The following is a 137,222-nucleotide window of genomic DNA, read 5'->3' as shown; positions in this document are numbered from 1 at the left end:
TGATGATTAAAATCATCGATTAGTTTAAAGAGAACTCCAAAATTTCCAAGACGGTCAACCACACCTTGACGCCTAGTAGACCTTATCGACATTTTCTTTTGCACATCCTGGACGCCTGCCAGCTGCTGCAGACCTTTTTAACGTCTTTCTTTGCACGTGAGCATGTGGACTGAAGCGCTCGCACGCGCACAGCAAGCACTCTCACGTCACGTGAACAGAGAACGGAAGACCGTCTCTTATCTACTCATTGCCGACTGAACCCCTGCAATTTACTGAATTTTTTGCGACGCTATCCCTTGGCTAAAGTTTTTGACAAAAGTAGCCCGTCCAAAACCAACTGACAAAAGTCCCTCGACGGAAGGTCTACAAGCTGCCACGTAGCGCTTTTTGCCACCTGAGCGTGCTTCAGCAACTTCGTGACAATCGCATGATCGGAAAGTGCTTAAATCCAATGCCATTCGAGGAAAGCGGGTTTTTTAGGCTAGTCTAACCACACTTCAGTCTGCGCATGTCGATTAGCCTAAAAAAGCCATGCGTATGCCTTCCTCCAATGCCATTGAATTTAAGGCTTTTTCGTCTTTGCCATTGTCACAAAGCTATGACCTCATGTTCAGTTGGCGAAAGGCGCTACGTGGCGCCTTTTGGCCTTCCGCCAGGTTTGTTTTGACAATTCATTTCGGAAAGGGCTATTTTTGTCAAAACGGTCAGCCAAGAGGCTACTGGCGCAAAATTTTCCAATTTACTATAGTTCAATTACACTGGTCACTGCCTATAACTAGCTTTATGTGTAGCTAGGCCATGGCATGTTCAACACAGTAGGCATCCATGTACCCATGCACTACAAGTCAAAAGTTCACAATTTTAAATGTTGTGAATTTCTTAATTATTTTTAACAACGCTAACAGGGTATGCATCTAGCATGCCATGCAATGTTAGATAGAAAAACAGGATGGGTATCATGTAACAAAAATAGTAATGTATCACCAAATTTAAAATGATATTGTTTTGACGGTGTTATTTTGTATTAGTGTACTATCATACCTTTGTTTCTAAATATAATAAGTCATAGTTTTGTTCTAAATCTGGCCAAGTTTATAGAAAAGCATATCAACATCTAGAATATTAAATAAGTATACTATGAAAATATAAATTATGATGGATTTAGTAAAGAAACAGAGACGTAGATGTTGGTAAATTTTTCTACAAATTTGATTTATCACAAAGTTATGATTTCTTACATTTAACAACGGAGGTATTACTTTTTTGTTTGTTTGAGAATCTGTAACCTGCGATCAAAAATAAGTGTCTAGGTTTTGGACTAGGCTTGAAGTAGTATTTTCTCCTCCCTCCGATCCATAATTGGTGTTGGTGATTTAGAACAAATTTGTGGTATCGATTGCCCGTTTTCTATTTGAAGTTTTAAATTTCCATGTTGCATGAGTGCCATGACAAATTCTAATTGTTTTGAAGGATGAATGAAAAACAGTGCACGAGTGCACCTAAACCAACAACGTTTTGTATGCAGATCACAAGTTTAGGTGCACATATGTATTGTGACCAAATTTTATCAATGTTTATCTGCCACAACATTCACACAAATATGGTGATGCCAAATACGACAACAATTTTTTGCACATGCAGTCCCAATAGGTTATTAAATTAAATAAGTCAACACAAACACAGAACGACACCCTTAAACCAAACCTATTTTTACATAGATATTGAAAAAAGTCGACTTCCAAGATATTTATAAAAATCATCCAATTCCAATATACTCGAACAAGAACACAAAAAAGAGCAAGCATTCAAGCTCTGGAATATATTAGCCTTGCAGTTGATCACGAATCCACATCGAATCCATGTGAAATGGGCAAATCAATATATTACTTGGCACTACAACATAGTCTTCTCATTTGCTTGAGATGAAAGCAGGTAGTAGGCAAAAGTAGTCGAGTATCTTCCCTAGGTCGCAGGAACACAGGCTGCTAAACCCTAGTACAAAAAAAGAATCTCATTACTTGAGTCATCGATCTCGAATCCTAGTGGAATCTCAATCTTATGGGTCAAATTAGTATAAAACTAGGCTAAGCATGCCAGTCTTTTCCCATAAAGTTTGCAGTCCTTGCTGTAAGAACCCTACACGTTTTTTTTTGGAGGGGCCTTGTTTAGATCTTGAAAACCTGGACATCTCGTTAAATCAGCAGCATCAAAATGGACAAAACATAGTTCATCCATTCGGTGTTGAGAAAAAAACATTAACACATGCATTCTATTGCAAAGCTGTTTTTTTTTTCTGTGAGCTACTCCTATATTCTTATAACAAGAAACTGTCGACGGAACAAGAAAAACAATCTTTATTTGAACAACCAATATAACGAACTCTAGAAACAATGATAGACTAGGATGCCAAACAATGGTTCTTTCAGTTCTTACACGGCATCGTGGAAGTGAGCCCACACACACAAGCAGGGCAGGATGCACACATACCTAGGGCCCCTTTGGTCCGAGAGCTAGCTCCTCACTGTTGAAGCCTTGCTAACTTCTTTTGGACCAAAGCCAAAGAAAGTCTGGTCAAACAAGCCACCCCCTTGTGAGTTGTGACCGCATGAATGCCTTGCCTGCCTGTCTCTTGCCTGCAACTTTTCACAATATAAATTTTACTGTACTTAAACCCCACTGTAATAAACAAAGAAGGACATGATGAGCCAAGACAGTCGTCTCTGAGGTAAAGAACACAATTGAAGACTCATCAACCAGTAGTGGTACTCCAGTAAAAAGGAGAGAAAATGGTTAATGATGGTTTGTAGTACTGCAGTGAAAAGGAGAGAAAATGGTTAAAATGGTGGTGAGGCCATGATGTGGTGTGGCGTGTGCAGCGTGTGCTTTGTTGTTGTTGGTAGAGAGAGAGCCTTTGGAAAAAGCTCACCGACCAATGGGTGCTGCTCTCTCATTTATTACTGCGCGCCGTCTTAAAAACTGCCGCATCTTTGACGTCTTTTGACCACTTTTCTATCTATATTTACCAGCATATCCTGTCTTTGCTTGCTGCTCTCCGATCATTACCATTCTGGCCTTTGGGCAGCAAAGCACAAGATACACCAGATAAACCTTGGTTGAATTGAATGGATGGGACTTGCCATTAACCGGAACATTTCCCTTCTTCTTTCTCTTGCCTGAAAATATACACAAGAGCAGAGGAGCATGCAAGATAAATAAATACTCCTGTGTTAATCAACCTACACAAGAGCAAGTTTAGCCAAGCAGTTCAACCCTCCTGGTTCCAAAAGCAGACGAGGAATCCATCCATGAGAAACTAGTGTTAATCAAAGAAGTACAGTATGTAAGATAAATAAATACTCTTGTGTTAATCAAAGGAGCTGCATCTATACAAAGCAGTTCAGCTCTCCCGGTTCCAAACATCCATGAAAAACCGGTAAACTCGGGAGTTGGAACAGTAAAGGACAAAAATGAACCAAACAGAGCAAGATGATTCAGCAGAGCCATTTCCAATTATTTTTTCTGCAGGAAGAGAGACAGAGGCTCCAGTGCCACCTCAGCACAGCCCCCCTCAATAACTTCCCCTCATTACCATTGCTGTCTCTCTGCTCTGCATTTGCATTTTGCATTTCTTGTGTTGGTGCTGCATTCCCCTACCAAACCAACCCCAACAAAACACAGACTCCCAAAACCCCTATAAACCATTCCATTCCCCCTCTCATCAGTCCAAACTCCAAAGATTGCAGCTTGAAGCAGAGTGGCAATGGCGAGGGCCCCTACGATGGTGATCCAGGAAGACTACATCGACATGGACCTCACCCCTTCCTCGCCCCAATGCTCGCTCCTGGAGTTCGAGTTCCAGAGCGCCAGCACCGGCGCCGGCGCAAGCAAGCACAGTAGGGCCACCGCCGCCGCCTACGCGTCGCCGGCCGACGAACTGTTCTACAGGGGCAAGCTACTGCCGCTGCACCTGCCGCCGCGGCTCCAGCTCGTGCAGAAGCTGCTGCAGGAGCAGCAGGTGCGCGTGCCGGAGATCGCGGCGGCGCCCGCTGCGAGCGCGAGCAAGGCGGCTGAGGCAGAGGTAGGAGACGACGATGAAGACGAAGAAGCCAAGGCGGGCGGCAAGAAGTATTTCTGGTCCAGGAGACTGAAGCTGATGAAGCGGTGGGCGTCGAGGGAGTACATCAAGTCCTTCTTCTTCCTGGCCAAGCCGAGCGACCTCGGTGGTATCGTCAATGGCGGCTGCGGCGGCCGCGGGGAGAAATCAAGCGTGCTGGAGCAGGACGAGCTCTGCAGCAGCAGCCACCGCAGGTCCTTCTCCGGCATCATCCGGCGGGTGCGCCTGGTGGTGGCCACGAAGGCGGCGCCGCCGGGGACCTCGCCGCTCTGCTCGTCGTCTTCTTCTTCGTCGTCGTCGACGCCGTCCTGCGGCAACGCGGAAGGGTTCTTCCTCCGGGCGAGGGCGGCGACGCCGGTGCTGAAGCGGAGCAGCAGCGCCGGGTCGGAGGAGGGGGCCATCCAGGGCGCCATTGCCCACTGCAAGAGGTCTCATCAGCAGCTGCAGCAGGGGAGGAGGAGCGCCAGCGGCGTGGTCTTCTACTCCCTGGCCAACACCCCAAGGATCTCCTCTTCTTCCTCCGCCGCCGCCGCCGCCAATGAGGCGGCGCAAGAGAGGCAGGAGATGATGTGCAGGGGCTGACAGATACCATGGGAGGTCGATTGATCAAACATCAAAGGAAGAAAATCTCCTTTCTTTTTTCTGTTCATTCTTTTCCTTCTTTCTTTCTGGTTTTGGGGAGGAAGATGCTTGTGAAGATGATGCAAATGTGTCTGTGAATTGCTTGTGAGGAATCAAGTGCTTCTCTTTGATTTCCAGTGTCTGTTCTTGGTTCTTGCCCTTGTTCATGTGCTTGGACCAAATGATCAATATTCATTTCCAGTACGGAGTACCATTTACTAACTGTTTTCAGCTTTGATTTTACATGTGAGAGACAGGTCCTTGTTGAGAAGCAAATGAAGCATAGCATTGCTACTACCTAGACCACCTATGATATGAACTCCATTGTGGGGGCAAGGTGTACTGTGCTGATGAATGGTGCTAGGGTGGCACTGACTTGGTGGCAGATTTGATTCCACTCAAAGTACACACTATACTTGACCATGCCCTCCTGTGCAAAATATTCATTCCAATCTGGTTTATCAATTGCTTTCACCTACCTTGCATACATTGCCCACTCTCCATGTCTCTCTCTGCCAAACTTCTGCTCCACCCTGCCCTGCTGCATCTCGCCATGCCTTCCTTGCCTTCCAAACAAAGGCTTTGTCAAGTACTCCATGGAAAATGCTTGCTTTCCGTTGAGCATACACAATCAATGCCTTTGAATGTAGTGCTCCTCCAAAGTTTTTTTAATTTTATCTAAGATGACTGTCCATCTGCACATCTAACTAGAGTAGCATAAGGGCATCTCCTGATATTAAATTTGTGTTCTTTTTTTTCTAATGTGTTTTTTTATTCATATTTTTTTTGATGGACCCACGTGTCATTCTCTTTTTTTTTTGGTATCCGTGTAGTAGCTGTTACTTCTTTAAGTAACCACTACTTAGTTGTGGTATTTATTTCTCCTCCACATTTGTCACTATCTTTTTGGTACCCATGTAGTACCTCTCGTTAAAGATTTAAAGATGCCCTAAAAGCAAAACATAATTAGTTACGAGCACTCTACTAACTATATTATAGAAATGGAATTGTGATGACTGTCTAAACAAAACAAACAGACCATTCAATACATCATTTGAATATTTCTGTTGTACTAGGGCAACTTGTAAACCTGCGATACACCTTATCTTTTTTGAAAAGATGTGAAGTGAAGATACCTGAAACAAGCTTAGCTAGCTAGCATCGGCAACTGGGTCACTGACAAAGCCACACAACACAATAGGGTGGCCAAAAGGCAAGCAGCTTTGGGGTGAGATGATTGCCAGTTCCCAGTTCTCCCCTCCACCATGGCTTGTCCATCTTCTGATTGGGATGTGTCATGCAACCACAATAAGCCGGAACCACATTACCACAGGCCCCGGATGAGCACGAGCTGTGATGAGAGAAGAGGGCATAAAACACACGAGATTCCCTCCTTTCACCGTCTCTGTGTCTGGGAGTGACTGTTGAAGCTACAGGGTTAACAGCAGCATCTTGGAATTGGATGCAACCAAAGAATCTTCCCAGAGGTAGAGCAGGAAAGCAGAACTGGGTGGCTCAAGTGGCCATCGGAAAAAGCTTTCACCTTTCTGTTGCTCAAGAGGAAGGGAAAAGTTGTGAGGTGAGAGATTTCCAATCGCAACAAACAACTGGAAAAGGGCCTCCTCATATGCTGGCAATTACTGGCAACGCTGCTTTGGTTCGTGCGCATCCTTGGCGAGCGATCGTGTATAATGATTGAAAACGATCCTCAGGATTCGGAAATAAACCCCAAGTGTGCTGCTTATTATTGTGCGGGTCATCAGAGCGTTTGCAAACCTGAAAAAACCCATGGAGTGGCAGAAGATGAAGCAGAAGAACAGTAGAGTTGCTGTTGTTAGGCCGTTAGCATCTGGTGGCGTTGCATTGCAGCAGGAGGAGCAGATAGTTTGACTGACAGGTCAAAGCTATGGAAAGAACACATAATTTAAACATTTCACTGAACCAATGGATCAAGATATGATTCTTTATGTTGATGACAGTACAGTAGACTAGTATAGCACAGTAAAATGCAACTGCATGGCAGGGCAGGCTTCAATGCTCCACGCAACCTACTTAGCCAATGTGTCATGTGATGAGAGCAATAGTACTATTAAATTGTAAGTATGGTTGTTTCTACAGGTAGAAGACAAGGGATCTGACAAAAAAGGATTTATACCTGTAGACAGGGGGCACCATCTTCACCACAACACTTGTTGAATCCAAGATCAGTACAGGTTAATCGATCTTTAGTGACAGACATGCCAAAATCATTGTAACTTGGCCGGTCACTGAACAGTGTTGGTTTCCCACGGGTAACATTTCCTGATTCCTGACTCCTCCAGCTGTAAACGCCAAGAATTGCATTCTGGCAGCACCGGCCATATGTCACGTGTAGAATTTCACAATTGGAAGCTCCATGATTGCAGCAATGCAAGTGTTCGGTTTCTCAATCCATAATCGGTTTGGCAGAACCCCACGTATTCTTGCAAAACGTATCAGAGTTTTAAAGTCACAGAACCATACATATTTTTCCATAATATGCCACAAATGACGAAATATTAAGAAAAATGTACTCAGAGGGAAAGTCATGAACAAAGATAAGATCATAAGATTCAAACGCACCTGTTTAATATGTTTGCGAAGTTCCCCCAATGTGGTACATAGTCTACTGTACTAACAAAGAAACCTAGATATCCAAAAAAGGCTACACTTTTTGCTCCTCAGAGTGTGTGTGTTCATAGGAACTCAAGGGACATGCAAATGAAGACAAGTAAGCCCCAGAAGTCAGAAGCTAAATACAACAGCAAAAGTTCAACCAGATTGAAGATAAAGTGCGCAAGCATATTGAGGGTCCCCCATCATGTAGGCAGCAGCTGCTATACTAGACAAGTTGAACTACTTCTCTGAACACGATTCTCTAAACAAATCAAATTAGGACACAATTATAAACAACAAAGTGACAAACAATTCCAGAATGAACCTGTCTATCATCTGACTCCATTGTCCTCTCAGCCTCACAGAATTATGACATGGTGATCACTTACCAAGAAATGTAATTTTTTTTCCCGTAGTGTGGAGTTCATATCTTCAAGTGTTCCATTCACAACTTTATACCCGCAAATACCTTGAATATTATAATAAGCAGAAGCCAATTATTATACTGTCATGATTTTAAGCTGTTTATACTTGTCAATTGGTACATGGTACATTCATCTGAGAACAGGACATTGCTTGTTTTCTCATGCAAATGAAAACCAGCTTACAAGGGGATAATTTGCATACTTGCATAAACTACTACAAAGGAAAAACCATGCAATATCAACATAGGACAGGAGCACTCTCAAAGGCTCATTGGGCGCTTCAGGATGACGACAATCTGCATAAATTAGTACAGAAAATGTAAATAACCAATCATGAATTGAAACAAATATCTTGCAGTACAGTTGCATGCTACCTTTGTTTTGTCATTAACTCCAATATAGTCAGATAGCTTCTTGTCCATGGCTAGCTCTTTTCCAGCCCACCAAAGTGGTACCTTGTCATGCTTTTCATCTGTCACGAACTGAATGATAAGCAGATGATATCCCGTGTCCCCAAGAAAAGGGAGAAATACATTTAAACTCAGTAAAACTTTGTCACCTTGAGGGATGAAATTAGTCCTAGTAAAAATTGGATATACACTTTTCAAAGATTCAGATAGTTCAGTGAAACTAGAAAATATGAAAATAACCTATCTAGTGTGCACTTCAATCTTTCTCCAGGACTACCATATCTACACTACAGTTTTCCAAATTTGCATCCATGTTACCTAAACTCATTTGAATTACCTAATTTTGGCTGTTGCAGACACAATGCCTCCGAAGACTCATGTAGAGCATTAGCAGCTATCTTTTCAATGATCTTGATATGTTCTCTTAGAGCACGAGGGGACAGGAATTTGTTATGCCGCACTTGTTCCTGGATTAAGATTCAGACAGATTTTTCAGACAGATATCAACATCTTGAACAGAAACAACCCAGCAAGGGCAATCATGTAGTTGAAGGCTCTTGAAATTGATCATGCTCGTTAAATTAGTTTTACATCATACAATACAATCCTTAAATAATTTTGTTTGACTGATATAAAGAGAGGAGGTATTTAACTTTGCTTTCCCTATCCCGATCTAGAAATAAATAGCAAGAACCAAGCAAATTACTTGGACCTGTTCAGAAACAATAATTGCACAATGGATGACTCTTTTCCCCAAACGTAAAGCGGGATCTCTTCAGAAATGAAATCAAGGCCAGGAAAGCCTCGACCATAGTAGCGGCATCACTTCATCAATACGCATACACACAGCACACATCCGTGTCACCCCATTTCCAGTAAAACCAACCGTATTGCGATGTCCGTACAATAATTGCACGAGTAATTATTTGTTAATTGTTATTGAGAGGTGCAGTCTCATCTTATCATACAACAATATAGTCCAATTTACATGATGCAGCAGTAGGCACTAGGAGCATACTACTAGTATAAAAGGGAGCACACCTGTCTCCAATTCCACATCATTGAGCTTAATTCTAAGGTAGTAAGGTTAGTGTACAGAGTACTGAGCCCAATGTATTAAGTAATTTTTCTTTTGAACAAATCAGGTGACATACTTGAACTCCCGAACATACAAGACAGTAATGCTCTGATAATGCAATCCCCACAAACAAATCGACGAAACAGGAAAAAATAATGACATCTGAATTTTTTTTGGTTTTTAGATCATCTAATGGCATCTGATTTGAACAGCTCCTGCATCGAATCGAGAGGCTGACCTTGGAAGCGTAGGCCTCGGCCTCCGACAGAGCCCTCTCCAGCTCACCGCCGCCGGCACTCCCATCCGGGCACCTATCTGCAACAGCAACAGCAACAGCAGCAGCAACCACGAGTCCACGGCGCGTAAGTTCGAGTCGATCCGCTAATCCGTCTCCAGCGGCGGAGGGAAACGTGGTGCCGAAATTTCTATCTATCTCACCTCGGAGGCGGCGGCAGAGGGAGAGGAGGCGGGCCTGGAGGCCGGCGGTGCCCGCGAGCGCGGCCGCCACGTCCGCGACGGCCGCGGCGGCGGCGCACTCGTGCAGGAACTCCATCTCCATCTCCTCCGGCGACGACGAGGAAGAGGTCGTCGTCGACTTGACGTGCAGCACCACCATGTCGTGCTGCAGTGCTTGCTTGCTTGATCGCCGCGAATCTTCTAGAAGCTTCTCGCTCCCTCCGGCTCGGGGAGATGGACCGGCCGGCCAAGCGTACGTGGTCAATGTGGGGGCCCGTCCCAACGGAAAACCCAATAGCCGCGGAAAAAGTAAAGCCTGAGATTTGTTCGTGCCCCGGGCTGCATGCCTAGGCAAAACTGCTGTATTGACCTAGGCCTGGAGATGTCTGGACAGAAAAAGAAAAAAGAAATCCCTCCGGGAACAAGTGACGTAGATTGTACTCTTCCGTTTCAAAATAACTGTCCTGAATCTGCAGAAGATCTTATACAAATTCACGACACTTATTTTAGGACGGAGAGAGTATAATACAAATCCATGTCACTTATTTTGGGACGCAGGAAGTATTTCTTTAAATAAAAGTTACGTCGAGGTCGTCTCAGAATCGTCTTTTGGGCTTCAAAATCACGGATGGTCTGCTTGATAGTTGTATTTTTCGTGAGAAGGGGTTAGTATTTACTCCCTCCGTTCCTAAATACTTGTCGTTGTTTTAGTGCTAGCGACAAGTATTTAGGAACGGAGAGAGTAGATATTTTTTTTTAGGGAAAGGGGTTCGTATTTAGTTCAAACCATGTTGGCCTGCGAACCGCAATATTGGTATTACGGTTTTCTTATCCGAATTTAAAGGAGCGAACGTGGCTAATTTTTTTTAAATAATACGAATATTTTAATCATTTTCGAAAATAATAGGCGTTTTTCAAAATTTACAAAAATAATACGGCCTCGGCCTGGGCGAGGCCGAATGGGCCCAGTCGGCCTCGGCCAGGCCGACTGCTGAGCGCGCGGGGCCCTCGCTCGCCAGTCGGCCTGGCCCAGGCCGACCGAAGCCCTGTTGGCTTCGCCCAGACCGACTGGCCCAGTTGGTTTGGGCCAGGCCGACTGGATTCAGTCGGTTTGGGCCAGACCGATTGGAAATAATTCCATTTTTTTCTTCGGATCCTTGCGCTGATTCGAAGTAATTCCATTTTTTTCTTCAAATCCTTCCGGTCTTTTGAACTAAAATACTCGACAACATGGATAAAAGTAACACGCCGAATCCGATTGAAAGTAATTATTCTTAGCCTCTAGTTCGTTGCATGATCAACGCATACACGGCCGAGGCCTATTTTTTGTCTCAAATCCTTGCGGTTTTTTGAACTAAAAGACTTGACAACTTGGATAAAGAGTAACATATATCGATAATTTGCTGGACAATTTCTGTGTCGATTCTTTGCGGTTTGTTTGAACTGAAAGACTTGACATTTGGATAAATTAACATATATCGATAATGTGCTGGTTACGGAACCAAGGCACGACTAAATTAACATACATTGGTAATACCGCAATTGGACATAATTAAAGATAGCAAATACATTAGAAACACAAGCACTACTGAGTCCACTTAGGCCATTTTCCGCTCGTATCGCCACGTTCTTCTGCAGCCTTTGCCACGGCGGCCCTTTCTCTTTGCCTCTCTCTTTCTGCCTCACGAGCATCCTTGCGCCTTCGTTCCTCCTCTTGCATCTCAAGCACTTTCTCCCTGTTTTTCCTTAGTGCTTCGTCAATCCAACGACGTTGTTCCTCCCTATGCTCTTTCATCTCTCTCTCTTGCTCCTCTTTCTCCTGGGCTGCAGCTTTTTCCGCACGCTCCTCCACGTGGAAACGCTGCCATGCATTTCGGGACCTTGTTTTGATCTCTTCCACCGCCCAATCCGGCATCTCTGTGTCAATCCAACGATACCACATGCATAGGGGCGGAGGAGACTACAAAAAAGCCTACTGTTACAAATCTGATATGACACAGAAAACATGTTTTAGAACACCTACATGTGCTTACCGGAGGCTTGTCGTACGGCGAAACCGGGACAGGTGGTTCATACGCATAGTTCGCGCACATGAAAAACCTCATGCCCAGCTTATCTGAAAAATCTGTCACCTCCTTCACCTTGCATAGATTGCCGCACCAACACCTGAGATGTTCCACCCCCCGAGGCAACATTGCATCTTTCATCCTCCTTGGCCTCTCGCCTTGGTCGGAGCAAGGTAAACTCATTAGGGGACACTGGAATATTGGGAAAAACAGTAGTGGGAAGGATGCTTGGATGACTACCGGAGATTAGGTATTTATAGGCTCTCAAACTCATTCTCCCGCCACCGTTTCCCGCCTGGTTTTCTCGCCACCGTTTCCCGCCTCCTTTTCGCGCCACCGTTTCCCGCCTGGTTTTCCCGCCTCCTTTTTCCGCCAGCGTTTCCCGCCTCGTTTTCGCGCCAGCGTTTCCCGCCTCATTTTCCCGCCACCGTTTCCCATCTATTTGTATCTTCTGTAACTATAAAAGACCGTCCATGGTATTGAAGTGCAGTCTCACCATTTCGTCTGGGAAGATGTCATCCGGCTTCCCAGATGATCGTAGATTTTGGTCAGGTATGTCCCGAGAGCTATTGTGGTTAGCCGGTGATTTTAAGGTAGACAATAGGATAGTTCCATGGGACGAACTGGGACGAAATTAGTAACATGTCTCTCTCATACATAGGTAGAAATATGTCTCATACATCGGTAGAAATATGTCTCATACATAGGACCTACATCCAAATATCAGGCACGGCGTCTGGGACGGTGTTCCGGGGGTGCCTGTGGCGTGGTCCAGCCATACCTATGAGGTGGCACTACGTTGCACGGAGGAATCACGGACCCATCCTCACAATACTGTGTATCCTCCTGTGTGGGGTCTGGTGGCGGAGTACTGAACATCCAGCTGTGTTGGACAGAATAGTCCTCTCCTTGAGCGTGATCCTGCTCACTACCCCACGAGGGTTCGGACAACGACGACTGATGCCCGTAGGCTCCTGCATGTGGGAAAGTACTTAGCATTACAATTGTGTAGCAGTCATGGAAATGAACACAATAGATAGAAGTATACATACCCTGTGGCTGGGTCTTTGGACGAAACTCGAAGTTCATCCTGGAACTCTGCTGGTGCTGCCACGCCGAACCTCCAGCCTCAAAAGAGGGCTGCTGCTGGTGCCAATAGTCGAAAGAAGACTGCGGCTGGTGCCACGACGAACCTCCGGCCTGCTCAGGAGGAGGTGGCCTGGGCGTCGACTGCTTTGGTAGACGTGGACGCGGGTGGTGTCGGGGGTGCGGTGCTTCCTGCTGACGTCTTGACCAATGGCGGTGCGGTGCTTTCAGTGTTCTCACCCTTCACGAAAGCAAATGCGAGCGGAATGATTTGATTGTTGCCGTCTTGACCAATGGCGGTCAAGATCTGCCCCTTGTATTTGCCAGTGAGAAAAGTGCCATCTACACATAACACCAGTCGACAATGATGGAAATCTTGGACGCATACAGCGAAAGTGAAGAACAGTCGTTGCAGCACCCTCACAGTTGGATACTCTGGGTGCAGGAAGTGTTGGATGTCGACATAGGTGCCTGAATTACGGGCTTGCAGTGTATGGAGGAGGCGGACAACAGAGTCGTACGAGTCGAAAAACGAACCAAATCTTTCCTCAAGAGCCCTCTGCTGCCCTCCAAGCCTTGCCATACGAAATGTTGTACTTAAACCTTACCCTGACCTTATGCATGATGGCCTTCACTTCCATTGCTTTGCTCTCCACTATCTCCGTGTAAAGCAACCGAGCAAGAAGCGTCGACGAGAGGTTACGATGGTCTTGAGGGATACTGGGAATGACACATGTGTGCAACACCAAGTCACTCACAACCCAATCTGTGTCATACTTAGGAACATAGCCATGCACCCTCCCGAGACAATCTATTTGTTCGCAGTCCATTGTAAGATATTTTTGTGAAGAGACTGTTGTTTTGATAACCCTTTGCGTGGACATTGCCCAAGCAACTATGGCATCCTGCAGATGTTTCTTGTCAGGAAATCTGGCACCCTTCGCAATGTTGTTCTGATGATATTGCCATGCAGAGTCGCGCCCATCGTTCACGGTCATAGCTGAAGAGAAGTGCTGATTCCATGATGCAGGAATCGGCACCTCCTCCTCGTCCGACTCATGAGACTCATCGTCATAAGAACTACGACCATCTATATCTTCATCCTCCATCTCGTTCTGCAAGTGACCATCTTCTTCGTCCGCATCTGCCTCGCCAGTGTACTCATCCTCTCCTACTTCCCCGGAGCTCTGGCCTGATTCATAACCACCACCTCCGGCATTTGACACAGAGTTTGCATTGGACAAGTCATAACTTGATTCACCCTCGCCTTCAGCTCGATTGGTCTCATGAGCGACAACCTGGATTAAGGCGACAGGTGTAGTTCCCCTTTTCTTGCAACTTTCTAACTAGCGCACCCACTTTGATGTCTGGTCTATCAGCCTCAAAACCCAGAAAATATTTGAACTTGACTTGATCCACAATGCTTCACACGGACGGTGTATATTTCAGGATTGACCGCTAAACATCCTACCAACCATTCCTGCAGCTGACTAAACGTCCATGTTTGAGGGGTGGTTAGATCCAACTCCACATACTTAAACTGACTTAAATCAGCTCCGTGCTTGGTTGTTAAGACAGTACCGGAACCGTAGTAAAAAACAAACTTCACTACACAGGACATCTCAATGCCTAAAAAAATGTTTAGACGCGTCAAATACTAAGCAGTACGGCATATAAAAAATATTATGACGCGTCAAATACTGAGCAGTATGGCATATTAAAAATATTAATACGCGTCAAATACTTAGCAGTACGGCATATTAAAAATATTATGACGCGTCAAATACTAAGCAGTACGGCATATTAAAAATATTAATACGCGTCAAATACTAAGCAGTACGGCATATTAAAAATATTAATACGCGTCAAATTAAACTGTACGACATTAACTGTTGTCCGAAATAATGAGCACTACCAAACGCTAAAACATACTTCTGGCATCACCACCATTGCTCCAATCAAAACATATACATTGAAGCAGTACACACGTATCCTCATAAACATATACATTATAGGATAAATACGCGAGAGATTAGGATTTACCCTTGAAGCGTGTGAACCCAACCTCGAGCAGCCTCACGGTCACCGGATGAGCACCACCACCTCCAAACTCCTACAAACCACCACCATTGCTCCAACTTTGCACCACAAAATTAGCTCCACATGGCCAATGAAAACAGTAGATCGAGGTGTCTTTGGGTGCCAACTAGGTAGGGGATGTGATTTTGTGGGTTAAATGGGATCACAATGCACTAATTTGGGCTAGAAAATGGGGGCATTTGAGGAGGAAATGAAGAACAAGAAGAAACAGAAGAGAAGAACGAGCAGAGGAGGAAGAAGCAGGGGGCGTGGCTGGGCTCGCTCGGGCATGGGAGAGATGGGAAGGGAAAGGAAAAAAGGAAAAAGGGAAAGATTCCGGCCCGGAACCCACCAGGCCGCAGTCGGGCACGGCGAGGCCGACTAGGCTTCAGTCGGCCTGGGCCAGACCGACTGGCAGGTGGGTGCCCCGCGCGCTCGGCAGCCGACCTGGCCGAGGCCGACTGGGCCTAATCGGCGTGGGCCAGGCCGATTGGGCCTAATCAGCATGGGCCAGGCCGACTGGGCCCATTCGGTCTCGCCCAGGCTGAGGCCGCATTATTTTTGTAAATTTTGAAAAACGCATATTATTTTTGAAAATGATTAAAAAATTCGTATTATTTTAAAAAAATTAGCGCGAACGTGTTCTCTTTCGTTCCTGGAGCGAATGCTCTGCTGTTCGTCCGTTTAGCAAGAACATGGCTGCGGTCGCACCATGTGTCGCGGTGACAACTTTATCTCTATAGTGGCAACTTGCCCTGCGTAAGTGACAACTTTAGTTCAGTAATTAGTTCAGTAACGGTGACAATTATAGTTATGTGGTGGTGACAACTTTAACCCGTCGCGCGGTAGGACTAGAGAGCGAACGTGCGTTCCCTTTTTTATAAGATGCTTTGACAAGTGAAATTGACTAGCTAAAACGTCTTGTTAAAAGAGTATTTTTGAGTGAACATTTACCAAATGAGTTTTTTCTTTGGTGCATCAGGGACCAGTCGGAGCCCTGCCCCCTAGCCCTAATATTTGTATGTTTTGCTTAGGTCCCTGTCTATTTATAGAACTAGATGATGCCCCGCACGTTGTTGCGGACATTTTTAGTTAACATACGTGGATTGTTGAGGAAATTTTTCGTTAACATACACGAGTGAAAAGCAGCAACAAAAGAGTATCCAGTGAAAATGTATAATGAAATTTGTTGTTATTCTAGAAAACAACAGGAGTAAGGGGTGCCAATGCTCGATGGCACGAGTGCGAGAATTGTATGTAGGGCGTGTACACCGGCCTTATAGTGAAGGTCCCCGTACACTTGGGTAAGTTGACACGTCGATATTTTTTTAATAGGTTTGGTCGACCCTGCGGGTACGACTTAGTCCTATCTTAGTAGCGAGGTTGGAATACCCTCGAGACTCTAACCCGATCCCTCTACTTCGAGTCGAGGTCGTACTAGACGGCCCGGAACCTCGAAACTAGGCTTCCTAAGTCGCGTCCCCGAGGTCGAGTCGAGATTAGGCTCGACCCAAGCACTCGAGAGCGGGCTCCTTAGGTTGCTCTAGCGCTCTCCCCTTTGATCTTATTCCAATGGAGAGTGAATGATACATGCCCCCATGGGGAGTATTTATAACCTAGGGGTCCATGACAAAAGACCATGGCTACCCTTGAGGGAGAGGGAAAGTGAGGGCAAAGTGGTAAACCCACCCCTACACCTTTCTTGGCCCTACTCTAACTCTTCTTCTCCTTTGACCATGGCATGGGAGGCTTGACCCGTTGACTCCTTTGACCGGCGCATAGTTGGCATGGCTATGCCTTGTTGGCGATTTGATCGGTCTTTGGGATTCGTTGACTTGGTCGTTGCTACGTAGGATTACGGCCCGGCCCATGTAAGGATTTTATTATATCACAACAGTGGCCCCCTTGAGCCGGAGGTATTGAGAATGCCTTCGGGTCAACCTCAGCGTTGATGTCATGCTGGGACTTTTCCTCCGAAATTTGGGTCATGCCCATGTAACTCCTGGGATGAGCCACCGGCTAGGTAGGTTTCGCAAGGAAACTAGACCTAGGTGGGCTATCATGCGAGATACTTGTAGTTTGGAAGCTTTTCCTGCGGAGTTGAGACCTTCGAGGTTTTCGCGAGAGGAGCCACCGGCTAGGTAATTTTTCTCGAGGAGAAAAATAGGCCTAGGTGGGCTTTTTACACAAAACTGCGGTTTTGTGAGGTTTTATGCATCCTAAAGGCTTCTAAGAATTTTCTTGCAGAAAATTAGGGCCTTAGATTTTTTGCGTGGAGAACCACCGGCTAGGCAAGTTTCTCTACGAGAAAACCAAACCTTGGTGGGTTCCTTTGCAAAGCTCTGTTTGTCTTGAGGTCTATCTCCAAAGAAACGGACGTCTTTCCGGTCTTCCTTGTGGAAAACCATGACCATGAAGGCCTTTTTCGCAAAACTCTGGCCTTGGAGGCTCTTCTGCGGGTTTCTAGGAAGTTCGGGGGCCTTGGCGTTAATCTTCAGTGCCGCAGGGGCTTGATCTGAAATTACCGTGCCCTAAAGGACCTTTTCGCGAACAATTCCCGAGTCGTGGGCTCCTTCCTACGTGGGCATGCAATTTTAGGGCCGCACCGGCCTCGTGGACCGTGTTCGCCCAGCGGGCTTCTCGGACGTGCAGGCTGGACCCGACCTGGCCCGAGAAGGCCCTCTTTTTTTTTTATTCGGCTCAGAGTTGGACCAAGGCTCAATTAGCCAGACCGGCCTGCGTACCGGTTCACGGGTTATGTGGCCCGACCGGATGGCTGCGGGCGCACCGAAGCCCTAGATCCGATGGCTTGCGCTCTTCTCCTCCTTCGTACGGGAGAAAGGCTTCGGCCTTCCCTCTTCTTTCTTTTTGTTCTTTTGCAGGCAAGCTCGTCACTCCAGGAGACGTTGGCGGCCACACGACAGGGCCATGAAGGCGTGCACGGGTTCCCCTCTTCCCCGAGCCGAGCATCTTTTCACTTTTGCCTCTCTTTTTCCTCCTTTCTTTGAAAAGTCTCCAGCCTGTGTACTGTCCTTCTGTCAGCGAGGTGTTGATTGGTGATTGGCTCGACTCGAACGCCAAGGGACAATGTCTGGCCTATAAAACGGGGCTATGGGGAGCTCTGGGAGCTTTGCCCACCCTTGTTTCCTCCCCTTCCGATGCCGAAGACAAGCTCGGCGGCATCCGAAGGACGGGACGAGGCCGGTGACAATTAGGAGCTCTTCGTGAGCACTTAGCCAATTCGCCGAGGTCGACCGTCGTCCGTGCCTCGCTGAAGATCGTCGATTCCTTGTTCGATTTGAGTTTGCAGCGGAGACCTGGCTTTGAGAGGTGTCGGCATTGTTTGCTGTTTGTGCCACGGAGAGGAGGTTCTCGGGTGCTCCTTTGTCCCTGCCTAGGTGAGTGGTGGCTGATGCCCTTTCTTCACCGCTGTCAAACTTACCGGGAGAATCATTTGGCGCGACGAGGGGCAAACTCCCGAGTGGCAACGGCTTTAGGCATTCGGTCAAGCACCTTGTGGGTAGGAACTGATGGTCGCGAGGGTGCTCGCGGCTCGGCGTGGGCGCTTGCATGACGAGGTGTGGATGTGCACGAAGGGCACGGGCGCGCTCGGCGTGGCGCGGGAACGACCGGCGTGTTGCGGCACGCCAAGGCGCTGCTCAGGGCGAATTGTCAAGCACCCTTGGGGCAAGAGTGGGGCATGGGCACAACTGAGCACGAGGCTGGGCACGTCATGGAGCTGGTTGTGCATGGTGGGGCACCCCGAGTCGAGACACGGCGCGACTTGGTCACTCATGCGGTATTGCGTGGATGAGCGGGGCGCCATGCGGGCGCGTGACAAGGCGTGGAGCCGGGCGCGACGAGGCTCGGATGCCGCCCGCGACGAGGCGTGGATGCGATGCGGCGCGATCCGAGGTGCCGGTAATTTGACCGAACACCTTGCGAGCGGCCATCCCTCCCCTTCTTTCTTCTCCTTCCTTTTTTTCTGCAGTATGGGCTGGCGGATGTGCGCAGCCCTTCCAGCCCATTTCTTCGCTGGCAGGACCGAAGGCCGACGGGCCATGGGCCCCCTCTTGGCGTCGACACGTGCATGGGGACATGTGTCTCGGGAAGGTGCTCTGCGGGGCGCGACGTTGACACGGACACGGCGTATCGTGGGCACGGCCGGCGCAAAGGCGAGCATCCTAGCGAGGGAGAACACCTGCACGGCGGGGTATGTCCCGAGCATGTGCTCAACGGGGCGCGATGTTGACGCAGGCACGGCGCGGCGTGGCCGCGCCCCGAGGGCGAAGGCCCGTGGGAGCCCGCTTGTCGTGGCACGAGCACGCGCATGGTGCACCGTGGGCACGACCTGCGTGGAGGCAAGCATCCCGGCGAGGGCGAACACCTGCACGGCAGGGCGTAGATACGCGCGGAGCGGGAACAGAGGGCATGTGGACTTGGCGAGGGCGCGTCCGGGGTGCCGGTCATTTGACCGAGCAGCTTGCGTGCTCCTCCCTCTGGCCTCCCTTCTTCTCTTTTTTGCGGGAATTGGGGCGGCGGCTGAGCACGGACCTTGGGCCGTCGTCCTTGTTCTGATGGAGCGTAGGCTGATGGGAGAGTTGGGTTTCATGGCCTTCGGCCGTTCCGAGGGGGCATCGCTCGGTCGGCGGTTGAGTGTGGTTTTGCGATGTTTTTCGCTGTAGATTTTCTGTAGTTGCTTCCTTAGGAATCTTCGCAACTCGTACTAATCTGTTCGTGCCGCATTTTGCAGGCGAAATGAATGGGGTTGCCTCTTCATGTTCGCTTGGCGAGGTGGATGTTCAGCAATCGCCTTTGGACCTTTGAACCTTGGGTTCGTTATTGTCACGACCTTAGCTCTTGGAGCCATGGTACTTTGCGACGCTTTTGAACCACGAGCTCACCCTGGTATCTCCCTTGGAGCTTGATTTTTTTAGCGATACCTTATGTATCTTGGGCCGTTTGTCGCGATCCCAGCTCTTCGAGCTATGACATTTTGCGACAGCCTTGAACCTTGGGTTCGCGAAGCTAGCTCTTGGAGCTAGACTTTAAGTGGTACTTTCGTACCTTAGGCCCTTTGCCGCAACCATGGCTCTTGGAGCGATGGTACTTTGCGACTGCCCCAAACCTTGGGTTCACCGTATGCATGTGCAAAAAATATGAGTTTCTCACTAAATAGGTGTGAACAAATTAATGGTGTGATGATGTGGCATGCTTGCATGTTGAGAGAAATCAAGTAGTGGGTTTCTCCTACTTATATATAGAAGATAAGCCATGTATTTTTATGTTGTGGACCTTCCTAATAAGTGTAATCTCTATTTTGACCCTCCTTGTATTTTTTTTCTGCCTCCGCCCATAATGCACCCCTTTTAATAACGTGATTCCCGGTCTGTTGCCGCGAAAAATTCTATTTGCATTTCGGAAAATTTGGTTTGCATATTTATAGAATTGATGTTGCATGATGTGCATATTTGTAGCCAAACTTGATGTTACGAACACATAATAATAAATGATCAAACGCAAAAGAAATATGATGATAATAAAATGATCAAATGCAAAAAAAATATGAATATTGTAGAACAACGGTACTTTTGAAATTTTTAGGTGACAAATCTTAGGTGATAAAAAATTGAATTGTATAAGGTGCCACCAAAATGAATTGCTTGTCAGATTGCATGATGGGATGGTGATGTGGGTGAAAAACTCTTAGGTGAAAAAAATTGAATTGTATAGGGTGCCACCAAAATGAATTGTTTGTCGGGTCACATGATGTGCTTGATGTGGATAATGATGTGGACACCTTGCATGTGTAATTTGCAAACACTAAATGTACCTTAATGGCGATTTGGATGCATAGTGGCATGGATGATGACGTGGACACCTTACGTGTCAAGCTTGCAAACATTTAATAAACATAGTGGGGATCAACTTTATAGATTATATAGATCAGTAATATTAAAGCAAAATTGGTTATTAATGAGAAGTCAAATATGGGTTTTCCAACCATATCCTAATCGAGTCCTCTAATTTATTCTATAGTAGAAAATGAATTCATGCCAATTCTCGGTAAAAAAAAATCAAGCACATGGCCTTACACCCACTGCCCTTGCCATTATATAATTGGGATGCTTCTTTTATTGATCAGAGGTGTTTCCGGGAATTCTAAGGATTTTAAGAATTTGAGCATGCAGGATAGAAAGAGATGCATGCTCGCGGCCACTAGATGTCACCAGGCATGAATTGAATTGATTCATTGTTGGTGACATCTTTTTCCATGATTAATTATTATACAAGCATGGAAGCTTGCTAATTTTAAATCTAATTAGGACGAAGGTAATTAAAACTAATCAGAATTTGCTACTTTTAATTAATAACCATTTTAGCTTTAAGATCCGCACTCTTATAAAGAGAGGGTGGACCAAAGCAAAACTCTTGGCAAACCCTTGCTGTATCGATTTGTAACAAGTATATTGTCACCCATGTTGTACTCTCTCCGATCCATAATAAATGTCATTTTGTGCTAAATCAGTGACACTTATTATGGATCCGAAGGAGTACCTTATTTGGTAATTGCCATATTCTGAATTTATTATTCCAACCAAAATATTTTCCCATATTAATATACTTATCAATGGTCCTACAAAGCAACATTCCATGAAATGTCAGAAGCATATAATTCGTCTTCCTTGTAATAATACAATCCTCTAAAACTACAGAAGTCTAGGTGATCCATCTTGCAAGAGACGAAGCTTTTTTCTTGTGAGCATCTAGAAAAACAATCTCCTCTTTAAATACCACATGAAGCACCCGAACATGAGTAGGCTACAGGCCCCTGTTATGCCAATAGTCTCTTCGAACGCATGCGGCACCTTATACAGGGTCACCCCCTCAAAGTCCATGCCGAAAACTCCTGGGACAACTCCGAACATGCCAACCACAAACCCAGCACTGCCCAGTAGCAGCTCAAATTTCAGCAACTGGTTTCGGAGGACGTCCTGCAAGAAAAACTACGTTAAATACATTTACTTTTGAATCTTTTGTTTGAATTATTTCTCATATATTACATTAATTTCAATCATGCAAATAGAAGGATATTTAAATACTCCCTACTACACTTGAGTTTCATCAGTAGTAATATGCCTCGAGAAACATATATATAGGCGTACGCTAGGTAGCATGCATCGGGCGGGTTATAATTTTACCCAATTGACTGCCTTCCACATCGTTCGACATACACAACATCAACACCCGGACATACTCCACGAAAAGGAGGATGATCAGTTTACCAAAAAAAAAAAGGGAGGATGATCCTCCGTTTTCTGCATCAATGGTTGCACAGAGTCTTTCCTATAGTTTTGGATGAAAACTAATTTTACTCGCAAAGCAGGTTCTCTTGAAATCTAAGTAGTGGCCAAGTTTAATTAATAGTTGAAGAAATTACGGGACTATACCAGCTGGATGTTGATGAAATTCTCCGTGTCATCTATATACTCTCTCATCTGTTGAAAGATGTATGTAGATGGTAAAATTGTTATGCAATGTACGTAGTTTTTCATAGGATAAAAAAAAAGGCTAAAGAAGTGGCAAACATAACTACTACGTAGTAGTATAATTCAAGCTTTATACCGTAGTTAATTTGTTGAGGCTTGTTTCAATGGACACAAACTGAGCCTCCAATAAGGTTTCCAGATCTCCCGTGGAAATGGCATCATCTTCGCTGGCTGGGTTCTAGGAGCTGTCGCGGCTGCTACTTCTGGCAATACGACTTCCTTATTAAGCCTCAAGATGCAGAGCGTGAAGAAACCGTTGTTGTACCTTTTTTTTAGGGAAGACCGTTGTTGTAAGTGGAGCAGAGGAGGATCGACCAAATAACCCATTATTATTTCCAGTTCTCTCAAGGCCCTCGTTTAACCCCAAAATACTACCATCCATCCTCATCTTGTTTGTGAGGTAACAATCGGCCATATCATCATCGTCGTCCATCAATTGCTCTATCTCGTCCCTTATCTAATTAATGGTGAAAGATAAAATTGACAACTCATCTAATGAAAGAAGTAAACAGGAGTATGGTGTATTACGATGAAGATGTACTCCGTATTACCCTTTGGACTCTCTTAGTTAATGCCGCCAGCCTGCTCTTTAGGCGCCGAGCACGTTCCAAGTTAAGGGTGCTGACTTTTTTTGCTAACTCGTCCAACGCTGGATACGCTTCAATCTCTATATCCGCAGTCTGACAAAAAAATTGTAAGCTTTCTCGATTCTTGAAGTAGACACAAGAGTTGATCCTAGAGAACATAGAAGTAGAACTGGAAGTTAACTACTTAATAGTTCATTGCAGAGATTGACCAGTGTTGATAGACAAAGATGGGATCGAAAAGCATTTTCATCGATGTAATTATAAGAAATTTATCAAACGAAGTGACACCGCAAGAAAGAGAAACAAACTGCTCTCTCCGACCAATAATAAAAGTTGTACTAAATCAACGAACAACTATTATGGGTTGGATAGAGTAACAATATTGTGTGCAGGTGCAGGTTTATCATTAAAAATAGGTTGAACTGGACATTACCAAATTTCAGACGTCAATATATACTCTGTATTTGTACACAACACCGGTTGGCATTGTGGCGGATTATGATTATCCGATTTTTCCAATCAGTTTTTTCTCTTGTATGGTTTTGTCAATCAGTAATTTTTACTACTTTCATGATTATTTTTGTGCAGCAGATTATTAAATAAGTTCACCGTAATAAGGGCAAACTGAGCCAAACTCATTTCCACCGTAACTAATTGTACTACCTCTGGTTTTTTTTAGCAGAACTACGGCAGGCAAAAGCCAGCCTGCACATTTTTAATTAAATGAATGAATGTGATACAACGAGACACAACGGCAGCTCAAACATTCACACCACCACTAGAAGGAGAAACAAGAAAGAAGAGCAACAAGCTCAAGGATCCGAAGACAGACATAAAAGCAACATCACCACCAATGGACCGGAGGAAAATCAGCCTACGACAAGATATGAACTGCCGGAGTGGTCGAAAGGCTACGGTCTGCCAAGCCACACCACGACACCTCTGTGCCACGGACAAAGTCGAAGGGTAACACACAACCGAGACGACGCCACAACACCTCTTGTGCTGTCGACGTAGTCGAAAGGCTATGAGCACCGAGACACGCACGACACTGTGTCGTCAGATAGAGCAAAAGGCTTCACTCGCCAAGACCACATCACGAGCATCTTCACAACGCACTTCCTTGCCGCAGAGCTAAGAGTCGCAGGTGCATCCGAAAGGCGTAGCTAAGCCGAGGCCGCCGTTGCGGCCGAAGAGCATTGCAGGCCGAGGCTACACAAGGACATGGCAAACTTCGAACGCCACCAGCCATAGTGGATAGACAGTGACTCTTGAAGCTGAAGGAACCAAGAAGCAGACACCACCTCCACACAACCACACACGGTCTGCCGCAGACCTCACAAGCCAAGAAAACGACTATCCGGCGAGGCAACAGTCACTCCTAGACAACGCCTCCACGGAGGAAACGACATCGAAGATGCCGTCGGAGTCGGATCCAACTAATTGGATCTTAGGCTTTCGCCCGGAGAGCAAATTGGATGGAAGAGAGGTGAAGGCTCCACGACGATGCCTCCAAGGAGGGGAACGGCGCACTGCTGCGTCGCCATCATCGGTGCTGGCAGAACCAGCACAGGGCTTTCGCCCGGAGCATGACACCTCGCCACCCAAACTGAATTACGCCCGCCGGCACCGACTCAACTAAGCCACACAGAAAGAGCAAAGACCTCACCACCCAACCTGAAACCTGCTCGCACTGATGCAGCCTGCTTGCCCCTCAACGAGGACCGGCGGCTCCACTGGCACCACGCCGGCAAAGCACCGCCGAGCAACTGCCGCCGCCAAGAGGCCCGCAGGAGGCGCTGCACCAGATCCCGAGCTCAGGTCGTGGGATCCGGCGTCGCCGTACCACATCGAGGCCGGGCTGCTCCATCAGCACCATGCCGACAAGAGCAAGGCCGAGCCCAAGAGCAGCACGCCACAGCCGCTGCTGGACGACCCAAGCCGGGAAGCACGCTCCAGATGATGGCCAGATCCAAGCCACGAAGGAGAGCTCCTCGCAGCCGCGCGCCGCCGTGAAGCTTCACCAAGAGGCCAGCCGCCGTGCCACCCACGCGGCCACGAGCAGCCGCCGCCGTCAAGGAAACCGCCAAGGGCCGCCGCCCCAGATCCAGAGCTCCTCCGCACGCAGAGCGCCGGCCGGAGTCCCCCGTCCCTTCGGGAACGAGGCCCGCTGCCACCGTGGCTGAAGCCGGCGGCAGCGGCTGAAGGGCGTAGCTACGGAGGCTTGCCGGCGGTGGAAGGAAGGGGATCGCCCCCGGGTCGCCCAGTGGAGACGACACGGGGGTCACGGGTCATTTTCGTACTACCTCTATTCGTAAGTAGTATGTTTGAATTTGACATTCTGAAAATGATATCACATTCTTATAAACTTCTAATAATGTATTCATGTTAAAAGAATTTAAACTTGCATGTTGGATACCGTGGCCAATTGGGAGGAGTGTGACCGAATGATATTTGCTGCTCTCTCCGTCCAACAAAAGATATCTCAAATTTGTCAAAATTTGGATGTATTTAGACATGACTTAGTGTATAGATGCATTCAAATTTAGTCAAAGTTGAGACATTTTTTGTTGGACGGAGGAAGTAGAAGAATTTTGTCATTCTTGCTTCCTCAAGAAGTGAAGAACACACCATGTGATAACCTATCAAAGATTTGTGCCCTCAAAAAGAATGTTGAAGCCTAGTAATAAGAGGGATTTAGCAGAAGAGAGCGTGAGATTGCGGCAAAGGGGAAGCTTGAGGGCACAATTGTTATGGTGCTGGAGTTTCAAAGAGAGGTTCAGTCATACCAGTAGCAACCATGGTCACAGGGACGGAGACAAGGAGGGCACAATTTCAGTTTCACAGGGACGGAGAGACAAGGAGTACTACAGAACTAGGCAAGCACCTCTGACTTGAAGACGGAGCTGATGCATTCGAGCGCGACCCCGAAGGCGATGAGCTCGAACGGCATGCCGGCAGCAGCATGGCGGCCCGCCGCGAGACGGCGCTTGAGCTCGTCGGCGTACCTTGCCGCCGCGTCGTCGTCGCCCTGATCTCCTTGGACTCGCATGACGAGCGCCTCTTCTGAGCTGATGATGCACCGTATCTGCTCGAGGTTGCAGACGATGGCGTAGCCGCGGGCGAGGATGCTGGCCGTGTAGCCGAGGAGCGGGTCGAGAGCGCGGAGGTCGCGCGCCGGCACGCCCATACGCCGCATCACAGCCTGCTTGCTGAGCTCCATCTCCTCGGATTCGCCCGTCTCCGCGTCCACGCGGACCCACGGCCGCGTCCGGGACCCGCCGTCGTCGTCGACGGCGGCATCTATGTCGACCACCACGCCGCTCCGGCCTCCTCCTCCCTCCATCACAGCACAGGCTTCCAGTGATCAATCGATGTGCTCCAAGATAAGAGCAAAGATTCTCACTGCCCATGCATCTCGCCTGATAGCTTGCTTTAAAGCTTCAATTATCACTCGTTCCAATCCGACCGGGTTCTTTCCCGTCCGACACCACGCGCACTAATGGAAGGACCGACGATACCATGTTCACATGTGATGCGATGTGCCGTCTCCGATGCCCGATGGTGACCCCTACTACGCATTGCATACTCCCTGAAAACACTCAGGCCTCATTTGATTTAAATGATTTTCATAGAAATTTTAAAGATTTTCTATATTGCTCGTTTGATTCGTAGAATTGAATTCTATAGGAATTTTTCCTAAGGATCCATTTGTACTACATTCCATAAGAAATTTAAATCCAGTAGTCTAACCTCTTGAACGAAACAAACAAATTTTGGTGTAAACAAAATTCTATAGAGATCAAGTGAACATGACATCTATTCTTTTGTTTTTCCAATCTTATGAATCAAAGAAGCCTTTATTAGTCCACAAACTTGCGAATCTTCAAGTTCATAGACTCTGATTGCAATTTACTTCTCATTTTCTCTGATTGGATGCCGACGACGGCCTGGACAAGAACGACGGCGGGTCCCGGTGGTGGCTTCACGTGGACGCGGCGACGGGCAGCGCCGAGGAGATGGAGTTCACCAAGCCGGCGCTCATGCGGCGCCTCGACCTGCCAGGGCGGGACCTGCGGATGCTCGACCCCTTCTTCGCCTACCCCACCACCATCCTCGCCCGCGACCGCGCCATCGTCTGCAACCTCGAGCACCTGCGCTGCATCATCGCCGCCGACGAGGCGTTCATCCTCCTGCGCGACGGCGGCTTCGGCGCGGAGGACGCGCGGATCCGCAGCTGCGCCGCCGAGCTGCAGCGCCGCCTCGTGCAGGCGGCCGGCCGCCGTGCTTCGGACGACAGTCAGGTGGATGGCACCCCGTTCGAGTTCATCGCCTTGCGGGTCGCGCTTCAAGATGTCTGCTCCCTGTTCGAGTCCCAGGTTATGGCCTTCTTTCAGTAATTCCTGCCAATAATTTTTCGTTTTGACGGGTGTAATTCCTGCCAAGGTTTATACAACACCAAAGCAACAAACAGAGTGAAATCTGCATTTCAAAACAAACATATAACAATTACTAATGGCAGGAGCTTGTATTTAATAAGTAGTACTTCGTACTCCGTAGAAGCTCACAAAGCGTGCATTTTTATACTGCTCCGTAATTTTTTTGGGAAGTGCATAGCCACATAGGAGCCTGCATATTTAGAGTTTTTACAGCTCACAACTTACATGTGAGCACTTGACAAATCTGGATTGTTGATTTTTCTGATAAGTGGGGTCAATTTTTATATTAGACTGTATCATATGCATTAAATATATATTTAGATACGATTCCTTCAATGGTATGTATTTTAATGTTGTATCTAAACAAACTCCCATTATTATGTTTTGTGAAAGAGAAATGGTGAATACCTTTGGGTTTAGCGCTAAGAGTTGTATCTAGATTAAGATACCATATCCCCTCTTTTTGTTCATTTAATAAGGTGCCACCCTAATTTTTTGTCTACCTAACATACTTAAGATATGATATGTACAGCCTAATTCCACCGTGAATTTCCCACACTTCTGAGAAACCTTCCAAGTCAAGCAAAAATTCCTCAAACCTGAATTTCTGAGTTTAGGTACTTCCTTTCCCATCTGAATTTGGAAAGCAACATGATCAGATGCCATTGGATTAAACAAAACTAATGGATCATATCAATTTGTAAGCGCTCCAAAATTTCTCTAATTTGTGTATTCCCAGTTATGTTGTTTTGGATAAATTATTTTTATCTATATAAAGAACTGAAAGTGCTTACATGTATATAAATTTTCAGACTGCCGAGTTACAGAGTGAGGGTTATCTGGCGCTGGATGAGTCCAAAAAAATAATCAACGTCGTTAGCTTGGAACGTGCTCGGCTCCTAAAGAACAGACTGGCTATATTAACTTCGAGAGCCGAAAAGGTGAAAACGGACTTCTGTCATGATGTTATGGTCTTTTCACTTCTTTCATTAGACGGTTTGTCAGTAAGATCTTCAACTTATTCCTTCTGTAAACAAAGATCTTTAATTATTCAGCTTTAAAAGATGCATATATTGTTTTCACCACAGGTAAAAGACGAGATAGAGATGCTGATGGACGACGATGGTGATATGGCTGAATGTTGCCTCACAGAGAAAAAGAGAAAGATGGAAGCGTCGTTGTTAGAAAAACGTATTGGTGAAAGCAGTAACGACAGCTTTGAGAGCCTAGACATGAATAAATTTGGTACAGAAGAACTGGAAATGTTATTGGAGGCTCAATTTGCGTCCATTGGAAGCAGTATCAACAAATTAACTATGGTATAAAGCCTGAACTATATTTATTCTCACCTCATCTTTATCCTTTATTTTTCGTTGCAAAACCGCATTAATTACCTGAAAAGTTTTCACATTTTTGTGCAGCTGATGGAGTATATAAAAGACACAGAAGGTTTCATCAACATCGAGCTGGTATAGCCCCCTAATTTGTCCTCTATATACGGTGGGTGTACTGAGAATAATAGTAACAAATTCGAGTTAGATTAATCCAGAAAAGCATCTTCACGGGTGTGCTAACAAATCTATCAATGTAAGCAAACTAGACATGTGGCATAATTGTAAGCAATAGTAATCCAGAAAAGCATCGTAAAAGGTGTGCTGACAGTAAACCTTATCAATAGAAGCAAACTAGACAAGCAACATAATTAAACAATAATCTTATATGCATCATCTGCGTGAATAACAAAACCAAAACTCAGCCTTAACACAAGGATGAGTGTGACGTCTGTGTTGTTCAGGGGGGCTCTTGGTCATCTGGGGGGAGGACACGAGACGCGATTGGTACTGTAGGATCACGATACACGACAACGGGGGTAACGTTGCGAGACGAATCGAGGGAGTGAGTGAGCGTGCCTTATTGTCCAATCTCCTCATGCCTCAAGGGAGTGGAACACACAAATCCTTATAAGGTGGTTTTTATCATTCTTCCTTAGACATATGGGACCTAAACTTTGCAAACATGAGCAACCAAATAGGCTTTTGAGATTATTATTTTCTGGGACTTAATTTAATAGGCTAGCCCAATATTCTATTAGGGGTGTTAGAATTACACATGATTTGAAAAGAAAACAAGCTCATATTTACACTTAATTCAGTTCAAATGAAAACCATTAAACATTATTGAATCAGTTGTTTGGACACCTACGATCCTAGGAGACCTTAATATACTATTTGAATTAAATTTCTGACAACCTTTGAAATTTTATGTTAAATTTCTGATTCGTATATAAGACCATCTAAATGTGCACATGAGATTTGGCACCGCCGTAGTAAATACTCCCTCCTTTTCACAGATGTTGGCGTATTTGGTTTTGTTAAGACAAAACTTTGAGCAATAATAACTTTATTAACATGCAATTTAGATGATAAGAAACCACAATTGTTAGCAAGAACTTTTGAATACGAAACTACCGATAGAAATTTCAGTCTTCAAAAACAGATATTAATATAGTAATTCTTATTCAGAAGCGTGTCTTAATGAAAGCAAATACGCCAACCTTTGTGAAAAGGAGGGAGTAATAGATTTGCCACCGAGTCTGGTCTCAAAAGAGTAAGGGCATTTCACAACATTAGAAAATGCATGATCACAATTCTCATGGGATCGCATTTGCACTAAAGTTTGTTTTGTTCACATAAGAAAAACAAAGTAATATTTTTGAAGATGTTGGAGTCAATGGAAAATTTATTATGAAATATGCAAATGAATCCTTAGAAAAATCCCTTTTAAGATCCAATTCTACAAATCAAACAACTCGTTATGACAAATACATCGGTTTTGCTATATATAAGTCGTCTAATTTTTAGTTAGAGATATATTGATTTTTCAGCCATAGATATGGTTTGTGCTTTAAAATTCGGAACGAATGATGGAAAAAATATAGTGGAATGACGTCAATTTTCATACGTCAACTGAGATTTAAGCATTTTTCTTAAAATCAAGCACGAAATAGCCACACCCAAATATATCTAAGGATTAAAATAATCCAAATTTCCTTTGAAAATTCTTTATAACCAAGGAAGTTGTTTTGTTCTTGCAATTACAATATGCACAAAGGGGCACATCCAACAGACAGGAGCGCACCACTTGTCTGGTACCATGTTTATTACATCGATAGCATCTTCTCAGTATTTATGGATAGTTAATACTACGACAGTCAAAAAAATTAGAACATGGGTACATACAAACTCACTTTCTGAAACTTGGCAAATATTGTATTTTGAACTTCAAAAAAACATGCAAATAATCACGAGTAGAAACTTAGCCTTGTAAAGTTTTATTAAAAAATGATCATTGGTGAACTGTGCAAAATTCACAAAACATGATACAGAACAAGCTGCTACAATACATGTTACATAACTTTATTATGCAGAGATCTATTTTATGATTTTTGCAAATTAAAGTTCATGAATGATGATATATCTTTTTGAAAAGTTATGAGGCAAAGTTTCTATCCATGTACTACTTATATTTTTTCGAATTCTTTTGCAACTGAGAAATACATTTTTGCCAAGTTTTTACAAACTGGATTCACATGGACCCAGAATCATTCTATGGTTTCCCATACTACAACCACTATCGCACGATCAACAAAACATGCTGTTCTTCTTGCAGAACAACGTGCAGAACCAACTGCTGAAATTAGAGCTGCTGCTGGGCAGTGCTGCATTTGTGGTGGCCACCTTCGCAGTTGTTCCAGGAGTCTTCTGGATGAACTTTGAGGGGGTAAAGCTATATAAAGTGCCGCATGGGTTCGAAGAGACGCTTGTCATAACAGGTGTTTGCAGCCTAGTCATGTTGGGATGTTTCGCGTGGTACCTGAAGAGGAGAATGATTTTCTAAATGATCTGAAGAAAAGGATTCTACCCTTGTACAATGGATCTCCCGGCCTTCTTGTGAAGATCTGTAATCTGTAGAACACTATTGGATTCCCATGAGAAACAACTGCATTGATTTTTTTGCAACTTTTCGGCAACGGGAGAGAAACTCTCCTGGCCTCTGAATGAAACATCTCAATTCAGTAATATAATGCATGCCAATTGGAGATTATCACGGACAATATCCTAATGCATGCCAGTACATGACAAGGAGATTCTGCTGTCACATGAATCCCTGGAATGTACACGATGTATCTAACCTAGACTTGGATTCTTTCCTTAAGAAATATCAACTATTCTCCAATTCGTTTTCCTTTTTCTTCCCGGAGGGAGAAACTGTAATACCAGAGAGCGACATGAGCTCTAATCGCAACCGCATAGCCAACGAAGCTCCCGTACGGGTATGCTCAAATCAACCCTCCACACTTGCGTCCCAAGCTCTAATGTTGAGGTCAGACTGTGTATTCACATGGACATGGCACACCACCATGCACACAAGGATTGCTGCTCACTCTTTACTTGTCCCAAGGGCCAGGGATTTCATTTCTGGCATCAGCCTCTCCACGAGATCTTCCTTCTTCTCCAGCATTCGATCCGATGTGCAATCTTGTTCCTGCAGGGCAAAGACACAACAATGCACGATAGCGCAGATGAGCACAGAACACACACTAGTTCATGGCTTTTTTGTGCTGTATGGTAGACAATCAGTAACAGCAAAAAAATGCTCGTGTATGATGGATGAATAGCTATGTAAACTTGATAGATGGGGAGAGCTCGGAATATAAATTTACAGGAAATGTATAAATGAGTTCAGGGAAGAAACCAGATAAAGGTTGTAGAAGGATAACCAATCCTTTTACAATGTACACATGAATAACGATAGGCGTTGAATTTCCGAATTACTGAAGTGGACTTACATCACCAGTAGCAGCAGCTTGCAGCGCAAGAAGTTTCACGGTAGTGCTGTGGTAATCAGTCAAAACCTTAAAGGTTGAAGCTGGTAGTTTGTCCTGCAAAATGGAGGAGGATTTGTAATATCACACAGATACATAACAAAAAATCTGAATATGGAAATACGACAACATCACATTGACAGGTCAAAACATCCTACTCCCCTCTGATCCTAAATTGTTGTCGAAATATTAAATGTATCTAGATGCTTTCTAAGAATAGATACTCCCTCCGGCCGGAATTACTTGTCAAAATATTACATGTATCTAGACGCTTTTTACACATAGATACATCCGTATTTGGGCAAATTTGAGACAAGTAATACCGGTCGGAGGGAGTACATCCATATTTGGGCAAATTTGAGTCAAGAATTTAGGATCAGAGCGAGTAGTTCTTAATCTTAGAAATATTAGTCAACTTAAAACTAAAAACCTAAGATGTTATAGCCAGAATACACAGAACAAGGTTCCAAAAACCGCCAGGAATTTGTTGGTTACTGCTGGTTTCTGGAAGTGCTGGTGGTGCCATAGAGCTACTAATTCGTACAGGGTTTTAAAATATCTGATATGCCATTTCCACAGATTATGAATCAGTGATCAGTGATGACTCCATACCAATGAAATATACACTTCAAACTACAAACTGAAAAAAAAAAAAGGCTAAAAGAATACTTCAAATCAGCCAGATTTTGGCCGCTGAAGGGGAGACAATGGGCAGAAGTATGCCCAAGCCCACAGTGAGGACTGCATATGCCTATGTGCGCTCTCATAAGTTTTGCCAAGCAAGGAAGCAACCATTCTATGGTAATTCATGATCTCATTTGTCCAAGTTGAGAACATACTAGACAAACAGATCTTACCAGACTAGCTGTTGTTGTTTCAAAGGGAAATAAAGCAAAATCAATTAAGGACTCTATTCTTATAAAAGGACTGATAAGTAACATGGAGAAACATATATCAGGGAACATGAAATCATGGAAAATATTCTTCTGACAACCAGCATATAAGACAAATAAATCAAGGTTCTATGCCCAATTAGGAGTCACTGTTGCTACAAATAACAGGTTCTAAAACTGCATTGAAGTATATCTTCAAACAAACGAAAATGAATAATTACCTTTAGTAATGTAATAACAGCACCAACAGCCCTTCCAGGAGCCTGAAGGGCCTTGTTGTATGCCTACAAAAAAAAAGATGTTTCTCAGGTTTACCCATCAATAAATATTATAACAAAAATAGGTGTTTTTCAGGAAACACGCAATCAAACAAACCTGAAGGAAAAGGAGAGCAACAACTTTTGGGAGGAAGGAAACTGGATCACTCTCTGAAGAAACTTGCTCTGTCAAATCCTTCAGTTCATACAAGAAATTGAGGTGATCAATACTTAGCAACGGAATTCAGCCATAAAGAGAGTTAACATGTCACGAAAACAATGAACTGTTTATTCAGTACATCACCGAACATCATTGTCTTCACACTTACGATAACCCACTACCAATCTAGTAGTTCAAACAAAAGGGTGCCTATCAAGTCTAGCAATCTAGGTAATTTCATGTTATTATAGTGATTTTGACTTGGATTCTGTTATTCTGTACTTGCACTATTTTGATACTTAAAATGCAAGGAACAACATTTTGTCGCGGAAACAGAGATCATACTGCCAAAATACCAGGATTCTGAAAAAAAAAACTACCAGAATGGTTCCAGTTATCAGGGATGTTTGCTATGTTTTGAATTTAAAAACACATGATTTGATGTTTGGGGAGATCCCTGACGGGGGATCAAAAGGGGCTAATTTACACATATTTAGGGCCTAAACGGGACATTTTAAAAAAAAACTGTCCGGGCAGGCTCAAGAAAGTCAACTCTCTCCAGTTTTCCAGACCCTATGATACCCTCAAGATAGCCAAGAACATACCTTGCGGTACGCATGCAGCATTGACCGCTCTAATCTTTTATCAAGCTTCTTAAATAATAAGCCACTGAAAAAAAGAGTAAGCACTTAAATAATCCAGCCAATGTGAAGGCAAGTACAAATACAGAATGTTACCTTTCCTCTGTTATATCTCTTAGTGTGTGCATAAATGAATCAAATCGCTGTTGTGAGTAGAAGAAAAAGGTTAGCAAGAGCTACAAATTCCAGTTATATTTCAAGTTAATATCTCGAAGACGTAGCAATTTCATCACTTGGTTGTCTGTGACTTGTTCTGTCCAGTATATAAAATTGTTAGCTGTGAGGTGCTAGCATGTTAACAGAATTTGAGCTGTTACACTATGTTTAGTGTTTAGAAGAAGATAATTACAGAATTAAGAACTTAAAATCTTCAATTCATGCATCAAATATTATTTGTTAACAAACCTTTCCATCCAATGCTTCGACTAAAGCTTGAGCCTTCGGTGACAATGACCCAGGAAGATCCTTTGCCTGAAGAAAAAAAAAATTTGCATTTACAACAGAGAGCAAGCCCGTAAAGTTAAAAAGGGCAGCCCGGTGCATGTAGCTCCCGCTTGCGCAGGGTCCGGGGAAGGGTCCGACCACTTTGGGTCTTTTGTACGGGGTTTAGGGTTTAGGGTAAACCAAATGAAATTTTCATTCAGGATTGAAGAAGGAAAATATTACATAATACATGGAAGAATGGAAAATACTCCCTCCATTCCACAATTCTTGTCGAAATATTACATGTATCTAGACACTTTTTAGAAATAGATACATCCATTTTTGGGCAAATTTGTGACAAGAATTATAGAACGGAGGTAGTAAGTTATTTATACCAGAAAAGTACGGTCCGCAGTGCTCAGTGGAACATGCTGTTCTTCATTGTCTTCAAGCTCCACCCCATTCTTCAATTTGTTGTCCTTATCCTATCAATAGTTTAGGCAAAGTACATGCACTAGTCAGAGAAGTAGCTTGCAAGAACTTGTAAATGATTCAAATTTGAACTAGGAGCTAAAAGCTAGTCACAGTTTCTTAGTTCATCAGACAACAAGGATCACAAAAAGTAGACAAGTAAAACAGTCAGATTTGCATGTTATTTGAAGGGTTCTGTTGCGAGTATAAAATTAAACGGATACAGCAAAGAAACAGTTTATGAATTACAAACTTGCAGACAACTATTGGAGTAAGCTTATAGAAGTTACCAGTGTAAGCAAAATCTTGTCAACTATTGGAGTACCCATAGTTCTTAGAAGATGCTTGTGTAATATGCCCTGGAAAGCAGAAAACAGGCAAAGAAAGGGACAATAAGTAACATGTGAACCTATTGAGTAGCAAGCGATCTTGTGAGGATGTTCCTAGAACAGCTTACAGAGGTAGCAGGATCATCCTCAAACACATCAAGAGCTTTTTCATACAGTTGCATATCCAGGACAGCCTGACAATGACAGGGAATAACAAATACAGAAAAACAGTTTACAAATTAGAGTAAAAATAACCAACAGTTCCAAGACAGCTATCCAGGAAACTTAAAAATAGCATCTATAGTACATAAAGAAATCAAAATGTAAATGGGTTGCAAAAGCAGATTACCTCATCTAGCTGCTTTTGCATATTATCAAGCACACTTCGCCTCCTTTCAGCATTTTCTGACAGCATGGTGTTCCTTTTCTTCATCCATGAATCAATAAGCATTGGCCTCAGGTGAGAGGACAATAATTTAATTGGGTCATTCAAGTCGTCTGAGCCTAATGTTGATTAAAAAGTTCAGAAATTTGTAGAAGTACAATTTCAACTCAACAGAAACAATGATGTCAATCTTGATTTAATTTCCTGACCTGCCACCTCTTCTAACTCTGGAGCAGCAGCCAAAACCTTTTGCTCTATCAATTCATCAGGAAAGATATTTGTATTCTCGTCTTTTGATTTCTCTGATGCTTTTTTACCGCCACGTTTTGCATCTCCTGAGGAACCTGCATCCTTGTTTTTCCTATGAGCTTTTTTGCCCTTAACAGGGATGATTTCTTCACTGTCATCATCCTTTTCAAGTGGTCCACCTTTGGCAGACCCTGCAGCTTTCCCTCTTTTCTTCTTTGTCCCTCTCTCTGATGAAACACCGGTATTGCTTGTGTCATTATCACCAATATCTTTTGTGTCCGTGTACTGGACAGATCCTGACCTATGCTCGCTACTCGGATTCACATTCATGGAAGTTCCTTGAACAGAACTATGTTTAATACCAAATGAGTCGATCTCTTTCTCAAGTCGGTCAAAAATACCCTAAAATAGTTTGAAGAACAGACACATTGCACTCATTTAGAAGATATAATGGGATATTAGTAGTGTGGACAAGTGCAGGAAAGATTATCACAAGTAAAAGAAGGAGGCTCTGAGAATTCACCTTGATAAACACATTACTGAAGACACATGATTCTCCAAATAGCACTGCTTTAGAAGACTGCAAAGTCTTTTATGAGTGGTCATCACGAAAGATACCAATTTCAACTACTTTAAATATACTAACCTTGACTGCCTTCTGCAAGGATGGACAAAGAGACAATATCTTGGTTGCATCAGGTCCACTGATATACGATGGAAGGACTGAAAGAGAATCAATCCTGAAAAAATAAAGGATATCTTGTAGGAACGGAATGTACTAGGCATGGAAGCAAAACTGATTGCTAACTCCATTAGGAAAAATCTGCAAATAATGTATTGCTGCTACACAAAATGTTGAGACACCCTGTGAAATCTCAGCTACTCCAGTGCAACTAATAGTACAAAGTAATTCATTTCCCTGCTCCTATACTTTAACATAGCTCATAACACATAAAACCTGTCACATGCTGTCCAGTAACCAGACGCGATGTGTGATCGTGTGAGACAGGTAAGCGAGGCCTCAGACCCCATCAGCCAGGAACCGCTATAGCTCAGCGAAAAAGGGGAGCAGGGAGAACGAGAGAAAGAGAGGAATGACAGTGTTGTATTGACAGAATGGTGGGGGTGGACCAAAGCAAAATTAAGTCAGCACTGTGTGGACCTGTGAGAACAGGTCCAGGAGAGTGGGCGCAACTCTGTTCACAAGAGGCACATATTCGGGTTCTTCAAAACACTCAGCATTGAGTAAGCCCGAACCTGTTTAACAATAACTACATATCCTTGTATAGAAGGGTTACAGGTAAAGGTAAAAACATAACCAACCCAATTGCTTTTGTTCTAACTTTATCTCTAATTCCTTCCGTCCTAACTTAATAGGAATGAGATAGAATGCCACCCGCCTAACCTACACCATCTTTGGCTCATTTAATTAGTTAGAGAACACCATGTGCACAGGGACTATCAAAGAGAACTCGGAGGCCCATTTTGGGGATGCATGCTAAGTTATCATAGTAGATAACAATGGCAAATCACAATTAACCTTTGAGGAGACATAAAATTTAACAATACCAGTGCCCATTCTCGATTGCGTCACCCACAGCAGCATCTAGCATATCGACAACAGATGGACGAATAAAAACAGCCTCCAGTGCAATGCCATCTGGATATCTGGCCTGTTGAAGATAAAAGTTTTCCTTTAGATAAATAGGAAGATAAAACGATAGTCAATATAAATTTGATTTGTAAAGGAATATTTACAGCTCAAGTACCTCCAAGTACTGTTTAGGTTGAGGAATTGCAAGTTTCTGAAGCACTTCGTACCCAATATAAGAGTTCTGCACATAAAATGGAGAAGTCAACAAATGAAAGGAGATAAGGCATAAGAATAACTCAGAGTATGTGATCAGAACACAACAACTATCATGGTAAATACCAGATGAAGAGATTTATTATGATGCAACAAGATATGGGAGTAAAAACTGTGAAACGCATGTGTGGAAGAATTAGATCAGTAAGTCATGCAAAGGTGCACATGTAGAAGTTGAGATCTTGTGTAAGTATACACACATGTAGTTCAGTGAAGCCTACTCGTGCTACTAGCTCAAAATCTTTGCTTCTAATATGTCATAAAATTGTAGGAACTAAACAGAGGTGCCTCGACCTGTGAAAAAAACGCATCAACACTTTCCTTCTGAGCATGTGCAAAAACCTAACAAAGAAAAGATTAACACGCCATTAAATATAGTTTAAGAATTAGGTATAGAATATGAAATCAAATGTGGATCTTACAGCTGGTGTCCAGTGTACTCCCGCACGGACAGACCCAAGTACAGCACCTTCTTTTAGCAAGCTAACAAAAATGGACTGGAAGAATGAACCTTCCACCGAGACTCCATTAGCACCGTGCATTTCTTGGAGCTGTTGCTGCAAGGAGTTCCAGACAGATGACAAGTTTGTCGGAACTGTTATACCCCTTGCCGCGCCACGGACCATGGCAGTAATTCGTGAGACATATGCTGGAGTGTATAGCTGGCCACCTTCTAGCCTTCCTTTCACCTGGAAGCATTTATAATATTAGTACCATTTTGGTTAAATAAAATACGCTAAGAGAAAGACCATCCCAAGTGTTAGATAGCAGACATACAATAGTTCCAAGCCGAGGCTCAAGGATATTGATGACCAACTCCGATCCAATATGTAACTGTGCTGCAATCTCAGCCAAGGCAATCTGGCTGCGGTCTTGCAACTTCTCATTTATCTCTTCTGTCACAGTGTCCCAGTAAGACTGTGACATGATCTCTCCATTGATTAACATCAGGGCAGGATCCTCCGTGACAACCTTTTGAGCCTGCCTCTCAATATGGTAAAGATCCACCCCCAGGATGTCTGATAAATCAACTAGTGATGCCCGACCTCGGTTCTTGATCTCCATCTTAATCTCATGCTTCAAATGGTCCTGCAACGCATAGATGACCATGGATTACGGATCAGCTAAAAGCTGCACATTCTTGGTTGGGACAGTGCGTTAAGCATAACTACGACAAATATGTATTACTACGACAATGTATATCTATATACCAAAGCAACTTGTAGATAAGATTCCACCAAAATACTATACAAAGCCAGGGACATTGGAAAGCGCAATTAGATCAAATTTTCTAACATGTCTGCTTGTATACATAGGAGATTGCTGGAGCAGACAATTTGCTCTCTGGACACCAGAGCCACTCTATAATTTTGCAAGAGAAGCTGGAAACAGATGTGCCGTTGAATCTAAACCACACCACTAAGAACTATGGCGTTAGATCATTTTTTTCCCCAGGAATTCGCTGAATTTAAAACATCATAAAAAAGTCGTAACTATGTTCTCAGTAACCACGGGAAGGACATGAACAGAGATGGCAGTTCAGGGTTTAGCTTTGATAGCACAGATAATTTCAACGCCGAGTCATAATCCAAACCGCTAATACCCAAGTCCAGGATGCGTCATCTACGCTCCAGGATACTACATGCTACTTCATTCGATCCCCCCGGTGCGCAGAGACGAATCTGGTTCCGGCCTCCGGGGAGACCGCGAGGGTACTGATGGGGATTGGGGAGTAGTAGCTGCGGGCGTGTGTGTGCGCGGACAGGGCGGAGTGGCGGACTTACGGATGTGATGTACTCCTTGCCGGATACGGTGTGGAGGAGCTCGAAGTCGATGAGGCCGCGCTCCTGCAGCTTCTGCACCAGCTCCACCACGTTCCGCTCCGACAGCCGCACGCTCGACCGCGCGCTCTGCGCCGCCTCCAGCTGCCGCTGCAGCTCCAGGAGCTCCGCGTCCATCACTCACTTTCTTCCCTGTAAACCCTCGCGGCGGCGCGATGCGGTCCGATGTCGCCGGAAACGGGGGAGGCGGTTCGCCGAGATCGAGCCGTCGATGGGGTAGTCTAGAGAGGGGGAGAAAACGAAGAGTGCTGACTGCTCACTGACAAGCGGGGCCTACTGCTGGCTCGTGCCTTCCCACAATAAAGGCGTGTCCCTTCTGTGAAAGCATAAAATACTAGGCCCCCCCGTTCATCATTCAAAAAAATTCAGGAAAAAGCCTGAACTAATTTCGCAACGTCTACGTAATACGCATCCAAAATGGCATGAAATTTCAGGCCAACATTCCATTGTACTCATGGATTTTGAGAAACTAAATCACATAATGTCCAACATGCATGTGAAACGAGGTAAAAAAAAATTCGAAAACCCGGCAGACGGAGTTGCCGTTTTCATTGAAGAAGGAACAAACCGTACCGGCGCTCGAGGAGAGCAAGAACAGGAAGAAGCAAGAAAGTAAAGGAAAACAAAGGAAAAACGGCTACAAACTAGCCGAGGGAACAAAGATCCTACTCTCTCGGCATCTGGATGCTACCGAAGGCCAGAGTCCACATCGCCATCGCCTCCTGGATGCGGTGGACAAGCTGGTTTGGGGAGAGCTCGTTCTCCCAGAAGATTCGTCGATTTCGTTCTAGCCATAGTTCCCAGACGGTGGTCAAGGCAATCGTTTGGGCTCTCTTCCTATCAGCCGGCGGGCAGCAGGAGAGGCCCTTGAAACACTCGAACGGGGAGCAGCAGCTCGTCTAGTTGGTCGGGCAGAGACTCAGCAGACAAAAACGCTCGCCGATCATGTGCCAAACCAGGGCCGCCCGGGGGCACTCGAAGCAGAGGTGGGCGCACGTCTCCAGGTTCCGTCTGCACAGCTGGCAAAAGTAAGAATTTGGCCAGCCACGCCGCAGGAGCACGTCCGTGGTGAGGATACGGCCCTTCGCGGGGAGCCAAAGGAAGAATTTGCTCTTCGACGTGGCCTTGATCTTCCAGACGGAAGGCACCATATCCGTCGAGGTGGCACCAAGAAATTGGATCCTGTAGGCCGAGGACGAGGAGTAACAACCAGTGGTGGAGAGCCGCCAGACGAACTGATCGCGCCCATTGGACAACGTGACCTGCTGAACCCTGCTCCACAACGCGACAAACTCGTCCAGGTTTGCCGCCGAGACCTTGCCCCGCAAATCCAGAAGCCATCTGTCGCCGCGGATGGCCTCCGCAACAGAACGGTTCTTCCACACACAGAGCCGGAAGAGGGCCAGCATAGCCAGCCTAGACGCGACGCCAAGCCAGCTATCGTCCTAGAAAGAGGCGATCGTCCCGTCCGCCAGGGTCACGCTCGTGGCCACAACGAAAAGATCCCGATCAACGTCAGTGCACGTCATCAGGAGGCCGATCCAGGGCTTGTCCCGGGAGACGTGCTCATGCCACAGCCACCGCAGGCGCAGGGCCCGGCTGAACAGCGCGAGGTCAAGCACCCCCAGACCACCAAGGCACCTCGGCCGGCAGACCGATCGCCAGGCCACTTTGGAGTGCCTGCCAGAGGCCGCCTCCTTCGCCGCCTAGAGCCAGCCTCGTCGAATCCGGTAGCAATCCTTGATGAACCATGCCGGGAGATGTTGGGCAGTCATTGCATACACCGGCATGGCAGAAAGGACCCATCGCAGGAGAACCAAGCGTCCAGCAGAGGAGAACATGCTGCTCTTCCAGGCAACAAGCCGCTTTCCCATTCGGTCCAAGAGCGGTTGCGGCTCCACCTTACACGGCACCCGAAGGGACAGAGACATGCCCAGATAGGGACATGGCAGGGTTCCGAGAGGCACCCCAAGCGGCTGGAGGATGTCACCCAGGTCGAGCCCATCGCAGCGCATTGGGTAGGCGGCGCACTTAGAGAAATTGACCTTAAGTCCAGAGACATTGCCAAAAATCTCAAGGATCTCACGCACGACGGCCACTTCACTCTTGATCAGGTTGAGGAAGATCGCAACGTCGTCAGCGTAGAGGGACGTGCGCGGGAGATTCAGATGCCCCGGCAGCCTGGAAATCGCCCCCGCATCCGAGGCAAGCTCCACCAGCCTCTGAAGCGGTTCCATGGCAAGGATGAAAAGGAAGGGGGAAAGCGGGTTGCCCTGCCGCAGTCCAAGCCTATGCCGCACCACCGGTCCGAGGATACCGATCAGAAGGATCCGCGAGGAAGACGTGGACAAGAGGAGGGAAATCCAATCAGTCCACCAGCGGCTGAAACCCCTCGCGCTGAGCATGTCGAGGAGATAGGGCCACGAGACGGAATCGAAAGCTTTAGCAATATTGAGCTTGAGGAGAATAGCCGGCTTCTTTTTTCTGTGCAGATCCTTAAGGAGATTCTGGACGAGCAAGAAATTGTCCTGGATGCAACGGCCCTTAATGAAAGCGCTTTGAGAAGCGGAGATGAGGTTGTCGATCCTTCCGGCCAAACGGGACGCCAACACCTTCATGAAGAGCTTGGCAATGCTGTGCATGAGGCTAATGGGGCAGTAGTCCTTAACCTCAGCGGGATCGGTCCTCTTAGCGATGAGGACGATGTTGGACGTGTTGATTGTATCCATGGCAGAGAAATTTCTGGCGAACAGTTGGCCAAAAGCATAATGTCCAACATGTGAAACGAGGTACAACAAAACATAAGAAAACAAAATAAACCACAAATAATTGACTAAAATAATTTAGCACTCTCCGTCCCATATTAAATGACTCAAATTTATACAAATAAGGATATATTTATGTCTAAAAAGCGTCTAGATACATGTAATAGAAAATCAGTTAATATGGGACGGAGGGAGCATGTGATTATTACATAGACAAAAGATATACTCCTTAATTAGCATCAACTTCTTCTTTTCAAAGCTATGAACGATAAGCACTAATTCCACAATTTGATCTTTGTTTTGACACTGGGCTGCCTTTTAGGCCTCATTTGGCTGTAGTGTATTATACGGTGTTGGGGAGTATTTTCTCCAAAAGTATTTGGTGAAAAAATTCCCAACACCAAATACCCTGAAATACTCTTCCCCCAAAATACACTACAATCCCTTCTCTCAAATGTGTTGTTTGACAGGCAGGGAATTAATCAACACGGAAGCTATTATTTTGATCCAAGAACTGTCTACATGAACTTGTGCGTTCAAAATTAATTAGGACAACAGTCACCAGATTCATTTGTCTGACTCTATCAATAACGTAAATAGTTGCATGATCAAGACTGTCATTCGAATAAGATGAACGCATTATCAAATTATGACTAAAATAAGAAAGTTCATTGGAAAACACAAAAAATGCTCTGAACCTTGTCTTGCTTTCAAAGATTTCAAATAACTAGGAAGCGTTATTAGGTTGAGTGCCCTGAGATGGCAAACTTTGGCACAAATCACTGACCAACAAGAGTACTGTATTTCATACACCAAATGTTGCTTAAAACTCATGGGGATGTCACACAGCATAAATGAAGAAAGCAACATGTTATGGACAATAAATATTGTTAACTTCACTATGCCCACTTAACAATGTGTCTCAGCTTGCTTGCACGGAACAGAGAAATGAAGGTCCATGCTACGCAAGTAAATCTTTCAGAAATCTGGCGGCATCATACTTCAAAGATTCGTCTTTCAGAAAACTTTTTGTTCTAGATTCATGCCAAATTGCAGTAGGAAATGCCAAAACTGTCAAGCTTCATGCCGAACTGCACGACAAGAAGCCAAAATTGAAGCAGCCTCGGCTAATGGACCTGAAACCACCATCAAACACATGTTATTTAGGGTGAAACTATAACTTGCAATTGCTAGCTAAATCATATCACATATAGACTTGAACACAATAGCAGAATATGTTATCAGAGGATCAGGAAAAGGAGTTGGGATACATTCTGTTCCTTAAATTGATAATCTGGTATTGTAAAGATTTGCATTTTCAGTCTTTAGCCTTTTGCAAGTATGTTATACTACGATCAAGTGACACTTGCAAAATAGAACACTAAAAATACATTTCAGGTCTTGCTTAAGAACATGTCAAATCTCTAGTTTAGAGAGAGTTTCATCCTCTGAAATAAAAATGCTACAAATACAAGTAGTTGCTGTTTGCATAAAAGTACCTATTAAACTGAAGAACTGAAAGCTCGGTTTCATTTTAGTACCATTGTCAGGTTTGGGTCAGCAAGTGTCTAATATGAAACAAATGTGCTCTTGTCAACTTCAGAGCATAAATCTCTAACATCTTTCCTGATTCGAACTTGTGATAAAACAGTAAAACATGTACAGGTGCCGACTCATGTACAGGTTCAGACTCATGTCAGAACTTGTGAGAAAACCAGTTAGCACTAGGACCTGATTCAAACTTCAGAATACTTGTAAATTTTTCATGGTTTTCCTTTGCAAGAACTATATACAGCTATCTACAAGCATAGCACAGAACGATAAAGAAACAAGTGCTAGGTGAGATCAATCGATCCATTGATTTCCTCACAGAAAGGACATACAAATCAGCAAGATCGATGTAAACTGCAAAAGAGTCACAAGATCATAACGAAGTATTAGCTTTTCGGCTAGGCATAAAGCACACATGAGATGAGGTTTGGAGCTTGCTCTCTCCGATGGATCTACCTAGCTCTCTCCTTCCCTAAACCAACCAATAATCCCATGTATCTTAGGCCAAGAAGAGCAAGAATACTAGAAGAGCAAGAACCCTAGACAAACCTCTGGCAAAAATTCCAGCCTTACTTGATGAGGAGCAGCGAGGTTAGGAGAGACGGTGGCAGGACCGGCGGTGGCAGTTGGAATCGTCGGAGTCACCAGGACTTGTCGCGGACTCGTCGGCGTCGCCTGAGTATTTGTCGGCCGCCGCGGAGTCGTCGGAAGGACAGCGCGCCCGTCTGGATCGAGCTTCGCCTCCCTGAGAGCTCGCTGCGCCGCTCGCGTCGCCCGAGGATTCGACGGCCGCCGCTGAGTCGGAGGCCGTCGCGGAGTCGTCGCAGGACGGAGCGCCGCCCAGTCTCGTGGAAAAAACGCGAGCCCCCCCTCGCGTCTGGAATTCTCGCCCACGAGACGTGTATCTGGGGGATTCTGTGGGCTTACACTTCTCAAAACCAGGCTGCCAAACGAGCCGACGAGTGGATTGGCGTGGATAAAACCGGCCCGGTATATTACACAGGTTTTGTCTAAAATCCCAGCCTGCCAAACGAGGCCTTAAAAGAAACATACACGGTATGATACTCCTCTATATGAAGATGGATGCAAGTAAAGCGTTCAAAGATGTACAAATACGTACATAGTAGAGTATTTGTTCTCAACAGGTAATATTTGCATGAACCATATTAGACCGCGCGCGAGAAATATGTGGCTGTTTTTTTAGGTAATCATCCGGAGTAGGCATTGGCATACTCTAAGCTGAGCTTCGCAAAGCTGACACGAATGCCAAGCCCGATGCCCGAAAAATCACCCTTTCGGCATTTAAAAATATTAAATTGATGTTCTTCAAGGGTAAAAAAATGGTTTATTAGGTGTATTTTAAATTTGTAGAATGCCAGTCTACAACTCTGGACTCTGAAGTACGACTGCAATATGTAGCAACAGTAAATTGTTATCCGACCCTGATGAAATTATTGATGGATATACCGTTGTTTCTTTAGAACAAAACAATAAGGCGGATAGTTTTATTACTCAATAGGATGACCATGTGTCCATGTGAACTTCTTGCCACTTTTCATGGGCCGGTGTACAATCCTCTTCTGCGTATAGCAGCTACATGCGAGAGCGTCTCTACCGTTGCTAGGTAGCAAACATGATAACCATGAATACGACCTTTGGTACCAACAATTTTATAATTTTTGACAAGATTTATAATCAGGTGAATTCAAATAGTAATTGAATTCGATATTTCGATGAGATTGATAACTCTCTATTTGGATAGGAGGTGACGTCGACGATCCGACTACAACCTAGGAGGCAGCGCCTTAGCGATCGATACACCAACTCCAGAGGGTTATTGATCACGCGGGGGCACGATCAAGCTGACCACGAAGGTTTTTGTTCCTGCAAGCAATCGAAGAACAAGACAAATAGCGGATGCAATCTGAAATTGCGAATATACTATATCAAACCAATGTCTCGACGAGACGATAAGTTGGGGTTCCGAAAACGGTAAAACAGGTGGTTTAACCGACACACGCGATTACATGAAGTAGTAGCGATGTCTAACTTTTAACTAAACAAAATCCAAGGCTACTTAAGGAGGCTCATGAGGTATATAAAGGAGGAGGAAGATGGATTTTCGGCCAACTTGGGCATGGGGCCGAAATCCAACTCTATCTCTAACTTTCCTAACAAACTACAACTTTTTAGAAAACAGAAAAACAGATCCGTCATCTTGTTTTGTCCGTCACGGTCAGCACCCGTCGAATCTCCTTGTGGGGCGGGATCCTCTGATAAGGTCTTGAAATTATCTTTCCAACAAATACTTGTTTGCATGATTTGGACTTCGGATGCGCCTTGGGTGATGAAAACAAATTCGGGTCTCCTGACAGCTCGGACCCGAATCGGATTCAACGTTAATTCGTGATATGTTTCTCTAGCAAGCTCCAAATCATGTGCTGTTTGATTTGTTGGAAAGTACACTTGAAATTCTTCTCTCTCAGCTGTATGGATGCTTGATTCTTGTTGGATCTCCCGTTGGCCTCCATCGTATCTCATCTTGACCTTGGACTTGAAAAGCTCGACAAGATGCCTACATAATAAAACGAGACAAGATAGTAGTAGCTCCGCCTCTTCATAAATATGACAATGAAAACAATTACTACTTGAATTCACTTGATTATAAATCTTGTCAAAAATTATAAAATTGAGGATACCAAAGGTCGTATCCATGGCTAGAAGGTCCATACCATCCTCCCCTTCTCGAAAGGAAAACCATCCTCGGCGTCGTTTGTGCTGAAAAGAGACTGACAAAATAGACAAAGTGTGTGCATGATATATGTATATGTCATCCATCTTTATACATCTCCTTTCTTGCACAATTAATGTCTGGTAACAAAATCTCATGAGATAATTAGTAAAACAATCATGATGAATAACATTCCAGCAAAAAGATTGACAATATTGTTTGCATTTATAAGTGAAACGATTTCTTGTATTTGGTTTTCATCGCTTACCGTTACACCATCCCAACATCGGAGAATAATAACGAATAGTATCCAAATTAGTTACTACAATATGCTGAAATTCAGAACAAGTCAAAGCCTAATATTCAAACAAGCATGTAAATAACTATTTGGCAAATAATCAACACCAATATTGGAGATCTTATCAAAATGATTAAGCATGTGCAAAAATTCCTTTTCTCCAAGAGAGGAAAATTATCACAAGTAATGCAAATCTCATGCACCAAAATGTTATTGTTCACATCACGTTGTCAAATTAAATGAATTGTGTAACCATGAACAGCAAAAGATTTCGAAATTGTTAACTCATACACTTTATCCATTGCATGTGACAAATATATAGGACTATCAAGTGTAATATAACACAAAGAATTAATAGGTGGATCGTTCTCAATCATTCCATGTGTAATTAACTCGACACAACCTAAACCAAATTTATCTACATCACATGTTTCTCCCAAAACATTAGTTAGTTCTTCACATGATTCATTCTCATCAATATCAAAATTAATATGTGCACTCAAATCATTAGAAGAATTAATTTCGGCAGTAGGTGCACTCAAATCAGCATGTAAATCAACGATTTCACATGGTGCAGAAAATTCAACATGTATCTCATTTATTTCATCACATGTCATATTTAGTTCAGTAACACAATCATCTTTATCATTACCTTGCAGGCTCAACACGTTTCTAGTACATCTTCTCTCCAATTTCCTCTCCGCTTCACGAGCAAGATTAAGCAAACACAATAGAGAGTCGTATTTTCCATATTCAATTATGTAAGAAATATCAAAGTTAAGGCCACAATAAAATCTATCCATTTTTCTTTCTTCGGTTTCATCTAAACCAGATCGCAATGTTATAATTTGGAACTCATGGTATTAATCATCAACAGTTTTATCATCTTGTCTCAAACGTCGTAATTTGGAACGCAACTCATAAGCATAACTTGGAGGAACATATTTTTCTCTCATGATTTTCTTCATATCAATCCAAGTGTGAGGTACTTTGTTTTCTCTAGCTATCTCATTCCACCAAGATAATGCAGCAAAACGAAATTTACTACCAGCAATTTGGACCTTACGACCATCTAATACATGGAAACATGTGAATTGTTCAATTAGAGCTATTTCCCAATCAATATAAGCTTCAGCATCATTATTTCCATCAAAGAAAGGTCCAAAACAATTGTTGGCATTACAAGGATTGCGATATACCTTTGCCTTGCCAATGTCAACAAGAGACGAGGAGGATGGATGTGGTGAAAAGCGCTCATGTCGGTCACTTGATAACATAGGCCTATTTTCCATTCTTCGTGTAAGTCCTGTCATGGTTAGTAGAAAACAAGAAACAAATCGCAGGAATATGTTCCTATCAACTACATGATGTGTCTACAAGTCGCTCAACTCTCAAGATAAAAATCAAGTTCTTACAAGTTCTTACCATGCAAAACAGGAAAGTGATGGCCAGCGGCGTAACCAAGCCCTCCGAAGATTGAATGTACGATGCCTCCGTAACAAACCAACCTAGGTGTAAAATCTGTGAAGCTTAGAGGCTTTTGTGAGTAGCAAGGATAAGCAAATAATCAAATCAGCAATGCAAAGTTGAAAAAAATGCTCAATAATGCTAGTTCTAGCTGCTGGAGTTGATAAGAACGAATTACAGAAATAATCTAAGCCTAGATACTGAAGAAGGTAGGAATAGATAAATAAAAAGATGGCAAAACAAGTAAATCCCTGAGATTTTTTTTCTATTTCTGGCCTTCTGTTTGACTTCTTATTCTTTTCTTCTTCCTCTTTTTTCTTTTTTTTAACCCCAGAAACTCACGCAAAAGAAGGATCGGAAAACTGTACGTCGGTCTGTCGAAGAACAGCAAAGGCTGCAGTAAGGAAAATTCAGAAAAATATGGAAAAATATGGGTTAAAAGCGTATCGACACAAGCTTTCCATCAAGGGCAAGATCACTCAAAACGGATTTCGGACGTTGAAGAAAACTGAAAAACACCGGGCTGCAGCGACGCCGGAAAACGGATGCAGAAACTTGGAAGCTCCGAAAGTCCACCTTCTAAGCCGAATTTGAGGTTCAAAGTGCAGGGAAATGCCCTGGATATTTCCTGATACGCCTCGTCGAGAGCTTTCCAAAAATTCTAAGAACGTCCAAATCCGAGTTGGTATGCAAATGATATGCCCGTTTTACTGAACACGGGTCAAACCCACTCGGAACTAAAATTCTCCTCGAGGTTGGATCCGAAATTGATTCTTTCTCTCTCTCTCTCTCTTTCTTTTTTTTCTTTTTTTTTCTTTCTTCTCTTTTTTTTCACAACTTGATCTCTAAACAAAATTCGATCTCCTTCCTTATTCTGAAACACTTTCCAAAAGCACTCTCAATTGGACCCAAATTGGAAATCGGTGGCGAAATAAATTGGGATTCGAAACGAAATTGACGAAGGCGGATATGATGGTGGCAACAACGGATTGATGATGTGGTGGTGGTGTGGCAGGGAGATTGGCGGCGGAAGAATTAAAGAGGAAACCTGTGTCACACAAAAAACAAGAAAACCAAAAACAAGTTCGATCTAGTAGAAAAATCTGAAAAACGATCTAATCTAATCCAGCAACTCGACATGTTAATGCATCAAAGATTCAACGATGCAAATACTAATGTGAAAATTGCAAGGCTCAGATTGGTTATAGGACAAAGTAACTAATTCTAATTTTTGTTTGGCTTTTTCTGGACGATAGGTGAAAACAGATCTAAACTAGAGATAAATTGAAAAAATCTCACCGAGCAACCTTAAGCTCTAATACCACGTGATATGGGTCGGGGTGGCCCGATCTTTCGATGAGATTGATAACTCTCAATTTGGGTAGGAGGTGACGTTGACGATCCGACTACAACCTAGGAGGCAGCGCCTTAGCGATCGATACACCAACTCCAGAGGGTTATTGATCACGCAGGGGCACGATCAACCTGACCACGAAGGTCTTTGTTCCTGCAAGCAATCGAAGAACAAGAGAAATAGCGGATGCAATCTGAAATTGCGAATATACTATATCAAACCAATGTCTCCACGAGACAATAAGTTGGGGTTCCGAAAACGGTAAAACAGGTGGTCTAACCGACACACGCGATTATACGAAGTAGTAGCGATGGCTAACTTTTAACTAAACAAAATCCAAGGCTCCTTAAGGGGGCTCATGAGGTATATAAAGGAGGAGGAAGATGGATTTTCGGCCAACTTGGGCATGGGGCCGAAATCCAACTCTATCTCTATCTTTTCTAACAAATTACAACTCTTTAGGAAACAGAAAAACAGATCTGTCAGCTTGTTTTCTCCGCCACGGTCAGCACGCGTCGAATCTCCTTGTGAGGCCGGATCCTCTGAAAAGGTCTTGAAATTATCTTTCCAACAAATACTTGTTTGTATGATTTGGACTCCGGATGCGCCTTGGGTGATGAAAACAAATTCGGGTCTCCTGACAGCTCGGACCCGGATCGGATTCAACTTTAATTCGTGATATCTTTCTCTAGCAAGCTCCGAATCATGTGCTGTTTGATTTGTTGGAAAGTACATTTGAAATCCTTCTCTCTCAGCTGTATGAATGCTTGATTCTTGTTAGACCTTCTGTTGACCTCCATCGTATCTTATTTTAATCTTGGACTTGAAAAGCTCGACAAGATGCATACGTAATAAAACGAGACAAGACAGTAGTTGATCCGCCTCTTCATAAATATGACGATGAAAAGAATTACTACTTGAATTCACCTGATTATAAATCTTATCAAAAATTATAGAATTGAGAGTACCAAAGGTCGTATCTATGATTAGCATGTCCATATCAACAATGCAGCCTAAATAAACGACCCTGGAGACGGACGGTGTGGCAGGAGCGCTTCAGGATCCTCCAAGACGTGTGCGCTGATCTTCTCTGTCACCGCCGACGGCGGCGGCCTTTGTATCAGCGGCCGGGCCGGCGCCGGGAAGGCACGGTGTGTCGCCGTCCCGCCGCCATACAACCTCCGCATCACCGAGACGCGAGATGACAAGTGGCGTGCCACGAGATGACAGCTGAGGAGGAGAGCATCAGCGGCAGCAGCAGGAGGAGAAGCACCGCCAGTACGCCGACGTTCTTGTGTGCGGCCATAGCTAGCTGGTTTCTTGAAGCTGCCGGTGTGTTGTGATCGCGTCCCAGGAGGCTTAACTATATATAGACTGGAATGATTTGGTAACAGAAGTATATAATTAAGGCATCAAATGCCGAGACGATTATCCAGAAAAATATATATTAAATGGATGGGGTGTAAGATACTGATTTTTAGAATGGATAACTGCAAATCTGCAATCATCCTCGCGATGGCAAGGTAGTAATTGCTCGATCATTATTATTTGCTCAAAGAAAAAATGTATCCTAATTGCTTATTATGGGACTCAACTAATTTTAGACATGCTATGTTTTGTTGCGACGGGGAATGGTCGAATGGTTCAGATACCTTATTTCCAGCACGAAGGCGCACCGACTCATAAAGACAATCTAACTAAAACACAAATAGAGATGTTGTTCTTCCTATGCAGGTACGGAGTACTATACTCCCTCCGATCCATATTACTTATCGAAATATTACATATATCCAAACGTATTTTAAAATATAAATATATCAATATTTAGGCACATTTAATATGCATCAGAGGGTTATCAGTTTTCCGCAAGGGTACCGGACGTGAAGAACTTGCTGGAAAATGAATGGTACATCACCACCTGGGACTAAATTCCACAGGAAATTTCATATCCGTTACCGATGTATATTACTCCGTACCACAATCCTAGAACCGAAGCACTGAGTAGATAAACAACTCATCTACTCCAGAGAACAGTGCCCTTGATTTGAATGTTCGTCTATATTTAGATTAGAGGTGCAACATGGTGACCCTTTGACCTTTTTTAGTTCAACCAAATGAACGGTACTCTGAGGGTCATAAAGTTGCAGCTCCAATTTACATGCAAATAAAGTGTATAAATAAAGGTATACAAATACTTACACGCTACTATGCCGGCACTAACTTTGACACCGTTATTACCTACTCCCTCCGTCCCATATTAAGTGACTTTCTATTACATGTATATAGACGTTTTTAAGCATATATACATCCATATTTGGGCAAATTTGAATCACTTAGGATGTGTTTGGATCATGGGTCGGGGGGGACCCACACTGTGCCAATCGGCCCAAAAAGGCTTTTGCCTCTGTTTGGTTCCGGTGCCAGCCCACCCACGAGCGAAAATCAGCCTGAAAAAACGGTTCACGTGAGTCGCTCGATTTGGCCGAACCACATTGCTCACGCAGGGTCTGTCGTCGCCCGTTTCTCCCATCTCTCTCGCATCGGGTCCTCGACCAGCTGCCGCCGGAGACCTCCCCTAGACCAGCCACCGGAGACCTCCCCTGGACCAGCCGCCGCCGCCGGAGATCTCGCCTCGACATCCCTGTTCCCGGTGGCCGACGGCGGCGGAGAAGCTGAAGCGGTGAGGCCGGGTCTGGAAAGAGCAGGAGATTGGCGGAGGCGGCGTTGGTGAAGGAGGCAGAGGGCGGCGTGGGTCGTGGGCAGGAGCGCGAGAAAGCCGTCCATGGCCGCTGCCGTGGGGTCAGCGGCGACGAGGGCGGCGGCACGCTGCACTTCCTCGATGTCCTCTTCCCGCCGCCGCCATCGCCGGCGTCGGCCAGCTTGCTGCCTGTGCCGACAGCCAAGGTCTCGCTGCCGGAGCTCGTCCCAGCCCCTTGCCTGACTCGTCGGGCCCGTTCCGGTCGGCAACACAGTCGCGGCGGTGGAAATAGAGGGAGGTCTCGGTCGGGTTCCAGAGAAAGGAGACGAGCAGAGGGGTCTCAGGCTTCTGGAGGAGGGAGACGAGCAGAGAAAAAAAAATATTTTGGTTCCGCATGAGGAAGACGATCAAAAAAAAAAAAGTGGCTTGTTCAGTTTGATTCAAGCAAACAGGAATTGATTGGTTTGACTCATGCTGACCAAACACAAAATCTGGTTGGCCTCACCCCAAAAATCTGGTTGAGGCCAACCCACTCTGTTCCACTTACCAACCAAACACATCATTAATATGGGAAGGAGGAAATATTTGTTTGGACGGTCAATAAACTAATAATACGTGTGAACCATTAATTAGATCACAAGAAATATGTGGCTTCTTTTTAGGCAATCATCAGGAGTATACTTGGGACTGGCTCAGCTTCACAAAGCCTGGCACCAAAATGCCAAGCCCGAGGCTCAGATTATTGCACTATAGGAGTATTAGTGCCGTAGTAAAAAAAGCGACGCGCCTTAAAATTTAAAGGCAAGAGATCACACGAAGAGGAGTACTATTGTGCTATACTCCTATGCTATGGTGCAATAACCTGGAGCAGACGAGCAGTACTGCAGTAGTAACAAAGCCCATGTTACTATTTTGTTATCTGACACTGATGAAATTGATGGATACATGATATCTTTTGCTTCTTTAAAACAAAATTTATAATAGTCGATATTCAGTACAATGACCATGCAAACTTTTTGCTACTTCGGTGTACAATCATCTTCTTCCTGTAATAGCTTACATGTAAGAGTGCATATATATATATATGTCATCACTGAGCTAGCAACAATACACAACGCCTACGACGATACCGGAGGCGGGCGGTGTGGTGGCGGCGTTTCAGGATCATTGTTGTGTATCAGTTTCTGTCCAACAGGGCCGATGATCCGAAAAGGCACCGGCGGCCGATGGGGTGGCTTCGGGAGGTCATGGTGTATGGGGTCCGGGCCGCCGGGAGACAGCCTCAGCACCGGCAAGACGAGAGGGCCACCAGACAAGTTTCGCGCGGACATGGCGGAGGAGAGCATCAACGACAGGAGAAGGAGAAGGAGCGCCGCCACACCGACATTCTTGTGTGCGACCATGGCTGTTTTTCTTGAAGCTGCTGGTGTGTTGTGACTTGTTTCTGTCGTTCCAAACCTGCATTGAGGCCAACTATATAGCCTGGAATTGTTTGGTGACAAGTTAAGATAGGATGAAATTCCGAGAAAAATTTAAATGGATGTATCCATAGAAAAACAATTAAATGGATGATGTGCAAGATAATGATGAGATACATAACTGCAATCATCCTCGCAAGGCAGTAGTAATTGCTTCTTATTTTCTCCAAGACAAAAATTACTAATTCTTATTATGGGACTTCAGTAACTATAGACTACTATGTTAATTTTCTAATGTATCTGCCTGTACGTGTGTTCCAAGATTATCAATTTAACCAACAAAATATAAGTTGTTTGACATAAAAAGTATATCATTCAAAGTTCATTTGACTATGAATCTAATGATATATATTTTGTATAAGTACAATACCCGTGCGTTGCCACGGCCTCTTAAACATATGCACATGAAAATTCACGTTTATACAAAACATAACAATAAAATTGAGAAGCTATGCAGAGGAGAGGTTCACTTCCTGCCACTGGATTTCTCAAGAATATTTACTGAAGAAATTTCCAAAAAAAAATTGGCTAACTAAGAGAAAAGCTAACATTTGCCTCTTTCAATGGATAAAGAATAGCTCCACGATCAAATAGCTCTGCAACAAATACCAAATTATTTAAAAGCTTTCCTCGCTGGGGCTAAAGAATCAGACTCGGCAGTAGACACAAGTACCTGCTGAATCAGACTCAAGAATCAGCATTTGTATCGTGACTCGAAAATCGCATTTGTATCGGACTCGAGAATCAACATATTCCAAATCAGCATATTTTCGTTGTATCCCGAATCAAATAGTGCTCTTCTTGTCCAACAAACTTTGTAAATTTTGCATGTCAATCCTAAGACTTAAACCTCAAATTGAGCAGCTAAGCAGCTAAAACATAGAGCTTTGCTTTCTATCACTGATTTTTCGTTTTCAAGATATTTGTGTGGAGAATTTGTTAACAAAAAAATTCAGTGAACTAAAAAAAAGTAGTCGCATGCAGTGTTGTAGAATGGCTTATGACCATACAAATGAAAGTACCCAATCCAATCCATCCATCCAATCACCTGAACAACCAGCGCTGTGTGCCACTACAGATACTGCGTGTGATCTTTTTTTTGAGCGTGACACTGCGTGTGAGTCTTAACTTATCTGAGCTACCTCTGGTGAGTGTGTGCACGAGCTAGGGGAGCAGCAGCAATCTGTGGAGGGCGCCGGCGGGTGCGGGTGTGGCCGGGAGCCACGGCACGGATTGCGATTGCATGTGAAGCTGCCGAGTTGGCGAAGCCGTTGCCGAGGTTTCTCTGCGCATCCCCCGCCGCCGCCGCCGTCCGCTGTCCTTTCCAACTGCCGCCGCCTCCCTTCCCAACCGGCACCGTCTGCCTGCCCTTCGGATCTGCCGGCACCGCCTACTTGCTGTACGCAGCCCGCGCTGCTTCCCAGCTGCTGCCGCCTCCTCCCTTCCAACCGGCGCCGTCCTCCTTCCGATCCGCCGCCACCGCCCTGCTCGCAGTCCGCCGCCTCCCCGCAGCCCGAGATGCTCATGAGCCGCCGACACCGCCCTGCTCGTTGTGTGACTTCGTCGGGATGGAAGCAGATCTGAAGGGAGAAACGGAATATCGGGTGCGGGGGGGGGGGGGGGGCAGAAGAAATAGGAGAAGGGGAGGATGCTGTGCGGGCGGCCATGGCGGGGCGGAGGCCGAGGGTGGAGGCGGCGGCCGGATTTGCGGTGCCACGGGAGGAGGCCGGCCGCTGTCCTCGTGCCACGGGAGGAGGCGAGCTCCAGGAGGAAGCCGACTGCCGGCGCACTTCCTCGCGCGGGGAGGAGGAGGAGGAGACGGCGGCGGGAGCAAGGAGCGGCCACGGGAGGAGGGGTGGAGGCAGAGGAGAATTGCAAAAAGGACCCCAAGTTTTGCTGAAAGCTCAGTTCGGTCCTCAAATTGGACTGCGCGCTGATTTCAGAGAAAAGGAAGAACCAGAACGCAAAATTGCCATGACGGACGAAAACCGACGACGGAACCGCTACTGCACCACTGCTGCTTTTATTTTATTTATTTTATTTTATAGTAGCAAAAAAACCCGTACGATCCTACGAAACAACGGAAAGTGTATCAAGCACGAGCCGGTGGAGGCGAAGTCTGGACATTAATTTTTCGATTGGATTGATTTCCATACTAAGATTGATGCCGAGATTTTTTGTTTGGATTCGGATTAATTCATACTGAGATGGATACGAAGAATTTTGGATTTCATGTTAAGGAGATTGATTTATTTTAGAACTGTTCGTATTATGTTGTGACAAATTTGAACCGTACGATAACTTTCGGTAAATCTAAACCGTAAAATTTCTGCTACTGAAATCGTGAATAAGGTGGGGGGAGAAGAAAATAAGGGACAGTGACATATTGATTATAATTTTAACGAAATTGACGACCAACACCGACCAACAGCGCCCACTCATCACCACCGATTCTAATTTAATATATTGTAATAAATAATATATATTATTAGGTACAGATAATACATATGTTGTTTGTTAAATTGGTGATCTTGGAAACACGCACGTGTCTTATAAATACGGACGGGGGTAGTAGTAGGTTTTCTAATGTTCCCAGCACAAAGGCCCGTTTGTGATGGTTCAGATACGTGGCTGCAGCTGCGGAACCTTTTAGCACCGACACATAAAAGACAAGACGCAATCTCCCCTTGCTGGAAAATGAATGGTATAACACCCCCTGGGACACAAATTACAAGAAATTTCATGTTCGTTACCGCTGTATATTACCATAATCCCAAAATCAAAGTAGATGCAAAATATTATTGGATTTTGCACTGCACTGTGCAGGAAGAACAAAGGAAAAATAAAAACTCTGTGTCTGATGTGTGTGTTGAACGCAGATGGAAAGAACTCATCTACTCCAGAGAACAGTGCCCTTGGTTTGAATGTCGGTAACCTTTTTTGAGTTTGTTGTGTGTCTGTGGATCTCTCTCCATCTGAACTCTTGAAGAATTTAGTCCCTCTGTAGAACAAAGAACAAACAAGTCGCATTGAGTATGGATGCAGTGAATTTCGTATTGGAAAGAGATATAATACTGCTTGGCATCGGGCAGTCGTGCGGAGAACGTTCAAAGGCAGCAAATCAAAGCTGCATGACTGCTCTATGGGAATGATGCAATTTAAGCAATCACCAAAGATACCTCAGATTAAAGTGAGATCTAAGTGCACACTTACATCGGTATGCTCACAAATTTTATGCAGTGTTCCTCATAAGTTCGTAGAGAGCAAAACCACCACAGTGGCAACCAGTCATTTGATGGCTCAACCCTCGTAATTCTTCCTGTAATTCAAAAATAGTACCGATGAACAATGGTTCCGATAATCCAAAAGTCAAGAGAGGATCAAAGTGCTAGTAGTACAAGTGAGCTCACCGCTGAGACTGTATACAGATTAGTGGATTCGTAGCCATCTTGAGCTCTAGAATAAAGCTCAGTTACAGCACTGGAATCAATGTTACATCTCATGAAAAAGAATGCCGCTGGCCTAACATTCATTTCTCTGCGAGAAACTCCAATGAACACGGGTTCTGTCTGCAATACTTAATGTAATAGTTAATGAACAAAATCCAAGAAAATCCTGCAATTTCAGAAAATCTTCGTTGCATAGTAATTATAAACGACTCAAAGGTGTCCTGATGTAGTCTTCTTGGTTCATATAAACCAGAAAAACTGACACTACTGAAGCAAATGCAAGAAAAAGTGTGTGGTTTAAATTACCAGTGAACTAGCAGGAACTCCAGTTTCCTCAACAACTTCACGGATGATTCCATCAAACATTTCTTTGGATACTCTTTCATTGAGAAGAGCAATGTCTTTTTTGCCATTCTGATGAGCTAAGATTCCCACTTCCTGTGGCTGATACAAACAGATAAACTAGATACTTTTACTTCAAGAATTCCAATTTATCGTCTCGGTTATTTTTCCAAGTCCAAATTTTATATTACTACTCAGGTCAGTTTCATCATGCCATAGAAAAAGAGGGACTACACCTAGAGCTTTTAGTTCAATAAGGGGTGGCCATTAAATTCTATTTGAAGAAACTGATATATTCATAGAGTTGTAGGAATAAAACACAGCATGTCCACGCTAATGCTGATCTATTGCAAAACTAAACAGGTTAACCTAGCAAGCAGTGCAGCCTACCAAAGTGACAGGTCCTAGAGCTTTGTCTCTACTGGAATCTCTTTAAACAAAATCCTTCGATATCATCAATTGAGCAATACTCAGAGTAATGGAACATTCTTCTTAGTCGGTTTACAGCCCCTGTTGATCTAAAAAAATATTCTTAGCATATTACCTCAGAATGTCCTCCTGGAAAAACATAGTATCCCGGAGACTCACCCACATTGTTGCTCCTTTGCAATACAATAATTTTTTGGTCAGATGTTTCAACAATCGCACCATTTCCCAGTGGATTTGACATGTGTTGGCAGCAGACATTGTCATCTAATCATATCAGATTGAAATAGGAACTGTTTTGGTCAATACTGATCGCTCTTATAATTCCATACAAAGATTTCAGCCATGCAATCTGAGGACACAAAGTGCTGAGGCAAGTTATAATTCACGAGATACTGTAAAACTAGAAGTAACAGCCATATGTGCAAAAAGGTCTTGACCCATGGAGTAACAGTCCAAAACTCTTAACTTCTAAGTTACCTTCAGAGGGGACCAAAAATTTCTCCCACAGTGGACTGAGATTTGTTCCTACAAATGTCCTGTTGGTTTGTAAGTTAATACCGATGTTAGAAACTAGCGTCGCACTGAGAATAAAAAGAAAAAAAGAATTGAGGTTATAGGAAACCTATTTAAAACGAGTAGCAATTGGGATACAATAAGAAAGGTGAGTAAACCTATAATCTGTGAGACCCAAATGAAGTGAGATGCAGTACTCCTGATTTGATTCATCATTGTGGTCCGAGGCATGCCCTCCATACTGAAATTTGTCATGGTGGCCAAGAATATGAGTTCTAGAACTCAGAGAATACAGTAAAGTGGATAACGAAAGATCCACCACAAACAGCACAACTCCAAAACTTCAAATGGCACGAGTTTTGCTGTAAATGGAACGCTAAGACAAAAAATATATAGCAATGGCAGGAAAGTTCAGAGTCAGGTAATTCCAGGGAAAGTGGGGAAAAAAGATTGCATTGTATCACCTGCAGTTCTAATAGTTAGTGACTAGTACTGACTACTGAGTATCAATCATCTGGAACGTTTTTAGTAGACTCATGTGCATCTATGCTGAATGTAGGCCCCATGAAAACTCGCACATTACACAGGTTTACTGTCAGTATACCAATTTTGCATAGAGCATACTCCTAAACTAATTAACATATGGAAAAAGAAAAACATTATTTGAGTTGAGGTTAAAATAAACTGTCTATCAATACTTAACAGTATATCCATGCATCAGTAGAGAAGGAAATGGCACCCAAAAATATAGCCAGAGGTAACACAGGCACACATACCCGGAACTTGGTACCGCTGTAGAGCGATGAGTTCTGCTGGAGCCTTTGGTTCCATATCTACGCAATCAACAAGCATAAGAACGGTTCACACAAAGTGATACAACGCATGATTTAGACAGACATATTACCTCGCCTATGGATCCTTCCAGGGACGCATCTGGGTGGGGGATCCGGTCGAATGACGGGTCGAACTTCACCGAGACCTTGATTCCACAGCACTGATCGAGTTAGTACCACGAGAATCTACAGAACCTGCAGTGAGCTGTCTGATTCGGAGACAGCGGGCGGGCGGCATGGAATGGAATCAGACGGTAGGGAGGAAGGGGTTACCCGGGAGCGAGGGAGGCCTGCGGGGCAGGAGAGGAGGAGCTTGTACGCCGTGAAGGGGTCTGCTTGTGCGGCGGCGGCGGCGGCGGCCATCGGCGAAGGGATGAAGAGGGGACAAGGGGCGAGGGGGAGGAGGCGGCGACCGGCAAGCAGAGCCAGAGCAGAGCATGCGCGGGCGGCGGGACACGTGTCGGCAGCGGTATTTTATTTTTTATTTTAAGCCGGTGTTACTTTATTTTTTAAATCGCTGGTGGCAGTTTGGTGAGAAAATTTGCATCCGACGAGACTCTTCCAAAATCGCTCAAATTTAAAGAAATCATGGTCAAACTTTAGTACTAGAGCGAAGTTTTAGTGACATTTAGACACTTAGGTTTTACAGGGCTATTAAAATTTATCAACGTTTCATTTCCTTTGTGAAATTTAAGTGAATCAGGAGTGAAATTCTAGCGAAACCAGAAAAGATGGGAATCAAGGATCGATAATCCTTTTTTGTTGATATCCACCCATCCGTGTATGCCGCACTAACTGTTTGATTATATACCGATGACATAAATCTTTCTACTATTTAAGATTACATGCAAACATGCATGTGTTACTGAATTACACAGGCTAATAAAAGACCGAATGTCAGGAGAGGATCAAATCGTCCTTGAAAGCATTTTTGGTCATGAAGCGAAACTTCATCCCAGTGTATGGAAGGATGCATCATTTCTACACTCTTTCTTCGCAAGACACCTCTCTAGATTCCTGGCACATGTGTCTAAAAGCGAATCTCAAATTAAAGCGAAATACCAGACACGATGGTTCCATCTAAAGTCTAAACCCAAGCACTGTCCAATTGTTCGCTGCGATTTCACGAAGATTCAATCCCTACCCATTTCACGATAGTGAAACCGAAATGAAATATTGCCGAAAAATTGAAATCAGAAGTGGAATATTAATTCATTGGTTGATATTTTATTCTGGTTTTGTAACAAATAATAGTTTCACTAACATTTCAGCAATTTAGAAGGAGCCTTACCGTAGCTTTCAGTTACCTGATCGTCGTGTGTGCGACCGTGCGATGCGAGCAAGGAAAATGTGCAGAGAAAAAAACGGAAACAAAAAAAAATTGAATGTACGACCACAGTGGGAGTCGAACCCACGACCTTCTGATCCGAAGTCAGACGCGCTAATCCACTGCGCTATGCGGTCTTCATATGTTAATATTTGACTTAGTATTATTATCTTCAAAAGAATGGTTTCTTGTAGCACTGATTTAAGGTTTTCGGTTCTCTATTACGTAATCTGCGTATTGTTGAAAATTCGTCGTCCAAGATTAAACTTCAACTTAATCAGACCAGTTTATAGACGGATCGAGAGAATGGCTTGACTGCAAATTCGAGAGAGTTGTTATATAGCCGTCTAGGTGCTGATGGATGCCATTTGTATTTGTGTCATGTTTACCACAACCGGAAAAACTATTCTTTTTGTGATTAATAAGATTACAGTACCATGACTTATAAAAGTATAATTAGCTTCCCGCGAATGCCTCAAAATGTATTTTCGATCCTGCCGACAAAAAGAAAATGCCCCACTTAGAATCTCCGAAGAAACAAATATGATTTGTTCCATCATTTCGAGCGCGACAAACATTTGGACTGATTCGGCATAAGGATGGTTGAAGTGACAACTGACAACACATCAAAGATCGGGGCATACATACATGAAATTGTCAATTACCGGCCACGACCTATGGAGTACAAACTACATTAGTGGAGTACTGCAATATCAGGTATACATGGGCAAAACGCTTCTTTATTACATATCCATCAACTTGAATGTGCTTGGCGCCGCACCTGGTCATTATGCCCGAGAACCCAACACTGGTGGAGGGGAAGTTATGGGGTCCGGCCCTCTAGGAACCTTCCTAAGCACCGAGAAGTTGCTTGCGCTCAACAATGGAGGCGGCGGCGAGTCGGACGTTATCGGGTCCGGCCCTCTAGGAACCTTTCTGAGCACCGGGAAGTTGCTTGCGCTCAACGATGGAGGCGGCGGCGAGTCGGACGTTATCGGGTCCGGCCCTCTAGGAACCTTTCTGAGCACCGGGAAGTTGCTTGCGCTCAACGATGGAGGCGGCGGCGAGTCGGAGGTTATCGGGTCCGGCCCTCTAGGAACCTTTCTGAGCAACAGGAAGATGCTTGCGCTCAACGATGGAGGCGGCGGCGAGTCGGACGTTATCGGGTCCGGCCTGCTAGGAACCTTCCTGAGCACCGGGAAGTTTCTTGTGCTCAAAGATGGAGACGGCGGTGAGTCGGACGTTATCGGGTCCGGTCCGCTAGGAACCTTCCAGAGCACGTTGAAGTAGGCCGAACCCAAAGATGGAGGCGGCGGCAAGTTGGACGTTACGGGGTCCGCCCCGCTAGGGACCTTCCTGAGCTCAGGAAAGTTGTCCGTGTGCCATGGCGAGGGAGACGGGGAGGTGACGCTCGGCGACAGCGACAGGGAGCGGACGATGGGCAAGGAGAAGCGCGCCGACGCCGGGAAAGAAGAGAGCACTAGCTGGAGGAAGAGGAGGAGCGTCGCCCCATTGTGCACGGCGCCCATGGCTGGCTAGCTATTTGGGTTACTGCTAGCTACGGTAATTGCATGGATCTTGAACCTTTTATCCCCTGTATATATAGCCTCCTTCCGATGCCGTACATACGTTCAATCGATGTTAATTTGGTGAGAATTAATTTGGGTAGTTAATGAGACGATTGTGTGTGTAGCCGGAATATCTATGGCGTAATCAGTTTCCTTTTGATGCCGGAATATCTAGCCGGAATATCTATGATGTACGTTTATGTAAGTCTTTCAATGAGATTTATACGTTTCTGATCGATATGTTGACAATGTAATATTGATTTGATTTGGGTGGGATTAATTTGGAAACTACTAATTTCACAAAAAAAAAATTGGAGACTACTAAATGCAGGGATTAATCGCCCGATTAATTATTTTCAGTAATATTGAGTATCCTATCTAAATGCAGGGATTAATCGCCCAATTAATTATTTTCAGTAATATTGAGTATCGTATCTGCGTATCCTTTGGATCATGGAGCGTACGTATTCTTGCTTTCCAAGAATTGTTGTTTCTCTGAGAGAAAATTACACTGCAGGTCCATAAAGTTGGCAACGATGTTCGGTTTTTTTCCATTAACTAGCTGAAATGCCCGTGCGTTGCAACGGGACAACAAAATAAAATGATATAGCACAAAATATGACAAACCCCTTCGTTTTTCGATCCTCATCTATGCGTTGACACGGCCTTTAAAATACACTACATGTTATTTTTACCAAATAGTATAATGCTCATGCATTGCAACGGACCAACAAACTCATCCAGGAAAACATAAATGAAAATATCATCATTTTCACAAACATAAATGAAAATATCATAATTTCTGTGAAAATGCGGATCGCTTGTGATTGTTGACTGAATACAACAATATAGCTAGCTTGCATGATGAGCTGTACCAAAATGGTATACAACCACTAAAAAGAGATGACCATGAACTATGCCACTACATAGAGACCGAATGAGCTATATGAATTTATATACTCCGCTATATAGCACAATAATATGTGGGGATGGCTTTACATTTTTAGAGCTCAGCATGGAAGCTCTTTCACCGAATCTGAAGCTAAAAACATCTAAAAAGAGCATTTCTTCTTATCTACAGCTACAATTTTATTACCCATTTGGACAATAATTTCTCAAATCAACGGTGAATTGTTTCAGCTGAGGGCAAAGAACTCCTGACACAGTTTTGCAACGGGAGCAGCTGTAACTTTCTGAATTTCTTCAATATCATTTTGTTCAACATAAAATAAGAGGATTGGAATACTAATAAATATGTGATCATAATTTTTAGTAATTCCATGTATGACAAGTAATTCAGGAAGAATGCTTACATGCCCAGAGCAAATTCGTAAAGTATATGTACATGAAAATCCTGTACACCAAGATTCTGATTACTTCTTGGTTCATTTTTTGAGAAGGTCCTATTCGTTTCTGTAAACAAAGATGATAATACTATCCATTTATAGTGCACAGAAAATAACAACACAGTACATGACTCACATTAAGAGTTCTTACCATATACAATTAGCTAGTAATTAAGACCACTATTTGCGTTCCTGCTCCGTATTTCACGATCAAATCTCACTCTTCCTATCCAAGCCACCCACGGCCCATAACACTGATGAACGCTCACACACATTTATATATACTCCTCGCTGTGGCCATCCATATGTATCTTTGATTGTAACCTACGATTATGAGCCAACCATATGTATCTTCGGTTAGTAGTTTCTAAAGCAAGAAAAATGGAAGCAGTACTTGACAGCATGGAACAAGCCTACATATCGAAAGAGGCATTACTTTGAACAGTTTGTGGATACTGACCAAATTACGCAGATTACTCAGGGATCATTAAACTTCTCGGCAAATGCAGGGTAATCGGGCACCGGCAATCCATCGATCGCCCCTATCTTCTGAACCCCAAGGCCGATTAAGATCACAAAAAACCCCAGAAAAATCTCCAGATCACCACGCAAACAGAGCACAATCCAACACGAAACGATGGAAACCTACCTCGATTAATCCAACCCTTGGAAGAAACCATCCGGCGAAATCGATCAAAACAACCCAGGAAATCGATTTAAACTAATCGATGAATCCCCAAGAGAGGCAAACAAAATTACCAGTGAAGAGGCCACTATCAGGGTCGACCTTGTGGAGCAGTCGAGGGGATTTGCGATGGAGAATTCCAGAAATCGTGGGAAGGGTCAGCGGCAAGCATGTACGTGGCTCTCCTGACCGGCTTTGACAACCTTGATGTCGATCTGGAGGCCGCGGGTGGCGAACTCGACCCCGATTGTGGACTTGAACTCGAGGCAGAACTCGTTCTTAGTGAACCGCGACAGCAGGTTAGACTTGTCGATGCCGGAGTCGCCAATGATCACCACGTTGAACAGGTAGTCGTAGTCGCCCACTCTGTACTTGCCGCTGCCGCCGCAGCTCGCAGGTCCTGGGCCTTTCTCTCCGGACTGCTTCAGGCGTTTAGGCTCTGGATCCCGTGGGCGTTTGGGGGTGCCTGGTTGAGCACAAGAAAATGATAATTATCTATCTATAAAAATGCCCTTTGGGCACAATCTAGTAGCTATGGATAGTGTAGGATAATTAATTCTCTGAACCCTATGAAGGAAATCGCAATGATTTCATGTTTTCTGACTGAAGACAATCAAATACTGCACCCTTCCTCATGGTTAATCAGACACTGAGTACAAAAGCATGTTTGGGTAGCATAAGGATTTGGGATAGCACATGGCCATAGTCAGTCTTGAGTGATTATATGACACTCACATCTGCAGTTATCCTAGGTTTCTGAAGTGAAACTATAAATCCCAAGTTCTCTGTTACATGAATTGCAGAGACTCCTGGTGGGGGAAAATTCACCAGATACCCCGATTCCACTTCAGAGTACGCAGATCCCAATTTTCTAAGCAAACTAAAAGATCCTAGACTGAACAAGCTTAAATCTGACTTGCTATGGCTGACGAATCTCCTCTACAAGTCCACCAGGCATGTAGATCGAGAAAGGGGAGAAGAAAAAAAAAATCAAGAGGCGCGCGGATCCGTACCTTGTTGTGCATGAGGATGGAGCAGCCGGGCTCGAGCTGGTCCTTATCGACGAAGGAGAGTATGCCGACGTAGTACTCGGGTCCGACGGAGGAGGAGACGATGGCGTGGCTCTCGTCGATGATCTCCTCGAGGGAGCCGACGCTCATGGGGGTGCCGCGGAGGTCGTCGACCTTGGAGCGGTCCTCCTCCGTCTTCTCCTCGGTGGGGCGGAGCCGCTCCTGCACGGCCACGAACTCCTCCTCCATGAGCAGGTAGTCCTTGACCCGCTCCAGCTTGAGCAGGCGGAGGCGGCACTTGGAGAGCGGCGCCACGTGCGGGAGCCGCGCGGCAGCCTCGGGCCCCTTCTGCCGCCGCTGCTTGCGGCCGACGCGGGACGGTGCCGCGGGGGGCTCGAACTTGTGGTCCTTCTTGTCCCCGTCTCCGCCTGGCTTGTTGCGGTCGCCCGGGGCGCCGCCGCCCTGCTTGCCCATGCCGCCCGGCGTGCCCTGCCCCATCGTCGCCGGCGGATCTGTGTCGATGCGAGAGGTCTGCTTGGATTGGAGGAGTTCCTTTGTTCTCACTTCTCAGGGCAGAGAAATTGGTTTCCTTCGAGTGCTCGTGTTAGTCGAGGGACGCGAGGACCGGGGAGAGGAGGCGTCGACCGCGGGGAGAGAAGTGACCGGCGGAGAGGGAGATCGAGGAGGCTACGGTCGCGTGCGGAGGGAAGACAGAGTCTAGGACTCTGGGTAATAGGCCTGCTAGGCCTGCTGGGCCAGGGGCAAGCCCTAGTCCGTGCGTTTGACGAGCCACGAAGGGAGCTATTGACGGACGAGGAAAAGAAAAGCGAAGTGAACGTTCGTATTTTTAGACAGGCGTAGATTTGAAAACTGTTTAAATGACTCACTAAACTTTACAGTTTTGTTTATTTTAGTTTAAATGGTCAAAATCAGTTGAAATTCGGCCAAGCTGTCATGTGTCGTGGACATTTTCTGTTTAACCCCCTCGAATATCCAGAATGGGAAGTTGCTGCCCTCGCCGGTGAACCCACCTCGGGCCGGCATACGCGACGTCCACGCGAATGGGTCCGTCAATGGGTTCGGCGGCGACTACTAGAACGTCCAGATCCACGTCACATGCCACCATGACCGAATTTCGCCCGAATCTGACCATTTGGACTAAAATGAGCAAAGTTGTTGAGTTTAGTGAGTTATTTGAGGAGTTTTCAAATTAAACATCTGCCAAGTTGATGAACGTAATTTACTCTTTCTCTGATACGAAGCATGGGCCCTTCTCTTATGGATCAGGTCGGCACATAGGCGTGTTCACGGTCTCAAACCCCTCAACCCGTTGACCCAATAACACAACAGATTTGGGCTTTGGCCTGGGACACAGCCCACGTAGGCCCGGGACACGAGACTCGTTGCTCTCGGCCGAGAGGATGTGGCGGCCTCCGTCACCCCGCCGCTAGTCTTACCGCCTCCAGGAGCTTCCGCCGCCCCCCTCTGGCCCCGCCCGCGGCGCTAGGTCGCCGGGCTCGCCATCCTGCCTCCCCGACTCTCGGCAACTCCCACTCCCCGTACCCAATCGGTAAATATCATCTGCGACTGCAAGTTTGCTTGCTCCTCTGTCCACTGTCTTCGCCTCAAATTTTTGTTCTTTACTTTAGAGCTAGTTGATTAGTGTATAGATCAAAAGAGTATGTTGTAGGTTTTGCACAAATCAAATGCATATGTGATGACTTGTGTACAAATCAAATGGATGATGAATTGATGATTTGCCTTCAATAGTTTGCTGTTGCAATTCAATTTCACAGAATGACAAGATTAATAAGAGAAAAACCACATTTTTTTTTGGTTTGGTACTCCGTACTATCTTTTGTATCATCTGATCTGCCAACTTTTGCCATGTACTTTTCCTTAAATTTAAGCGGGAACATAGATCAACGACATGCCACCATTAAGATTTATCGAGAAATTCATTACAATTAATGTCATATCACCGTTGATGTGACATGCCAATTGCAAAATACTTCAAATAAATGCTGCTTCGGTATAATGGCACGACGGAACCATCACTCTTGGGAAGGCGTTGACGCCGGCAGGGGATGGGGATCGTTGGGACCCTTGTGAACCTTCCTCAGCTTTGGAAAATTTCCTGGGTTCACATGTGGCGGGGTGTGTGACGATGGCGGTGGCGGCGGAGAGTGGACGACGATCACTGGGTTACCAGGGCTAGGCCAGTCGTGTGGCGTCGGAGGTGGCGGAGAGTGGACGACGATCACTGGGCTACCAGGGCTAGGCCAGTCGCGCGCTAACGCCATGGAAGAAAGCTGTATTAAAGGCAGCAAGAGGAGGAGCGTCTCTGCAGTAAGGCTCTTGTGGGCGGCCATGGCTACAAGGTTTCTTGTGGCTTCTCTTCGGAGTACACTAATCAACTACGGAGTAGCTTGCAGGACAATTTATAGTCTTGTTTGCAAGGAGGCTTAGTTTGATGACAATTAACCAAATAATTAATGTGATGGTTATCTGCAAAGTTATAGTTCACTTCTAAAGAAAAACCCAGGTATCTTCTCTTGACAAGAGCCTTTCAAAAACGGAATTATGAACGTTATTTCAGTTGTACTCCAGTCTGTATTGCCGGACTCTCTTTTACTAAGTTGACCGAGTACGTTGCCAATCTTGACGTCGGTTCTTCGCTTGCCATCTAATAAATCTCAGAATTAAAATACTGCCTATTATTTCCTAAACCATTGATCCATGGGTTCACAGATCCTAACCATTTTTTTTTTCAAAAAGGTAGATGATCCCGACCTCTACATTGGTTGATGCACAATTGCACACAGCCAAACAAAATATATTCTTAAAAAAACAGGCTAAGCCCCTAACAATATACATCCAATTTTAGTTAATCTAAGAATATTGCTACTCCAAAAAAAAGTAGAACATATTTACTTCTTTCTTTGCAAAGAAATTAGTTGCAAATAGTCATATTTTACCAAAATTTTACATGCCTACACTTCATCTGTTACAGAACAAACTTTGCTATAGTTTAGGGGAGGAAAAGTTTTTTTTTCCTATCCAAAACTTAATTGACTAGTTTGAGAAAATCGCCTTCCCCAAAAAATTCAAGAAAATTCCCTCAGCTCTAATGGTACTCATGACCAACGCATACCAAAATTGACGATGACTTAGACGTACGTTAGCTATGTCACTTTATGTATCGTCTTGCCTTATCTGTAATATACTACAGTACTTAACAAAAACGGTGTGTAAAATTTATTTTAGTATTAACATTGAGGCTACATATGCATGGGGAGCTAGTGATCGATCCTTCCTTTTCCAGAAATGGCCGTCGTCGTCAGGGTGCCTGAGCAGTAGCAGCGGGGCGGCGGAGCCTCATCGGCTCCGGCGGGTCCGGTGTCCTTCCGTCGCTAGGCCCCGAAGGAGGCACAAACAGAACCCTCTCCAGATTAAACTTCCCGGCCGGAGGAGGCAGCGGCCACAGCTTCCTCGCTGCGCCGTCGGCCATTGGCAGCGGCAGCGCAAACGAAACCAGCAGTAGCACCGCCGCGAGAGCCGCCGCCGGCGTTCTGGTGGTGCCGCCCATTATATTGGTTCTTAATTGCCTCAGCTCATGGCGCTGTGGAGTGTAGTGGAGTGTGTGTGTATATATATAGATAGCCGGTGGATCGAATTGAAGTACGTGCGAAATATCATTAATTTGGATATGGAAAGAATATAATGACGTTAAATGTGAGCCATATCGATTATCGGTGGAGATATATGTGATGACATATACGCCTTATTATCTCTGGCACACAGAAAAATACGGCCACACAGCTGGTTGAGATCTTCTAGATTAAATGGACATATATGTTTGGATTATATATGCCGTCTCTAGCTGCTATATGAAAGGCATAAAGCCATCAACATCACTAATGAAAAGCATTACAACTTGTTTCAAGGAAGTAGAAAGAATGAACAAAACAATTTTTTTTGGTTGATCTCTACAGGATGGTGCAGCCATGTGAGATCTACATAAAACATACAAAGATTAATTTTCAACGCTTTCACCTAATTTTCTAAAGTTCCAACGTTTTAAATTTAGAGAAACTTCATCTAAAAAGAGACACTATACAGTTATATAGCTCTCCGCGAAATTACTACCAAAGCTTTCCACTAGATGAACTACTTCCAACTATTTTTAACTTTCCACTAGACCTTCAACTAAATTTCTGCTACAAGGAACAATGAATCATCTTGAAACATGCATGACTGCCACGGGCGAAATTAGCCGTGATTTGTTTCAATGAAAATCCATAATTTATTTCTATATATTGAATGGAAAAAAAGGATACAACTATTTATGATGTGATAAACCGAAGCAAAAATCCATCCGACATGGTATGGCGCTATGACGTGCTGCAATAACGTTTTGAAACTTTCAACAATATATATACGTAGGAATTTCAACTAAACCAGTCATGAGAACTTATAGTTCCACTAATCAAAAAATAGTAAAACCTCAACTAAAATTCTGCAAAATTTCTATCCATCGATAAAACACAAGAAGCTTTCAACAATCTGCACCCCAGGCTTCCCACTAGATCAAATCGACTTCCAACTTTATTAATTCTATTTTATTTTCAATAGTCGTGGAAAAAAAAATCATCGATCCCATCCCTCTTGTGGTGGATGGGCGTCCACTACATATATACCGGATATCCAATTATATTACAACTTACTATTATTTCTTTATATATAGGATCTGCAAATAAACAAGAATCCATGAAGAAAATTTGCAGAATATGTCAGAATGGAGGCGGCGGGCTTCTGCGGTTCTGCCCAGGGCTAGGGGCCGAAGGAGGGATGGGCTCCCGGATGTAGTTCTTGTGCCATGGCGACGGCGACAGGGAGGTGACCGCCGGTGATGGCGACGGGGAGCGGACGACGATCGGCAACGGAAAGACGCGCGCCGACGTCAGGGAAGAAGAGAGCGCTAGCTGGAGGACAGCGAGGAGGAGGAGCATCGCCGGAGCGACGCTCTTGTGCACGGCGCCCATTGTTGTACGGAGTTCTAAGTTGGCTACTGCTACGGTAATTGCATGGACCATGGACCTGTGTATCCCCTGTACATACATATATATATATATAGTCTCCTTCGATCTGATGCCGTAGGTACGTACTCACTACTCCGAGGGAGAGGCGTTTATTTGGAGAGAATTTATTTGAATGGTTAATGAGACGATTATGTGTGTAGCCGGAATATCTATGGCGTAATCAGTTTCCTATTGACGTGATGCACGTTTATGTAAGTCTTTCAATGAGATATATATATATATATATATATATATATATATATATATATATAGTAACGTCATATATGTTGACAATGTAATATTGATTTGATTTGGGTGGGATTAATTTGGAGACTACTAAATGTAGCTAGGGAATTAATTGCCCCACGTATCCTTTGGGTCATGGAGTATCGCGTTCATGGTACTACGTCAGAATACTACTCTCCTGAACCCCCAGTTCATTCGGACCAAAGACATCACCGTCACTGGAGGCCGGCCTGGGGTACCCACATTGATCGGCATCAACCCAACCTGACCTGTTAACCCATAGGAAGGAGAAGGGGGCTAGGATGTTTAATCGCGAACGAGCAATTTTTTTGGTTGATCTGTGCAGGATATGGTGCAGACATGTGAGATCTACATAAAACATACAAATATTTCAACGGTTTCACGTAATTTTCTAAACTTTCAACATATTTAATTTAGAGAAAGTTTAACTTGAACAGACTATTTTTACTACAATTATATAACTTTCCACAATATTAGCACCAAAGCTTTCCACTAGATCGAACTGAGCTTCCAACTATTTTTAGCTTTCCCACTAGAAAATAGATATATATCCTTCAACTAAATTTCTGCTACAGTTTCAATAAAATAAGACAACAATGAAACATGCATGACTGCCAAGGGCGAAATTGACCATGATCTCTTTCAATGAAAATCAATTTCATAATTTATTTCTATGTATAGAATAAAAAAACTAAAGGATACAAATATGTATGACGTGGTAAACAGAAGCAGAAAGTCGTTCATCCTGCATGGTGTGGCGCTATGACGTGCTGTGATAACTTTGTGAAACTTTCAACAATATTCAGAGGAATTTCAACTAAGGCAGAACTTTATAGTTCCACTAATTAGAAAACAAGGTAAACCTCAACTGAACTTCTGCAATTTTTTCGAATAAAACATAAGAAGCTTATTTCAACAATCTGCACCCCAGGCTTTCCCACTAGATCAAATCGAACTTCCAACTTTGTTTCATTTTCAATAGCGGTATAAAAATTCATCCCTTCCTTGTGGTGGATGGAGGTCGACTACATATATGGCGGATATCCAACTATATTATTACAACTTTTTATTTCTAGGAGCAAACAACAATCCATGCAGAATATGTCGGAATCAAGGCGGCGGGCTTCCGTGGTTCTGCTTAGGGCTAGGAGCCGAAGGAGGGACCGTCCCGCGGATCAGGAGGCCGGACAACGTCGCTACGCCGCCGGCTGGCGAAGGAGGAGGCAACGGCGTCGATCGCAGCTGCTTCCTCGTCGTCGTCACCACCAAGCCCCCATTGTCATTCGACCTGATCTTGGCCAGTGCAGGATCAGCAGGCGACGCTGCCTCCACGACGGTCGCCATTGTCATCGTTGCCGGTGCAAGCAACAGCAAGAGCATCAGCAGCGCCGCCGTGGTCGTCGTCGCGAGAGCCGGAGTTCTGGTGGTGGCCATTGCTAGCTATAGCTTGATCGCCGTACTATTTTCTAATTGTAATTTGCGACACCGTGTTGTTGGTGCTCCTAATTGTATATATGTCAGGCAAGCACGGTACAGTGAATATATAGTCTCTGCGTGCAGGCGTGTATGCATGCTGATTAATTGACGAATCAATCTTTTTAGATCTCAACGTATATTATTCTGGGGCGCGATTAAAACTGTAGATCGTAATCATGCGTGGAATTGGTAACACACATTTTGTTGCCTAATCTGTTTGTATTGAACGTGAAATGGACGGCTGAGATTGTTGGAGGCAGGGTAGTGAGATCTCCCACTGAGTTAAGGAGTACAAAAGGGCATTGATGTGTTTCCTCAAAAAACAATGGTGTTAACTAGTAGTAATGGGGACGAGATCAGTCGAGATAAGGTGGCCTTAATTATACCTCTGACCACAAAGATAAAAAAAACCATTCCCTTCCACTACTACAGAAACGGTTATCAGTAACGGTCGAAAAATCATATCAGTAACGGTCGAGACCGCCGTTACTAACTTCGTGTTACTGATGATGGGAGTAACGGTCGTGAAGGAGCGACCGCCACTGATGTATGTATACATCAGTAACGGTCGCGTCACCCCATCACTGTCGGTCGGTCGACCGACACTGATACGTTTTTGGTATTTTTAAAAATAATTAAAACCACAGTAAATACACAGGAAATTATATACAGCTCAACAAATTATATACAAAATGTATCTCATCACAGAAAAATACATATAAAACCGCATCACATCACATCACATCACATCATTTAAAGCATACAATTGTATTCGCATCATATAAAGAATATAAATGTATCTCACTTCACGACATTGATTACAAAGTGTCAAAATTCCATAGAAGCATAATTACAAAGTGTCAAAATTTCATGTAAGCATATACAGAATACAAATGAATCTATTGTCGTGGGTGGACCCTTGACACAACTTGTTCCATATGTTCGAAGAAGTCCCCACTAGGCTTGATGACCTCATTGTTTATGAGATGGGCGAACTCCATTTGAATGTTATACACGACCCATTTAGGTCGGTGTCCCATTGTCATTTGGGGCCGCCAGTACTCTTCCATCGCCGCGACTGACCCCTTCCACTCAGGCTTGAACATGCTGGCATTCTTCATAAAGATGTGACAGTAGTAGTAGCCACAGAACACACCGCCGGGCGACTGTTGCTGGCAAGGAAACCTGTGGTTGTGGTGAGGCTCATCTTTATAGTCTTTACCAGCTAGTTTTTCCTTGGTCGCCACTTTCCAGGCAATGTTAATGAGTGATTTGATGGGTTTCCAGAACCTACCTCGAACACCCTTCTTCGGAAGCAGTGAATCGAAGTAGTACACCGCGGACCAAGGCAAACAAATGAGTAGTGTCACCCAATGGTCTCTGTTTTCAAAAGAAACAAACTTTAGTATCTAAGGGTGTATAAGAAAGACTGAATTAGAAAAAACAAACGGTTCCATATATAAAATTGAACTTACTCCAAATTAAGGAAGAAGAGGATGAAGTCGTCGTCCGCGTATTTCTCGAGACATGCCACCAAGTATTTAGATGCCATGGTTCTTGAGGCATCCTTTTCAGGCTCAAGACCGATGTCACCGTAGTTGAACATCGCAGGGTCTAGAATGGCTAATTAACCGGAGCTAACTAAAATTTTGAAATTAGAGACATTCGGAGAGAAATTAGAGGCCGGCGAGAAACATCAGGAGGGAGATAGAGCACGCAAGCGAGAGAGAAGCTCCGGGCAACGATGAGGACGCCGCATTTCGGCCGGCGGCCGCGGAGCTCAAAAAATTTAAATTGGGAAAATTCGGAGAGAAATTGAGACCAGCGAGAGAGATCGGGGGGGAGAGAGACATCGGGAGGGAGAAGGAAGCTTAGGGCTCGAAGATGGGAGCGCGCCGGCGGCCGGAGCTCCGCGGCCATGGCCGCTCACTGGCCATGGAGGCGGCCCCGCCGGCGCGGGGGGGGGGGGGGGAGGGAGGAGGGCGTACCTGGGGGTGCTCGCCGGAGGCCATGGCGCGGTCGGGCGGCACCTCGCCGTCGCCGGAGACGAAGGGGCCGCAGCTGGTCCGTCACAACGCGCGGCGCGACCAACTGCGGCTGCGCACAGCGTACTTAATACGCGAGTAACATCAGTGTCGGTCGTGGTTTTCTCGACCGTTACTGATAATCGTGTACACATCAGTAACGGTCGAGCTGGTCCGACCGTTACTGATGCATGGTTCATCAGTGGCGATTGCCACTTAAACGACCGCCACTGATGTAACTCGCGAGCTATGAGTGTTCATCAGTGGCGGTCGTGTCGCGCGACCGCCACTGATGTGTGGCTGGGCGGGGACAGACGGTGTCCGCTTGGTTCATCAGTAACGGTCGTGGCCGCGACCGACACTGATGTTTTTTATCGGTAACCATCGCGCTGGACCCGTTACTGATGTTGCGTTGCATATAGACCGTTTTGTAGTAGTGTAGAAAGGCCGCTGGAGACGAGGGAACCGGCGGAAACACATTGGTGGTGTTTTTTTCTCTGTTTCAGTTGACTGACTTTCATGGCGGAAATTCATGGTTAATACATGACGTCATTTTCATGTATTAACCATTATTTCTCTGGTTAACCTTTGGAAAACAGCGATGGTGACTTGGACCAGTCCACTTCTGGTTTGTGGGAAATTGTGTCCAAAGCTATGTTAAGAAGGTTTGAAAAGTGGATGCTGAGTCAAAATGCAAGTTGTTTGCATGTCTACTTATGCTCGGCAGCGCATCTGGGGTTGGCCTCATGAGGAGTACGTGTGTAGTTTGTGCGCCAGTAAGTCGGAAACAAACTTGAATCGGCAAGGAACGCACTTTCTTGGGGAGGTCTGTGGTGTTGTTCAATACTACAATGATCTCTAGTCATGGATCCACACAAAATTTCACATGGCTGGAAAAAAGGTAGCAAAGCATTTTGATGCATGGTGTGCTCCGCTCCTTGATGTTTTCCTGATCAGCTCAGAGAAGTTTCATGGGCTCATGGCAGCGAAAGATGCGACAACAGGGGCAAAGGAGAATGGCGATCATTTGGGGCTAGGCCCGTCGAGTGCCAATGTCGTAGAAAAAAAGCAGCACTAGCAGCAGGGGCAGAAGGTATATATGTAGACTTTTGTTACAAATATTACTATTTCCCTTATGACATCCCCAAAAAACTAGTGCCCCATTTATTTGTACACAATTTATTTGCTACGACATGCATGCACTGATTAGACAAGAACTTAATTAACTTCTAGGGTACTTACCGCAAAAAAAAAACTTCTAGGGTACAAGCTTCCATGACCCCTGTCTGTCGGTGCATAAGTTTTGTAATCTCGGAGACGCATCGCACGGTGATAAACTGGGAGGTATATCCCGTCAGGGGCAGAAAATCCACACTCATAGTCTGTCATATTTACCAAAATTTACATGTACATGCATGCATACTTCGTCGACAACCGACTTTAAAAATTGTCATATGGTTATTATTATCCAACAGTTTATGTGAGAAGTTGACATTTTCCAATCCAAAACATATTGACTTCAGGACATATAAAATCAACAATTAGTTCTTCGTACTCATGTATGCATACATGCATAATCCCGTCATGTCTATGTAAATTCTCTTTGTGCTAAGGGCTTACTATAATTTTACTTTATGCCAAGATCCCTATGCACACGAAAACATATTGAAAATAGTATCAGTGCACACAGAAGCGGCGCCACGCCATCGTTGTCTGAGCAAGCAAGCAGCCCAGATTGCTCCCACAAGGTATTAAAAGTCGTGCAAACCTTCAATAAAAACACAAGGAGCTTTCAACAATTATGAGCTTCAATTTCAACTTTTCATTTTTATTTAAGACATCGGTGTATAGAATCATCCCCGTCCTCGTGGCATGGGCAAGGCAAGAAACCCTCACGTCCACACGTGTAAACTCAGAGGTACAGTGACTCAAGAGACTCCCACACGCTAGCCAACGCAACCAAAATACCGATCTGATGGAAAGTGCTAGGCAATCCACTTATACACTTGAACAGCTGGCGACATCACCGCCACCCCTGTCCTCTTTGGTGCAAGCAAAAGCAGGAGCAGTACTGCCGCCGCCGCGAGAGCCGTAGTAGTTCTAGATCTGCTGGTGGCCATGGCTTTTGGCTAGCTAGCTATATGATATATTACCTCCATCGATAAATGGTGTTGGTGCTCATGAATATATATACACCATATATATATATATAGCCGCGGGCTGCTGGGTTGACATCTTTTGGATCCCCACAGCGTATACATATGGTGGGTTTAAATGTTTAATGGACGGCGCGATTATATTTGGAATTAAATCTCGACATCACGCATGGAATGAATTGTTGCTTAATTGGTTTGTATTGATGTGCAATACCCACTCAGTATTGATAGCCTGACATTCGGCCATTCTACGGTGGCTTAATCATGCCTTTGATGATAAGGACCAAATTATTTTCAAATTAAAGGGGACAATAAAATGTTTCTTGATCATTGGATCATCCACAAATTTGAGAGCTTTTCCACTAATTTTATAAACTTAACAACGTTTGGAGAAATTTCTACTAGCTGATAGATATTTCCTACAAAAAGAAGATAGTTTCAACTAAAATTCTAGAAAAATAATTCAAAGGAAACACAATGGGCTTTCAAGAACCTTTGGAAGAAAAAATAATAATCAAATTTGCAACCTCAGCACGTCCTTGTATGCATTGGTAATTTGGTGGCGAGAGACCATGAATGTGGCGTGGTGGCCTGGTGGGGGAGCACAAGCGTACTGATGAAGGGGGCAACATCGAAGTACATAGGGCCAAAAAGTTCCTAAAAAAAAGTTCTCTTGAATAGGAATTCTACTCGGTCGTCTATAAGATGTTCTGAACATTTTCCATAAGTGTCTTCAATAGATACTTTTCGCTGGAAGGCTATTTTCTTGTGCAGGGGGTGACAGGCTATTCCATATTCGACGTTTCTGGTGAAATTTCATAACCCTAAACGAAATTAAAAAAATATGCAAATTTCGGTTTGAAATTTTAGTCCAGAATATGAATATTGTGAAATTAGAATTCTGGATGGAAAAAAAGTTGATGCAAGTGTAGAACCTATAAACCCCTAAGAATATTTTCGGACTCTATCCAAAATAAATGAAATACAGGGAAAATCATGTTTTTGGTCCAAATTTTGAAACCCCGTGCACGGTATACGGCCTTAGATTGTACACGCATAGAGCTAGGCACAGATGCACGCTAATCTTTTACATTGTGGTGTTCAAGACGAGATTAATTCATCGCATTTCTTTTAAAAAATATAAAGAGTTTCATTTTTAGACTTGATTAATTTGCTTTGAGGAATATTTTTAGACTTGGTAAAAATGATTACCACATGGAATTTCGAGATGTATTACTTGATTAGTTCGTACCATTTTATTTATTTTGTGCTGGAAAGAGAGTGATTGATGAACAGATCAGAATTATAATCAAGGCAGGATTAAGTGAAGTGAACCGACAGGAGGAAAGTGCATCAATATGACGAACTCATAGACCTTATGTATAAATCAGAGATGCAAGCATTACATATCACTCCTATATATAACTCAGCAAACTTGGTCTTCGATCTTGGCTGGCAAAATATCTTCTTCAATAGCCAGTATTGTTCATGAATACATAATCATATATATAGGATAAGCTTTGCAAATGTACTGATTACAGATGCAGAGGGAATTATATAGTGGCCGCCGGAGGTGACGGCGATGGCGGCGATGTTTCGGGGTTTAGGCCAGTGGGGACCTTCCTCAGCTCAGAGAAGGCCGGTGGCGACGGTGATGGCGGCGATGTCTCGGGGTTGGGGCCAGTGGGGACCTTCCTCAGCTCGGCGAAGACGGTCGATGGCGGCGACGGAGAGGGCTCAGGGTTCGGCCCAGTGGGAACCTTCCTCAGCTCGGAGAAGGCCGGCGGCGATGGTGATGGTGGCGATGTCTCGGGGTTCGGGCCCGTGGGGACCTTCCTCAGCTCGGAGAAGGCCGGCGGCGACGGTGATGGCGGCGATGTCTCGGGGTTGGGGCCCGTGGGAACCTTCCTCAGCTCGGAGAAGACGGACGAAGGCGATGGAGAGGGCTCAGGGTTCGGCCCAGTAGGCACCTTCCTCAGCTCCTGGAAGACGGCCGACGGAGGCGATGGCGATGGCTCGGGATTCGGCCCCGTGGGCACCTTCCTCAGCTCGTGGAAGACGGCGGAAGGCGGTGACGGTGAGGGCTCTGGGTTCGGCCCAGTGGGCACCCTCCTCAGCACGGAGAAGGCCGTCGACGGCCGTGAAGGCGAGGGCTCAGGATTCGGCCCAGTGGGCACCGTCCTCGCCGACGCGACGGAGGAAAGCGCCAGCAGCACGAGCGCCGCCATGACGCTAACCTTGCGTCCGGCCATTGTCGTGGTAGCTAGCTGCTACTAAGTGTGTCAACTTTGCTTGGCTGATCGAGCTCGCCTTCCACAAAGGCTGGATGGATGATTATACAGAAGGAGCCTGGCCAGCTATATATAGGGGGGCTGGCTGGAGAGGAGGGCTACGTGCTGCTTAGCGGAAATATGGCATGCTGTGAATGGCAATTAACGTACGTTATACGCTCTGATTTTGCCAAGGATTTGATTTGTTTCTGCATTCAGGTGGAGAGATTACAGGGATCGTTTTTCATCATGAGTTGCTGTTTTTGGCGGATTTTTGTGTGCGCATATAGTAACATGGGATTTGAGCCTTGCTGGTTAAGCTTGTATAGTGAATGTCATGGGGTAAATTCGTATCAATTATGGAGGATTTGATTGTAGTGAATGAAATCTCGTATCAATTAAGGTATTGATGAGAGTAAAGAGCATCAAATCGTCCACCACAGGAAATTAACCTCCTGATTTGCTTTCTTTTTTTGAGGATCTACCTCCTGATTTGCTCGGCGAGAAGGCCCTCCTCTGTCTCTGTAAATTCCAGTGCCCATATTCGCAGTGGAATATTGCCGGGCCATAAATGGGCTGGACTGGGCAGTGGCCCATGACCATGAGCCATGAACACCTAAACCAAAAAGAAAAGAGGACCTTTGGTGATGTGGCCTTCCAGCTACACCATCCACGTCACCGACGTTTGAACAAAATCAAATGGTTTCATGGTAAAAAGGAGGCAATGCAACAACTAGGAGAAGTCTATTCACCCACATACAGGTAGTTCCATATGTTCTAGTGCTAAATAGATACAAGGCTCCATGCATACATGTCCAGACTACAGAGCAATCAAATGGAGTCCCCTCTCCCCTCCAGAATATTACATGTTGCAAACCAGTGGTTTGCAGTAGGCTATATCTACATGATCAGATATCTCAACCACTACACACTCAGATATTTGCGCTCATAAAAGAAACACTGCACCGTATTGCGCCATGAGTTCGGCCATGAACTCTTGTAGAACATCTCCATAGATCGTTTCGACGATCTCTGCTCCGAACACTTCGATTTCAGAGCAATGGTCCAGCGACAGAGGTTGGACACTGTCCAGATCAAATGGCTGGTAGCTCCTTCTCACGAGTAGCACCGCTTGCCAGATGTTTTCAGCTAACTTTCTCTGATCCAATTCAGGCCAGCAGTTCATCATCTTTGAATGCAAGCTGCTGCTGCTGCCTGCAGCAGACATGTCAGCCAAGATAGAGTTAACAAGATCAAACAGCAGCTTCCTGTCCGATCTCGACCACAGGAGCAGCTTGCTGTACTTGTTTTCCAGCCATAGGAACACACTTGAGCTGAATTGCCACTCTTCTGGGTAGACTGGAGAGTCACACGCAGTGCCAATCATGTCCTGGACATAGGAGTAGTCCCTGTCCTCCTCATCCTTAAAGATAGGCAGATGCTCTTCCTTCACCTGGTAATCTGAAATGTCTGTATCATTGCACTCCTCGCTCAAAAATGTGTCCGGATAATCTCTGCACGTATCAGCTTGGTCATTCATCTTCAACATCTTAAGCTGCGCTCTAAGTTCTGCATTTACGAGAAGAAATGGGAATCCCGTATTAATAAGGATATAAAGTATTGGGGAACACAAGAGTTGCACGGGTTATGAATTATGATATGCTTGCCTTGAATACCGAAATTGATGCTTTTAAAGATTCCAGAATAAGCTGTCTCTTCTCCAGAATCTTGTTGCAATGAAGCGGTTGGACTTGAGCACTGCGAGCATACAGGACTTGCAGTATGTGCCGAATTTACTGCTTGGTGATCAACTTCTGCAATGTAACTCTCCAGTGATTGGCTTTCCCCCTCCTGGAACCAAATGTTATAATTTTGACCATGAACAGATAGCAATAGGTACAAAAATTAAAATTTCACAATAGAGCTTAAACAAGTCAATAGCAAATTACATACCTTCAGTGCTGTATTGTCATGATTATGAATTGTTATTGGATTTACTTCTTCTAACTCTGGGAATGATTCTGCTAGTTTCTGCTCCGTGCACCCTATCCGAACTTGGAAATTTTGAACATCATCATGTGGAATAGCTGAATCAATTGATTTGTTATCCTCAGTACTGATAACAACACTAGCATGATCATTATTATATATGTTGATTGTCCGGGGAAGATCAGAAATGCAGACACTGTGTCTTGTTTGCTCTGAAGTGACATAAATCTCTTTCTCGGGTAGCATATTTTCCTTCCCTGCATGAAAGATAACTCGTCCATTTTTTGGCTTAGCTTTTCTGATTGATGATCTCTTCCTAACATGTGCATTCCCAGATTCATCAGTTGGTGCATTCAATATATCTTTCAGAATGGGCAAGTTAGGAGATGGTGCAGAACGCCTCCTGCCCTGTAATTTTGTAACAGGGGTAGATGAGGCTGGGAGAGACTTGGACCTGGGAAAATTCCTTGATGTGCCACCTCTTGAATCATCTTCACAATAAATCCCTGCCTTCCAACCATCTTTACTGCTAATACCAAGAGGGCTGGCTGGGATCTCTTGTGCATTATTGCGCTTGACATGCTGATCTGGCAAACTCTTCTGGGTGGTTACTTTTGCTGTATCTCTATCAGTCAGTTCAAGCATTTCACCTAGTGTTCTTGTATCTGTAGGAACTGAATTTTCCGCACTGGATTGGCAGGCCATTTGCCATCTTTCAGAGAGGTGCTTTCTGGCCTTCCTGCTCACTGATGATCCAGCAGGATGCGCAGATGAAGAAACTGGCAGGGTCTCATCATGAGAAGTTAAAGCCACCTTTTCCCTTTGACAGCCAACTGCGAGGTAGCGTTCCACCCCGGATGGTTTCCTTCTGCTACATCTTTTAGGGGTTTGTTTTATAACCTTCAGTTCAGGTGTATCTCCTGCTGATTCTAGAACTTGAAAACTGTTAGGTGCCGTGGAATGCATGCTATCTTGCTTGTACATACTACGGCGTGATGGCTTCAGAAACTGTGTACCAGGCCACTGACCAAACTGCAATGTTTCGTCGCTTGAAGAAACAGGTGTCGCACTTGTCCTCTGAAGGTTTGGTTTCAGGACAACAATTTGTGAGGAACGCCCCGAACTCTTCCGTCCCTTTGGTGCCAAATTATCCGATTCAGACTCAACTTCCATGCTGTGAAGGTTGTCTTGCTCAAACAATTGTAAGCCAGCACCGTTACTTGCATGGGGATCGCACTGAGAACCACTGTAACCAAGGATGTGCCCAGGAAATCCTGACAAAGCAGTACTGTTCTCCTGAAGGATTTCAAGGAAAACATCCTTTTTGGAGTACAGTATCTCAAGTGCTTCACTGAACTCCTTAGAACTCCTGTGGCCTTCGTCGGTGGAAAGGCGCTTTGCATCCAAGAACTTCTGCCTCACGAATTCCAGATCAGCATTGTCGCTTCTCAGGCGCGGCTTCTCATTCCCTGACTGCAACGCCTTGCGCATCGCCATGTTCTCCATCTCAGTCACCTCAAAAACATCCTTCAGTTCTGGCAGCTCATCAGCACTGCTCCGACATGGCCGATCATCACATGAAGCACGAGCCACTTCTTGAACACCTCCGGATAATTTCTGCCGCATATTGCTCTGGATGTCGCTCTGGCACCGATCAAGAACTTTCTTGGACCTCGGCACAGTGTCAAGACCCATCAGCCTCGCGACAATACCAGGCGCACAATGAGTGAACTCAACCTCTTTTGGTGCCTCCTTCACCACGTGTGTCTTTGCAGTGAATCCCTGTGAAACACAGATAGATACAAGACCACAGATTCAGCAAGGTAGGAGCTCACAGAGCAAAGATTTTTTGACAGAAATGCAGACTTGCGGACACTCAGGTTCTCCTTACCTCCCCCCAGTTCTCTTTCCCTCCGTGCGTTTCGGCCGGTGGCATACCCTTCCTCGCCCGTTTGGGCCCTCTCTTGAACTCAAAAGTGAACTGGTTGAAGGATATAAACATTGTAACCATTAGGAGTAATGATAAGCATACCACAATCATGGACCATACCATTATTTATTTTTATTTTGAAAAAAAAAACTGGACTAGGAATTTGAATCTTCTAATATAAAAGCCAGGAATAAGTTTGAATCTTCAGTTCCAGCGGCAGTAAATCTAGCACTATCTATCAATTAACTAATTGACAGAAGCATAGCTTGATAATCCCAGGTACTAAACCAAGAGCAATAGCTTAAAGAGTTTCAGGGTGCGCTTCATCCCTTTCCTCGCCCTTTTGGGCCCTCTCTTGAACTCAAAAGTTAACAGGTTGAATCATGCAAACATTGTTCGTAACCATTAGTAATCATGGACAAGCATTGACCATACCAATTTTTTATTCCCTAATTCATTTATTTATTTGGAAAAACCTGGACTGGTAATTTGAATATATTTTAGTTGGAACGGGAAGAAATTTGAATCTTCAGCCTCAGCAGCAGTAAATCTAGCACTATCTACCAACTGATTAACTGACAGAAGCATTCAAGCATAGGCTGCTAGTCCCAGCTACTAAACCAAGACCAACAGCTCAAACAAAGAGCTGCGGACATGGGGGAGGAAGGGGCGGAACTTACAGAGGATTCCTCCACGGAAGACACCACCGGATCCTCCAGCACCGACGCGGCGCCTCCGCCGTCCTTGGAGCTTTCCCGAGCGGCGGCCGCCCCTCGCGCTGCGCAATACCGAGATCAGAAGGGTGAAAACGGCCGAAATCCGATTAATCGCCAGGGAAATGAGTGAAACGAGCCGTGCATACAGAACAGGTACAGGTAAACGGACTGCTCACCTCGGCGCGACGGGACGGGCGGGCGGCGAGGAGGCTTCGCCGCCGCAGCAGCTCGCGATCCGGCGCCGCCTCGCAGCATATCGCCGGGTCTGCTCCGCTCCTCCGCTCGCCCTTCTCCTTTTTCGACTTGCAGGCTTTTTTGCGCTTCTGTCTCTTCTCTTCTCTCTCTGCTTGGGGGGAATTTGAACTGTGGGTCAGAGCTCAGAGGGTCGGTTCGGGACCCGCGCGGCCGTGGGCGAACGTGGGTTTGACCCACCCGGCGTGGCGATATTTTGCTCGCTGCGCCGTGGGCCAGGGAACGGACGTGGGGCGTCCTGTCAGTGATAAAGGGCGGGAGGGCGGTCGTGGAGGAAGAGAGGGGAGCGGGGGAAGCGCCTGGGTGTTGGAGCTCGAGTTTGAAAAGCTAGGGGGGTGTTGGGCCACGAGGCGCCAATACCAAGCCCGGCCGGGCCCACTTTCAGCACGCGCACCGTCGAGACTCGAGAGAGGGCACCCGAGACAGCGACGGGCAATGGATTCTCTGCGACGTGGCCTCCACAGCCACCGAAGTTGCGCATGGTCACATTTACTACTCAAATTTGCAATCCCCCTAAAAAAAACACTAAAATTTGCAATCTGTATTTTTGAACGGAAATTATAACGAAACGAACGTGGCGCGACGCGTTTCTCCTCGCGTGCTGCCCCGGAGTAAAATGCAGTAACAGTCTGTACTTGGCGCGAGGCTCGTTTTAGTGTCTACACATTAGCTGTACTTGCCCAAATTCTCAACCTCTTTCTGCTTGTTGTAGTGTTTACACATTAGCTGATGTTTGATCCTCTCAATCATTGAGAAGATAGGTAATTCTCTTGCCTCTAAGATGTATCTATATGCAGATTTCAGAGAATAGAAAGCTAATAAATAAATTGCATGCAAATAGAAAGAGAAAACAATAATTGTAAATGCTTCACAACTTACTTGTTAAAAACTTCACAACTGTTGTTCAGAAGTATATCACATTTGGGAAATAGAGAGAGAAAGATGGACTCACCATAGAAGGGCGGCGGGTCGCCTTCGGATCGCCGGGTTGGAGCCATTGCAGGGGCTCCACACCGTCCAGCGGCGTCGCGATGCGGGTCCAAAGGTGATTCTTGGCGCCAAAATCGCTCTCCGGCAACCGATCGCCGACAACCAAGCCGGCAACCTCCACGTCGCCTCCGTCGCCTCCCTTCTCCCTTCTCTCTTTTCTTCTCTGCGTCTGGGTCTTTTAGGGACTCTTTTAGGTGAGCGATGGGAGGGGCAAATGGAAAAAAAAACGACCTAAGAGATACGGTTGGACTAGAATGACCACGCTGGGGGGTTTGGAGGGGGTTACTGCAAAATAGTCATCCGGACGGGCGCCTCCGTGTCCACGCTGGCGGGTTTGACCGTCCGACGTGGCGTTGAATTCACGCTCAATCAGTTTAGTGAGCGCTTAAGCCAAGTTTAGGGATTAAAAGATGCAAATCCTGAGTTGTGGGACTAAACCGATTCGCGCACCCAAGTACAGGGACTATTAGTGCATTTTACTTGCTGCCCCGTGCCCCGCCGTGATGCCTCAGCCCCCACGCGCTTCTCCTCTGTCCCAGCCGCTCCAGTGCTGCGATGCCCCCGCTCGCCGCCGCCGCCGCGCTGCCCCGGCTGCTGGCCCCCGCTACCGCGGGTGTCGCCGAGTGCCGACGCCGGTGCACGCTGCCCCCCGCGGTCCCCGTTGCGCGTTGTCTTGTCGTCAGCTTCATTTTATTGCGGTTAATTGTCATCAACTTTTTAACGGGGCTAGAGCGGGTCGCAGTGGACATCGAGGGTCCTCTGTCGAGCTCGAGGAGTAGGACGCCTCGTCGACATGATCAGGGTGGCAGAGGACTGCACCGGGTGGTTAGACGCGCGCCCGCCATGCTCCGTTGTGTACGTCTCATGGTACAGCTTGGTGGTGCTGTCGGCGGAGGAGGTGACCGAGATGGCACACGGGTTGGCGTCCACGGGGGTGGTGGCCCTTCCTATGGGTATTGCGTCCGCACTACGGCGGGATGCTGGCAATTCATGTGCAACAGGGGTGGCAAAATTTATTCATTACGAGTGGCAACTTTGATGTAAATAGATGGACATGGTTAATTTTGTTTGTTCCGAGTGGCAATTTGTGTTCAGCATGGTTAAGAAATTGTGTAGGTCGTTTTGAATGGAGAAAATACGGAATGTAATGGTGGGTGGTAAATTTTGATCAAAATAGATGTACATGATAATTTGTGTTGAGTGTGGCAATTTGTGATTGCTATGTCACCGGCGGAGGAAAGAGGTGGTCGGGAACAGCACTTCGGCCCTCCGAGCGCATGCGTTGCAGCATGTGGAACACGATGTCCGCAATCGCTAACAGGGAGCCGCTTCCTCTGCAACAAGGTCCTAAAACTCCAATCGCTGTAGCGAGAGTTCAATATCCTCTATGGCGGTGGAGCTGAATCACGGGAGGGGTCTTAACCTAATCCTGGCGAGTGACGACGGGATATTGGCCATAAGCGAATCCATATCGCTAGCTTGAACGACATGGTGCGGATTGCGCAAGCGCATGTCGCCGTGCAGCACCATCTCGAGGATGCGCTCCATTTTCCTGGAGCTCGAGAGCTTCTTCTTCTCTAGGTCAAGGCGGGGCTCTGGCTTTGCAAGCCGGCGAAAGCCTCCAATTGGGACAGGGACCGAATCCACCACGGTTCTTGCATTTGCTCCATTTTGCACGCTGCGGGCTGAAGTTGCCGAGACGAGGGGTGAGGGGTGTGGTCGAACGGATTTCTCGAGGCGGGACGCGGCCGCAGTTGGTGAAAGAAGGAGTAGTGCGGGCCCAGTGGGTTTCGTGATGGGAAGGCGAAGAGGGCGGACAAGGGATTTTGGGGCAGACGATTGTTTTTGCTTCGCAACGGACTAATTAATCATTTCTCCTATGTCATCTCTTTCTAATGATCTGATAGATGAAGTGTTTTACAACATATAAGTCTTTTTTTGGATACACAACATACAAAATTTATTCAGTTGCATAAGAAAAAATTAGCGCGCAATGATATCTTTTTGTAGATGCATAATGTTATGCCCTTGAGGCAACAATAGTTATATTATTTATTTTTATGTTCATAATTAATGTTTATGTACATGTTCTTAAATTTGAGGTTTAGAGGAAACTCATTTTCGTGTGTGGACTCATGAATACGTACATACATCCTTAACACATTTTTATTACTTCCAAATGTATTTGAGTTATAACTTGGAGTTTTACGAAATTTTCACAATGTTTGGTCATAAGTTCATGTGGATACAAATTAAATTTTCGCTAATATTTATACTTGGGGTTTTCCTTACTTTTATATTTCTAAAGATCTTGGTAGAGTGTTCTACAATATACTAGTTTTTTTTTTCATTAACAAAATAAATCTAATTCTGATGAGTAAGAAAAATTTAGAAAACAATCATATCTTTTTACAGATGCATGATGTTCGCAATATATCCTAGAGGCAACATTAATTGTATTATTATTATTATTATTATTATTATTATTATTATTATTATTTATTTTCATGTTTTAGTTAAGTTTTATGTACTTTTGCTATAACTGCAATGGTTTTTGGATGTGAGGAAACTCATTTGCATGTGTGGAAATACAAATGCCTAAATACGTCGTAGTCTATCGTACAAATACAGACCATTGGTAGGCCAGAAAAATCGCGTTCTGCCAACTCTCTTTGCCACTTGTATGGGAGTGTTACAGTTCCCTATACTTTTCCTTCCTCGTTAGCTCAATGGGTCATGCTGGATTTCCTACAATTTTGGAATCTATAGACGGCTAGAAAGACAGGCGATTGCAGAAGTTATCTTTAGTGTTGTCTATAGATGACATGATGGATACCATGGACATGAGTTGTCTAGACTCTAAAGTATTGTGCATGCTAGAACGGTACCAATTGATTGGAATCCTTTATATAGGGATAAAGTATATCACTCCACTAGCAACGTTGGAATGGAGATAGAGATAGAGAAGACGGATTGTTGGATTTAGAGAAGCGACTCCTGCACAGGCGGACATATCTTTATTATAAGAGTAAATTGCGGAGAATCACCAGACGGTTGCATCAGGAACCACCGTTTTTTGCCATTTTACCGCAAAACCACCGACATCCTGGAAAGTTTTGACACATACCACTGATTACTTACTGATTTGGCTGTTGATTTTATCGCAAACGTCGTCACCTTCTCTTCGTGTTCTTCCCCAACGACCATGCTTTGGAGCTCATAGCAGAGCCGTGGAGCCGGTGCTCATCCTTGCGCCGTCGCCGCTGTCGCCGGCTCAGCACAGGATGGCCGACACACGCGTTCTCTGCTAGAATGCAGAGTAGAACCACAATAAGGATGAATTGAGAAGGATAAATCACCAAGCACTACATTCTTCTCACAATCAAGACTTTGCTCTGGCCACAGAACCAGTAGTGATGGGCAAAACAACAACAAATAATCACGACAAGACTAGATAAATACAACAGGACTTGAAAATTACTGGGTATCCCAAGACCCCAAAAACCAGTTCAATATAGTACTGTAATATTTATGCGTCCTGGATCCTTGCTGAAAGGGCATTTCTCTCCTAAATGGTTTTGGTGGTGATGACAACATGTTGTGTATATAATCGTGTGTCAAGTATTTCAGATTTTATAAAGAAGTTGGCACAAGACGATGAGTGAACCCTCAAGAAGAAAGAAGTGTAGCGGTGTTAGCGGCTTTTTCGGTTTGTTTTGAGTCGTAGGACATCCGTACTATTAAGAGGGAATCCACAAGGAAAGGTAACAGGTGAATCAATTTCACATGCACAATTACACATATCACACCTACTAAAAGCCTATCCAAAAAGGTGAGAGAAGAAACCATTTTCCAAACCCCATTCATGGCTGCCCAGCTCTCCAGGTGCCGAAAGTTCCGCCTGAACTTTCGGTGGAACCTCCGGCTGCTCTCTGTTAGGGCACCTCGAATTTGCGGAAGTTCCAGCTATTTTGCCGGTCGGGCGGAAGTTCTGGTTATTTATCGGAAGTTCAGGCCTGACACAACCCACTGCATAATGGCTCGATTTTGGAGACCCCAAATATATACCCCTTCATCCCCAACGAGCTCCCTGCCTGAGCACAAGCCAAGAAACACCATTTCTCTCCCCCAAGAACACCAAAGCTCAAATCTAAAAGATCTCCCTTCCTAGCCCTTCCAACTCTTGATTCTTTGAGGATTGGAGGAGAAGATCTTGATCTAGGTTTTCACCAAGCCAAAAAGTTGATTCCCCTTGTTTGCTTTGTGGATTTCGTTTCTCTTGAGTCGTTGGGAACCCTAGACGGAAGCGGTCTCCTTGAGCTCTCCCTTGGTGTTGAGGAGCTCTAAGATTGGATTGGGAGCCTCCAATTGAGTTGTGGAGTTAGTATCGGTCAAGTTTCTAAGGGTCCGGTCTTCGCCTTCAAGGAAGACATTAGTGGAGCTCACCTCACCTTTGTGGTGTTGTGAGAGGAGAATAGAGTGAGCCTTTGTGGCGCCTCTATCTTTGTGATAGAGCACTCCTCTAAACGGAGACGTACACTTATCCCAAAAGGTGGAACTCTGGTCAAATCTTCGTCTGTCGTGTGGTCTTGTTGCTTCGGCTATCGCCTCGGCCATTACACTTCATACTAGAGTTGCAGCCACTTTAGAGAATTTAGTAAGCCCTAGGATTAAGTGTTTGTATCTTTTAAAAGAAAAGAAAAAAGTTAAAATTTGTTAGTCGTCTATTCACCTCCTCTAGTCGACCATACCGATCTTTCACTTGCTTGCAATGGTCAAACTCAGAAAGACCCGCTTCTTCTTCTACTACTACTTCTCCGATTCTTCTCCACTGCGGATGCAGAGCTAAACCCGAACCCACCTGGTCCATGGTGACGAGCCAGCCATTTGCGCCTTGTAGAGCAGAGCTTAATCATCAACTAGACCGGCTTGCATAGCCGCTTCACCCAGAGCTCGCTAAGCGCGGAGGCGGTGGAAGTATTCGCCGAGAGCGAGGAGCCGCCGCGCCGCCTACCTCGGCGTCAGGATCGTGTACATGTTTCGCAACGCGAGCTCACGAAGAAGCTAACGCTGGCTCCTCCGGTCAACCCAAATTAGTGCTATGTGCCAAAACTTGTCCGAATGTCGGTGGTTTTGCGATAAAATTAGCAAAAACTATGGTGCCTGATACAACTGTCTCGAATGTGGTGGTTCTGCGCAATTTACTCTTATTATAATGCTTTCTTCTCCCTGGTTCGAAGCCGCGGCGAGATAATGCCTGAATATTGAAACCCTCTTGCCACGTCACCTTCCGGCTGATAAGTCTAAATTGTTGTCAAAATGTAACACAATTCTTTGGTTATGACATAATTTTGTTCTTTGTTTGAATGTCATTGACAAATTCTAGTTTATTTTTTAGCCAAAGTGACCAACTCATTTTTTTCCTCAAAAAAAGAGTGACAAACTCATTGACAGGCAAATTCATAACCAAATATTGCATAGGACAAATTTAGATTCAAACCATACGCTGCCCAAAATCCTCCCTGCTCACAAGTCACGGTGTGCGTTAGTACTTAGCAGAAACAATCAGTAGTGATCACTGGGTCTCTTGCACTTCAGCCGAAAGCAGCAGGGATTAAATTGGGCCTAGACGTGGATTAAATGCCACGAGTGCCCACGAAAGAATGTAGGCGGTATGCAATTCCTTCGGGTGATTCAGAGTCATCAACTCAGGAGGCAAACGATATCGACATGGGCGTGCTTAGTGATCTCCTTGCTACCGTCATTGCTCTAGGTTGGTGATATTTTCGGACATGTTATATATGTGGCAATTGTGATGCTTTTGTTCGTATGAAACATCAAACATGTAATATGTTGTCCTTCGTTCTCATAAGAGTTGACTTCGATACTTCTATGTCGTATGGAACATGTAATATCCAAACACTCCTATCCCATCACGGTCCGGTTGATATGTTTGGATTGTTGCCAAAATGTATCACTGCCAAATTTTTGGTCTTGAAAAAAAGAAATAATCGGTCCTTGTTCGAATAGTGCCAACTACTCCGTATTTGGTGTCTCTCAGCAAATTCTAGTTCACTTGTTGCCAACATTTACCAGCTCATGGACAAACGAAAGCACATAGAAGGAATTCTTTTAACGAAGCAAATTTGAATTCCAACCAAACCTCCCGTACTCAACAATCATTTTTTTGAGAGGTCCCGTACTCAATAATCATGCTAGGAGCGATCCCTCGGTCTACTTGAGCCGAAAGCTGCAGGGATTAAAGTGGGCCTAGGCCGTCGGTAATGTCACACGCGGCTCACGCGCGCCCACGACGAAATGATTAATTTCACAAGCCTGGTCCCTGGCGCTACCTACCCGGCGAATCCGATCCGATCAGATCCAGGCCCGACTCCCGAAGGCTCCAGACGGCAGAAGGGGGCCCGCCAGGACAGTCAGGCTCCTGCGGCAAGTCCATAAAAACACGCCCCGGCCCTCGGCGCCGCATCACTCTCTCCCCAGTCCCCTACCCGTCGCCAGCCAAAACCCTCGCCGGAGTAGACCAGCCACAGCACTCCTCCCGAGTCTCGTCTCCCCCGGCCGGTTACCGCAGCCGCCGTCGCCATGACCGTCGAGGTTTGCGTCAAGGCCGCCGTCGGCCACCCCGACACGCTCGGCGACTGTGAGTCGTCCCTTCTCTTTCCGGTCCCTACTTCCCGTGCTCGTCCTCGCCGGATTTATTTTTTTTCGTTTTCGACGCTGATCCGTGTTTGGTTGGTTGGTTGGGATGGGGTTTTTTCAGGTCCCTTCTCCCAGAGGGTGCTGCTCACGCTGGAGGAGAAGAAGGTGCCCTACGAGATGAAGCTCATCGACGTCAGCAACAAGCCCGAGTGGTATATATATACACTCCCGTCTCAAACCCTTCTCCCCCGCTTGATGAGTGCTGATTTACTGGGCTGTCGGTGCCTGATTTTTCTAAATTTTTTTTGACCCATTTCTGCGCTAATTTGACTTCAAATTTGCTAGTACTCGGTTAGTTGTTCAGCGGTTTGGTGAAGTAGGAGCAGTGCGAGACCGAGAATTTCTGTGTTGTGCTTAGTACTAGCTTGTCCGATGTGGTGGATTCGGTAGATTTAGTGCGGGATGAGGTCCTTGAATCGGGACTGACGTTGATGCTTGGTAGGATTTGACTCTGCATTGTTATCTGCCATTTTCGAGTTGAGAAAACCATACATGAAGTATTTTCTCTTAGTACATAACGACGTTTTTCTCCTGGGTGCTGCTGACAGAGGATTGTACGTTTGAACCGTTGTCCAAATATCCTAACAAATTTGTACATGTATCATAATAAACTTATAATTGGGGGATTTTTTTTTTGCATTTCACATACTAGCTGTATACTGTAATAATTATTCTGTGTATGGAGCAGGTGTCCGAACTGATAGTTACTGCAAGATAGCTCAAGTAAAAAAACAAAGATAGAGTTAAATACGTTATCCACTTCAATATTTGGATATCAACTAATCCCAGTTATCTTGGGAATTAGAAACTCTCTTGGTTTGCTTCCAGATGAGGTGTTTAGTATTTCGATCTTACTCAATGGGAACAAAGCTTATAGGATGAACTTTGGGTCTGATTCTTGGTGATTTACCCAATGCAATGCTTGGGCATGCTAGTGAAGTTAACAAGAATTAGAAATTTAGAACTAACTTGCAGTATCCACTAGCCAATATATATAGTGTTATTAAAGCGCCTCAACTGATTTTTGTAGGGCAAATGTGCTAATATCAGCTGCCAACTGTTGCATATCTTGTATTCTTCTCATTTTGCTATTTCTTATACGGAGCTTATCTATGTTAGATGTCCTTGTTGGAATAGCTTTATGCACAAAAAACCTTTAAGATGATTCTAAAAGTATTTCCTAGTTTTTCAAACCTAAACGGGGGTAACTACAGATTAATACTGCTGGGTAGCAAGCTATCAATACCATTGGACTTGGATGGCCAGAGCAAAATATTGCATTTAACTTTAAATGTTCAGTCAAAGTTATGGAGTAATGTGAAGTTCCTTTGTTTTTCTGCATTGTATCTATAAAAGCTGAAATGAACAAAAGGAGTCTCTCGATTTCAGTTCTTGCTTATGGAGATGCGTTTTCAGCTTCATTTTATCTACTCTCATGTGGAGGGTATAGAAAGAGCGACACTGGCGTGTTTTCCAAAACAGGGCTTTCTTAGTGCTGGAGACTGATCAGTGTAGCATTCTGTTGTGATGTTATTATTGCCTCACGGCTCAGAGTTTCTTGTAAAAACTGTTACTCCTTTTTTTATCAATATGAACGAGGATTGCTCCTGCTATTGTTTCTAACAAATTAAAGAACATAAAAGAAAATCAGTTGGTGCTTTTACAGTTATCTACCTTTGGCAGTCTCCAAAATTAAAGTTGTTACTGTATCTTGACACTTGACAAAAGAGAAACAATGCTATAATGAACAAATGAACTACTGAATGTTTGCATGCTTTCATCTGTTAAATGATTCGTTACTATTTGCATGATATTGTAGAGCTTCAGTACCAATAAAGATCTGGTTAATAAGATAATGTTTTGCATTCTTCAGACTGATTTTTTCAGGGAGACAGGTGTAATTTAGCCCCTTTTTGCAAAATTCTTAAGCTAATCTACTGTAACGACTCTTTTCAGGTTCCTGAAGATCAACCCAGAGGGGAAGGTGCCTGTGTTCAACAGTGGTGATGGCAAATGGATTGCTGATTCTGATGTGATAACTCAAATCATTGAAGAGAAGTACCCAACTCCATCACTTGTCACCCCTCCTGAGTATTCATCAGTGTAAGTTTTCACAATATTATAACTTTTCCTTCTCTGAGGACCAGAATCTTTCTTATTTCTTGCACTCGAGTTATATCTATGGTCTTGTAAGCAGATAAAAATGCTTTCCTTTCATTGATACCTTTTGTTCGTATTTTGTAATCGATACATTTGGCAGTTCATAGTTGTGCTGCTAGTCAATTATACTTTTAGAGGAATTTGCATTCAGAACTTATTATTGATAATTTTGTGGGCACGTTGGGCATGATCTCCTATGGTAAGGGGGGGGGGGGGGGTGGGGTTAGCATCTATGTGCAGTTAGCTGCAATAGAACTGTCTTAGCTCAGTGAAATGGTAGTAATCACTTGTTATCTTCACTTAAAAAAGTTATACTTCTAGAGGCCTTTAGAGTCAGCTACAATAGCATTTCTCAGTTACTTGATTTTGATAGTTTAGTGAAATGCTTGTGATAACTTGATTTGTTTCCATAAAAATAGTACATCTTCAGTTCCGATGCTGTTTCCTTTCACCAAGAAATAGGTTTCCTGTTGTGCCATTTCCTTTTGCCAATTTGGTTGTGACTTGTGAAAACAGGGGATCAAAGATCTTCTCAACCTTCATCGCGTTCCTGAAGAGCAAGGATGCTAGTGATGGTACAGAGAAGGCACTTCTCGATGAGCTGCAGGCACTCGAGGAGCACCTAAAAGCTCATGTAAGTGTAAGCCGCACTCGTTTTAGCAGTTGATGTAGCAATCGCTTTCTGCAGCGGAATAGACATATCACATGCTTCCACAATCATTCAATTATATCCAAGTTGAACTATGTAAGCCCTTGTCTTCATATGACTCACTGCAATAATTTCACTTCCTCCATGTGCCTTATCGTGCAAGGTGGGCTGTGGCCCTTGTTCGGTCTGATTATCCAATTCCATCTTTGATCCAGCCAAACTTTTTCTAACATTGTGATCAAAACTGTGGTGGCAGGGCCCCTACATCAACGGGGAGAACGTATCAGCTGCTGATCTCAGCCTCGGGCCAAAGCTCTTCCATCTCCAGGTCTCCCTGGAGCATTTCAAAGGCTGGAAGATCCCAGAAACCCTGACCGGCGTCCATGCCTACACCGAGGTACGCCAAACGGTCCAGCGAATTAAAGACACAAATATTTCTCCGTCATCCCCAAAACTTAATCCGGGAACCAGATTACAGAATATCTACATCATCTTATGTTGCAGGCTCTCTTCAGCCGTGAATCGTTCGCCAAGACCAAGCCGGCCAAGGAGCACCTGATCGCCGGATGGGCGCCCAAGGTGAACCCTTAGGCTCCCTACCACCCGACCTCGCACTCTGGTGATCATACGCCCTTGTCAGTAGTGATGGGTAGGCTTCCTAGGCAGCTCGATTGCGTGGATCTGGGCTGTAATAATGTGAACCTTGCCGTGTGGTTGTTGCAACCTTGCATGCACTTCCTGTGTCCAGAAGTCCATATGTTCCCAGCGCTTCCGGGCGTTATGTTCTGGTGCAAGTGTGCATTGTACTGTCTGTCATGTGAACCTTTTAATGTCGGTAAGTAATAATGGAGCCGCCGCGGAGTGCAGATTGCAGCTGTGAAGTGTGAACCATCTCTTGCTTGCAAAGCCTCCAGAAATTTTTAGATTTGTCATGTAAAGTAGTATATACACTTCTGCTGTAGAGGAGACGAGCAGAGCTGTTTGACCCTCAGGGTATCCGTGGCCTTCCTTAGTTCAACCAAATAAACTAAAGTTTTGAAATGACACAACTTTTTTAAAAACTAGTTTATTTGTTTGAACTAAAGAGGGTCAAAGAGTACGCTGAGGGTCACTGTGTTGCACCTCTGAGGGTCACTGTGTTGCACCTCCAGAGACGAGCAGCACTATGGAGACCGGAGATGTAACGCTGTTTGTTCAGGTCAGGGCAATGGTGGTGTCTCTGATTTGAAGAGGACTCTTGATGTGGTGTCAAGCAGAGCCGCAGAGGCATTTCGTTGTGAGTTTGCGACGGTGATATGTGCCGCGTGCGCTGCAATCCCTTTCTGGACGGCACTCCCCGTCTTCGCCCAATCATTCTCTTATCAGAAAGGAGCGAAAGCTCCCACTTCGCAGGTCGTACCGACGTGCGATGGATACGTTTTATAGGTCTGTCGCGTCCCTGAACTGTTCCCAGATGCTCGTTCTTCTCCATTCATTTCCTTGTTTTATTTTTTTGATCTTTTGAAACCGGGAAGATTTTTCAAGGATGTCAAGTTAAAAGAAACCCATCGTCACTATCATCACCTGCGGCTGTCTTGTGAGAGTTGTGGCAGGCAAAAGAGCTGTGCAGTGCCCCGACACGGGTTTGCACTTTGCAGCGCCCACGCCAGCGCACGCCACACTCGTGTCGCCCTGCTTTCTTTTCCGCTCAAGATTCTCCTCCACGCAGAAAAACAAAATTCCATCCGATTCGTTTTGCACGACTATCTATATTTAATTCGTAGAGAACAATTCCTCCATATATGATTTGTTGGAGTAGTATATAAAGCAGTTGGCTAAATGCGGCCCCCAAAAAAAAATCTTAAATCAACTTCCTTTTCCAACTTCATCTTATCAAAACTTTCTTCGCAAGGAAATAATAGCCTTATCCATTTTTTTTTAAACGATCATATTCTTATCTAAAACTTAAAACAGCTGGTGTCCAACCCAATTTCCTTTTCTTGAATCAAAAGCTTAAAATAACGAACAAAGAAAAAGAAAGCCCTTTAAAAAAAATCAAAGAAAACAAGCTTCTCCCACTGCAAGCGGGCCCGGCGAGCTCGAGAGACCCCATCTGGCTCATGTGGGCCTAGGCGGTCAGCGAGCGACGCGCGCCTGCCGTTCGTGCGGGGAAAGGAAAGCAGTTAAACCCGGGATAAGAAGGAGAAGAAGATCAAACGATAAGCCGCGCGCTAACCGCGGTCATCATCCGCTCCGAAGCCACCGGAGGGATAAACCCAATCCTAGCTAATCCAACCGCGGTTAGCAGCATCCTTGTTAACCCTCCTGGGGCTATAAATAGGCACCCGATCGATCCCAGATCGCCTCATCACAAGTTCTTCTCACACATCCTGCTCTGCTCTCTCTCCCCTCAGCCAGCGAATTCCCTTTTTGTTCCCTTCGGGTTCTAGAACCTTCCTCTCGCGGCGATGGCGGTGGATCTGACCCCGAGGCAGCCGACCAAGGCCTACGGCGGCGAGGGCGGCGCCTACTACGAGTGGAGCCCCGCGGAGCTGCCCATGCTAGGCGTCGCCTCCATCGGCGCCGCCAAGCTCTCTCTCGCCGCCGGCGGCATGTCCCTCCCCAGCTACTCTGACTCCGCCAAGGTCGCCTACGTCCTCCAGGGTATGCCCATCCCGCCCTACCCCCTTTTCGGTTTTCACGATCGCCCCTCTCATGGGTTGTCTGTTTCGTTCTGAAATTGCGATCGGAAGTGTTCGTGTTCGCTCGATCGATGCTTGCTTAATTTGTCTCCGCGGGATCTGAATTTTGGTTACTCAGATTAGTCGAGTTTAGATCGCAGCTAGTAGTTGTAGCAGTAGATTGGGATTGAACAGAGTTTTGTCGCTCTTCACTGAATAATCTGTCGGCTGCGTCAGTTTCAGAGGCATATTTATTCAGTTATGATTTTCGTCAGATTTGATGTCTGCATCAGATCGATCCCACTTATTAGTCTAATGAGTTGTTCTGACTACTAATAATTTGAATGAATATTTGTATAAGAGGTCGTGATCGTTCGTCTCTTTATTTTTATTTTTATTTTTATTTTACCAAATCATCACGCAGTCCTCGTGGTCCAGCCTGTAGTTCGACCAAATCTACCTCTGATATCACGACTTGCTCATGTCTTCTTGCAAATTATAGCTACATTTGATCTTACAAATTCCGGCGCAGCAGAGAATTGCAATGGTTGATTATAGTTACATTTGATCTTACAAATTCCGGCGCAGCAGAGAATTGCAATGGTTGAACCTTCTTTCGAGTAATTCCGTACTAACTACTGATTTGATTTCGATCCTTTTTGTTGCCAGGCAAGGGCACCTGTGGCATCGTGCTGCCGGAGGCGACCAAGGAGAAGGTGGTCGGCATCAAGGAGGGCGACGCCCTGGCCCTCCCCTTCGGCGTGGTCACCTGGTGGCACAACACCCCTGACTCGGCCACCGACCTCGTCGTCCTCTTCCTCGGCGACACCTCCAAGGGCCACAAGCCAGGCCAGTTCACCAACTTCCAGCTCACCGGCTCCACGGGCATCTTCACGGGCTTCTCCACCGAGTTCGTCGGCCGCGCCTGGGACCTCAAGGAGCCCGACGCCGCCAAGCTCGTCTCCAGCCAGCCCGCCTCGGGCATCGTCAAGCTCGCCGCCGGCCAGAAGCTCCCGGAGCCGGTCGCCGCGGACCGCAAGGACATGGCGCTCAACTGCCTCGAGGCCAAGCTTGACGTGGACATCCCCAACGGCGGCCGCGTGGTGGTGCTCAACACCGTCAACCTGCCGCTGGTGAAGGAGGTCGGGCTCGGCGCCGACCTCGTCAGGATTGACGCCCACTCCATGTGCTCCCCGGGCTTCTCCTGCGACTCGGCGTACCAGGTCACCTACATTGTCCGCGGCAGTGGCCGCGTACAGGTCGTCGGCCCCGACGGCAAGCGCGTGCTGGAGACTCGCATCGAGGGCGGCTCGCTCTTCATCGTGCCCCGCTTCCACGTCGTGTCCAAGATCGCCGACGCTTCCGGCATGGAGTGGTTCTCCATCATCACCACCCCCAAGTAAGACATTGATCTTCATCAGCTGTTTATGTGTTGAATTTGTCAGCATTGCAATGTTGTAGAAATTGCATTGATGTTGTTTGATTAACCGTGGTATGTTTGTGTTTGTGTGCAGCCCGATCTTCAGCCACCTGGCGGGGAAGACGTCTGTGTGGAAGGCTATCTCGTCGGAGTTGCTGGAGGCGGCGTTCAACACGACGCCGGAGATGGAGAAGCTCTTCAGGTCCAAGAGGACCGACTCGGAGATCTTCTTCGCCCCCAACTAGGAAGCCAAGCCAGCGCTGCGTCGGCCGGTCGATCGATCGTTGTTAGGAGAGGAACAAATAAGTTTAGCGTTACCTCACCTTAACGAGTGAGTGAGTCCTAGTTTCGAGGTGTTAAGCGTCTGGATCGTGTGTGGGTTTGGAACTGAATCGTGTGTGCTGCTGGTGACCGTCCGAGCTGGTTATAAATTCTTAATGTTCGTCTCATATGTTCTGGTGTTGTGATGTGCTATGCTCTGCTTGATTAATTACTTTCCCGTCGTCTCTTTTCTGGATTTCCATCTTTTTGGCTAGCTATCTGCCACTTTTCTTTTTGTATAGTAGAACATCTGCCATTTTAGGAACTCTTTTGGCAACGAAAATAGTTTTTCCTTTCAGCTTTTCCTCGGCAAAAATTGTTTTTTTTTTCATGGACTATTTTGCCTTTTTCCCTTCTTGGCCGCATTTTCCGTAACGTTGGGCCTTCTTTGGTAGGAACGCTTCCTTGGGCTGATTCCGAAGTTCTAATATTTCTGAACAGCCTGCTGCGGGCATAACCTTTTTTCGTCTTTTTCTACCTAAATGTTTTTTAAATCTACTTACACTTATAGTTGGAGATTTCGTCCTATCACTGATAAACAAAGGATGTTCTCTTTTTCTTTTGGCGAGAAAACAAAGTATGTTCTCGGTGTCGTGTCACTAGCATGAACGTCAAGCTCGATCTCGAGTTTGAGATAAGTTCACCTGCTCTTTCTCTTCACTCCAAAGGATCTTCTTTGATGATGATGTTCTTCTGAAAACTTTCTTACCAAACGATTTCACCGTAAACCCAAAAACGGCCGAACCTGCAGATGCCAAACAAAAATCCAGAACCGAAGCTACGCAAGCAGAACAGAACAAAGGGATCCTCTGACGCAAAGGGACCCAACGGAAATGCCAGTTGCGTACTTGCGTGTGGTCGCCAGCGCGGCGGTGGATCCCACAGTGAGCTGGTGACAATTTGCTGCTCTGATCCATGTGAGAGCCAAGCCTTGTTGTTAAAACTGCTGTCTGCTGGTAAACTATTTTTGCGGCCAGGCCCCTTTGTACCATCGGTATTTGCATTCAACGCCCAGCATATATTATTAATACGCCATGCGGCCCATGCGCGGATGGATCCGCAAGAATTGGATTCATGCCTTACACTTTTCTTTCTTTTGTTTTTATTTTCATTGTTCATCATTTGTCTTCCTTTTCATTGTTCATTTAATTTTGCCCTAGCATTCACGGGTTACATGTGGTACCCTGGACCCGTACTCATTCCTTCTCTCATCCGCCGTCGCTAGTGGTCAACGTCTCTTCACCGCGCCGTCGGGTTTCCTCTTCTTCATCAAACGCTGTTCTCTTTTTTAGGTTTTGGTTTTTTTTCCCTGACAATGGTGCCCGATGAAGGTGTGGTGGTCAACTTCATCCCTCTTCCTCTTCATCTTCATCGCAACGATGGTGTCGCGCTCAACCCTATGTTGTAAATTGGTAAGTAGTATTTTCAGTAACATATGTCGTATATCTTAAACTATGTTTGGACCGTCTAGGACTTTATTAATTTCAAATCGGGCTCCTAAGTGTAGTTTCTCGTTCCTTCTCCCGCTTGTCTTGAGATTATTTTATCCAAGACTAAATGTATAAGACACCACATGAGGGCGTTCATTTACTGATTAAACTATGATAGACCATGCCTGAAATCTTTTCATTCCATATGCTTTTATTTTCACAGTAATCAGCTTATCCAAATTCTAAAGTATAGATAGATGTAGATGGAGTAACTTCAAGGAGGGGGCCTTTATTGTAACACTGAAGACTGTTCAAGGGCCTAAAAGATAAATGTGCACCTTCTCGCGCCACCTATATATTTTGCTCCATGATTGTCCCAGAAAATTTAAACCCCAGGAATCATCCTGACCTACTATTCCCAAGATGCTCCCCAAGCTCCTCACTTATCTCGTCCTAGCCCTCGTCGCCGGTTCCGGCGCCGGCGCCGGCGCGGCCCGGCTCCACCGGACCCCGGCGAACTTGACCGCCTCCGCGAACCCCGTCTACATCTGGCCGCTGCCGAAGAACTTCACCTCCGGGACGCGGACCCTGGCCGTTGACCCGGACCTCGCGCTCGACCCCCAGGGCCCCGGCGGCGCCGCCGCCGCGGTCGCCGAGGCGTTCGAGAGGTACAGGTCCCTCATATTCGCTCCATGGGCCCACGCCGCCCGCCCCGCCTCGGCGAAATACGACGTTGCGAAGCTCACCGTCGTTGTCGCCTCCGCCGATGAGACGGTAAGGTGGCTGTTTGTTCACAGTGTTCCTGCTAGGTTTGGCTGTCGCTTGCGAATGACGTCTCTGTAAGCGCGCGAGTGTGAATCTTCTCCATTTTCTGAATTTAGTTGGAGCTGGGAGTGGACGAGAGCTACACGATCTATGTCGCGGCGTCGGGCGGAGTCAATTCGATCGTCGGTGGAGCAACCATAGAGGTGGTGTTCTTTTCCTCCCTAGGTTATTTTTGGAGTAACTTTGCTGAAAATGTTTTGGGAGAATTTTCCATGAAGCGAAGGCTGCTCCTTCGTCCCTTGACTGGTTTGTGTTACTGAGTAATTTGTCTTTTAATATGGATTTGCTGCATATTGGTGAACTTAGTTGGTTTTAGTGAAATGTACTGATGCAGGTGTATAACTGTAGAACACAATTTGTCTTTGGTTGGAAAATATTTAGGTTTGCTCGCAAAAAAAAAGGAAAAATATTTAGGTTAGGATGTTAGCTGAAGGTTGCACTTCTTTTCTGTGTCCATGTATAATTAATTTCTTGTGCTTAACTGTGAAACGATGAATCATCTGTGTCCATTTGCAACGTCTTTTTGATATTGAGATGCGTGTAATGAACTCACAAAACAGTGAACTTTGGGTTATCTTCCTATCAACTGTCATCGGAAATCCTCATTCGGTATGTGTTTTATCATTCGGGGCTAAATGATGGTCAGTGCATGAATTCCAGATAATTCAAGATAAGAATTATTGTAGGTTATATGTACCATCAAGTTAGTTGTATCAGTACTAAATACAACCTATAAATTGCCCACCTTCCTCTTTTGTGCACAAGGGTACTGTAACTGAAGCTATATTTTTCTGTCCTTGTAGGCTAATACAATATATGGAGCTATTCGCGGATTAGAGGTATGATCGTGGTGCGCTGAATTTACGATTTGAGTAATCCCCTTTCAAATATTTTTATGCCAATATCCCTGCAAAGTTGTACACATGTTACACCATCTTTGAAAAAGCTAGCTAGAGAGCTCATAAGGTGTTCTCTATAACATTCTTTAGCATCAGCACTCAATTGATGATACCTTTGATCTGATGTATGCATTCACTAACCAGTGTTATGCTGGTCTTGTAATTGTTTGCTACTCCCTCCGATCCTAAATTGTTGTCGTTGTTTTAATACAGATTTGAACTAAAACAACGTAAGAATTTAGGATCGGAGGGAGTATTGTTCTTTAGTTTCATGGATTCTGCTCACTCATTTTTTATATCACATTTAGGCTTTTCGTTGTTTTCCATTAAATGATTTTGCCCCCTTGTTGAATTGTTTGACAGACATTCAGCCAGTTATGTGTTTTTAACTACGATACAAAAAATGTCGAAGTGCACAATGCACCATGGTACATTCAAGATGAACCACGCTTTGCTTTTCGCGGCTTGCTACTAGGTAATCAACAATAACATGATGGCTTATGGTAACATGACTGGGTAATCCAGTGTACAAATACCTAAGATGATTAGTCTTCACTCTATTACAGACACCTCAAGGCATTACCTCCCAGTTGATGTGATTAAGCAAGTGATTGACTCCATGTCATTTGCTAAGCTGGTAACATACTTTCTTTTGGATCATGCTAGTTATTTTACTACCCTCCTTCTCTCCAAAGCGATATACTGAAACCTGGAGTTGTGTCCAGTAGAACGTTCTTCATTGGCATATCATCGACGAACAATCTTTCCCATTGGAGATACCATCGTATCCAAATCTATGGAAGGGTTCATATTCAAAATTGGAGCGCTACACTGTCGAAGATGCACACTATATTGTCAGGTATATTAGACTTGCCATTTAGTTTTTATATTTGTAATCTTCTTTATATTCCATTTTCAAGTTTTTTTTCTGATGTTCTCTAATTTCTTTCACCGTGACCTTTCATGTGAAACTTCACCATGCTAAAGCTATGCGAAGAAAAGAGGTATGCTTCCAGTTGATATATTTTGTGTCATCTCACAACGTGTCTTCTTGTTCCTTTTCTTTTTTCTAATAATAGATATATGCTGAAAAATTCACACTATTTTAGTTTTTAATTTTAGTTCACAAAGGGTCATATTTACTGAACCCTCCCTTCATTGCAGTTTCTCTAATGATTGTCTAAACAATTAATGCACTGCAAAGACTTTGCATGTTTACTACTTTTTATTGCTCTCAGGTATTCATGTTATGGCGGAAATTGACGTACCTGGTCATGGAGAATCATGGTGAGTTTGCCAGTATACTTTCTCATGTATTATTATGTTTGGATTCCCTAGATGGTTGTTGTCTAAAGCTTAGTTACTCCTGTGCAAATAAACAAATCTGCAGCAGTTAGTGTCTCTTAGTTGCAAAGGTCTGATTAATAAATAGATAGTTGCTCCAGGCTCCCCAACATTTATCCCATGATTAGTACAACAACATATTTTATTAGTATTTCTTCTATTTGATCCAGTAATTGGACCGAGTACGTTACGTACTTGTGTACATACCCAACCAACTGAGGATCTTGGTAACTATGTTATCTTACTAGGGAAGCAACCATGCAGATTAAGTATTGTTGTTTTCCATGGATCTTGTTATATGAAGTACCTATTTTCTCTCTACCCTGCGGAACTTATGCACATGTTTACATATCTGCAGGGGAAATGGATATCCGAAGCTTTGGCCTTCTATTAGCTGTACAGAGCCATTAGATGTTTCTAGTAATTTCACATTCGAAGTATTATCTGGAATTTTGTCCGGTTAGTTCTTTTCTTACATCTGTTTTTTTTGTGGCGAAATACAGTTTTAAGAAATTTAATATTACTGCCATGGCACACACTCATCTCCCTTGCTAGTTTTGTTTGATACTGAGTGTTGTCTTTCTTGATAAGTGAAAAAGAAACTAAAATCATGAAATATGTACTGTGAAATGGGCAATGGAGCACTATACATTTATGTCATCCAGCATTGACATCCGCAATTCACGTTTGTATTTAGTGCTTTACGTGGTAGTCCTTCATGAGTGAGAATTTATATGGACCAGTCAACTCAATTTTTGCCTATTTTTTACCATTATAATTTATATGTTCATTGATGAAGTTATGTAATGTAATTAATTAGATAATTTCATGAACCTGTTATTTTTTGGAAACTTATGACCTGGCTTCTGTAGGGCCTAGGCAATAATTGTATGTCCTAGATTGGATTGGACATTTTTTGTGTTCCTTAGAAGCATGTGCAGGTTATCTGGACCACTGATTGGCAGTGCAAGGTGTACATAATTCTATCTAGCTGGAGTAGGACAATCCTCCTGTACAATATCAGCTAACCAAATAATCATAATAATGTTCCACGATAGTTACCTGTCTAGCTATGGTAATTCTGATAATTGTGTGTTTCCTGCTATATAATTGCTGACTTAATATTTTATTTTACGTTGTTTTCAGATATGAGAAAAATATTTCCATTTGGTCTGTTTCACTTGGGTGGAGATGAAGTAAATACAGGTTTGATCTGCTTCTCTTACGTAAGAGAGAACCTCTTACCTATAAGAAGAAAATCTTGTGTGCTTTCACTAAACAGAGCTACCTCGGTTTGAATTATAAGCTGAAAAGGGCATATGCTGTTTTCAGGAAAAAAATAATCATATTATTTTCTGCTGCAGCGTCATGCTGAAATAGAATTTTATATATAAGTGTCCTATTCTGTTATTGAATAATTTTTCGTTTCTCCTCAAAATTCCCACTCATTCTGGTATCCATCCCAGGCTGCTGGAATATTACACCCCATGTGAAGCAGTGGTATGAAATACTAACCTGTCCACTAGGTTTCATGGATTATTTATCAATATTCTGTTGATGTCTTTTCCTTCAATTGCTGAAAACCACCTATTCCAGGCTTGATGATCGCAATATGACTACAAAGGATGCGTACAAATTTTTTGTGTTGAAGGCTCAGGAGATAGCAATAAATCTTAATTGGATTCCTGTAAATTGGTACGTGCTTTACATCCTTCCAAACTTCTTTAGTTTTTATATTTAAAAAGAAATCAGATACGAAGTACTATTTATCTATTGTTTGTGGCATACTGGCATGACACCGTCTTTGTTATGCAGGGAGGAAACCTTCAACTCATTTGGAGAAAACCTCAACCCTCTGACTGTCGTGCATAATTGGTAATTCACAAGTCTTTCTTGAGCAATTGAATCAGTTCGTGACAACCATTTTCGATAGTCATTATCCAAGCTAATTTGTACATAAGCTGAACCTTCACATATTTCAGGTTGGGTCCTGGGGTCTGCCCTAAAGTTGTTGCAAAGGGTTTAAGATGTATAATGAGTAACCAAGGTGCATGGTACCTTGATCATCTGGATGTTCCTTGGGAAGATGTCTACACTACTGAGCCACTCGCTGGAATAAATGACACAGAGCAGCAAAAGCTGGTACTGGGTGGAGAGGTTTGCATGTGGGGTGAGACAGCAGACACCTCCGATGTTCAACAAACAATATGGCCACGAGCAGCTGCAGCAGCAGGTACGAACCATACAAGTTTGGAATCATTCATTGTACTGCACTTTTTCTTTCAATTGTTTCCATATGAACTTATTAGTCGCTATCAAATTACTACAGAGCGCATGTGGAGTCCACTGGAGGCCATATCCGTCCAAGACCAAACAATCGTCCTGGCTCGGCTACACTACTTCAGATGCCTGCTGAATCACCGTGGAATCGCTGCAGCTCCAGTCACAAACTACTATGCTCGTCGGCCTCCAATCCATCCTGGCTCATGCTTCATTCAGTAAACAGATCATCATGCAGAGTGTAGATACACATGAAGGGATTTGGCCTCCATACACCTCCCATACTCTCCACAAAAATGGTATATCGTCACCTGTATGTGTCTCGTTTCTGTAAGTTCACTTGCATCGTGTTATCCAACATACATGCGACAATTAAAAGCCATGATGGTCCTTCCCTATGTATTCCACCCCGAAACTCTTGTAAAAGACAGTAATCGATGTAGCAAATATTTACACCCCTTTCAATCAATAGTCATGTTCTTGAATTTCCCTTCACATGTATCTGGATCAATATTTGCAACTGGCCAATTGGCCAAGCTCAGTTGAACTGGTAAAAGAGATATTTCAATTGTCTTTGCTTCCTCTACTTGCACTTGGATTTTTTTGGAACCCATCACTGTCAGTCACCCCTCTTTCCTGAATTTGTCTTTGACCTGAAAACTCATGCTGCCCTTGCTGGTCCAAGATCCGCATTTATGGCGCGTGTGATCTACGACGATATGTTCAGTGTTCCTGCTTGGAGATGAGATGAGGTTTTGGTCATTTATCTCCCAAAAGGAAATATCATCCAGAAAAGAAGTTTTGGTCATTTGTTACATGTCACTGTCTGTCCCTCCCATGTCACCTTCCTTTGGCCATATATCTGCTGCCTTTTCCTCTTCAAGTCCCAATCAACTATTCAGTTTTGCAGTGAAGGTGAAGCAAGGGATACTGCTACAAAAAAAATCTATATACAGGCTGCTGTCTGAAGCCTTTTTCTTTGAACCAGGAAGAAGAGAAAACATTGGCTCCTGGACTGGTGATACTGACTTGGAGGATTTACTTGGAGTAGTGCCATTTTCATGGTCTTTGATGCTGACGTGTATCTACTATCTGCTTCACTGCCTGCGTGTGTTTGTCTAGTAAACCTCATTTTCACTCATGTTTTTGACTGTAGCATTTTCACTCATCTTGTGCAGGATACATTGGTACGCAGAAATTTATATTTATCTTTTTACCGTAAATTTCTGAGTTGGTAAGCATGCTCTCATGAGTATATTTCAATACACGCACGAATAAGAGCAAAAATTCAAGAACTACATCAGAAACGATGACCCATTTTTCAGTTGAAGTAAAACTCCAGTAATTTATAATTATATATATGCATCCTGGAATGTGGTAGAAAGGCATCTTAAAAGATACTCGTTCCTAAATTCTTGTCGACACGAACTAAAACCACGACAAATGTTGAGAAACGGAGGTAGTATAAAAATACGGTCAATGGAGTGGAGTGAAAATCATGCATGTAGCTGCTCGCACAAACGACAAGGGAACTTACGTATTGACCCAAATTGTTAGTAGTGTTTTATGAATAAAGAAAACAAGGGTATGGACAATTTTGGTTATTGGCCTTGACCAGCAAACCGTATAAAGAAAAGAAGAGCATGCGACCGCTCATAAAATGCTACAAACATGATCAAGTTCGATGCATGATACTGCTAGTTCGTTTTCATAAATAAGAAGAGTGACTTACCTATTGTTCTTATATAACAGATACTACTAGAAAAAATGAATTTAAAAGGAAAATAATATGATAAACCAATTGTCGTGTCTTTGAAGCAACTATGTTTTTTTACATCGAGTTTCTATGTTACGATTACTTGCATTAGTCAATGCGGAGGTCGGAGCCACGCTCCTTTTATTTAAGCTAAAAAGAAATTAAATCAATATGGTACTTATTTTTTAATGCACGCATAAATCTTGAAACAACACCGTGTGACCTCTTGTAAAACGCTACAAGCATGAGAAATTTGATGCATAATTCCAGTTAGCACTATTTAAAGAAAAGCTACTTACCTATGTTTTTTCGATTATGGATAGCAAAAATGAATTTGAAGAAAACAATAGGCAACTCGATTGTCATGTCCTTGAAGCAAGTATGTCTGTTACAACGAGTTCCTGTGCTGCGGTTACGCACATTAATTAATGTAGAGTCCCAATCTCCTTGAGTTCAATTTATAAGAAAAAATCGACATGGCATTCTCATTTAATTTTAGTTGCACAAAATCAAAATCCCGTTCTCCCGCTTGTAAAATGTCACTTTATCCTCATAAAGAAGAGTGAGGCACCTATGGTTTTTAGATATTTATGAATAGCAACAGATGAATTTAAACAAAATAATAAGACAAACCAATTGCCGTGAAGCGAGTGCTTACATTACAACGGATTCACGTGTTGCGGTTACATCCATCATTCAATGCAGAGGTCGGAGCTACAAGCGTACAACCTCCTTTAATTTAACCAAAAAAGAAGATATCATATTCCTCATTAAATTTAGTGCGACAAAAAACTTGAACAACTCCCTTCCTTATTTAATTTTAGTGCGACAAGAAAACTTGACACGACTCCCCCTTTAAGCTTCCGATAATAATCATGTAGCCAGACACATCAATGGAACTGACGCACAATGATACTTCCTAGGGTTCATTGTTTTACCAAGCATCCGTACCGCGGCATAATCAAACATCTTTGCATGTGCGTGTCGTGGTGTGAGTGTCTCCTCCGTTTTTTTTTTCTAAATGTTCCTGAATTAAAGTGTCTCCTCCTTATGAACCTATAAATCCAAAAATAAGTCGAACTTGGCCACTACAAATTCGCTGTATTTCTTTCCTTTCTTTGAACTTAAATTTTGCTATTTCTATATCTATAGGCAGTGTCCAAAGAGCAGGTACACCGAACATTTTTCTGTGAGAGGCAGCCCAACTTGTCTTGTTTTCTTTCGAGACCAGTCAACGCAACCCTCCCCGTCAAACCCGGGCCCCACGGACCCAGCAGGCAGCCGTCCGATCCGCAACCCCGCACGAATCTCGAGGCGCATCCGACATACGCCCTCCTCCTCAAAACCCTCACCCACTTTACGCTTTCCTTCCTTCCTTCGCTCTCTCCTCCTTCGTTCCTTCTTCCCCTTCCCCGAGACCGGCGCTGCTCGCCTCGCATCGATCTCCCGATCCGCGCGCTCCGGCTCGCCGAGGATCGCTTCGCCGTCTGCGGATTTGAGACCCGGTTCGTGGTTTCTTGGATCAGGTACGGATTTTTGGGGGATTTTTTGGGGGGCTGTTGTTTTTTTGGGCGAGGAATCTGTCAGGAATGGCGTCTGAATCCGGTGGTTATGGTGTGTGTGATTTTGTGGAGCAGAGTGGGGGCGGGAGCTGTGATTCGTGGCCCCATGGCCAACCCCGACGACGGCGGCGCCGCCGCGGGGAAGAAGTTCTGGCGCTCCGCGTCGTGGTCGGCGTCCCGGGTGGGTGAGGCAGCGAAGGAGGGGGCGGTAGGGGGTGGTGGCCCGGCCCGCCTGGTCCCTCCGCCGCCGCCGCTGACGCCGCGGTCCAAGGGCCGGTCCTGCCTCCCGCCGCTTCAGCCGCTCGCCATCACTCGCCGCAGCCTCGACGAGTGGCCCAAGGCCGGCTCCGACGACGTGGGCGAGTGGCCCAACCCCACCACCCCAGGTGCGTCCAAGGCTGGCTGCGGCGGACCGGCCTCCGCCAAGCCCGGCGAGGGGCTCCGGCTCGACCTCTCCACGCTCCGGTCGCAGGGCCGCAAGGACCAGATCGCCTTCTTCGACAAGGAGTGCTCCAAGGTTGCTGAGCACGTCTACCTCGGCGGCGATGCCGTCGCCAAGAACCGCGAAATTCTGCGCAAGAACGGGATCACCCATGTGCTCAACTGCGTGGGATTCGTCTGCCCGGAGTACTTCAAGTCGGACCTCGTGTACCGCACGCTATGGCTGCAGGACAGCCCCACGGAGGACATCACCAGCATCTTGTATGACGTGTTTGATTATTTTGAAGACGTGAGGGAGCAGAGTGGCCGCGTGTTTGTGCATTGCTGCCAAGGGGTATCGCGCTCGACGTCGCTGGTGATAGCGTATCTGATGTGGAGGGAAGGGCAGAGCTTTGACGATGCGTTCCAGTTTGTGAAGGCTGCCCGGGGGATCGCCAATCCGAACATGGGGTTTGCCTGCCAGCTGCTCCAGTGCCAGAAGCGGGTGCATGCCATTCCGCTGTCCCCAAACTCAGTGCTCCGGATGTATCGGATGGCACCTCACTCACCTTATGCTCCACTGCATTTAGTGCCCAAGATGCTGAATGAGCCCTCACCTGCTGCCCTGGACTCCAGGGGTGCATTCATAGTTCACATAGCCTCATTGATCTATGTTTGGGTTGGACTGAGATGTGATCAAGTGATGGAGAAGGATGCGAGAGCGGCGGCGTTTCAGGTGGTGAGGTATGAGAAGGTGCAAGGTCATATCAAAGTTGTCAGAGAAGGGCTGGAGCAACCTGAATTTTGGGAGGCCTTTTCGAGCGCACCTCTTCATTCAGATAGCAATGTAAAGCTTAGCAAGGAGCAGATTGATTCAGCATCCAGGACTGGTCTGGGAAGCCGGAGAGTGGAATCTTATGATTCTGATTTTGAGCTCGTATACAAAGCGATAACTGGGGGTGTTGTTCCAGCGTTCTCATCTTCCGGGGCTGGGGATGAGACCCATCTTCCAGCAAGAGAAAGTAGCTGGAGTTTACTAAGACACAAGTTTGTCACTCGGTCGCTATCTCGAGTTTATTCAGATTCTGCTCTAATCAGGGATTTGGATCCACGCGTACAGCACTTGGCTGCAGAGGCATCAATATCACCACCTTTCCTTTCTCCGAGCTCTTTTTCATCGGATTCAAGCATCAGTTCAAAGTATAGTTCAGACTCACCCTCTCTGTCACCTTCAGCTAGCTCCCCACCATCACTTGGTCTTTCACCTGCTTCATCTAATTTGCCCCACGCTTTGGTGCCATCATCTAGGTCTCCCCTCCGCCAGTCATCTAGTGAGGAACCTTCAAAGCCTGTCCTCGGATCGTTACACTCTCCTTCTAAGGTCTCATCTATAGCAGAACGAAGAGGAGGATTTTCACCTCTGAAGCTACCATCACTTCCAAAGGATCTAGTACTACCACCAAGGGCACCGCCTAGTAGCCACACAGCAGGGGAAGTCATGGATAAGAGCAATACCAATGGTGTGAAGCAGCTTGCTGGTGTTCCTCACCCAGAAAAATGCACCGGTAATAATTCAACGACAGACGGTGAGACTAGGTTAGTAGAGTATACTGACAGTAACTCAGAGGCTTGCAGTTGTGTACAATTACTAGTCTACCGCTGGCCCTGCATGGAAAAGTTAACTACATTCGCCCGCAAGGATCTTCACCCAGAAACGGTTTTTATTTTTGTTACTCCTGATGCTAGCAGTAGTGCAGAGGCAGTTAGAACGCTATGCATATGGATAGGAGGTGAATATGAGAGCAGTAAAGGAGTTGACACTATTGATTGGCAGCAAGTTGCTGGTGATTTTCTTAATCAGAAGGGGTTCAGCAACTCTCTTCCTGTTAAGGTGCGTGCATATTATACACATCTCTTTTGTGTATTCTACTCTATATGTTAACTAGGATATATTTATGGATAGTGTACGATGTAGAAGAATGCTTAGTTTGAAGTCCTAAATTTACATGATGACCATACATAATGCCAGCCTGCTCAGATAGGTTCTCAATTATTGCTGAACTTCTGGCAATATTGAGTTTACTGCATGTTATGGAAATCCATTATTTATTATTGCTTAGTCCTTACTGTTATCCTATATTGAACTCTTGCCTCATATCCCTTGTGATTATTGATGCCACTAATATGGTAACATCAATGGTGTTCTTATTAAGGAAAACACATACCATACGATATGCTTTTAGTGTAGTAAGATTGTGCATAGGTGGATCAATTTTGTGGTACACCTACAGAAATGTATTTCTAGAATATTTGCAAATTGTATAAACACCTACATTTTAAAGCCTGATACTTGTTTGGGTTATAAAAGACTTCTACTTCAACCACCTTATTGATCTCTATAATTTGAATCGGAAATTAAAAACTTTGCTCTTTTGTTCAATACCAATAGACAATGGTGATAACTTCTCAGAGCTATCTTTTACTCCTTAGTTTTATATATCTTCGTTTGTAACAAGACCACTGATTGAAAAGTTTAGAAGTAATTACTGGACACAGATGTTGGGTATATTCATTTATGGTCATGCATCACAAATTTCACAACCTCGCGTAGAAATAAAGTATTGGACCATCTTAGGAAGAGGAAGTCTTGTTAGTTTTGACTTTCGTAGCTGGTGTGTGTAATTTCTTGTGCCAAACAGCTTTCACTAGATATGTGGTTCAGATGATTGACACTACTAAAGTAGGGCTTTGGGTTGGCAAAGTTTTAAATGTGGATGGCAAAAACAATGTCCGGCCATTTGATATAGTGATTAATAAGTCATTATGGTTTCTGTTTGCATATTTACCACCAAGAAAAAAATGTTAGATGTTAGGCGACACCTACTTCATGCTCCATGTCCCTAAAGGAAGAACTTGTGCTCTGCCTAACCTGCATTAATGCAAGTTCTTGCAGCTGGCCCTTTGCTGTGTGACCCCACAAACAAAATACAGAATAAATTTATCCTGTTTATGGACTGGTTCATTCATCAGAGGACATGGATCTTAGGTTAAATTTTCATTTATTAGCTACATATCTTATCAGCCCATGGTACATTGAATTAAATTAATATGGTTGTTTCTTGTCGAACCCTAGAACCATGCTCACTGCTTTTATTACTGGAGTCCAATAGTCTTGGCTGAATCTTGACCCAATGCATGGAACAAACTTTATCTTGTCCTAATGTTGCTTAGCCATTAGTTATTTTCTCCTTGCAAATGACTAGGAGCACGTGTGGACTTGTGTTGGAAACTAGTAGCAATGCCCAAGTCCTGTGAACAATTTTGCTCCATGTCAGTCTCAGATTGCTTGTTCTTGACAATTCATAAGTTATAACCTGTTGAACTTGAACAATGCAGATTTTCAAGGAGCATGAAACTGATAAACTCTTGGAAGTGCTAGATGCTCGTTAACAAGTAGGTCAGGGTATTCTTAGTAGCTTTAACAAACTCAGCCGCAAAACATCAATTCAGTGAAGGCATTTCCTCCAGCATCGTCGCTCCATGCTCCGGCGACTGTCAGCGAGGTATAAAGCCGCGACAACAGTTCCCCCCCTGAACATATAGGCTACATATTCCATTAGTAGAACAGATGGATTGGCGAGTTCTGCCGTACCTTTTCCATGATTTGCTTGTGTCAAAACGGCAGGAGGCTGCCATGGCGTTGTATCTGTGTGAATTAACACACATGCATCATCGGGTTTTGGCACAACTGGGTGTATATTGTCTGCTCCTCTGTAATGTAAGCCCGCAAGCTGGGAGATCGCCATGTTGTTTTTTACCCCTTAAAAATTCTTGATACATCTCAGAGAAGTACAGAGATCTGTAATCAACCTGGCTTCTAAGCATTGGTCTTGACTTTTAACCTGGAGTCTGAGTCTTTTTGCTGTTCTCCTCACATGTTGTTATTAGCAGTGCAATTAAATTCTGGATGTGCTACTCGTGATCATCCGTACTTGTTGTGAACATACATACCTGCTACTGTAATGTGATGTCCCAAGTCATATATATTTTTTGTCACATGGAGTAAAAGAAACTCACATTTAGTTGTCCCATTAAATCTTGCCGTGCATTGGTGCCTTACATTTTGGAAAAGAGTCCTAATTGTTGGTCAAGCACAAATCTTGCCATGCATTGGGTGTCTTGTCGTATAATTGTCTTAGAAAGACATTTGTTTTCTGTAAAAAAAAAACTAAAGAGAGTAGATGCTAATCCGTAACCCGTATATCCTCAATCTACTTTCACGTACTACTCCCTCCACGACGTGGACACTGGCAACGTCCCGGGAACACAATTCGAGCGTGTTCAATGCTAGGTGTTTAAGGTAGTGTTACAAAATTAGACCGGTTTATTCTCAAGCACCAGTGCTTATTTTTATACTAGTAAAGATGTCTAATTAAGCACCTGTCCTATAGAACACAAGCACCAGTGCTTAGACAAAACTTTATTTTTTTTGTGCAAGCACCTTCTTAAGCACTTTGCATTGAACATGTTTATATATCCACTTATAAATCCTAATAGAATCACGATGGTATTACAAATAGAAAACATGACTAACAAATCAACACACGTGATTACTCTCGTGTCCGGTGAAAATAAAAGACTGCCTACTAGAACTTTACAGGAAAATTAACCGGTTTTTGTTAAGCATCGGTGCTTATTTAGACTAAGCAGATGCCTAACTTGGCATCTCCTCTATACAAATAAGCACCGGTGCTTAAGAAAATGTTTGGTTTATTTTCGTAAGCACCTATTTAATCACCTTGCATTGTACATATTCTTTTAAGCATTTTTTTTAGAGACCTGACTTAAGAACAAGACATGACAAAAAAAACGATACTGTTAAGCATGTAAAGAAAAACTCTCCTGCCAGTACCCACGGCATGGTTACGCGTAGCTAAGTACTACTCCGCATTTTCTTTTCATTCTGATGCAGAGGTCGAGGGTTTAACAAAACAAGCAAATCCTCCTCCTGCTCCTCTTCCTTCTCGCCGCCGCCGTCCTGCTCCTGCAGCTGCTGCCGCCCTGCGGCTTCCTGCTGATCGCCGACATCCTCTTCCTTCCCGTCCTTCTGCTGTTGCTGCTGCCCTGCCGCGGCTTCCTTCTGATCGCCGATGATCTCCTCTGGAGCATCATAGAATTCATCAGCATCGGCTACTACAGCAGCAGCCACGGCTACGTCTTCGTTGTCCGGCGCCGCCGGATCTTGTCGCTTGGTCTCAACGGCAGAAGCGGCGGCGGGGGCAGGGAGCCTGCAGAAGGCGTCGCGCTCCGGCAGCTTCTTCTTCTTCTGCCGCGCAACTTCGTCGTCGTCGTCGTCGCGCATCAGGACGATAGTCCGGCCGTGGCCGGTGGACTCGATCACCGTGTCCGGGCCCGGCGGCGGGAACTCCTTGTAATCGTCGTCATACCGGCCGTAGTCGGCGTAATCGTAATCGTCGGTCACCGGCGCCGGAGGTGCCGCCATCAGCAGCGGCGGCGTGCTGCTGCTGAAGACCGCGCCTTCGTCGTCGTTGTCGTCGAACTTTGGGGGCATGCCGATGATCATTGTGCCGGCGCTCGATTGCTCTCTCGCTCTCTCTGACGGCGAAGGAACTAGTTTCTCTCTTTTCGTACAAGGACAAGGGCGACTAGTGTTAACCAGGGGCTTTTGCCTTGTTTTCCCTTTATAAAGCGTGCGGACGCTGTTGCGAGGGCGGGGCCGTACGGCCGGGAGACGGATTCGAAAATGTGATTAGAGGACAACTCTTTGTCGGGATTTAACTAGAGCACAAAGTAATTAGTTATAATCAAATTCGATCGTGACACGGAACAGGGACACGGGTCGGAACTACATGTTCCTTTTCCTCATAAGTTACTTATCATTGCCTCACAAGAAGTACTTAAACGTAAAAGGTTGAGGATAAATCTTGTCTGTTATGCAACAAAAGTGAAACGGTCAAACAGTTGCTCATTGACTATTCTGACTGCTGCCATGTGGTTTAAGATAATGTGGGCTCAAAAGTATAAGAGATTGTGCAGAGAAGCATTGCTCTGAAGTATGAGAATGTTGCCAACTGTTGGTGGAGCAAGAAACGAATATTGTTTTTTTTTGCAAGGTAATAAAACGAATACTCTATCCATCATATAGTTCTACGTCACTTATTTTGGGACAGAGGGAGCACATGATGTGACTAATATGATCTCATCAGCTATGATCGATGTGGGCTAGCTACTTGGAAATTTTGCAATGACCTGTTTATTGGGTGTGGTCAGGAATGAAATGCAGGAGGTGATGCTGCGACAGATATGGAGCATGTTAAAACGTAGGCGGCCTCTTTGCCCCGGAACGTTGTTTGGCAATACTGTTCTGGATTTTCAGAACTGTTTTGCAAGTTGACAAAAAGTGTCACCTTTGCTGTAAAAAAACTAAAATGTCAGTATTTTGTGAGTTGACAAAAAGTGTCACCTTTGCTGTAAAAAAACTAAAACGTCACGTTTTCTACTGAATCTGGTTGTTTCATGCTATGCAATGGAACAGGGCTGGTGAACCTTTTGCAGCTCTAAAAAAAAAGTTCCTCTAGAGGTAAATAGGTAATTTTACATACATCAACGCAGGCAGGCTACCTGCTGCATGAGACACCACCACACAATCTAAAAAGCTATCAGAGCTCACTAATTTGCCATAGGTTTGCCTCGAGAAACTGTCACTGGATGCTAAACTAATAGACCTCTCCGGCTTAGCCTTCAAAGTTCCCTCCCGGCTTAGCCTTCAAAGTTCCCTCCGCCCAGGTTGATCAGGAGCTGAGGCATGATGATCCTACAACCTGTCTGTCCAGGATCTGAGTTAACTCCGTCAGGGGTGTCATTCGCCTCGGACATGGAAACTTGTGTCCGGAACAGCGAAAAGGCGACCGGTAGATCAGGAGGTTCCGTATTTCCTATGTTATTTCCTGTCAACTGCTGTTAGCGGAATTGGGTATGGAACCCTGCGATGATGGGGCTGCCTTTTGTGGCTTGCTTCTCGAGAAGCTCTTCCCGTATAAGGCACCGAATACAATGGCCTGGTAGCAGACAGCGTCAGTTGTGATTCAAATGAAGGCATGAAATGTTGTGGGGGTGACAGATGACAAAAGAGATAGATGACTTACAGCACCAACCCATTGCATCCAGCTAAGGGGATGTACGAACCAAACACAGGACAGGAGTATACTCACCAGCTGCAGAAACATATGATGATGGGTTGCTGTTAGCAAATGGCTGAGTGATACAAACACAAGCATGTGTGGTGAGGACAGTATCCACCTGTCGAGTTGTCATTATTGTAGCGAATGTGAGGGCGCCGAATGTTCGGATGGTATATGATATGAAGAACTGGCTAGCTGTTGCAACCTGAAACAACATGGAAGTTAAAACCCATGGCGGAAACATAACTTGGATCCATTATTCAAACAATTGAAGTGTAGCTTCAAGTTGTGGGCATTGGAGGATGCAAATCTGTGATAACTACAAGTGCAACTTGTCCTAGATTTCATGTCCTGCCACAGACAGGAAATCTCACAATGTTTATTTTCATCTGAGATAATCTGATATTATCTCTGCCCCCACCCATATCCATCAGGTTTATGTTAATATGCTTTATATTCTCTAGTTCTAGTGCTTCATTTGGGTTAAAATGGAACAAGCAAGATTGCATTTTAATGAATTAAAAGGGAAGTCTTACAGTGGATAAGATTATGACGTCGTAGAAGCAATCTGGATGACGAACCATAAAGTCCACAGCTGGAATGAGATGATTCTGGAGAATAAGTCCTGTAAAATGAACACATAAAATCAGTCAAAGCAAGAAGTAATAGTGTATTGCACAGTGGTATGTGTAACAGATTAACAGGCAAAAACATTGATAAAATCAAGAAGTAAAGAAGCGCTGACCAACACGAACTTAAAATTAAATTATGGGGAGGTAAAGCAAGACAAAATCAAAAGACGAGATAAGTATTTGAGTAAGAGATTACCACTTAAACTAAGAACACAAGAGCACATTGTCGTGTAGAATATTTGGTTGTGTATTTCCATGTCATACCCTTTGAACAGTTTATCTTGGAAGGTGCTTGTGAAACCATCAAATCTAGAGATTCAGAAAAACAAGAAGGAAATGGGATCACATTAGTTAGAAATCTGAGTGTGAGCTGAATCAAAGAAAGTAACAATGCAATAAACTTTGCAAGCCAGTAGCCCAATATTGACCACTGCACCTGTACTAATTCCCTAGAGCACTATAACTCTTGGGCCAGTGGAAATAACTTGATTTTTCCTTGTTCAATATTTTAGTTTTTACTAGATATATCAAACTATACAGCAGCAGACTTTTGAAGAAAGGTAAATAAAAGCAGTCTGCATATCAAATACAGCTGTGAAATCGCAAAGTTATACAAAACCGAGCAATCATTGTAGGATATCATAGTTGTCTCATGAGTTGAAGTATTATTGCCATTGTTATTTTCCTAGCATGGAAACAAGTAGCAGATAAACAGAAGTTGTACCCAAGATAACCAAGCATGAGTGAAACACCCCAAACAGTGCTTTCTCTGCTTTTATTGAGTGGGCTGACATCCATTGATGCCTGCATCCATGAAGATCAGAAAGAAAAAAACACTTCAGCAGAATTACCAAAAGTTCAGCATGATAATTACCAAACAGAACTACAGAAGTAATTGATTTCTTATTATCAATCCCTGATCCACATGACCAAACATGCTGACTAGTGTAGTTTTTTGCGGTCGATAAAACCCCATCCACATCCTGATTTTAATTCAATCCTAGAATGTATTACCGCGGTACTGCCTAATCAGTAATGTTGTGTGCAGATGTAGTATTGATAGCACATGGAATTTCCATGTGTTCTCCGCTACATTTTCTCGTTGAGAGAGAATCATCCAGTATACAATGATGTGATGATCAACAATGCAGGGGAAAGAGTTGGAGATGTAGATTACCGGGAATAAAATGAACAATGAGCAACCCATAGTCACAATGACTGCAAAGAAGTAATCTTTCCCACCGTATCTCTTTTTCATCATTATCGTGCCCCAAATCTACCAAGCAATCAAAAGGAAGACAATGGTCATAACAAGGCACCATCTTGATGTCCATGAGTGGAATCAGAATATGTAAATTATGGAAGACAAAAATAAACCATACTGAAGATAATTTAAAACGGCGATTTTCTGCCTTTTGAATGATACAGAAACAGACCAGAACATTGGTATTATTTAGATGAACTGAAAGCCTCAGAATAATCTTGCACAGTATCACTCTCACGCTAATTTTTTTTCCTTCTTGTGAAGAGCCACTCCATTCACATTGGTCCAATTACCATTAGCACCAAGCTAGCCTACTTGCAGTTTAATTGCTTTCATCAATCAACTAACTAGAAAGTAAAAGGTAGCAAATGAAAGATGCCTATAGCCTTATACTCTTCAGGTAGACAGTGAAGATGCATGAAAATCAGGTTAGATCGCAGGCTAAGGTATAACAGAGATTACCATGACAGGAATCATTTTCGCACATTTGGCAAGAGTTTGGACCGGGAAACTCACGTACTTGAGGGCCTGAAACAATCATGCCATGTATTTAGTACCCTAGCAATACAAAACAACAGCAGCAGCACTACTGATACAGGAACACAACCAATATATAACCTCATACTGGCAAGTTGTGGTCAGTATGTTTGACAAGGAGACAACACAGTATTTCTGAATTGGAGCGACCGGGTCTGTGGATTTTTTACTCGACTGCATGAATATACATAATTAAGTATGTGACAGATTCAGAAAAATTCAAGTATAATAATTAACACTAGGGGCAAAAACCTACCAGTAAGACCAGGGCAGACACCATAGATGTAGTGATACGGTTACAGAAAACAAGAAAAAGTGAGTATTTAAAGAACTCCTTGTCTGCTCCATAGGGAACTCTCATGAGTTTTTCCTGCATAACATTGAAATCAGAAACCAATCCAATTATGCTGTAAAAAAACTGGTGCTGGTTTAGTTAATGAACAACCAAAGTAACCAGTTTCCGCAGCACTGAAATGTTAACGTGCATCATCCAGTTTGAACAGTGAGTAATATTTGTGAGTACTTCCTCTGTCCAATTTTAGTGGAGCACCAACATATCAAGGTTCAACTTTGACCATTAATTAGACTAACATTATGTAGGTTGTGTACCACAAAAAATTCTACTACCATTAAATTCGTATATTCGAAAAAAGTTTCCAATGTTATACAGGTCCCTTCTCTCCATATGAATTTTTGTGGCGAAGCAAACTAACAGGACAAGACAGTCGATGGTCCTCTTCAGCAGTTCAGGTGAGTGAAGTCATGCTAAACCAAATCCAGAAACAGCATACCGCGTGCTACAAGAAGTTTTTTTTTAATGCTTGGAGAACGGGGGATGGCGCCGCCGCCACTAGCGCACCCTAGCGGCACGAGTGAATCGATTCGAGAACGGGGGTTGGAGGGAGGGATGGAAGGGCGGGCGGGCGGGGGGACGTACCTGGAGGACGCCGTAGACGAGAAGGGTGCTCATGATGCCGACGACGGCGAGGGCGCACCGGGCCAGCCAGCGGCGGCGTTCTTCCCTCTCCCTCTCCTTCTCCCTCCCCGCTGCCGCCGCCACCGGCAGCGCCGCCTCGTCCGCCATGGCCCGGAGCAGAGGAGCGGATCAGGGAGGAGCCGACCTAGCCTAGCAGAGGCGATCGATCGATTGATGGCGGCGGCGCTTAGACGAAGTGGGGAAAGGGCTCGGCGGCGGGCCCTGCGTGTCAGCCAGAAGCACGCGCGGGGTCGCCTCCGCCTCCGGCGTGCGGAAGTACTGTTGCCTTCTTCAGTTTCCGTAGTTTCCAGCCAGACGCCCCCGCTGCAAAATCACACAAGGCCTGGAGAAATGGTTTTTTTTATTAAATTAATTAATTACTTCCTCCAATCAATATTAGTTGTCAAAATATTACATGTATCTAGAAATTTTTTAGGGATAGATGGAGTACATCCATATTTGAAAAAAATTGAGATAATTAATATGAGTCGGAGGAAGTATTTCTTTTGCTAAAGAAAATATTTCTGATATATAAAATGATTTTTGCATCAATTTCGGACACCCATGCCTAGGTCTAGTTTCATCATCTTTCTTCGTTAGGTATGTGTCATATAGGCAAAATGCAACAAAGACAATTAGAAGAGCCAGTGCGCCACGTAGGAAAAATTTTGTGAAGTCCATTGCACCATATATTATGTTGCATCGTATGCTATATATGTTTAGATATACAGCTCCTCGGACGGATTGTCTTCTAATGTCGTGTCTAAATAAATAAACTCTCATTTAATTTGTTTCATGAGGGAAGAATAAAAAAATCCTGGTGCGTTCAATGCTACAGTTTTATCCAGACAAAGATACGTTGTCTCTTTTTTTTCATCAAATAGGTTGACACATCAAATTTTGGTTTCGTGACACTACTATATTTTAGATATTGTATACATGGTGAAACATCGGGACTGTCCTAATTCATCCAATCGTTTGCTACTTGACTGTCACTCTACATACCCTCCTCTGTATAGCGCGCCTCTATCTTCTCCCTCATATTTGTTTCATTCTTGCCTCCTTCATTCCCTCTCATGTACATGAAATTACCATCTGGGGTGATTCGTTCATACTATGTGACAATAGTGAGCTTCAAGTTTCTACTCGATGAAGCATGCGTGAGGAATATAGCCACAATTGTTTCTCGTCTTGTGTGTGATCGAATTTGCGAATAATTTCTCCTGCATGCAATTAGTAGCCTTTTTGGTTGAGGATTGTAACCTTATCGTCTAGTAGTTATAAAAGAGATTTATATTGGGTTTGATCTACCAGTTAAACATGGAAATATGTGCGTGGGCACCATTCTTTGAGAAGCAATAAGAGCATATCCACACCACAGTCAACCCGCCAAACCTCTCCGTGCCGCTAACGCGATCTACACCTACGGTATTGTCCACACACGTGTCCACTCACGTTCTGTTAATCCTCTGGCACCTAGTAATTAGCGGTCGGATGTGTCTGGCCATCTCTCTCTCCTCACATCCCCATCTTCCCCACTCCTCTCTCTCTTTCTCCCTCTTTTAACTCCCGATCTTCGCGCCGCCACCTCCGGCAAGACCACGATCTTCGCCGACGCCACGGGTCGCCGCTGCCATGCGGGGCCTCGTCTCGGCCGCCGCCGCCGTGCGGGACGCCGTCCGCCGTCCGACGAATCCTCGGCCTCACTCACTGTACCCGTGACCATGGGCGGCTCCGTCGCGCTCGCGGCGGCCACAGCCATGGCGCTCTCTAGTTCGGTCTGCCACTTCGCCAAGCTCGCCCTCGATGGAGAGGACGACAGCCACGGAATTTGCTTGGGCCCCTGCCTCTCCTCCTTCAACTCAGTCGGGTAACAAGATCTTCCCGACGCTTGATGCTTTGCTTGGGGCGATTCTTCGTTCCCATGGAATTGAGGATTGCCACTGGATACCAGACCGTGCCAGGTACTATGAGGATCGAGGAGGTACTTAGGTATTTAATTGTATAACAATCAATGGAAATTGATTTGTTTGATGTATTTTAATGTGAATTTTAGTGATGTACATCAAATTGAGAAGGTACTTGTCGTGTACTTATTTTTGCACGGATTGATGTACAAGGACTTGATATCACAAATTGTTAAGTTACTTGACATGTACCTTGATGTACATCAAATTGAGAAGGTACTTAAAATTGTTGAGGATATAAAATTGACGAAATATTGTTAATTGTTCTAATGTACTTGACATGCACCTTGTTGTATTTGCTACGTACTAAAAATTGATGAGGTACTGAGGTTGAGAAAGTACTCCACTTAGTACTAACTTTCGTTGCGGATGAGGTACTAGGTACTGTCTACATTTTAGATATACAATGGCTGATTTATGTAAATTAAACGACGAGGTACAAGGTACTAACATGATGTACTAACTTTCGTTGCGGATGAGGTACTAGGTACCGATTACAATGACTGATTTATGTAAATTAAATGACGAGGTACAAGGTACTAACATGTACTAACTTTCGTTGCGGACGAGGTACGATGTACACTTTATATTGACAATGGCTAATTTATGTAATTAAAACACGAGGTACAAGGTGCTAACTTTAATTACCATGATAGTGATGTACTTATTTTGATGTGTCTTTGCGTACATTTAACATGTACCGTATTTTGGAATTAAACAATGGCTGATTTTTATTATCATACACGACAATACATTTCGTAGAATTTTTACTAAAAAATGTTTATGTACCATTGTCTAGTGTACATGTACCTGTCATACTGTAATACGTACCAACTAGTCAAATTATACAAAAGATATAAGTGGCCCTCTAAACTTATTGTACAAAAGAAACATATATATTAGAGAAAATAATGATTGGTCTTTACGTGAGACCATAGTGACTGACACAAAAGAGAGAGAAGAAAGAAAAATGTAACATGCAAAAATGTGTTACCTGACACAAGCGGTGTCTTTCCTGTTAATTAACTTTCTCTAATATAACACAAAATAAGTTAATTTGGTGGCCCCGGGTAAACGAGTGGCTATGAAGCTGGAGTAGATCGCGTTAGCGTTACCGCCTCCGCTGTCCAGTCAACCCACTATAATTAGCTTCAATTCCTCTTGTTTCTGCCTGCATGCAAAGTCTCAGGAGTTCAGGACACCTTCGTTCTGAATGCACATCTCCTGAAATTAAGGACGAGCGAGCTAGCTAGCTAGCCCGATCGATCGATCGATCGTTCGTCCACACTGACACACAACACAGAGATCCAAATCGCCCTCATCGATCTCGACCTCCTGATCCGCCTGCCGCCGCCGCCGCTGATCATCGATCTCGACGCCGGCAGCGGCAACGTCGACGTACGCCTGCCCGGCGGGCCCACCTCGTCAGAGGAAGGCGTCGTCGTCGTCTAGCTCCCTCTCGCGCGCGATTCAAACGCCACTGCACACTCTCCCGCGCAAGCAAGCTCCATCGATCGGAGAGAATGGCTTGCGCCGCGTGACGCGATCAACGGACAGGATGGACGTGTTCGACGGCGTCTACTTCGTGCGTCTCCGTTGCCAAGTCCGGCGGAACAAGTACCTGGCCGCCGACGACGACGGGCGGAGCATCTGCCTAACGGGCCAGCGGCTCTCCCACAACACCGTATGGGCCGTGCAGCACCTGGCGGGCTCCCCGGGCGCCGAGGGCGGCCCGTTCGTGCTCCTGCGTGGCGCCTACGGCCGCTACCTCTTCGCCACGGACATCCAGGCCTCCACGGGCCCGGCCCACGGCGTAACGGCGGTCCAGCACGGCCGGCCGCACCGGAACACCCCACAGGGCCTCCTCTGGCAGGCCATCCGCCGCCGCCGCTCCTTCGTGCTCCGCTCCGCCGCGGGGAGATACCTCCGCGCCAACGGGAAGTACCTCCGGTGGCGGATGGCGGTGACTGTCGCCGGGGATACGGGGAGCACCATGCTGCAGTGGAGCGTCGAGGCTGTTCCTGCTCGGCTCGAGCGGCCCACCCTCGTCGACCCCCCCGCCCAGGTGCGTCCGCCATTGATGAGCTCAGATCGAGATCCCCAATTCCAAATCCAATTTCAAATTAATCGTGTCTCGAATCGCTGACTGTTGATCGATTGGGGTGCAGGAGATGAGGAGGAGGAGGGCGCCGGCGACGGAGCAGGAGGTGGCGAGGGTGGTGAGGTACGTGCGGGCGGCGGCGAGCGGGGCGGTGGACGAGGCCGGGTGGAGGACGGTGAGGATCAACACCAACAGCCTGATGCAGCTGCGGCTGACGCTGGCCAACCTGCTGGGGCAGAACCGGTCGGCGCTGCACACCACGCTCTGCGTCAGGGCCGGCCGCTACGCCGAGCTCTCGCCGCTCCTCGTCAACCTCCCCGTCAGCAACGACCGCATCGACATCGTCATCGTCGCACACGGCACGCCAGGTCCCATCTCCATTCGAATCGAGCTCTTCTTCACCATTGATTTGATCAGTTGATCCATCTCACTAACTGACTGATCATGGGGATTTATTTCTTTGTTTCAGCGGACAGCGCGTTGCGGTACCCGAATGTGGAAGCTGATCCGGAATGATCCGAGGACATCCAAGTGACATCATTTATTAGGGTTCTTGTTCGAATATTAATTCCTTGACATCATTATTAATTAGGGTTTCCTCTCATTCTACTATTAATTTGTTCCTAGACGGTGACATATAGCTTAGTTTGGCAATACTATTAGTGTACAAGAGACTATAATATCAGGTGAGTCGTAGCTTGTGAACAAGTGCTTGTAGAGAGCAGGTGATTGATGGATGGTTTTGACACTACTCATAGTATTTTTTTGAACTCATAGTATGTAGTTGGTCAACATACTTAATGAACAGGCAGTAATTAAGTCTGCCTTATGATTTTGCTCTGATCTCAGAATCGGTCTGCTGGTAATCTGTAGAAATGCAAGTTTTTAATTTGACCGGCCGGGAATGTTTTGTGTGTGTGTGTGTGTGTGTGTGTGTTTTTGGCAGATCTGTTGTCTGAAAGTAGCCAGATTGCTGAGAGGTTAATATCCAAATCCATCGAAATTCATACTATATTCTTGCCGATCGGGCATTTCATTTGTAGATTACTTTTGTTGTTGTTGCATCTCTTCACCATTTGATCGATCGACACTGACTGACTAGCCCATGTTGATCATGGGATTAATTTTTCAGCGGTGCATGCCCGATCGCAATTCTAACTTACTTTGGCAGGGTTGCGGAGGCCAATGGACCAAAAGACATGATGCTGCAGCGTGGAGGGCGCGAATTAAGATTTTGCAAGCCTCAAATTTTTGATACTTTGACCAAACTTATTGCTACATATTAAATCTACTATTTTGAATAAATATGCCACGGCAATATATTTCATAATAAGTCTATTGATTTTGATTAAAACATTAAATGTTATTGTTTTTTAACAGTCAACAAAAACTATAAAATCTTATCTATATCAATTTATTAAATTGGAGTTGGTGGTCGTCGCGGTACCTCCTCAACTTTTTCCTTTTTTTTCTCGCGTCGTGTGGATCTGCCTCCTCCCTTCCCCGAACTCTTCTTCCTCAAACGAAACGTTATTTTCCTGCCGTCCCACGCATCCTAAACAGAAAAGGAGAACAGATCTTTTTCTGCCTGCCTTGCGCCGCCGGCCGTCAACAGTCGCGTGCCCGTCCCGCCCCGATCCCTCCCCTTCCCCGCCTGATCCCCTATCCTTCCTCCGCTCCCGAGGCCACCGCGCCTTAGCCCGTCTCCCGCGCCGAATCTCGTGTGGCGGCGGCAAAAGAGGCCGGGATCCATACCTGTTGCGAGGGCGTGCTCCAGGCGGCCAGGATTGACCATCCATCTTCTCCCTGCCCAAAGGTTCCGATCAAGGTGCACCATCACAGCAGTGAACAGTCTGTCTTAAGTCTCAGTTCTTCGTTCATATTCCGCTCTCGGGAACTCTGCGTAGTAGCAGGCAGCTTTTCAAATCCAGACAGATCGGTGAATGGTGATGCAATGCGACTCGTAGCATTGTAGCAATCTTCGACTTCGGTGGGTTGCTTGGTAAATTCAGGGGATTAATCCCCAAGCTTCCCCTGCTACGCTGCCTGTCTGCTATTCTCTGCCATGTTTCAGTATACTCCTATGCTTCCTCGAAATTGTTTCGATTGGCCGAGTGGGGGATATGAGACGTCCGTTGTAATTAACACCCATGTCTCGTTCTTGCTGAGTTCAGTTGTGGCGTCGTACAGGGTAGCGCAACGTCTTCTACTATTTCTCATTGACGATCAAGTTTTTGAGAGCACATGTAGTCAAAGTTAAAGAGACATCATTTGCAATCTGCATTCGCGTCGTGTCGATTTCTACCTCGTTTCTTCATTTTGCATTTGCAGGAAAGAGTACGTGTGCTTCTTTAGCAAATCCTAAATTTTCTGTGGGTGCTCATCTCACTCTAGCTTGTAGTTAAAGAGTTGTAGAAGATTAATTCCTTCAAATCACCACGAGATAAGCTTCTATGTATTATGAGTTGTTACCAAGTCAACAATAACTTGTTCAATGTGTCGATGTCAAATGATCGATCGCCATCTGGGGCTGATGAGTTCCTTCCTGTTCCCATTTATTGAAGGCAAGCTTGATCTCTTTTTAACTGCTTATTAGCTGTTCTTATGGGGAAATAATGACTTACCGGCAGAAATCTATGCGCTCAGTTAAGAGCATAGATGAGAGCACAGCCGCACATGCATACTCTCTATGGTAGTTCCAATTTTTGAGTGAGAGTGGGGTGGTTCGTTGCAACGCACGGGTATTTTACTAGTTATTTTTATATCTGAAAACCCAAAAAGTACTAAGGCTTTATTTGGATGTAGATATTCAAGGTGTGGAATTGAATTGAGTAGGAATTCCAATTCTGAGTCTAAATAGAATTGGCCTACAATACCATTGTAGCTGTTTGGATATGCATGTAATTGATAGTTGGAATTGTAAAGTACACTCAATTCCAATTCATGTTTGGATGTAGAAACAACGGAATTGTAAATTAAGAAACTGTACAATTATTATATACTACTTTAAAAACAGAAAAACATGAAAAATATTCTAATAACAATATCCATTACAGTGACAACGTTACAAAAAAAGTGAAAACAAATTCCCCGTCCAGAAAATTCTCCATACGGCAGCACAACTTCTCCGTACAGCAGCACAAAAATCAAAGAGGAAAGGAGATGAGTGAGGGGAAATTTCATGGCTGGGCTCATGGCTTCCGTCGGTTGAAAGACAAAAGGAGGGAGGCGTGGCCGCGTGGCACCGGGCTAGGCCAAAGACGGCGCGGCGAATCTTGCCGGATCCAGGGAAGAACGGCGCGCTGCCAACGAGGTAGCAGCAGGCGGGCCTCCGGCCGTGGATCTCGCTGGATACGGTGAAGAACGGGGCGGCTGAAGGATGGAACGGGGTAGCAGCGGACGGGCCGGAGGCGGCAGCGTCGGATCTCGCTGGACAAGGTGAAGAACGGGGCGGCAGAAGGATGGGACGGGGTAGCAGCGGACGGGCTGGAGGCGGCAGCGCCGGATCTCGCCGGAGACGGCGACGGCGGATCTCGAAAAGGGGATGGGGCGGAAGCAACGGGCGGGGACGGGGAAGAGGTCGGGCGCAATGGCAGCCCAGAGACGGCGGCGGAGGGTCTCGCTAGATCCGGGGAAGGAGGGCCGCTGGAGAGCTCAGACGGCAGTGAGGATGGGGGCCTCCTGTTTCTCCTCCTCTTCTTTCTCTACCGGCTTCTTTTTGTTGTACAGGAGCGAGCGAAGAGGTATAAGTGAACGCACGTGGGGGAGGGTGCGGGAAGTGGGCAAATTCAACCCAAAACCGAGCGGAAGAGCTCGGAATTGGTTGAGGGCGCTCGTAGTTGCGAAGGGTACCGATTGGAATTTGAAGAGAATTCCAATCACTGATTCCAAGACCATCCAAACAGATGAATTGGAGGACACTCAATACCAATTCCGAATTATGGGGTTGAATATCTACATCCAAACGGGGTGTAACGGATTGGGGGACGAATCCATCGGTCAAGAAAATAAAACGGAAACAAAAATGACCTCCGGCGGCAATTTAAACAAAAAGTTTAGTATAGTAAAAAAAATATAACCACGAAAAGTACCACTACTAATACAGTACTACTCCGTATACTGTATATGATACAAAAAATCACGAACCCTACTCTTCCTCACGCCCGCTGTGCCCCAAGTCCCGGCTGCTACTACGAGCCACAATTCGCAGGTAGATTGACGACCATTGTATCCTATGATTTTCTCTGTCTCCGGCTGCTTAACGGGCGGATCCCTAGCTTCTTCTTCTACCTGCCATCCCCTGTCGTCCGGCGATTTCCGCCAGAGATTGTCCCCTTAATACCCAGCCAGAACAGCGCGATCGATGCTCTTTCTTTTGATTTGGAGAAAGTTCTTTGCTTGCCTTCGGTATCGCAGCAGATCTCGATCAGGCACATAAAGTTTAAATCTTTGTTACTTCGTCCGTCCGGAAGTACTTTTTTTATATATATATCAGAGTTACGTTTGGTTGCATTTTAATCCTTTTATTCATAGCATGATAAATCCGTGGCCATATGCTTAAATTTTACTACTAAAAAGTCGTCTGTTTTTCAGTTAGAGATCGGTCGACGTGCTTGTCTCCGTCGGATCTTAATTCAACGATAGCACGTGGGAGAGGGAAGAATGAAGATGACCCTGAGATCTTAATCCAATGTTTCTGATAAGTTAACTGAGATTTAAGACTTTTTTTTAAAAATCAGGCGACTGAGAATAGCCACACCCTAAATTTTAAGCCTTCCGTTCCTAAGTATAAGATGTTCTAGATTTGTCTCAAGTCAAACTTCTTCAAATTTGACCAAATTTATTGATAAATCTGACAACATCTAAACTCTAAATTAATTTTATTAAATTTGTCATGATATATATATATATATATCTTCGTAGTATACTTATTTGATATCGTAGATGTTAGGAGTGCATTTTTTCTATAAACCTGGTCAAGCTTTGAGAAGTTTGACTTACGACAAAGCTAGATTATCTTAAATCTTATAGTTAGGAGTATTTTTATTACAGTTCCAGCCAAGCGTAACTCAATAGCAAATAGAGCCACCATCGCGGACTTCACGCCCCTTTCCTTCTTTGCTTCCTAAAATGGGATTTGAATGAACCGGTTGATCAGTCAGTGCTGAAATAATCCTTAAGCGTCTCTTTATAGCAAAGGGTACTTTATTATGCGTACTGCATTATTTTTAAGATGACAGTGTCAGTGATATTCTGGATTTCAACTACTACTATTTGTTTTATTTATTGGGTTGTTGCTGGAGCCTGTGGTATTCTCATAATTTCGATTCTTCATGGATTTTGGATGGAAATAAAGTACTAGTACTTATTTTCTGAACTTGTCGTCTGATGAAAATGTGTTTTGGTTTAAGAAGCTTCTTGTGCAAAAATGAAACTTGGCTTTGTGATTGCTAATTTGCTTATTTGCTAGGCTTACATATAGTTCAGTTGGCACGTTCCCAACCTATGTATTATATCCATGTTATAAGCGGCACTTTTATAAATACTCAGACTCAGGCCAAACACACATTTTCATCTAGTTTGCGGCACTGGTGTTCTTTTTCCAATGATGGTGCATCTGTGTAGAAATACGAGGGTCCATTTTATCATCATTGTCTTGTACATCAGTGATTGACTGATGCTTTAATATTCATGTACTTGTCAAAGTATTTTTCAATCGAATCAAGCCATTTTAGAGTTGAAGCGTTTATTGTAAAATTGTGTACCATATAAGAATTTACTCCTACCATACTGCAGTACTTGTAAGTCTGTTTTATGAACTATGTTTTTTCTTTTTGCTAACTGATGAAATTGCCATGTTTGACATTTATATGAAGTTTTGAGGTTCCTTAGAAACTGTAGCATCCCAGCTTCATATTGCTCCACTCTCTAAAAAAGATGTCGAGCTAAACTAGGTACCAAGTTGATTTGGGTTACAATTACAGGTTAAACTTGTTTCAGCCAAACAAACAGTAAACTGGAATTCCAGGCCAGTTCGGCACCTATGGAGAGAATGCACAAGGAGGCAAAGGAAACTGTTTGTCGTGAAGATACTAGTACAGACGGATCAAGCGCCGATGATAACGATCCATGGGATATGCTCTATCATCCATTCGATCCTCCTGATGATGTGACTAACCCTTTTATCTTTGCCAACTTAACCTCTAAGGTGAAGTAACTAACTAACTTTTTGATATTTCTCTTCTAACCAGAATGATTTGGCAGTTCTCCTTTTTTCTTTCTTTATAACATCCTATTTACTTCCTTAGTCATAGCTCCTAACGGCGACACATCCCCCTCCCTTCTCAGCGGATAGAAAAGAGAGACATCGCACTTGGTATCCACATAGCATCCAGTATAATTGTCCCAGACCGCACCCCTGAGGTTCTCTGTAACTCAACTTCATTTCGTTATAGTTACTTTGTCCTGCAGTATTTTTGTGTGTGCAACCTCCCTACTGCAACGTTTTGCTTTATTGTCTTATGATGCATTTCAGCAAGATTTCATTTATTTTATTTTGCTTTGCTAATCGGATAACTGATTTCCTTTGACCCTTCTGATTTCGAATGGATCATCGTAGTCGATAAATCATGCGTTTCATGGTTCATCGGACCGTTTGGATCCCATCCTGGGAAAAGATAGCGTCCGACGCTTCCTCCACTTCTTGAGGGGGAATTGGATAGGCACGCGATGGGGCTCGCTCATCACCCCAGAAGCTTTGAACATGATGATTATGAATGATGCGGTGCGATGTGTCAAAGTTGTCTTGGAGGGCCAGGCACCTGAGCTCCATGGATGCCGGGGCGGTCCCAACTGCATGAACTCGTCTGGGTCCTTTCCCCTCCACCGAGCTGCTGAAATGTTCAATGTTGACATGATTTAGTTGCTCTTCCGCCATGGTGCCTCGGCCAATCTACGCACAGCCGGCGATAAGGTCATTGAGGGCCTACTGCCACTCCATGTTGCAGTTGACAACACGTGCCTGCATAAGTATCTGGAAGACAGTCTATGTCCTGACCAAGAGCACTGGGATTACAGTGAGGCAGATGCCAACTATATCTTCAAGCTCATCCATCTTCTGTGTCTACCTGAAATGGTTTGTCTCAGTCCACCCGTAAACAATTTACAATTAGTTTATTCAGTATACGAAAAGGAAGTTTTCAAATATCTCAAACAACTGACATAGCAATGGCCAAGGACCTTACATTCTTACATCTCCCCTTGTTTGTCAGAATTGTTCCATATGCTATGTCTGACAACATTTTTTTTTAGTTTTTGTGGAGAAAGACCATTCCACGCTGCTGTTAACAAATTTGAAAACGCGATTTTCTTTTGATTGGTGGTGGGAACAAAAAATTTAAGTTGCTCAGCACTACCCCATTGCCTATAAATTCTAAAGGAACTCAGTCTTGTTCTATGTTGGTGGTTTTTGCAGAAGATCTTCTTGGATACGACTAGGATGATCGCAAGACACACAGATAATCTGTTGGATGAGCTGTGGAATTACATAAAAGAGGGGAAGCTTGCCCAGACAGCTGTTTTGCTCCTGACAGCTCAAGAGCAAATACGCATGGGAACTTCCGCAAAGATAAAAACAAAAAGTAAGCAAGATGGGTTTGCTATTATCCATGAGCGTATTCTGGACAGCCAAATCGCTTTACAGTCTGAGAAGGGCCAAGAAGAGGAGGCAAAGATTAAACTTAATAATACGACAATGATGCTTGTTCATGTAATTTCCAAAGCTGGTGAAGGTCTTGATTCATACATTCGGAAGCATCTAGAGGTATCATATTGTTGGTCGTTGCAGTACAATGGCTCTATTTTCTCCGCTTTACTAAATTTGCATATATTGGTATATTCACATTTTAGTAATTCCTAGGTTGGAGGCGCGTATGAACCACCCTTCATCAACTCTTATTTATTGGACATAGTAAATATTATCTACAATTAATCACAGTACTGAAACTATTAAGTTCTTGTTTATGCACTAGATTCATGTCCTAAGTTAACAAAAGCACTGCAGTAATTTCTTTTTGATTTATTGGTAATTATGCAAGCCAATTTGGTTTTATATGAAATATAAATTTATGGAAGTACTGTAGTATCTATGTTGGTTGAACGATTTCTGGTGGTAATGTTGTTTGTTTTAGTACTTGCACAGTTTCAAATCAAGATGTTATGACTTCCATGATTTCAACTACAGTTCTGTTAGCAATTCAGAAGAACATCAGACACCCAATATGTTTTTGGGACCTAAATAATCATTATTCCTGTTTTGACATGCTAGGATGGGTTCTAGCTCTAGCTTGAAACATTGGCCTGATTATTTTTTGTTGCGAGGGACCTGACTTAATATTTAACCTGTAAAGCTCATGTTATACCTGTAGAGTGAATGATGATGGCACATGTGAAACATGGTAAAATAATAAATGGGAAATGACACCAGTAATTCATAATGAATTGGAAATAAGCTATCACCAAGTATCTCAATGAAATTTTACGTATATAAGCATCGCCTATTTTGTACCTGTTATCTGGCATTGTCATGAATGTTATTGTTCATGGTGGTGCATGAATAGAAAACATTGGCTATAGCCCCCCCCCCCCCCCCAAACGACAGAATGTAAGAAACCCTGATCACTTCTTTAAACCAGGTTGTCGAACTAAATGTTTTTGAAGTTTAGTTTGAATTACACACTGTTGGGACAACCATGACTCACCTCATGGAACTTGTCTGGGCTGTTGTCTTGTGAAAAATTTCAACACATTTAACTTTTAGAAAGCCAGAACTAAACAATCGTTTGTAAGTTTAGAAAATTGAAACAAAATAACAGGCAGAATTTGTGTTAACGCATATTTTATTTATCTCATAAAAAATATCCATATTACAATTTTATTTTTGTTTGTAAGTTTTCTTTTGCCTTTCCACTTGTATTATGTTAATATTAATTTCCTGTTTCCACTGCAAATAACTCTTTGTAATCTCTAAGTCTCAATTTATTATGTGATGGTGCTCATGACATAGCTCTCACAAGTTAAAATTGTCATGCAGGTGCCTTATTTCATTCAGGTGCCCCATTTGGAGGTCCTTGAACGTGTTTCAATGATTCTTAAGGATGTTGGTTTTTGTCCTACTCCTGAATGCATAAACATTGGGGACCTGTACGTTTTCCATGCTTCGATGATTCTGATTTTGCATACATGTACACAATTGATTGGTTTTTATTTAATTATTTCTTCTGCTTTTTCTTCAAGCTGCCCCTATCATGATGTCTTGTACATTGAGGACATGGCTACAAAACGTGGTATCTGTGTATTCTGACTGAAGCGTTTCTTTCAAGGTGCCATGAAAAAAACCCTAATTATTTTGTGATGGATGTGATGGAAAACAGGGGGAAAAGGTGCTGTAACCAGGGAAGCTCTAGAAATGGATTACCTGCGCACAGTAGCAAAGGTAAAGATATCAAAGTATTAAATCATGCCGAAAGATGGATTATTTAATTCTGAGGGTTAAATTTTAGATCATGTTCACATATAGTTAACATTATCCAAGATGAACTGATCTGAAGCTCAGGAGTTTCTCATGCTTTTGGCAACTCGAGAAATTTATTTAGTACATGTGATAAAATTGTTCTCTCTCATGGTAAAATATAACTAGATTTTGAGTACTGCTGGTAGGTTGCACTGAAATACCTGATGTTTGTGGGTTTCGAACATTCTGATCTTTATGGGCCTGAGCCAGGGTGCAAGAAAGAGACGACCTAGAAGATGGGAGCACAAATTCGCAAGGAGAAGTTTTTTCCCATGGTGGAGATCGGTGTTATCTGTCAACTTTCCTGTCCAGATTAATCCCAAATGGGCAAAGAAAGCAACCTCAAAGGCAAAACCTCCTGTGGTTGGCACAATTCCTCAAGCAGTATGTAATCACAAACCCGGAATGCTGTGTGGTATGGCGGTTAATCACCAACCCAGAAGCCTATTTGGTACTGCGGTTAATCACCAACCCAGAAGCCTCTTTGGTACATCGGTTAATCATCAACGCAAAATGCTGTTGGGTACAGCACCAGATCATGAACCAAGAAGGCTATTTGCTGCAGCGGCATCGATGCTACTGAAAGTGTTAAAGAAGGCATGATCAGTAAAAAGGTATGATGTGAGTGCCCGTTTCCTAGTTCAAGTTTGTGAGCATGCGCAACATAAACACACATGTCGAATCTACAGCTGGCTTATACGGTTATACCAACCGATACTTGATCTTTACAAATTGTCGAATACCACAACAAAAACATACCAGCATCTACTGTTTTGATCTGACACTGTCCTTTACTAATGAACAATCCTTAAGCTTCAGAACATATCCTTCTTTTCCTTGGAGATCTTCAGTACCTATTCCTCTGCGTCCAGATGAATCTATTTCTTTGCTTTCAGATGTTTTTTTTTAAGAGAAAAGGCTGATTCCATTAGTGGAACCAACATGGTTCAGTGTTTTAGAGGTTCAACAGAAAAAAAAATGAAAAACTGACAGTACTACCGACTGCCAGCCAAATTCGAAACGACCATTACATCACAAGGAGCAAACCGAAGTGCTAAAAAAACAAGGACCAAACAGTCTAAGAACCAAGCCAGGCGGCACAACATCAGCTGGCAGCCAAACGCTTCATCACTCCCCAGCCATGCGATCTACCAAGCACATTAGTCACCATTGCTCGCAGTAATACAGCACATGTCTGCATCCTCCTCCGAGACTCAGGTTTCTGTAATGATGCCTAGTATTCCAACCAATAACATACAGAAAATACCAGGTTAGCTGGATCACCAAGACTTTTATTCTGAAAACAGAGTAGATTTCGTGCTTTCCAAATAGACCAACATACAACAAAAAGACCAATAGTAATACTATTGCACATCACAATGGGAAATCCACAAACCCAACTATACATGTTGTTCATGGAGGAAGGCCCTTTGCTGATCCCCAAAAACAGCACACCACCCTCCAAACGAATTTGGCTACAGGATATTCTAAGAATAAGTGGTCTACCGTTTCATCACAGCCACAGAAACCACAACCACTATGCCCTTTCCACCTCCTATGAAGCAAATTATCCCTAGTAAGAATACTATTTTTCGAAATTAACCACATGAAAACTTTTATCTTTAAAGGCCTTTAACTTTCAGTAATGCTTGAAGGGGAAATTAACTCTTTGAGTGACCAGAACATTGTAAAATGATTTAATAGAAAAAACCCCATTCTTCTCTAACAGCCACTTACTACCATCATGACCATCATTGCTTCCAGATGTTCCAACCAGCCAAAGACATAAGTTCCATGAAGGGTTTAAAAACCCCACCTCTGGCATGAGAAAGACGTTGGAGCGAAATTCCTGGAGTCCCCCAAGAGATGCCAAGGTTGAACCAACAGCGTGTACTGAAGGAACAGTTCAGGAACAGGTGATCGCGAGTCTCTCTACAGCCATTAGGGCAGAGGATGCAGCGAAGAAGGCCATCTCTGTTACAGTGCCTGCGGTCCATCATGTTTGTCTCTAGCGTCTAGAGCCAGCAGGACAGACAAAAGAAGCCCTTGATCTTGGGCGCGCATTTGCTCTTCAAATCCAAGAGAACCCACGGGAGGCTCTGCTGTGGGTAAAACAGTTTGCATAAGCCAACAGAATAACTTGTTGGAGATACTCTTGGCAGGCTTCCATGTTTGACTCCATGATGAAAGATATAACATCTCAATATTCCGATTGCACCCCAACAACCTACAAGCTTTGACTGAATAATTGCTCTCTGCTGAGTCAAGCAACAAGTTATTAATAACAATTGATAAGAGCAAGTTTTTCTTGATCAGCTTTCAAATGATGATGATAAGAGCAGACGCAACTTGCTCTGCTCTCTCCTTGCATACGTGCATTACTTGCTACAATATATAGCCAACATTAACAACTTGATTATTTATCAATACGTCACGCATCCGTGGATATATATTAAACAGATTTTGATCTCCTTCTTTCGAACCGATTAACTATAATAGATTTTGTGTCGATCTCAGCTTGAGCAGCTGCAGTTCTCTACGTATGGGTACCTACTATGGATATTATACGTGCAGCTGCAAGAAGAGTTGCACCGGAATTTGGCTTCTCCATCAGCACTTGTTTAGTGAAATCTTTAGTTCAAATTCAGACATGAAGACATGAAGATTCCATGGCTTTAGTAGCAAGTAATACTGATAAAATAAAGCATGCCAGCAGCTGGCCTGCTTTATCTTAGTCTCACCAAATCTTAACAGGAACACAGGACTATATAATGTGGAAGAAGACTCTTACAAGTTTTACCTTCTGTTTTTTAGTGTATATACATTTGGGATTATCGTAAGTAAAACTGTATCAATTTTGTAGAAGAAGAAAAAAGCAGCATATGCAGCACCAAATAAATGAAATATAAAAAATATTTGACAGTTGTCATAATGATACAAGTTTGGTGTTTTTTCTACAGGTCGGCTTGGCACTGTTAGCTTTGCAAAACGTTCTGAAAGTGCGTGGTGTCAGAATAATTTTTTCATGAAAAAATTAATAAATGTAATTTAACCAACCAGAGTAAATCACACGACAGTACATATTAGGCAAAGATTACAAGTTTCAGCTGATCAAAATCACTTTTGTGGCGTATCCGATGAAAACTCCGGTAAAACCGCTGTAGTTTTTTTTTTGAAAAAAAACATATGTTGGACAAGTGATGTTCTATATAAGATTTTAAGTTCAAACTCAGTTGTATCACCAGGGAAAAAAAATCAGCATAAATAGTGATTCTTCCCAATTGAGTATGGATTGGAAATTTGGACGTGGATGGAAAATCACACCACAAACACATTCCAATTTTTGAGTCCTTTAAAAATTGAAACATGATTTCTATGTGGCTGGTACCATTGGCGTTGCACTGCAAGGGTGGTTTTCACCTGATATTTCCACTCTTACTTATGTAGTCTAACTGTTTTTATTTTTTAAATAAAAGCTTTTATTGATTCAAGCTAACAACCGCATAAGAGTTTAACTGGTACAATGTCGACTATATATTTATATTTATGGAATAAAGTTTTGGTTCAATATATAAAAATAATTGC

General features: G+C 44.4%; 16 protein-coding genes, 1 long non-coding RNA gene, 1 other non-coding gene and 1 pseudogene across 27 annotated transcripts; 8 read left to right on the top strand and 11 right to left on the bottom strand.

Moving 5' to 3' along the window:
- Window positions 1–3,359: 3,359 nt before the first annotated feature.
- LOC100825603 (probable membrane-associated kinase regulator 3) lies at window positions 3,360–4,939 on the top strand. Its single transcript, XM_014898459.2, has one exon. The coding sequence runs from the start codon at window positions 3,761–3,763 to the stop codon at window positions 4,694–4,696; it is 936 nt and encodes a 311-aa protein (XP_014753945.1). The 5' UTR covers window positions 3,360–3,760; the 3' UTR covers window positions 4,697–4,939.
- A 2,900-nt stretch (window positions 4,940–7,839) lies between these two features.
- LOC100839806 (UPF0769 protein C21orf59 homolog) lies at window positions 7,840–10,080 on the bottom strand. Its single transcript, XM_010233474.3, has 5 exons — window positions 9,721–10,080; window positions 9,521–9,597; window positions 8,542–8,671; window positions 8,169–8,266; window positions 7,840–8,090 (listed from the first exon to the last, which is right to left on the bottom strand). The coding sequence occupies exons 1-5, from the start codon at window positions 9,896–9,898 to the stop codon at window positions 8,055–8,057; spliced, it is 519 nt and encodes a 172-aa protein (XP_010231776.1). The 5' UTR covers window positions 9,899–10,080; the 3' UTR covers window positions 7,840–8,054.
- Window positions 10,081–21,547: 11,467 nt separating this feature from the next.
- LOC100825297 (magnesium transporter MRS2-C) lies at window positions 21,548–26,484 on the bottom strand. 5 transcript variants are annotated; one of them, XR_002964136.1, is made up of 6 exons: window positions 25,994–26,484; window positions 23,071–23,199; window positions 22,785–22,976; window positions 22,596–22,722; window positions 22,421–22,468; window positions 21,838–21,964 (listed from the first exon to the last, which is right to left on the bottom strand). XR_002964136.1 is itself a non-coding variant. In XM_024460260.1 (4 exons), the coding sequence occupies exons 1-4, from the start codon at window positions 26,450–26,452 to the stop codon at window positions 21,737–21,739; spliced, it is 1,008 nt and encodes a 335-aa protein (XP_024316028.1). In that variant the 5' UTR covers window positions 26,453–26,484; the 3' UTR covers window positions 21,548–21,736. The 5 variants fall into 5 exon arrangements, 2 of the variants coding, with proteins under 2 accessions (XP_024316028.1, XP_014754526.1); XR_002964135.1 differs by having other exon boundaries at window positions 22,596–22,976; XM_024460260.1 differs by lacking the exons at window positions 22,421–22,468; window positions 22,596–22,722 and having other exon boundaries at window positions 21,548–21,964.
- Window positions 23,795–31,646, top strand: LOC100824991 (magnesium transporter MRS2-C). Of its 3 annotated transcripts, none has more exons than XM_014899038.2 (5): window positions 23,795–27,485; window positions 28,358–28,549; window positions 28,634–28,864; window positions 28,967–29,045; window positions 31,215–31,353. In XM_014899038.2, exons 1-4 carry the CDS (start codon window positions 27,126–27,128, stop codon window positions 29,018–29,020), a joined length of 837 nt encoding a protein of 278 aa, XP_014754524.1. In that variant the 5' UTR covers window positions 23,795–27,125; the 3' UTR covers window positions 29,021–29,045; window positions 31,215–31,353. The 3 variants fall into 3 exon arrangements, with proteins under 3 accessions (XP_014754524.1, XP_014754522.1, XP_003569018.3); XM_014899036.2 differs by having other exon boundaries at window positions 23,799–27,485; window positions 28,967–29,014; window positions 31,215–31,646; XM_003568970.4 differs by having other exon boundaries at window positions 23,805–27,485; window positions 28,358–28,486; window positions 28,967–29,014; window positions 31,215–31,646.
- On the bottom strand, window positions 31,550–40,229 carry LOC100824688 (E3 UFM1-protein ligase 1 homolog). Its single transcript, XM_010233473.3, has 20 exons — window positions 39,890–40,229; window positions 38,883–39,194; window positions 38,528–38,794; window positions 38,400–38,447; window positions 38,008–38,073; window positions 37,808–37,911; window positions 36,885–36,978; window positions 36,762–36,818; window positions 36,199–36,640; window positions 35,954–36,108; window positions 35,733–35,798; window positions 35,566–35,634; window positions 35,200–35,289; window positions 34,787–34,852; window positions 34,478–34,524; window positions 34,346–34,409; window positions 33,699–33,776; window positions 33,545–33,607; window positions 32,395–32,487; window positions 31,550–32,090 (listed from the first exon to the last, which is right to left on the bottom strand). The coding sequence occupies exons 1-20, from the start codon at window positions 40,061–40,063 to the stop codon at window positions 31,986–31,988; spliced, it is 2,460 nt and encodes an 819-aa protein (XP_010231775.1). The 5' UTR covers window positions 40,064–40,229; the 3' UTR covers window positions 31,550–31,985.
- A 3,170-nt stretch (window positions 40,230–43,399) lies between these two features.
- Window positions 43,400–45,168, bottom strand: LOC104582766. The gene is made up of 2 exons (XR_730753.3): window positions 44,836–45,168; window positions 43,400–43,847 (listed from the first exon to the last, which is right to left on the bottom strand). It is a non-coding gene; the product is annotated as an uncharacterized LOC104582766 (long non-coding RNA).
- Window positions 45,169–56,975: 11,807 nt separating this feature from the next.
- On the bottom strand, window positions 56,976–60,318 carry LOC100824384 (nudix hydrolase 9). The gene is made up of 10 exons (XM_003568968.4): window positions 60,128–60,318; window positions 59,926–60,000; window positions 59,798–59,854; window positions 59,180–59,262; window positions 58,986–59,044; window positions 58,624–58,772; window positions 58,044–58,181; window positions 57,699–57,857; window positions 57,502–57,607; window positions 56,976–57,289 (listed from the first exon to the last, which is right to left on the bottom strand). Exons 1-9 carry the CDS (start codon window positions 60,215–60,217, stop codon window positions 57,521–57,523), a joined length of 897 nt encoding a protein of 298 aa, XP_003569016.1. The 5' UTR covers window positions 60,218–60,318; the 3' UTR covers window positions 56,976–57,289; window positions 57,502–57,520.
- Window positions 60,319–61,244: 926 nt separating this feature from the next.
- On the bottom strand, window positions 61,245–61,318 carry TRNAR-UCG. The gene has a single exon. It is a non-coding gene; the product is annotated as a tRNA-Arg (tRNA).
- Window positions 61,319–61,969: 651 nt separating this feature from the next.
- LOC106866072 (extensin-2) lies at window positions 61,970–62,710 on the bottom strand. The gene has a single exon (XM_014898609.1). It carries the CDS (start codon window positions 62,708–62,710, stop codon window positions 61,970–61,972), a length of 741 nt encoding a protein of 246 aa, XP_014754095.1.
- A 1,282-nt stretch (window positions 62,711–63,992) lies between these two features.
- On the bottom strand, window positions 63,993–66,553 carry LOC104582765 (26S proteasome regulatory subunit 4 homolog). 3 transcript variants are annotated; one of them, XR_001405891.2, is made up of 3 exons: window positions 65,794–66,553; window positions 64,247–65,246; window positions 63,993–64,162 (listed from the first exon to the last, which is right to left on the bottom strand). XR_001405891.2 is itself a non-coding variant. In XM_010235067.3 (2 exons), exons 1-2 carry the CDS (start codon window positions 66,286–66,288, stop codon window positions 65,205–65,207), a joined length of 537 nt encoding a protein of 178 aa, XP_010233369.2. In that variant the 5' UTR covers window positions 66,289–66,553; the 3' UTR covers window positions 64,013–65,204. The 3 variants fall into 3 exon arrangements, 1 of the variants encoding a protein (XP_010233369.2); XR_730752.3 differs by having other exon boundaries at window positions 64,007–64,419; window positions 64,556–65,246; XM_010235067.3 differs by having other exon boundaries at window positions 64,013–65,246.
- An 11,794-nt stretch (window positions 66,554–78,347) lies between these two features.
- Window positions 78,348–79,046, bottom strand: LOC104583247 (vegetative cell wall protein gp1). Its single transcript, XM_010235066.1, has one exon. The coding sequence runs from the start codon at window positions 79,044–79,046 to the stop codon at window positions 78,348–78,350; it is 699 nt and encodes a 232-aa protein (XP_010233368.1).
- Window positions 79,047–79,767: 721 nt separating this feature from the next.
- Window positions 79,768–84,031, bottom strand: LOC100838890. The gene is made up of 6 exons (XM_010233471.3): window positions 83,876–84,031; window positions 83,664–83,761; window positions 82,945–83,034; window positions 81,018–82,835; window positions 80,732–80,915; window positions 79,768–80,633 (listed from the first exon to the last, which is right to left on the bottom strand). Exons 1-6 carry the CDS (start codon window positions 83,952–83,954, stop codon window positions 80,011–80,013), a joined length of 2,892 nt encoding a protein of 963 aa, XP_010231773.1. The 5' UTR covers window positions 83,955–84,031; the 3' UTR covers window positions 79,768–80,010.
- Window positions 84,032–91,390: 7,359 nt separating this feature from the next.
- On the top strand, window positions 91,391–95,351 carry LOC100823882 (probable glutathione S-transferase DHAR1, cytosolic). Its single transcript, XM_003568966.3, has 6 exons — window positions 91,391–91,602; window positions 91,723–91,813; window positions 93,618–93,764; window positions 94,338–94,455; window positions 94,727–94,867; window positions 94,975–95,351. The coding sequence occupies exons 1-6, from the start codon at window positions 91,545–91,547 to the stop codon at window positions 95,059–95,061; spliced, it is 642 nt and encodes a 213-aa protein (XP_003569014.1). The 5' UTR covers window positions 91,391–91,544; the 3' UTR covers window positions 95,062–95,351.
- A 1,323-nt stretch (window positions 95,352–96,674) lies between these two features.
- Window positions 96,675–99,056, top strand: LOC100823576 (glutelin type-D 1). Its single transcript, XM_003568965.4, has 3 exons — window positions 96,675–97,113; window positions 97,800–98,529; window positions 98,645–99,056. The coding sequence occupies exons 1-3, from the start codon at window positions 96,918–96,920 to the stop codon at window positions 98,793–98,795; spliced, it is 1,077 nt and encodes a 358-aa protein (XP_003569013.1). The 5' UTR covers window positions 96,675–96,917; the 3' UTR covers window positions 98,796–99,056.
- Window positions 99,057–100,682: 1,626 nt separating this feature from the next.
- LOC100823062 (beta-hexosaminidase 1) lies at window positions 100,683–106,222 on the top strand. The gene is made up of 15 exons (XM_003568963.4): window positions 100,683–101,075; window positions 101,183–101,269; window positions 101,930–101,965; window positions 102,389–102,500; window positions 102,592–102,662; window positions 102,754–102,884; window positions 103,013–103,029; window positions 103,264–103,312; window positions 103,728–103,828; window positions 104,516–104,575; window positions 104,836–104,869; window positions 104,966–105,064; window positions 105,185–105,244; window positions 105,352–105,602; window positions 105,699–106,222. The coding sequence occupies exons 1-15, from the start codon at window positions 100,725–100,727 to the stop codon at window positions 105,869–105,871; spliced, it is 1,632 nt and encodes a 543-aa protein (XP_003569011.1). The 5' UTR covers window positions 100,683–100,724; the 3' UTR covers window positions 105,872–106,222.
- A 2,545-nt stretch (window positions 106,223–108,767) lies between these two features.
- Window positions 108,768–113,321, top strand: LOC100822747 (protein-tyrosine-phosphatase MKP1). 2 transcript variants are annotated; one of them, XM_024458465.1, is made up of 4 exons: window positions 108,768–108,931; window positions 109,043–110,587; window positions 110,696–111,278; window positions 112,784–113,321. In XM_024458465.1, exons 2-4 carry the CDS (start codon window positions 109,074–109,076, stop codon window positions 112,835–112,837), a joined length of 2,151 nt encoding a protein of 716 aa, XP_024314233.1. In that variant the 5' UTR covers window positions 108,768–108,931; window positions 109,043–109,073; the 3' UTR covers window positions 112,838–113,321. The 2 variants fall into 2 exon arrangements, with proteins under 2 accessions (XP_024314233.1, XP_003569010.1); XM_003568962.4 differs by having other exon boundaries at window positions 109,043–111,278.
- A 2,551-nt stretch (window positions 113,322–115,872) lies between these two features.
- On the bottom strand, window positions 115,873–120,317 carry LOC100822435 (UDP-galactose/UDP-glucose transporter 5). Its single transcript, XM_003568961.4, has 11 exons — window positions 119,960–120,317; window positions 119,279–119,392; window positions 119,104–119,196; window positions 118,948–119,013; window positions 118,399–118,497; window positions 117,946–118,025; window positions 117,418–117,530; window positions 117,126–117,214; window positions 116,708–116,794; window positions 116,554–116,622; window positions 115,873–116,466 (listed from the first exon to the last, which is right to left on the bottom strand). Exons 1-11 carry the CDS (start codon window positions 120,104–120,106, stop codon window positions 116,359–116,361), a joined length of 1,065 nt encoding a protein of 354 aa, XP_003569009.1. The 5' UTR covers window positions 120,107–120,317; the 3' UTR covers window positions 115,873–116,358.
- A 2,300-nt stretch (window positions 120,318–122,617) lies between these two features.
- On the top strand, window positions 122,618–124,902 carry LOC104582764. The gene is made up of 3 exons (XM_010233469.3): window positions 122,618–124,030; window positions 124,134–124,434; window positions 124,536–124,902. The coding sequence occupies exons 1-3, from the start codon at window positions 123,524–123,526 to the stop codon at window positions 124,580–124,582; spliced, it is 855 nt and encodes a 284-aa protein (XP_010231771.1). The 5' UTR covers window positions 122,618–123,523; the 3' UTR covers window positions 124,583–124,902.
- A 5,207-nt stretch (window positions 124,903–130,109) lies between these two features.
- On the top strand, window positions 130,110–133,427 carry LOC100838281 (annotated as a pseudogene).
- The last annotated feature ends 3,795 nt before the right edge of the window (window positions 133,428–137,222 follow it).

This window comes from Brachypodium distachyon, chromosome 2 (genome assembly GCF_000005505.3).
Source record: "Brachypodium distachyon strain Bd21 chromosome 2, Brachypodium_distachyon_v3.0, whole genome shotgun sequence".
Lineage (NCBI taxonomy): Eukaryota > Viridiplantae > Streptophyta > Magnoliopsida > Poales > Poaceae > Brachypodium > Brachypodium distachyon.
This window is presented reverse-complemented; position numbering and strand designations above follow the sequence as displayed.

Excerpts from the sequence above, each read along its gene's own strand:
- LOC100825603 (XM_014898459.2), top strand. The coding sequence starts at position 3,761 with ATGGCGAGGGCCCCTACGATGGTGATCCAGGAAGACTACATCGACATG.
- LOC100839806 (XM_010233474.3), bottom strand. The coding sequence starts at position 9,898 with ATGGTGGTGCTGCACGTCAAGTCGACGACGACCTCTTCCTCGTCGTCG. Across the intron at positions 9,598-9,720 it reads CCTCTGCCGCCGCCTCCGAG|ATAGGTGCCCGGATGGGAGT; the intron begins GTGAGATAGATA and ends TTGCTGTTGCAG. Across the intron at positions 8,672-9,520 it reads CCGAGGCCTACGCTTCCAAG|GAACAAGTGCGGCATAACAA; the intron begins GTCAGCCTCTCG and ends ATCTTAATCCAG.
- LOC100825297 (XM_024460260.1), bottom strand. The coding sequence starts at position 26,452 with ATGGAGGGAGGAGGAGGCCGGAGCGGCGTGGTGGTCGACATAGATGCC. Across the intron at positions 23,200-25,993 it reads GCTCCGTCTTCAAGTCAGAG|ACTGCGGATATAGAGATTGA; the intron begins GTGCTTGCCTAG and ends TTTTTTTGTCAG. Across the intron at positions 21,965-22,784 it reads CGGTCTTCCCTAAAAAAAAG|GACGTCCTCCGAAACCAGTT; the intron begins GTACAACAACGG and ends TTTTTCTTGCAG.
- LOC100824991 (XM_014899036.2), top strand. The coding sequence starts at position 27,126 with ATGGAGTTCACCAAGCCGGCGCTCATGCGGCGCCTCGACCTGCCAGGG. Across the intron at positions 28,865-28,966 it reads GTATCAACAAATTAACTATG|CTGATGGAGTATATAAAAGA; the intron begins GTATAAAGCCTG and ends ATTTTTGTGCAG. Across the intron at positions 29,015-31,214 it reads GTTTCATCAACATCGAGCTG|AACAACGTGCAGAACCAACT; the intron begins GTATAGCCCCCT and ends TTCTTCTTGCAG.
- LOC100824688 (XM_010233473.3), bottom strand. The coding sequence starts at position 40,063 with ATGGACGCGGAGCTCCTGGAGCTGCAGCGGCAGCTGGAGGCGGCGCAG. Across the intron at positions 36,641-36,761 it reads TCAGTAATGTGTTTATCAAG|GGTATTTTTGACCGACTTGA; the intron begins GTGAATTCTCAG and ends AAACTATTTTAG. Across the intron at positions 32,091-32,394 it reads AAGCTGCTGCTACTGGTGAT|GAACAAGATTGCACATCGGA; the intron begins GTAAGTCCACTT and ends TTTGCCCTGCAG.
- LOC100824384 (XM_003568968.4), bottom strand. The coding sequence starts at position 60,217 with ATGGCCGCCGCCGCCGCCGCCGCACAAGCAGACCCCTTCACGGCGTAC. Across the intron at positions 59,263-59,797 it reads ACAGCGGTACCAAGTTCCGG|TATGGAGGGCATGCCTCGGA; the intron begins GTATGTGTGCCT and ends GACAAATTTCAG. Across the intron at positions 57,608-57,698 it reads ATCTGTATACAGTCTCAGCG|GAAGAATTACGAGGGTTGAG; the intron begins GTGAGCTCACTT and ends TTTGAATTACAG.
- LOC106866072 (XM_014898609.1), bottom strand. The coding sequence starts at position 62,710 with ATGGGCGCCGTGCACAATGGGGCGACGCTCCTCCTCTTCCTCCAGCTA.
- LOC104582765 (XM_010235067.3), bottom strand. The coding sequence starts at position 66,288 with ATGGGGCAGGGCACGCCGGGCGGCATGGGCAAGCAGGGCGGCGGCGCC. Across the intron at positions 65,247-65,793 it reads CCATCCTCATGCACAACAAG|GCACCCCCAAACGCCCACGG; the intron begins GTACGGATCCGC and ends GTGCTCAACCAG.
- LOC104583247 (XM_010235066.1), bottom strand. The coding sequence starts at position 79,046 with ATGGCCGGACGCAAGGTTAGCGTCATGGCGGCGCTCGTGCTGCTGGCG.
- LOC100838890 (XM_010233471.3), bottom strand. The coding sequence starts at position 83,954 with ATGCTGCGAGGCGGCGCCGGATCGCGAGCTGCTGCGGCGGCGAAGCCT. Across the intron at positions 80,916-81,017 it reads ATGACAATACAGCACTGAAG|GAGGGGGAAAGCCAATCACT; the intron begins GTATGTAATTTG and ends ATTTGGTTCCAG. Across the intron at positions 80,634-80,731 it reads CATCAATTTCGGTATTCAAG|AACTTAGAGCGCAGCTTAAG; the intron begins GCAAGCATATCA and ends TCGTAAATGCAG.
- LOC100823882 (XM_003568966.3), top strand. The coding sequence starts at position 91,545 with ATGACCGTCGAGGTTTGCGTCAAGGCCGCCGTCGGCCACCCCGACACG. Across the intron at positions 91,603-91,722 it reads CCCCGACACGCTCGGCGACT|GTCCCTTCTCCCAGAGGGTG; the intron begins GTGAGTCGTCCC and ends GGGTTTTTTCAG. Across the intron at positions 91,814-93,617 it reads GTCAGCAACAAGCCCGAGTG|GTTCCTGAAGATCAACCCAG; the intron begins GTATATATATAC and ends GACTCTTTTCAG.
- LOC100823576 (XM_003568965.4), top strand. The coding sequence starts at position 96,918 with ATGGCGGTGGATCTGACCCCGAGGCAGCCGACCAAGGCCTACGGCGGC. Across the intron at positions 97,114-97,799 it reads GGTCGCCTACGTCCTCCAGG|GCAAGGGCACCTGTGGCATC; the intron begins GTATGCCCATCC and ends TTTTGTTGCCAG. Across the intron at positions 98,530-98,644 it reads TCCATCATCACCACCCCCAA|CCCGATCTTCAGCCACCTGG; the intron begins GTAAGACATTGA and ends GTTTGTGTGCAG.
- LOC100823062 (XM_003568963.4), top strand. The coding sequence starts at position 100,725 with ATGCTCCCCAAGCTCCTCACTTATCTCGTCCTAGCCCTCGTCGCCGGT. Across the intron at positions 101,966-102,388 it reads GAGCTATTCGCGGATTAGAG|ACATTCAGCCAGTTATGTGT; the intron begins GTATGATCGTGG and ends ATTGTTTGACAG. Across the intron at positions 102,663-102,753 it reads CCATGTCATTTGCTAAGCTG|AACGTTCTTCATTGGCATAT; the intron begins GTAACATACTTT and ends TGTGTCCAGTAG.
- LOC100822747 (XM_003568962.4), top strand. The coding sequence starts at position 109,074 with ATGGCCAACCCCGACGACGGCGGCGCCGCCGCGGGGAAGAAGTTCTGG. Across the intron at positions 111,279-112,783 it reads GCAACTCTCTTCCTGTTAAG|ATTTTCAAGGAGCATGAAAC; the intron begins GTGCGTGCATAT and ends TGAACAATGCAG.
- LOC100822435 (XM_003568961.4), bottom strand. The coding sequence starts at position 120,106 with ATGGCGGACGAGGCGGCGCTGCCGGTGGCGGCGGCAGCGGGGAGGGAG. Across the intron at positions 118,026-118,398 it reads CATTGTTCATTTTATTCCCG|GCATCAATGGATGTCAGCCC; the intron begins GTAATCTACATC and ends TCATGGATGCAG. Across the intron at positions 116,623-116,707 it reads CAATAATGACAACTCGACAG|CTGGTGAGTATACTCCTGTC; the intron begins GTGGATACTGTC and ends ATGTTTCTGCAG.
- LOC104582764 (XM_010233469.3), top strand. The coding sequence starts at position 123,524 with ATGGACGTGTTCGACGGCGTCTACTTCGTGCGTCTCCGTTGCCAAGTC. Across the intron at positions 124,031-124,133 it reads TCGTCGACCCCCCCGCCCAG|GAGATGAGGAGGAGGAGGGC; the intron begins GTGCGTCCGCCA and ends ATTGGGGTGCAG. Across the intron at positions 124,435-124,535 it reads CGTCGCACACGGCACGCCAG|CGGACAGCGCGTTGCGGTAC; the intron begins GTCCCATCTCCA and ends TCTTTGTTTCAG.